General features: G+C 46.0%; 4 protein-coding genes and 1 long non-coding RNA gene across 5 annotated transcripts; 4 read left to right on the forward strand and 1 right to left on the reverse strand.

The window, feature by feature from the left end:
• The first annotated feature begins 15,031 nt into the window (after positions 1–15,031).
• Positions 15,032–35,293, forward strand: LOC135819463 (uncharacterized). The gene is made up of 11 exons (XM_065332678.1): positions 15,032–15,364; positions 15,647–17,371; positions 18,362–18,515; positions 19,582–19,716; positions 23,062–23,513; positions 25,018–25,312; positions 29,249–29,539; positions 30,227–30,601; positions 31,072–31,218; positions 31,614–32,269; positions 34,221–35,293. Exons 1-11 carry the CDS (start codon positions 15,360–15,362, stop codon positions 34,606–34,608), a joined length of 4,623 nt encoding a protein of 1,540 aa, XP_065188750.1. The 5' UTR covers positions 15,032–15,359; the 3' UTR covers positions 34,609–35,293.
• Positions 35,294–39,540: 4,247 nt separating this feature from the next.
• LOC135819464 (sushi, von Willebrand factor type A, EGF and pentraxin domain-containing protein 1-like) lies at positions 39,541–64,097 on the forward strand. The gene is made up of 12 exons (XM_065332679.1): positions 39,541–39,674; positions 42,757–42,904; positions 43,542–43,829; positions 47,285–47,470; positions 56,920–57,075; positions 57,291–57,446; positions 58,133–58,303; positions 59,058–59,231; positions 59,668–59,835; positions 60,837–61,004; positions 61,846–62,025; positions 63,219–64,097. Exons 2-12 carry the CDS (start codon positions 42,823–42,825, stop codon positions 63,569–63,571), a joined length of 2,082 nt encoding a protein of 693 aa, XP_065188751.1. The 5' UTR covers positions 39,541–39,674; positions 42,757–42,822; the 3' UTR covers positions 63,572–64,097.
• A 23,015-nt stretch (positions 64,098–87,112) lies between these two features.
• On the reverse strand, positions 87,113–87,583 carry LOC135820072 (craniofacial development protein 2-like). The gene has a single exon (XM_065333378.1). The coding sequence runs from the start codon at positions 87,581–87,583 to the stop codon at positions 87,113–87,115; it is 471 nt and encodes a 156-aa protein (XP_065189450.1).
• A 1,839-nt stretch (positions 87,584–89,422) lies between these two features.
• LOC135819465 (sushi, von Willebrand factor type A, EGF and pentraxin domain-containing protein 1-like) lies at positions 89,423–102,659 on the forward strand. Its single transcript, XM_065332681.1, has 8 exons — positions 89,423–89,667; positions 90,443–90,628; positions 94,987–95,142; positions 95,840–96,010; positions 96,764–96,937; positions 97,361–97,528; positions 100,050–100,229; positions 100,950–102,659. The coding sequence occupies exons 1-8, from the start codon at positions 89,535–89,537 to the stop codon at positions 101,612–101,614; spliced, it is 1,833 nt and encodes a 610-aa protein (XP_065188753.1). The 5' UTR covers positions 89,423–89,534; the 3' UTR covers positions 101,615–102,659.
• A 28,879-nt stretch (positions 102,660–131,538) lies between these two features.
• Positions 131,539–142,985, forward strand: LOC135818858 (uncharacterized). The gene is made up of 3 exons (XR_010553789.1): positions 131,539–131,693; positions 135,807–135,895; positions 142,921–142,985. It is a non-coding gene; the product is annotated as an uncharacterized LOC135818858 (long non-coding RNA).
• The last annotated feature ends 1,194 nt before the right edge of the window (positions 142,986–144,179 follow it).

Raw genomic sequence — 144,179 nt, forward strand, 5'->3', positions numbered from 1 at the left:
ACACCACAAGGATGGAGCATTACCACAAAGGCAGAAGAGAACAGAGACAGCCGGCTAGGTCATTGTTCTAACGTTTTTTTTCATGCACATAGCAAAGCTAAGGCAATCCTCAGACAACTGATAACCTGTACATCATCTGGGTCCAAATTTATACCCAGTCAGGTAGCTAAAACAGGGCGCGCAAAGTGATTGAAGCGCGAAATATCTACCTTACCCAAACAAAAATCATCCATGTCTCCTCCTATATTCTGGTGGATATCTCTTCCTTTCTTTCCTGTAATAAAAAGTTAATGTTTTTTTGATATTTTAGAACATAATACCCTGCGGTGGTAGAGATACTTTAATACCACTATGAGTCGACCCACACCTGTGATATTTTGTTTCCCATGCCCAGTAGAAGCTTAAAATGGGAAACAGTCATTTGGGAAATTTCACCCTAAGCCTGGTTTTTGCAGATTCTGGGCCAAATATGGATTGTCACCACTAGGACTTGCCTGGTGATTCGAAATTTCGTGTGTTCGAAAGTGTAATCAAGCGTTACATAAAAGGAGACAAATATAGTACACAGGCATATCAATTGCGAACTTTATGGGACTGCTGGTATGCAATGCGTATACTGAGAGTATCGGTGAGAGTGCGGCCAGAGAGAATGCTTGAATTCGGGATGACACGTTATAGAAGTCCGAGACTTCGGGAAACCGTTCCAAGCCCTGCTAGATTTGAAGCTATGAAAAACGAGGGAAATGCAGACCATAAGAGTTGAGTTCGTTCGGGTTTCTGACACTGATCCCGTGGAAAAGCTCAAGGTTTTCAGGAAGTGTATGTTTGAATTGTCCAATTGCAATTTCAAATTCGGACAAGCGAAACGCCCATGGTCGTCTCGAGTGATGTGAGTTGCCAGAATGATACAAAGTCTCTGGAGTGATGTGAGTTGCCAGAATGATGCAAAGTCTCTGGAGTGATGTGAGTTGCCAGAATGATGCAAAGTCTCTGGAGGTATGACGGATGCATGTGATGATTCTTTCCTTTCTTTCTTATCTGACTTGTAAGTGGTTAATTTCGAAGAGAAAATGAGCAGTACGAAGCACATGGCAATTCTCTCTTGTACCATCATCCTTCAATGCGACGGACCCCACGATAGGCGGTCAGCCTTAGAGTCATCCTAATAAAGTTATTATTATGATTATTATTAATTACATTTACATGTAAGTACAGAGCCAATTTTGTCTCGGATCCTCACTCTTGTTTAACTATTATTATCAAGCGGTGTAGGGCATTTGAATTGTGAACTCTATTCGTACGGTCTTCTGAATTTCTTGTTTCATCACTAAGTACGAACCGTATTTCTGAAGAGGCAAACTATTATACATGTGTATTTTGCGTATGATTGGATTGCTGTTGGGTTAGAATGTTGTTCGTATAAATGCGCTACTGGGAATTCGGATTCCCTTTTCGCGAACGCTTTCTCGATCAAGACTGCTTGATCTCTAGCTTTACATTCTGCTAACTTTCTCTTCAAGGTACAAACAGCGATAATGGCTGAGCCACCTGCCAAGAGGGCCGAGAACTACAAGGAGTGGGAGACCGCAACAGTGCCGGGTGAAACGAGGACGCAAGTAGAGTCACCAGCCGTATGCAGAGCAGCACCCTCAGCAGCCTCAAACATGGCAACAGGGTATGCAACCATGCCAAGCTCGATTGCAGACGTACCAAGCCCAAGTATCAAGCCCAAGCCCAAGACTGCAGACGTACCAAGGCATGCAGCCGTGCCAGGGTTGGTTCCACTCTTGGCATGCGGGGCCACATCAAAGATCAAAGCACCCCCACTAACACTTGTGTATGAACCACGAGAAACCTTCGCAACAGAAAAGGCGGAAGAAAGGGACAGGAAAATGTACAGGGAGACGATACAGCCTACATCAATGTGGGTCCAAAGTTACGAAGACCGCTGGTCCTTCCAAAAAGCGTTGACATACAACAAAACGACGAAAGTCGGTGTTAATCTTGTCACGTTAAACGAAAATGGTGAAGAATGTATCATGAAGTTCAGGTGCTATGACCCAGACTTTTCCGAACTACGTAATCAAATCCGGAGGTCTAACCTAGTGAGGGAAATGCTCGTCAGTATGTTCGTTGCCAAGAAGATAGGGTGCCAGTACTTCGCTTGGGTGAACCCACAATTATTCCTGATTTCTAATGCTGTCTGCTTCGAGATGGAGTATTGCGAGCATAGAGATCTTCGGGCGTTAAGCAAGACTGATATGCTCAGCACTGAGCGACTCAGGCTGATCTCAGAAGCTGCACGGGGTCTGGAGAAGCTACATTCTCTTGGCCTTGTGCACTTCGACGTGAAGCTGAGCAACATCGGTGTAAGCCAAGACGCTCACGGCATAAAGAGGGCCAAGCTCATCGACCTGGGATCGACTAAAGTAGTTGGAGCTCGGCCCTTGAAAACCAACCAGTTTCTTGATGGGGACACGAACACATACCGTTGTCCCGAGCTGTGGGCTTTGCGAAGGAATTGTTTCCCTCCTGATTATTCACTTCACGTGGACGTGGACATGTGGGCACTCGGCATCTGCGTCGTGCGCTTATTCTTCAAGACTCATCACAGCCCGTGGAAGGCGGCGAATGGAGATGATCCGAACTATGCTGATTTCATCCGGATGAACCATATCGGTGCAGCTGCGCATGGATTAATTTCCGATCCGCCAATGCTTCAATTCAGTCACGCTGACTACCAAAAGCCACAATCATGGTTTGTCAACTACTTGGCAAGCAATTTGCTTCGCGTTATGCGCCAGTGTCGAATGTCGCCCAAGTGCGTTGCTGATCGAATAGATCAGCACCTCGCCAATGGTGGTGAGTAACAAAGGGCGCTTAAACACTTTTGCTTCGCGCCAGTACCGAACGTCTCCCTAGTCCATTGCTGATGAAATAGAGCATCATTTCACCAGGAGTGGTCAGTAACAAATGGCTGTGGACAGTGAGTATTCACCCATTCTCTGAAATGTAGTTCATTTTTTAATAGAGCAAAGACGATAATAATTAAAAGCGAACTCCACGAAAAAAATGAAAATTTGATAGCCTGTAGAGTTTCGGTCGCTGAGTCAAATGGTCTTGGTCGGAAGTCTCTACGACAAAGCGTTCTTGAGATATTTCAATTTAGCCACGCCCCCATACCAATGTATGTGTGACGTCATTGTGGCATGGTGGGAAAATACGTGGATTTTGAATCTCACTTTCTTCAGGACGAAAGTCACTTCAGAAAGTAGTTTGCCAAGTCGCCTGAGCCGCTGCGATGCCAAATTGTTGTGTTGTTGGTTGTGCCAGTATCACATAATCCTCCTGGGGTTAGTTTTTTTCAGATTCCCAAAGGATGGAGACATGGCAAAGCGCCGAGATGTGAATGCGTCGTGAAAATTTCAAGCCTATTTTCGCAGCACGAGCTATGTTTGCTCGCTGCATTTATGATCCAGAGGGACTTGAGAGCTGAGTTTTGACGAGTACGCCGTCCAGGTCATTGTCATTGTAGGTCATTGTTTGTCGAAGGGTGTATGGTTGGTGTTGACGTTGTTGTGCAAGATGTGGTTGTTGCAGGTGTGATGGTGAGGTTTGGTGGTGGATGTCCTATGCTACATATAGTAGGACGGTTTTATCAAGTAGTTGTGAGCTAAGGTAGTAAGGGTGGGAAGCTTTGCGTGATGGAGGATGGAACTGTGGTGAACTGGTGCAAAGAGGGGAATCCGACGGCAGATGCGTATAGCACGGCGTTGAATTCTCTCCAGTGTGTCCCGCTGTTGCTGTGTGATGTTGCACAGGGCAAGGCTGCCATATTCGAGAACGGGTCGGATGTAGGTCGTGTATATTAGCAATAGTAGATAAATATTATGTTTATCTACTCTTGATATTAGTAATAGGCTGGAAGCCTTCATTGTGCCCCGTGTCTTGTGGAGTTGGCGTAGTAGTTTTTTTTGGCTTTGTTGGTACTTTCTATGATGTGTTGAGCCCACCGCGTATCGTATCGGAGTGTAAAACCAAGGTGCTTATGTTGGTGGACCTGCTGCAGCAGAGTCGAGTGGAGCGTGATGTGGATGGTGTGTTGGGGTTGGAAGGAAAGGACGACGGTTTTCGTGGTGTTGAAGAGGAGATGACAATTCTTCAACCATCGTCACGTTGTAGACTGCTACACAGCTGGCCATACCATTGTATTCAGTACCCACGAACTTTGCAAAGCCGATAAGCGAAATGTTGTGGTTTTTTCTGTTCTCTTTCTGTTGTACCCGATCTCCTTCTGATGTACCGCTGACTCTACGCTGAAGATCTAAGTATTTCAAATTCTCATTCTCATGATAATTTTCATATTTGCTTTCATGTTATTGGGTTCTATGCCCGTTTGAATTTGCGAATCAAAAAATAAACACAAACATCGTCCTGCTGTGTCCACGGCACGTTGGAGGAATGCGGCTGATAAATCCCTCGTGTAATGCGTTGCGATGAGTGCCTTGTCACCGGCGAACTGGCTGCATTTGGTGTGTAAAATGTAATTAACGCAATAAATAGAGTAATTTTTATTTGCTAGTAATCCTTCTAATGAGCTGGCCACGAAAACGTTCAAGCTTTTATACATGGAACAAGTATTTGCTAATGGTGTTTGTACTGAGTTTGCAGCTTACTCTATTTATTGCGGTAATTATTATTACACAGGGCAGAACAACAGAGACCAAAAATCCTTCTCGTGACTCCAAGTTTCGTGTTTCAAAAAACACTCATCAGACGATAAAACATAATAAAGCTATTCACTAGTTATATAGGGTGATTGTAATGTAGGCTAAGGCAGTGCCACAACCACGAAGCTTGAGGAGATAACATCATCGCTGGAATACACTGTGCGTAATATGAGTGCAAGTGTCATGGCTTAGGTATAGTGCTATAACCAAGATGGGAGATACATGTAGAGCCGACGCAGGAATTAAGTAGGTTCCAGTGGGAGTTGTGTCACGCCAAAGAGCTGGGTAGTTTGTGTTACATGGCAGATGCCAGTGTGGATAATGGCGCAATATGTGGTTTGTCGTGAGTGTGGAAGAGGGAGGGTGTACATGTGGGTGGATGAGATAGGGAGAGAGATTGTGTGTGTGTGTGTGTATGTGTGTGTGTGTGGTTGTGTGTACATGTATGTGTGAAAACACCGCGTATCTCATCATGTGACCCCAGTGTAGTTTGCGAGCGAGAATTTGTTGGTATGTCTGCACTTCGAGATGAGCTCGCTTCTCCTGTTGAGGCATGTTCCTATGTCCGCGGTATGATACGGAACTTATCCGAGAGGCAAAGTTGGCACCTCTTGCTGATGTTGCTGTAGGCTCGTGCGCGTTCCGAAATACTCCACTGGATCGAGTAGTCTTCCTGTCTCTCCTTCAATTTCCAGACATACTTGGATAGTTCGGTGTTCTTCCGTCTCTGCTCGTGGTTGAATGTGTACTTGTGGTTTCCGTACCAGATTTTTGAACGTTGGCTCTGTCGCTCCGAAATACACACGTGCTGGGTTAACATTACTGCTTGTCACTTCGGCTTTGTAGACTAGCTGTGTGTCTGGCACCTTCCTCTCATAGGGCAGTCAGGCTTCGCTCGGCAGTTGCATGGCAGGTCGTCCTGTTGTGGGCAGAGTAGTTTGTTGTTGTGTCAGTGGATGATGGCGGCTCAATTCGGTAAGCAACTGTAGCTCACCTTCACCGAGTTCTTGTTAAAGATTTTGTGGAGCTTTTATGCTGCAGGGAAATGCCTTGCCACAAGGGTAAGAAATTACCTGGCCACATTCGTTGATACGTTTCTGCTAAACGCAGGGTTGAACCAAATTACCTTCCTTCTTCTTTTCTTATTTCTTCCTCGTTTTGCCTTTTCGGTGTAGTCCAGCGTTTCAGAGTGACCGCTATTGGTCAGGGCGCTCCTGTATACCGGTAATGCCTCCTGGTATACATCACGATTGGATGATATGTCGAACAACCTCCGTCCGCTGGATTTGGGGAGGATCTGGTTGATCACTGGAGGATGGTTAGACAGGGCATTGAGATACACAGGTGTATCACCCGGTTTCCTGCACGGCTTGTACTGGCCAGTCTGTAGGTTCATGGTGATGTCCAGGAAGTTCACCACTTGCATGTTGACCTATTTTGATCTTCAGATCATGGCTCTGGAATTCCTGGTTTATCCTCTTTTTCACTCTGTCAGCATCACTCCCCAAGCTGTTCCGCAACACAGCCAGGCCGTCAGCCCTGTACAGTCCGATCGACTCACTGGCGACGTGTTTCTCTAGTTTTGACAGGAGAAATGCACCCACCTGCTCGCAAACCTCAGCCCCGTCAAAGGAACCCATAGCAACGTCAAATCCGTTTGCTTTGTTCCGTTTCAACCGCTGCTTGCCATCGTGGAACAGAAACGACTTCCTTGAGTGTCTGATGGCTTCTTCTTCTTTGGTGCTCACACTGCAGCACTGCTTGGCGAATTACAGGGCCATATCCAGCAAATCTTCCGTACTTGAAGGGTAGAACTCCACCACGTCAAAAAATGTAAACGTATGCCTGTGTTTGTCGGGGATGGTTTCGAACCAGTCAATGACGGCGCGCTGGTTTTTCCATAAGTTCACGCCCGTAGCTTGTTTTATTGCCAGGAGTATCTTGTCCAGTGCTCTCTTACTCACGATTCCCATTTCGGATTAAGCAGGGTTGATTAGTCTGCAACGGAGGTTGTTCTCGAACCGGTCTTTCTGATCCTTCAATGTGATGACTGTTTTCTTCACTCCTCTTAAACCAGAAGAAGTTCGAAGAAGGATAGATTTACCATCACTGTGGATAAGAGTCATACTGTAGCTCAATTGGTTAGAGCATTGCTCGCGAATAGCAAGGTGACTGTTTCGAGTCCCGTTGGCGTGACTGATGATTTTTTCTTTCTTTCATATCTGGCTTGCAAGTGTTGAGTTTCGGAGAGAAAAGAGCAGTACGTGGCATGTGGCCTCTAATTTCCTAACACTTTGAAATGCTCCGTAAAGTCCGAATTTGAAATTCCCCTTAAACCAGGATAACTACTCTTGTTCTTAATCTTTTTTCCCTTTCCATCGTCATCATAACATTGAGCATGATTGCCCGTTTGACTTGCGATGTAAAATAAAAGCAATACGATACAATACAGAAGTTGTGTGGAATGTTGCTTTTCGCTCCGGAATCGTGGTTTGGCCGTATTGCCCAATGGTCTTGCCAGTATCGTCATCGACATGCATGAACATCCGCCAACGTCCTTCACAGCTGAGACTTTCAGCTCGTGCTTTTCTTGGTTGCGCTCACCTTCCCATCCTTATGTTATTTCTATAATTTAGAATCTTCCAAGTTGGAAAGCTGTTGGTGTGTGGATAGAATATATGCTAGAGGTGTTAGCCAGTTAGTTGTAGAACGTCAGTACCGTCGATCACTGTCATGCCATTGTTTCGCATGAGCTGATTGTTTAGTAACTGGTGGTGGTAGTGGACAGTATAGCGTCATTTGTAGTTCCTTTTGTCCTTTCTCTTCAAAAATATTTTGAACGCACATTGGTTGCCTCTTTGCTTTGTCACACCACAACCATTCAACGCGATACGCGGTGATATTGAAGAGCAACTGCCCAAAACCCAAAAGCCTATGTGGAGAGTCTACAGGATCAAGAAGGTAATTAAATTTTTATCGCAGTCCTGTGTCGTTTAGGGAAACAGATATTAACAGCGAGATGGAGAAAGCTAAATAAAAATAGATAGAGGAGGAGAATAATCCAGATACGTGACTCTTAGTGCAAAGGATGAAAGCTGAAAATCTGCGGAAAGAGCACGTAAACGATCACTTGGACCAAAGCATGCCGTTGAGAATCGATAGATCCAATGTAGAGTGCTCGACACTAGTAATCGCATCCATTCTATAGACAATTGCAGCGCGAATGACAGCATTGACGAACCTCAGTGTTGGGAAGGCCGTCGTGGCCATGTGTTTTTTTATGAAGTATTTAGTATTTATTCAATATTTCTCTCAGGATGTGAAATATGAAATGTCTCAGAAATTCAGTTTATTTTGGAACGCAATTTCGCGTACATGTAGTGATTTAGCCTACAGTTAGTTCACGAGTTATTTCGTAGGTTGTTTGTTTCTTGCGTTGCACAGTGCAAGACAAGAATTTGCACAACTGCACAAGAGTATTGACGTTGACTCTCAAAATGATTCTTGGTCGCATTTTGTTTGTTTCTTCTAAGTTTTGACAAAGGGACATGTATTTTCGTTTTGTCTTTTCTCGCAGTGTTTCCTTTCATTTCTAAGCCGCGACGCGGTCGCGTACTGCGGTACGACGGGTCACGTGCTGCCAACCTACTGCATTCTTTATTCACCAGTTTTCATGGCTACACTGCATGCATTGTCTAATGACTCATGATTATTTTTTGCTCTGCGCTGAATCCCATACTAGTGTAGTGTAGGGCTTTTTCAGAGTTTGTTTTTGTTTTCGATGAGGCTCGGCAAGTAAGGAGTTCGGTTCTTCGAAAGGAAGAGAAAGAGTTGTCTTTTTGTTGTTTGCGAAATATCTATTTTACTTCCACGAAGTGTTCCCGTTGCGTGTGAGAACCTGCATGACAAATTGGTAGCAGAGGATGGTTATCAAGTAGTGGTTCCTTCACCAAGCGCAGTGTGGTACTGAGTAGCATTTCGGGTTTTCGCTGGACAACATGGATCTTGAGGAGTGCAAGAAAGCGAAGGCCAAGGCCAAGTTCCATGTCACACGAAATCGAAACTTGTTGCTCAGCAGGATCTACGAAGAGGATGCGACCTCGAAAGAGATCAAGAGGTTGTTGGATGACGTGACTGAGAGTGTTCACAACGCTGTGGATGTGTGTCTAAAACTGGTAACTCGGTACGCAGAATTAGGACTACCCACAGAAAAAGTGCACGAGGAGATAGAGGTCATCAACGTCGACTACAGCGATGCTGTCAGCAAGACCAGCGACGTGCTGGCAGAAATCAGCAAGAGGCCAAGTCGAGCCAGAACTGGTGAAAGTTCGCCAGCTTCCATCACCAGAGCCAAGAACATAAGATTAGTAAAGGCAATGTTGACGCAGAGCTTGGAGAATCCCAGAGCAAGTGGGAGGATGTTGACACCGCCACACTCTCCTAGCAAGGCCCTTGAGGAAAAACAGAACATGTGTGCTGAGAAGAGTCTCAGTCGTTTTGGGAATGTGTCTGCATCCAGTGTCGGCCAGAGTGCGACTGTTGAGGGGACTACCCAGCCGCCTGCCATTTCCTCGGGAGCACCTCTGGGAGCAAATGCATCGGCACTCCCCCTGGGAACTCCAAGTGGTGACCATCGTGATAGACAGGACGAACCGCCTGGGGCTGACATGGCAAGCGTCAGTGACAGCCAGCCAATTATGTCGTCGTCAAGTGCAACCATGGCAACCAGTGTGAGTACAGACAAGTCACGCACAATCAAGGTGTCCTTTCCGGTCTCTCTGTCGTCTGTACCTACGTTACCGTTTACGGCGGAGCTCTTGTCAAAAGTTCACCCGGTTGCCATGGCAACCGCCAAAACCATGGCAACACCGCTGAACATTGGTCATCAGTCTGCAGGGAGTAACCAACCAAGTGGCATTGCTCAGTCTGGCGTGCAGCAGGCACCGGTATCTACGTCGGCAGCTTCGGCAAGAAACGTAATCACTGCCCCTAACCGTAGTTCAAGTGGGGTCAGTGTACCACCCAGAGCATTGTCGGCCACGACCATACTCGTGCAGTCAGCCCAGACGCAACCAACTCCAGCTGTGCAGCCTCGTGCAGTTGCAAGTCATACTCTCTCGGCTTCTACACCTGCATTTGTGCCGGGATCAGGAAATTTGTACGTTCCACCGCCAACCCATTCTGGACATCCATTCTCATTTGGAACACCACCGGGTTTCTTGTCGGCACCCGACTTCCCGACGCACGTCTTGCCGAATCAGTCTGGAATAATGTCTACACCACCAGCGACCCAACCGGTCATGCAACAAATACCAGTTGGTCAGCCAGGTCACGCATCACACAGTGAAGATTATGGTCTTGTGCAGCCGAGCAGTCTTCCAGTTGCCATGACATCGCCGAGTGGTCTACCAGTGCAAGCGAGTAGTTCTGGTAGAATCGAATTGTACCGACATTTAGAGAAAGTGTCAATTCCAACGTTCAAGGGCGACAAGCGGCAATATGAGACGTGGAAGGCGGCGTTTGAGATGTGCATTGGTTGCGCTAACATTCCGGATGGGCTGAAGTTATTGCAGCTCCGAAAATACCTCGCGGGCGATGCACTACGGTCTATCGACACTCTTGGCTACTCGGCCGAGGCGTATGAGGCAGCACGACGTAGGCTGGAACGCAAGTTCGGTGGTCAGCGACGTCTAGTTGCAGTGCATCTAGAAGCCCTTGAGAAGTTCCCAGCGATGAGATCTGCAAACGCCCAGGAGTTGGAGCGTTTTGCGGAGCTACTCGATGTCGCGGTGGTGAATTTGAAGGCTAGTGGTCAGACACAGGAGTTGGCTAACGGGACATTTTATGTCCGGCTAACACAGAAGCTGGGGGTGTCTCTTCTGCTGAGCTACCAGAAGTGGATACACCAGACAAGCACCTCTGAATCTGTCGAAGCGCTTCTGCAATGGGTGGAGCTGGAAAGCGAGTTCCAAGTACGAGCCCAGGAGACGATCCAAGGTATCTCCACGGCAACTCCAGTAGGGTCCACTCAAACAGCAAAGAGTCACCCGCTGAAGGGCCAGGCCAGTCATGGTGGAGTGAAGCATCAGGCATTCTTCGCTGACAAGCCCAAGAAGGCCCAGAGCAGCAGCAGTTGCCCGATCTGCACGAAGGTCCATCCCGTTTGGAAATGCTTAGAGTATCGGAAGCTGTCAATTGCAGAGCGTTGGCAGAAGGCCCGGACGCTCAAGCTTTGCTACCGTTGCCTTAACTCTGGTCATTTGGGAAATAACTGTCCCAGGTCGCAGCCCTGTGGTGCAGATGGTTGTACAGAGACCCACAACGCTTTGCTGCACGGAAAGTCTAGTACTACTACAGACTCGAATGGAGCCTCACAGAAGCCAGTGCTCCAGTCTAGCGCCTCCACGGAGGGGGGTGACACCAGTTCCATGGCCACACATATGAGTAGTGTCGGCGTTGGAGCTGTCGCACTGCGAACCGTTCCCGTCATACTTCGCCACGGCGACAAGAATGTCACGGTCAACGCGCTGCTGGACGACGGCAGCACGCAGTCTTACCTTAATTGCGACGTTGCGGCACAGCTAGAGCTTAGCGCTCCCACACAAGAAGTGTCAGTGAGCACGCTGAACGGTCGCATCGAGACCCTAGAGACCATGCCAGTCGACTGCCACATCGAGAGTCTGGATGGCAGATTTATCACACAGTTCTCTGCTCTGACTGCCAAGAATGTCACCGGTGACCTTACACCTCATGATTGGTCGGTAGATCAGACACGGTATCCGCACCTCAACGGCATTGAGTTTCCGCAATGCCAGAAGAAGCGAGTAGAGGCGCTGATCGGCCTTGACCACGCTAGTCTCCACAGGTGCATGGAGGAAGTCTATGGTGAGGCTCATGAGCCATTCGCACGCAGAACGCCACTCGGGTGGACATGCGTTGGCAGGAGCACCAGACCGCAACAGACGACAAATTTCACCCGCACGTACTTCGGAAAGGACGTCGACCTGAATGCACTGGTGAGAAGGATGTGGGAGGTGGAGGAACTTCCCCAGTCGTACGATTTCTGTGCAGATGATCAAGCCGTTTTTGATCAGACGGTCCAGTCCATGACCTACAAGAATGGAAGATACCAGGTTTCGGAGCCGTGGATCAAGAGACCACCTCCGGACAACTGCAGTCGAGAAACTGCAATGAAGCGGCTCATCGCAGCAGAGAGACGCCTGGCGAAGGAGCCAGACGTCGCTGAGGAATACCGAACCGTGATTCGCCGTCACTTAGAACAAGGGTATATCAGCAAGATCAGCAACGCAAGTGATGGCGACGGCTGGTATCTGCCGCACTTTGCTGTTGTACGACCTGGGGCTACATCCACAAAGGTGCGTGTGGTCTTTGATGCAGCAGCAAAGACGAAAGGCAAGTGTCTGAATGACTACATCAGCACTGGGCCCAAACTACAACGGGACCTCACCGACGTTCTTCTGCGGTTTCGGCGACACCCAAACGCACTGGTAGCCGACGTGGCAGAGATGTATCTACAAATCCAGTTGGAAGAGGATGACCGACAGTTCCATCGATATCTTTGGCGAGAAGATACGGAGGACCAACCGGCCGTTTACCAGTACAATAGAGTGGTGTTCGGGATCAATGCATCTCCATTCTTAGCTCAACTGGTCTCGCAAGAGCATGCGCGGCGGAACCAGGAGGAGTTTCCTATGGCAGCAGAAACCGTGTTGAAGTCCACGTACATGGACGATTCAATGGACTCGACAAAGTCAACAGAGCTAGCGATTCAGCTGTACCACGAGCTTACGGCGCTGTGGGGTTTCGCTGGAATGCATGTGCGAAAATGGATTTCCAACAATGTTGAGGTGCTCGCCGAAGTCCCCGAGGAGGACCGAGCCAAGGAAGTGGACCTCGCTAATGGAATCCTGCCGACGACCAAGACTCTCGGAGTTAAGTGGCGAGCAGAGGAAGACGAGTTCCTGATTCATGTCAAGCCGCCATCAGACATTGTCACCAAGAGAGCGTTCTTGAAGAACCTAGCCACATTGTTTGATCCGATTGGATTCGTACTGCCATTCACCATAGTTGGTCGGATGTTGTTCCAGAAGATGTGGCTAGCAGGTGCTGACTGGGACGACTCCCTGCCGCCAGAGCTAGGCGCAGAGGCGCAACAGTGGTGTGCCGACATGGATGCACTCCAGGATGTCCGAGTTCACCGGTGTCTTCAACGCGATGAGGAGGTGGTGGAGACTCAGCTACATGTATTCTGCGATGCCTCGCAAGATGCATATGGAGCAGTCGCTTATCTTTGTCATGTGTACCAGGATGGTACGAGGTCCAGTCGATTCGTCATGGCTCGAGCCAAGGTGGCACCGTTATCAGCTGTTAGCATTCCCCGACTCGAGCTAATGGGAGCAGTCATCGGATGTCGTCTTGGTGTGCCCGTAGCCAAGACACTCGCCATCGCAATGGAGAATGTCGTGTTCTGGAGTGACAGCATGGATGTCCAAGTAGTGGAAAGAGTACCCGGATCTCAGTGTCGGTGACATCGTCCTCGTTGTGTCAGCTGATACCCCCGTGGCAAGTGGCCTCTGGACGGGTGTTGGAGGTCTACCCTGGTTCTGACGGCAGAGTGCGTGTCGCTAAGCTCCAGGTCGGAGGCAAGCAGGTAACCAGGTCAGTTGTACGGCTATGTCCGGTTGTGAAAGGCTGACAGTCCGTACGCACGTTTTAGATGGACTTATCGCCATCTTTAGTCAGTTCGATCTCTTTTCTCATTTTACTCATTCTTTGATACGGATGTATCAAGGAGGGGGGTATGTTGGGAAGGCCGTCGTGGCCATGTGTTTTTTATGAAGTATTTAGTATTTATTCAATATTTCTCTCAGGATGTGAAATATGAAATGTCTCAGAAATTCAGTTTATTTTGGAACGCAATTTCGCGTACATGTAGTGATTTAGCCTACAGTTAGTTCACGAGTTATTTCGTAGGTTGTTTGTTTCTTGCGTTGCACAGTGCAAGACAAGAATTTGCACAACTGCACAAGAGCATTGACGTTGACTCTCAAAATGATTCTTGGTCGCATTTTGTTTGTTTCTTCTAAGTTTTGACAAAGGGACATGTATTTTCGTTTTGTCTTTTCTCGCAGTGTTTCCTTTCATTTCTAAGCCGCGACGCCGTCGCGTACTGCGGTACGACGGGTCACGTGCTGCCAACCTACTGCATTCTTTATTCACCAGTTTTCACGGCTACACTGCATGCATTGTCTAATGACTCATGATTATTTTTTGCTCTGCGCTGAATCCCATACTAGTGTAGTGTAGGGCTTTTTCAGAGTTTGTTTTTGTTTTCGATGAGGCTCGGCAAGTAAGGAGTTCGGTTCTTCGAAAGGAAGAGAAAGAGTTGTCTTTTTGTTGTTTGCGAAATATCTATTTTACTACCACGAAGTGTTCCCGTTGCGTGTGAGAACCTGCATGACACTCAGTTTGTGCATTGAATCCCTCATCCTTTGTCGGCTCTTCAGCGCCTCATGCCCAAGACCAGATCATGACTGAACATATCTGATTGAGAAACAGATTGAGGAACAAAGGTTACCAGATTCAAGTCCTGCTTTGAAGCGGAAGAATTACTCGTGGCCTGGCACGAGGGAAACATGGAAGCAGTAAATGCGATTTTAGGTCCTTGATTACTTTGTGGTGGGTCTGTAGAACTCACCTACCGCTTAGTAGCTGCATCTGCACCTTAATCCTAGAGGGTGGTGGCGTTCTTACGGATGCGGAAAACTCGCCCCTGCAGCCGAGGCTCACGCGAAACGTGGTTTTTTTTAACGCGCCTTGAGAGAGTGCTCAAACTGACAAATCAGCAAAACGCACGCAGCGAAGATTCTAGCCCACAAGAATACGACCATCACACAAAATGACGGTACCAAAGGTGCAGGTGGTTGCCACAGCGGTCGTACTGCTTCTGCGTGACTATTGCCAAAGTGGTCCTTGGCGTGGTTTTTTCCAGCCCGCCCCTCCCTCCCACACGCACACTCGTTTTGTTCTCAGCCTCGTTGAGTCTCAATCGCCAGCTGTGTCTTTCTTATCCTGCCTAGTTATTGGGAATACAGGCACAGTTGCAGTCGATGAAATAATGATGCTTACACTGGAATCGAAAATCGGACTGCTGGCATGCAGACGTGTGCCTAGGTCTACGATGTGCGTTGCATTACTGCCCATCGCTGGAAAGCTTTGTGCAGTTGGTGCAATGGAAATTAGTTGATTGTTTACCGTGTGAGAGCTCAGAGCCGTAATAAGTTGCTTGGCGTTGTCTCTTTGGCGTGATTGAAACTGGAACACGGCGACGTATGTTTACACGCCCCGCTTCAGCTTGGGCCGCTGGGCAGATTTGAACGCTGTCCTGATGTGGCCGATCTGAATTGGGCTCTACTCTCCCGCACAGGCCAGGCCTACCGGTAAATTCGCCCTGTTCCGAAGTGGATCACGAAACTCTTTGGACGTCTAAATTTCAAGCCTTCGAGGCGACGTTTCCAATCATTTACGTTCGATTCTTGTCCTGTTCTCTGAATATTTGAGCCTCTACAACTGTGCAAGCACAACTATCACGGGACGAAAGAAAAAACGATGGGGTAAGTGTTGTGAGCATTTTGCCCGAGGTGACCAATTTGCGTGTCTTTTACTCAGAATAAGGATGTTTTATTCCCAGTTTCGTTTGCCCATCAGCCGAACTTATAGTGATAGCATGGAATTTGTCATGCTCGTTAATCTGAATCATATTATCCCATCTTCATCCAGCACAGTTTCGATCATATCATATGATTCATATTCTAGTCAATGTTGATTCATGTGTTGCCCTTTTCCTACTTGCACTGCGGTGTTTTGGTTTGGTCTTTATGTGATTAATTTTGCAGGTTCGTTTCACCTCTGCTCCTGATTTACGTGCTGAGTGGGATGGTATTTGAACTATCCACCGGCCAGACCACACCAGGCGGAGTGCAGGTTAGCACGGCTACTGAACAACCTGGTGGCATTGGCGGACCAAGGAAGGGCTCCTGGAACACCAGCCGGGATGGATGTTCTGTCACCATTCATGTGGCGACGAAACCAGCGAGCACGTTCCAGGCGAGTTCTACGTATCCCCAAAGTACAATGCATGAAACTCCGAGCACCGTGCATGATAACCCTGTGTGCGGCGATAGTCCAGCTGATTCCTGTATGAGCGTGCAACTCGCTTTTGAAGCATGGTGGGAGCTAAAGGAGAGTGGGTTGGCTGATGTGCATCGGACTTGTATGGTGCTGGTGGGATTTCCAGAAACTGGATGCGAGGTCCTGATACGGAAGAATGCGCAAAATATCAAAATGCCTGGAACAAAGGATGGCCTTGAACACCTAACTGTTCGATCATCGTCCATTTATGGATGTAGCCATGCCGTACTTAATACCGTCTTATTTAACAAGCCCGGTGTCTTTCTACTCCGTTCCCCGAGTCACTTGGAAGGCATCCACTTCATAGCGGCGAATAAAGGCAAGCGTCCAGATTATGTAATACGATCTGCGTCCCTTTTGTCTATTCTACGCTGCACGTTCAGCCTGTCGTGTAATAATCTAGCCATTTCTTCCATTCAAATTTCCGCCCCTTCGGTCAGAGATCTGTATGATAACGGAGGAAACGTTCGGATAGTTGCCACGCAATTCATCGCCAGTACGAAGATTGATCCAGACTGCCACCATTTACCCAGTGTGGACAATTTTTTGCCCCTCAGCGTTGTACATGTCAACCCCACTCTTCATCCCTTTGCTGTTTACCTGGAAGACTGTAGATTCGATAATTTCGAGCCTTACCTTTCGGGCACGTCTGTTTTCCGATTTCAAATCGCTGATTGGCGTAGGTCCGCTGGTATTTCCACTTTTTCCATGATGCGAGTTGCGTTTCATGCAGTGCATCCAACCACCGATATCATATCTCTGGAGTTCAATGGAACGGGTGTGCATGTTGAAATCGAGGAGGTCGTGGTGACTAGCGGTGTTCAATGCACACAGGATAACTGCGCCCACCTCTCAGTAACATTCTGGAAACCCAACAACTTCATCACCATCCGTAACAGCCAGTTTCGCAGCGATCACCTGCATTGCTCCGCTTCGGAACCGTGCACCCAGGTCGCACTGAAACTTCCGCATTTCGGTGTTCACGTAGCTTTTCGCAATAACCAGTTTTCCACGTTCAGTTTACACTGCCGAAAGCCAACCGACGGAATATCGATTACAATAGGAAACAAATACGAAGCGCAGGACTCAATACACTATCCCAAGCACCCACCGACCAGTGTTGACGTGACTAGTTCTAATTTCAGTGCCTCCACAGACATTCCTTTTCAGTACTACAAAGGCCCAGGCTCATATGAGAAACACCGGTTCAATGAAACGGTGGATTGCTTAGCAGCTGCCTCGGGTCTAGTAGCCGGCCTGTACGCGGAGTGCGCGGCTGCATGGATCAGGGTGACACTGGAATGCAAGGGTACCTGCAAACTGCTGTATTCCGTGAATCTGACGAACAACACGTTTTATGCTGGAACTGGTCAGGCTATGGTGCGAGCCAGACGTGTGAATATCACTCTCAATGGACACACGATTTTACGGTAGGCAATGTTTGGTGTTGCTAACCTTTAGAATCTCTGTCTTTACTTTTTGTTGTGGCTGTCGCGGTTGTTGTTGAAGATAATGATATGATGGTAACATTGAAGGGTTGTGATTATAAAACCGCAAATTCCCTTCGATAGGGTGGGGGGGGGGTGGTGCCTACATTTTTTGGAGGTGAGAGACTCATGATTGCTGCACACAACTGCAACAGGTGAGTGTTGGATTTCGGATACAGTGCTCAGTTCTGCGTTTCTATTGGGTGTTTGATTTCATAGCCTGCGCCGCATGCATGGCCTGTAGAACTGTTGATGTCAGTTTGTGCATTGGTGGAAATGTCGCTGACTGGCGATCTCATAAAAATAATCTCTTTCTAAAGAGACAAGAATACAGATAAAATACCAATAGGAGCTGGTACACGACATTCGCTCTCACGTTACGATCGCGGATGGGTGCTACCTGAAATGTCCGCAAAAGCAGTCCCCTCTTGTTTTTCTTTATTATCTTTTCTCGCACTAATAACGGTTTTCTCAATTCCGCTCTTTTCACGCACTTACCTTGGGAACCCTGTAAAATGACTCACAGTCTGTGGGGATTTCCCTAGTAAAATAGTGAAAACTTCTACTACCACTTCTACTTGTATTTTATCGTGTACTCTGCCCTAAAATCTGGTGCATTGAAGACTTTTTGAAAGTAGTAAGGTTTTCTTATTGGGCCTTGGTGTCAATAGAAATCTACCGAGAATAGAGATGGATTGTAGCGTGATATAAAAGAGAAAACATACCAGAAGTCTACTTTCTTGTTACTGGAATTTGTTTCGGGAAGTCGCGTTTCCGAAAGTATACTGGACGACTGAAATCAACGCAAAATGTCATTCTGAACTGCTGAGATGAATTACACTTTACCGTCAAGGAATCTAATGCCGCGAATTGAAACAGAGTCATGTTAGTGATGTAAGCATAGTTTGTTCTTGCCTCCATATTATTCTGCAGGGAATTTGAATCTGAAAGAAAGGGTGCTTCCACTAAGCCTTATTCCCCGTTTATTGCTGACCAAGGTATCGTTTTCGTGAATGGTCCTGTTATTGGACCAACGGCAGTAACGTTTCCAAGATATCCGAGTAGAAGAAAGATTGTCATACACCGAGTAAGGATTTATGTGGAACCACTATTAATTCCCTTTCTATTACCCATATGTTGTACGTAGAAGTAGAATTAGTTAGCATCTGCAACATGTCCCATTTGGGGATTATTGTTATTATTATTATAGAGTTACGAAGTCTGAATAAAATGGTGAATGGTCTCTGCTGGTATGACGACTAGCTCAGTGGTTAGAGCATCGCTGGCTACAGGCGAGGGTCCCTGGTTCGAGTCCTGGTGGTCACAGTCAAGTTTTCTTCAGACGTTTCTCGTTTGCGTCTTTCCATCAAACCAGTGAATAATATTATAATATTACATCACTTATTGGCACATAACATGGCCAGTATAAGGAAGTGAGGGTGACAAACCAACTCCGGGGAGAAAAAATCATCTGGTCATCTATGAAACGGTAATTTCGTACCTATTCATGAAGGCTTTCCTGGTGAAGGGTGTTATCTCATCTTCCATTCGTCAATGTTCGCTCTCAGAGTCTGTTATGTTTGATATGAAAAAATACGATCTCTGAAAATTCTTCAATGTAGTTAACTTTGTGCATCTCCGCAATCCTCACCATTCCAAAAATAGACTAACACATTTTAGAACCGAAAGTTTTCGTTCCCTTCATGGTCTCTTACAGGGAATAAATTAGTGCCCAAAAGTAGAACTGGAACGAAAAACTTAGCAATTCGGTTGTAAAATGTCTTATTGTTCTTTTGGACTGGTCTGGATTGCGTACAAGTAAATGCATGTACGATCATGAAGAATTGGAGACGCTTCCAATTTATTCTGATGTTGTAAGAAACGTAGAATAATTCATTATCAAAGGAGTGTGATAGAGAGAGAGACGAAGTGAGGGAAGAGAAAGTTTCTGTACTCATAATTGTTTTTGAAATGAATTGCGTCTGGGAATAATAGTAAAACAAGAATAATAAAAAGAGAAAGCCAGGGAAGACAGCGAAATGGAGAACAAGCTGACACAAGTTCAGTGATGCAAGTGCACTCTCCCAATACTATGTGTCAGCCGTCCAAGTTGGCTGCTTCCCACATTCTGCTGGTTACTTTTTCTTTTGCAGTTCAACGACTGGGGGCGGCGAGATGTCTTTCGTGCTGCGCCTGGCAGAAAGGACATGATGTTTACTTCAATTGTGTCTGACACGTATTGTACGCCGATGGATCTGCTACAAATTAATGGTCGATGGCCCTGGAAGGTAAGCAATCCCTATAATAATCCAATTTCTTGCAATCGTTGAGATTTCGTAATTATGGTGTCTTGTCATATCCTTTCCAACTTGTTGCAAATTATTATTATTGTTATTGTAGAAAGGAAAAGGACATATGGATACGAGGTAAGAGTAACTCTCCATCACTGTAACTGGATACTTAAAATACAGTCAGAAAGTGAAATAACTAGGCACAAAACTGACGGAGTACTGAGACATTTTAGTTATTGCACTTTCTGACTGTATAATACCGGTAGCATCCAGTTACAGTGATGGAGAGTTACTCTTAACTCGTATCCATATGTCCTTTCCTTTCTACATAATATTTATGGCTCAACATCCGAGTATCAAATTATTATTATTATTATTATTATTATTATTTCAAATGCTGAACGGTACTAGTCGGCCAATAAAATGTAAAGAACTATTCCTCTCCTCTCCTCCATGCCCTCTCACCGACGACTCACCGCAACCCTCGGTAGCCATTACACACAACAACAGCCATACAAGGAAGGGTTGCAGGTAGATACTGAAATTCCTCCTGACAGCTGTTTCGCCTTCATAAGGCTCATCAGAGAAGGTGATATTGAATAGGATGATATCAGGTGGAGATAGTCAGATTTATACTACAAAACATGGGTGCAAGATTACGGGCAAAGTGTGAGAATGAGAAGTTACAATTATCCAGTGCTGCTGACCTCTGAGTACGCCGTAGCCAAGTCGTCGGTGAATCTATCCAGCTAAGCGACATTTCACGCTAATCTCGTCGATGTCGCTGCGTATGCGTTGACAATAGCCAGGAATGGCCTTCCCGAGGCGACATTCTGTCCCTGGTGTACAGCCATTAGAGCTGAGGGGCTACTGGAGAGCGTAAGGACCGCGACACGGTCCGATACTGCCCAGTACGGATGAATTTCAAGGCGATTCGAGACAGCGAATCCGAGGCCATAGTGAAAGTTTTTCGTTGGAAAACAGATGAGACGGTGTCCAAGGATGGATTCGTCTAGTCCGTCTGTAAGTTCTGTTTCCTGTAAAGAGCACACGTCCAATGCGCACCTCGCCCAATTGCAAATTCGAATCAAGAATAAATTTTAAAATTGTTTTGAAGATTCGAAATTGGGATGTAATTGTTTATCCAAAAATGGAATGTAGAAAGCAAAGAGACATTTGGCTACCGTCCACCACTGTAACTAGTTCCTATAAATAGTTAGAAGTTGCAACAACTAGGCACAAAATTGACAGAGTACTGAGACATACTATAACCTGAAATCTAGATCAAACACATCTTCTTAGGCGCTAACCAACGGCCTTCCAAACTCAGACCGCTTTGTCTAGTATCTTCCAGATCTCGTCATCGTCCAGCAGCAGTCCACATTCTTTGTTCCCGTGGGGCTTCAGCTTGTGCTGAATACCGTTGCCCTTAGCTCCCCCATATTCGTCTCTCCATAACCTAGGCCCTTCCGAGTTTGAAGGCTGTTGGTTTGCACTACGAAGCTGTTTTTCAGATAGGATTACCGTCTTCCAATTTACTCTGTAGAGTTCGTGCATAGCTGTTGCACTTTATGACTGTTTATAGTATCTATTATAGTTACAGTCGTGAATAGTTCACTCGTATTCATATCCCGGAATCCTTTTCCTTTCTACATTGTCTTTTTGCACTACACTATAATAATAATGGTGGCATACTCTGAACGGATAAGTCTTAATACTGATTACCGATACCTGCGGCGAGGATGATAATTTAGATCTGATGACACCGTACCCTGCTGGCATCCTTAGATCTGAAGACACTGTAGACCGGCCTACGCTGCTGACATCCATCAACATCAGTCTAACTACTTCTGGAAATAAAAGTTGGTGGACAAGCCGTTGATTATTCACTCTCATTGTAATATCAAAAAGTATTCTTTCTAGACCAAAGAGTGGTATATTTGATAACATTTAATAACGATAGAAATTTTTACGATACTTCTCCAGACGTTTCGTTGTTCTGAACAACATCGTCAGTGGATAAAGAATTCTTTATCCACTGACGATGTTGTTCAGAACAACGAAACGTCTGGAGAAGTATCGTAAAAATTTCTATCGTTATTAAATGTTATCAAATATACCACTCTTTGGTCTAGAAAGAATACTTTTTGATATTACTTCTGGAAATGTCTGACAGGAAGGCTGTGATCAACAGCATCTTATAATTCCTTCATTGCGCGGTGTATGTTTCACCTCTGAGGGGCCATACATTATTATTATTATATTTAGTTTTGAAACTCGGATGTTGAGCCATAAATAAATGTAGAAAGGAAAAGGACATAAGGATACGAGTTAAGAGTAACTCTCCATCATTGTAACTGGACACTATATACAGTCAGAAAGTGCAATAACTAGGCACAAAACTGACAAGAGTACTGAGACATTCGACGTCCTGACACCTAGCTTCAACACATGTCCGTAGCGCTAACCGACAGCCTTCAAACTTGAAAGGTTCAAGGTTATGGAAAAGACCAAAGAGGGGAAGGCCAGCGCAACGAAAACGAGCAAAAGCTACAGTCCCAGCGGAACAAAGAATGTCGATTGTTACTGGACGATGACGAGGCCAGTACGATATTTGACAAAGCGGTCTAACAACAATTTGAAGCAGCAAAGCAGCACACCACCCAACTTTGGTGGGCCATAAATATAAAAGATAAGTAAAGAAAAGGGGAAAAGGGAAAACGAATTGTACAAGCCGAAAGCCAAACTCCTACAGTACTCCTCATGCATTACATTGTGATGAAGTTGACTACAAAACAAGTTGTTTCACACGACGTACGTTTCGCTGTATGGTTCGTGACGGCTCATCAGGTGTGCAATTTGAAACTCGGATGTTGAACCATAAATAAAAGTACCTCTTTGGTCTTTCCATAACCTTGAACCTTCCAAGTTGGAAGGCTGTCGGTTAGCGCTACGGACATGTGTTGAAGCTAGGTGTCAGGACGTCGAATGTCTCAATACTCTTGTCAGCTTTGTGCCTAGTTATTGCACTTTCTGACTGTATAATCATAGTATCCAGTTTCAGTGATGGAGAGTTACTCTTAACTCGTATCCTTATGTCCTTTTCCTTTCTACATATATTCAGTTTTCCTCGTATTGGTAATAGACGAGGGGAGAGGAATATAAATAAGTCAATACGTGAAATGATTCGCACATTTTAATGTTCGCACACGCCATCATTGACGCTTTCTTCATGACGATGATGTGTGTGCACCTGCCGTTGAAATGAGCACCTAAACTATGTGACTTCTCCTCTAAAACATATATATATTTCTATACATGATATCCATGAAACTCCCACAGACGAATAACAGAGTTGCCCTGTTCAGGAAAAATATGCGACAATGGAGAGTCTTATCATCACCTAGAACTTCGGCAACACCAACGTCGGACGGCTTCACTGAACTCAGGCAATGTGATCCCACATGGACACTAAGCAATTCTATTGATGCGCCAATGTACAGTACTGGATGCTACTGCCCATTCTACACAAATAATCATGCAGACCTGGACGCAAATTTCACCAATAGAGGGACCTGCCTTCGTTCGTCTACCATCTATGACTACTGTCCCACGTCAGGGTTATTTATTGTCAATATTCTGGGTTTCCTAACCCAAGCGTTGACAACGAAAACCAGATGGATCTTTTTCAATGCGGCAAACGTTGGCTGCTTCAAAATCTGGAATAACACTCTGTATGTGATGGTGCAAACGTGTGGGAGAGAAGACTGGGCAATTGTTGGCCGCTCACTCCAGTAAGGAGACCACATCATCTTGCTGCTTGGATATCATTTTATGCAAGTAGTAAGAACTGGTTGTGTTAGCCCACGTATCACTATAACGATGCACCAAGTACCGCATCTGGTTGGTACTGTTGTTTATTATAACCTGTAACTGTCTTGGTCAGATACTGCTGTTTTCATCAAAGATTCTAGCTTTTGACTTGTTTTGAAAGTCACGCACGCTTTTCAAAGGCTTGTTTAAGGGAGAATGTCTGAGAATACCAAAGTATGTGTGTAAGTGGATCTTTCCGATTTTGTTCAAAATTTGCAGGTAGGTTCCTTGTGCAAAGCACTTGCAAAAGTTTCTGGAGGGAACCTTGAAACTTGCATACTCCTCAAAAATGGCCGAAATATCACATTTTATGGGTGTAGAAACGAGTCACAACACAGCGTATGTGAACAAGCTACGATATATAATTTCATCAAGCCAAAATTGCCTCACCTTAGAAGAGTTCCTGGAGCAGTACCACTCAAAATAATCATGACGAAGGTGACTCTGAAATTTCGTGAGCCGTGATCCAGGCGACTGGGTATTCTTGCGTCACAAGCCACGTGATTTCACCGCTTGCCTCATGTAGTAAAATTCAAAAAGTGCGCTCAGGACTTCAGTCACTTTTGCATCAACAGTCGCCCAAATAATTATTGGTAGCGCAAGGAGAAGCTTGTCGTTTGGAGTGACAAGTGATCACCGTTGCTTTTCCTTGTCAGAGCCAACAATAAACTTTTTTCGGCGGTCTTGGGAGTAGTGTTGGAGTAGAAATTGCAGACGAGACGTCGCGGAAGGGCGAGCTTTCCTGCGCAAATATTACTTTGGCCGTATTTCAGCATGGTCGAGTGGAAAAATTCAAAAACGTTTATTTCAAGAAAAACCAAAAGAAAGATGGGGACATGTCCTCAGCGCTAGAAGAGGTGTTCTACTACCTGCCGGTGTATAGTTCTTGCCAAATTGAGGACGTAGCTCGCTGTTTTGCCAGCGCTTGTAAATTGGCTATTTTCAAGACGATCTGTGGTTGCGTCAGGGGGTGATGGCTCTCGTCTTCTGGGATCCTGGAGTGGCTAAGCGGTACTACTCCAGGAACTCTACTAAGGTGAGGCAATGTTGGCTTGATGGAATTTTGTTCGTGGCTTGTTCATATGCGTTACTCGTTTCTAGACCCATAAATAATGTGATATTTTGGCCATTTTTGAGGAGTATGCAAGTTTCAAGGTTCCCTTCAGAAACCCTTTCAAGGGCTTTGCACAATCGATCTACACCCCAAAAATGAACAAACCTGTAAATTTTGAGCGGAATCGGAGAGATCCACTTGCACACATACTTTGGTATTCTCAGACATGCTCTCTTAATTGTGCGTCTCTGTACTTACCTCGTTGTGTTTTTATCTTGTGACGCAGCGCCCAGAGGTATGCCTGAAAAACGGGAATCAGCTTAATTCTGTCCTGTTTGTTTTGTTTTGTTTGCATCTACTTTTGACTTGAGGTGGCGCCACCCTCAAGATAAAGCATTGCACGACATGGGCTCACTCATCGCCAAGGATCGAGGCACTATTAGCAATATTGTGCCAGGTCCACAGTTTACGTACACACCATGGGCTTTCCTTCAGGGAGCCGACTGGAGCAGTTCATTGGATGAACGTGCCCATGTCAGCCCAGAGCAACGAACGGGACTTACGGGCAGCGTGACTTTATTAGTATCACCAGGGGAAGCAATGATCCTAAATATTGCCACAGTGGATGATGGTCTATCGCTCTCGTCAACAGCAGTGACATTACAAGTGAGTGTTGTTATTTGAAGGATTTTCAAAGTGAAAACATGACATTGTGGGAATCGTTTCTGAGAATTTGCGACAATGCATTATACTAGGAAGGTGGTGCTGCTACGTAGTGAAAGAAAAACAACATCGAGTTCTTTGATCAAGTTTCCGACAACAGTACTACACTATTTTTGGATTCACCAAATATATTTCTCGTAATGATCTAAGGTTCTATAACGTGTTCAAAAAGCATCCCCGAGAAAACCAGAAATGTTGGCCTGGAAAATCTCTCTTTTTCCCTTCTATTGATCAGGTAGGTCTCATTTGGTGGCAAGAAATAGAACCATCCTGAAGGATTCGTTGCACAATTTATGGAAACCTTTGAACTGGGTTACAATAATCTTGATCTCGGTAGTCAATCAATTTTGTTCATATCCTCCGCTTTGCTATTTCACGCTACGGTTGGCGCAGGGCCGGGTTCATCACCTTTGACCACACAAATCGAGATTTGTTTCTTTTTTCCATTTAAGCGGGGATTTGCTGCTAGTGAACTTCGAGTTGTGCAGGGAAGGAAATGCTTGGTGGTGGGAGCGAGCATGTTGCAGTATTGGGTGAACTGGAGTCTGACGGTGTGCCGGGTGTTGGTGCTAGATCAGGCATTGTCCGTCGCAGGCAATGGGCCTCGTTGCAATGTCGTAAATTGAAAATTGAAACTTGTAAATTTACAAAAAACGTGGAGAACCATTTACCAGACATGTCCTGGATGGTAGTGGAGATAGTCCACGTTCTTGCAGGGCATGTGTCAGAAACATAGACGACGTAAATGGTTCCCCCTATGGTACTTTCAAATTATGGCTCTCTTCGCGGTGTGACTTGGTAATGATCTGGATATGATGGCCATTCCATGGCTCAGTTTGGTGGTCATGTGACACGGCTGTTCTAGCGTGGCCATTTATCACAATGGCGGCCAAAAATCAGGATCCGCGAAAAACTTTCTACGTCACAAATCTCTATGGAAACTAGAGAGCACGCGACGCTTCGATGAACCTTTTCAGTCATTTTTGTACTTGTTGAGCTTTTGTAGCCGTGTGACTGATTTTTAGTAGATTATTTGATCGAGAGAAATTCCAATTCTTCAGAATGTTTTCCTTTATGTATTCTGTCTAGACACCTTCTGGCTACATTTATACCTATGGGCAGGTGCGGACAACCAACCCTAGCGGGTCCGCCGGCCTAGGCTCCGGAGGATAACCTAGATTACGAACAACAACGATTCAAAGGATCAGTACAACGATTCAGTTATTGAAATTTTAGGTATATTTACGCTTCCCTTTCTACTTCTCAAGTGTTCTTCTCTTCGGCTGGAGAATCATACGATTATAGTGAGGCAATGTCGTGGTCAGATACTGCGTGACCAGAACGCGGAGTCGATCGACATCACGGTTCATGTTCTCCAGGGACGAGCGTAGCTGTTTGAATTTCCTGTGAATACTTTCTCCACCTTGCTTACCGAGGAGGCCAAGGGAGACGCCGAATCTTCGTATGCAGGGAATTGTGTGACACTCAAGCATGTGTAACTTAGGCGTGATGTTGTACATTGCTTATGTCCTGCTGTTGCTCTACGAGCTCAGTCTGGGCTTCTCGCAGACGACGATTTTCCAGGGAAACACGTACGAAAGACTCTGACGGTTGCTGAACATCAACGCTTAACTTAGCAAGCGCCATATCCAGCTTCTCTGCATCCTTCAGCATGGCCTCGTACAACCATGGAAATATCCCGAGGTCCAGATGCAGCACAGGAATGCAAATATTTTCTAATTCTATTTCGAACAATGCTGGTCTAATAACGTTCTTGTGTTCCTTTGCTCTTGATAATCTGCTCCCGTCTGCCTGAAACGCTTCTAGGTTGGTGTTGAGAGTATGCAGTGTGCGTGTTGGTTGAGTGCTTGCAGTCTGGCGGTGCTGGAGGTCGGCCTTGGTGGCTTGACAGAACAAGGACGGGTATCTTCCTGCTGCACCGGAAAGCCCATACGCTTTCATTAGAAACTCGTAGTCTCCAAACAGTGACAGCTTAATCGTCTTGTCACGGGCGATCAGTTCAAAGGGGAGTTCATCATGAAGCTTCCGACGCATGGCATGTTCGGACTCGAGAGGTACACCAAACTCCCGTAGGTACCTCTGCAGTTGACGGTGATATTGTGCTGTGTGCGGCACCAGTGCTGAGAGAGAAAGTACTGCAGTGGCTTTTCAGCTTCTCCAGAGGAACGATTGCGGTGCAGCCGGAAAGAGCGCTCTGGCCCACAAAATCACAATGTAATAGTTGCTCTCTCAGTACCTGGATTAGCAGTGGGTGTGGTGCTTTGTACTGTGAAAGCCGAAGTTGTTAGCTGCAGTGTGTGCATATGTCATGCTCTTGGTGGTGAGCGTACACACAAGATGCACACAACAACAATAGACAACACGGTGGCTGCACAGGCCTATCAACAATATCTGCACACACACCACACGCTAGGCTCGGCACGGGAGAAATGAACCTACTCGGCTCTAGCCGTCCCTGGGTCTTAAAGGACGGAGGTTCTATTTGGTAGAATTCGTCTTCTTCCATGTCAATTCCGACATCCAGTGCAACAGGCTCCTTGGACGTGCTGGATGAGGCCTGCATGCTCAAAAACTTCCTCTTCTTTGCTGGACGACCACCCTGCACTAACTTCCCTCCCATCTCACATGAGGTACAAGGGCCAATTTCAGGGTGCTTTAGCCATTGGTGGGCAACCCTTGGCCTCGATGTTGCACTGGATGCAGCTACTGCACTGTACTCACTGGAGGCGGCAACTGCACTGCCACTGGGTTCACTGGACGTCGATGATGAGACCGTTGCCACAGTAGAAACACCACTCGCACTGAACTTCGTAAGTGCAGTTCTACACGATGCACAGAAATGTATCGGATGAATTTCAGAGTCATCCAAACATATGTCTGCGCTGTAGCAACGAGCTATGTCCACAGCATAGTCCTTCACAAGGTACACTGACGCTACTCTACCAGAATGCCTGCGATGGAGCTTTCCTGCACACAAACGGCACAGCTGGGCAAGGTTCTTCATGTGCTCCTCCATCCTGATCAGCTGATGCATAACAAAAATACACAACTCGCGGACGGTTGGAAGCAAAAACTGCTCATGTTATCAAGCTGATTCTCTCCAACGAGCAGCACAAAAGCCTTACCTTCACGAGAAAACTTCTTGATACCGTGGCAAAAATCCAGAAACAAGGCTGAGTCACGTCAAAGTGCTCTATAGCCAAAGTGAAAGCTGCTGTCACGAAATATCCAGGGCTGATCAAAAAGACGAGAGAGACGCGCAAAAAAGCAAAGGACAGATCTAGCTCTTAATTGCGGCAAGGACATAACCTTACCTGGCGAACCTGATCGATTTTACCGATTCCCGGTTTGATTTGGTACGGTAATCTCTTGGAATTTGGCCGGCTATCTGACATTTCCCGCACAGCTGACTCCCACGAGCGTCGTCATCTTCACCAAAAATTCAAATCTCAACGGAAAATCAGCTGGCCTTGACTGGCCGTTTTTTCGCCCACTTGAACAGCCATGGTGAAGATTACTCAGGTGAGAGGCTGTTGGATTGGTGGTGGTTCATTCGCAGTTCCTTAATATTATACTGAAGTGGTACTATAATTATAGTACTATTACTTGGAGTATTTTTTTATTTCGTATATACCCATGGGCTCCAATGTGGTTAGAATCAAGTTATAATCTTTATTATCCTTGTTGGCGTTGACAACACCAAGCAAGTTTGGCTAGCCTTCGCATAAGCCAAATGTACAAAAGTAAAGAGGAACGAGCGAAGCCAATGAGGAGCACACACGCATGAAATCGATGTTAGAATCATGTACAGCATAATAATAGTGTGCATGTGAATTCCAACCTTTGCCTTCACTGCAGGTGCACTCCGACCACGCCGCAAACAGCAATGGCACCGTACTACTTGTACAGGTCCGTGCTGGAATCTCCAAGGCGAAGCCAAAGGTGGTCACCACCATACCGTTTCTCAGTGGCAAGCCAATGTCTGGATTTTCGCTGGCCGGAGAACCCTACATGAGTGGATTTTTGGCCATTGCTGTACCTGAGTCTGGCCTACAGGAGTGGCGCTCGCCAGTGGTTCTGAAAGTGCCATTCATACTCCAGCCATGTCATATGGGTTATGAGCTTGTCACCGAACATGATGACGGAAAGGTACCTGTTTTCATTCATCACTTTAGTTCGTATTGAAGATGCCTATTGCAATAGATCCATAACTTGTGTACCAACTTCCAGTAAACCTGGGCCTCGTGTGGTATACGTTCCTCTTGTATTTTTTATTTTTTTATTTTTTTTACTAGAGCCACATAAACCCGTCATATGTGAGCCATGAATAAGGGGAGTGGTGGAGTGGTCTGAAATGCTCTGCCGACCTTGGGTCTCGGCTTCATCACAACCAGGCGCGCCAATAGCAGAGAGAGAAAGAGAGGGAGGGAGGGAGGGAGGGAGGGAGAGAGAGAGAGAGAGGGGGGGAGAGAGAGAGAGATGATTATGTACCTGTTTTTGCATGTATAACCAGGTATGTGAGTTTGGTCAGTTCGTTGCCTCAACAGTTTTGCGACTATCAACTAATAGAGAAGGATGATCTGTTTTTCTGCTTTCGTTTTTCAGTACTTCAGTACCTTTATGTTGTGTGTATGGGGGGGGGGGTTATTACCATGACTACGAACACCTTTACAAAATGGACTCATTGGGGAACGTTCGCTTCACTGCATAAGTTTCCATCTGTGTTTTGGACTGTGCAAGTTTGTGTGTATGTAGAACTGTATCATTCTGAAAGACTGAAAATGAACCCACTGTGTTTATCGACATAACTGCTGTGTGTGCTTGCTGCCCATGTAGCCGCTCCTAACCTGCAAGAGGTTGCAACACAATGGGATACTTAGCGAGAGGCTTGGAAAGACAATTAAAGTGGCCGCTGGTTATTGGGCAGGAAATGTTCGGGATAAGAGGGACCGCACGAGCAAGGTCATGCGCGACATACTGGGATCGGATGGATCCGAAATACAACAGATCCCTATGAATGGAGCGATACTTATTGCAACGCTTCGGAGGATTGAAGCTGAGACATCTTTCGGTATAACTCAATGCTCACATAAATTTTGCCACTCCTTCCGGTGGTGGCTGGGGCCCGGCGAGTCAGGTTGCAGATCGGGACATACAGGTCCTTTGTGTGGCCAATGCAAGAAAGGGAAATCTATGATCATTGATACTCTGGTAAGAAGCTGGGGGCATTGTTTTGTCACGGGAAAAAGCTTTCTCCGTCCTTGCTGTCCGAAGTAGAAGCTAATGTCTAATCTGGTTCATATTTCACAAAATGTTTGGGCACTAATTTGCTGAAATGCATAATTCTTTGAACACGAAACCATGCATAAATTGCCTAATTGGGCAAAGGTTTCGCAAGATTCATTCCCCACAGTCACAATTGTGAATCCACAGAGCTATCATTTTCTATCCCTGTATGGGATTTCATTTGCTTCCACTATTTGCCGAATGCATAGTTCCACTGACTTTCCGGCGAACCACAGGTTTCTGGGCTACAATCAAACAAGCCTCCCAAAAAGAGGGAACCAAATCGTTTTGTGTACTCTATTCGATCATGAATTCATTATGCTAACAGGATTGAGAGTTTAATGATCTATTCAACGTTCATGACTTGCTGAATGTCTCTTTTCTTACATCCACAGGCCTGCAGAACATGCGCATCACCATCAATACATGTGTATGCATATATGGCACTGGTAATGGTGCTTACGATCCTCATGTTCCTGCTCATGTTTTACTTCAACGTGGGCATGTCTCCCCTCGTAGATTCTTGGCTCTTCTTCTTCCAGGTAGGTGAATTGTGCTGTCTACCAGTCTAGCATTTTGCTGTTGTTGTATACTAGTAACTTTTTAACGATATGGCAATCGCCTACTAACAATGAACGTTCGGGGGAAAAACCGGTGATGATAACTTGGTGGAGAAAAGAAAAGGGTGACATGAATTAGTAATTCCGTTAGCATATGTAAAAGGAATTTGGCTACAGAGTCGATTGGAAAACTGACCAACACGTGTATAGTAGATCTGGATTGTTAGCAGTAGCCTACATTTTTCATCACAATAATATGCCTTGGAAACGGCTTTGTCACGTTCCTCTTCCGTTGCCAAAGTGAGCATTAATTGCATTTCATATCTCGATGTTGACCAGTACGATCACGTGTTGTTCTTTTTGTGGATTATTTACAGGTAGCCCCTATCGTTGTCCCGTTCTTCAACTTTCCAAATGGGATGATGTCAACGCTTTTAACCTTTGGTCTCGGCCACCTATGTATCAAACCCGAGTTAAATCGTATGCAGATCCAGGCCATGCTACTGCTGCAGCCAATCACACTTCTAGCTCTGGTGTTCCTGGTACGTATTGCAGCATCCTACTCGTGCACTGGTACATTCCTGCAGCGACAGCAGAAGCACATGCGACTGGTGCGCGTGCTTTGGTTCGGTCTTGTCTACAGTTATACCATGCTGACGTTCACCTCTATCAATTTGCTACAATGTACCGAACTCAGCAACAAGTTTGTTCTGGCTATTGATGGATCTATTGAATGCTTCAAAGGAGCACACATACCCTATGCGGTGTGTGCTGGCCTCATCTCAGCTTTCATACTTCTTCCACCACCGGCGATTCTCCTCCTGCCGCAAGCAAAACGACGGATTTTCTTCAAGGGCTTTATTGACCAGGCATGTGCGATGTATGGAGATAACAGGCGATGGTGGGCTTCAATAAACCTACTTCGGCGATGCGCAATAGCAGTAATCGTTTCACAGATACACCATCTGGAGATGAAGTCTGTCATTACAACGCTGTTTCTATTTGTCTATCTTTACGCACATGCGATCTGGAGGTGAGTCTACATTCGCAGGTGATGTTAACCCTTTGAAGCCCAAGGACGAGTATACTCGTCCCTAGCGATTTCCCAAGGACGAGTATACTCGTCCAAAACGCGCACTGTGTACGCATTGCGCATAGATCACTGTACAAAGCTTCGTATCTCCGTTGTCCTTTCTTTGATTTTCACAAACGATAGCTTGTTGGAAAGGTAAGGAAAAGACCTTTCCAGCGGTGTGTCACTTGTGGCAGCGCGATGCGAAATACCCGAGCGGCAAAGACCGGAACGCGATTGAATACTTCTAAACTTTAGAATTTTTAAATTTTTGAGTAGAGCTCGCGTGCGCATGGGGTTTCCCCATGACTCATACCAGTGCAGCCCATGCGCGATGGGTACCAAGATGACCGCTTGAGCTTCAGCAGCACGGAGAACTTTGAATCGTTGTTTTGTGTTGAGTAAAAGTCATGAACCGAAGGAAATTGTCACTGTGGGTGGTGTATCTCGTTCAGGCGCGATAGAGCTGCACTCAAGGGACTTGGAGGCGCTTCTATTGCTTCTGCTTAGTGTCTAGTCTTTATCTTTGGATGGAGGAGATCACAAGCTTTTCAGGGAGCTCCACATCATGAAATTCCATTGCTGGTGAGTGAATTATGAAATTTTGAAGTCGACCATCCGTGGTTGCGTGCAGCGCGGTGCGAGTGCCTGGGAAATCAGAAAACCCAGCTGGGCTTCAAAGGGTTAATTTGTATTTTTTTAAACAATCCACCTACCAATCCGCTTTGTTGTATTCATCGTTAATGTTTTCATACCGGAAGGACAAACCATTAATGAATTATTGAATAATAAGCAAAGCGGTGCAGGCAGGCATAGTGGGATGGTTTAAGACCATGATGGAGAAACAGAGGGTACCAGGTTCAAGTCCTGCTTGGAAGCGGAAGGATTTTTCCAGCCGTGCTGCGACCCACAGTTAATTGGGAACTCGTGGCCTGGCTCGAGGAAAACATGGATGCAGTGAATGGGATTTTCGGTCTTTGACCACATGCTGGTGAGCTGATATACTCACCTTCCACCGCTTTAGGAGCTGCATCTGCGCCTTGATCCTTGAAGGGTGGTTGCGTTCCTACGGATGCGGAAAATTCGGCCTCTATATAGAGAAACCGGTCTCACGCGAACTGTGAAATGTTTTAATTTTAAGCAAAGCGGCGCATCAGGAGAAAGCAGGGAACTCCACACATACCCGTCACATGTGCATCAGTCTGTTGACGTGTTGGGTGTGAGCGGCATGCATTCTTGAGGGGAAATAGAACGATGGTTAAGTAGTGGAAGGCAATATAGGTGGCAGTCAATGGCCATGGAATAGAAAGAATCCGCGAGCGAGGTATGAGTCATTCTTACACAGTAGGTTTTATAATTATATCTCTCTTTTTCCGAAAGAAGTTTTGTTTTTTCATGGCTGAGCATAGCGAAAGAGTGCAAAAACATATTTTTCACTCACAAATATTTTCGTGCGTTTGCTCCTGTTCTGCGCAACTCCCTTCAACCTGCCGTCGTTGTCTTTGTTTTTCACGTCGTAGTTGAAGTTACCCACCCACCCTGGTTTCATGATGGGGGTCCTCCGCTGTTCTTCTTGATATTCTATGTCGATGTGCGTGGCTTATGATTAGGACATACATTAATATGCATTATTATGCGTTATTACATGTAATGTCTTGTGTTTATTCTTGGGTCCGACTGGAAGCGGGACAGGAATTAATTAAATAAAATGAGTTTTTTGGCTGAAAGGAGGAGCACTCGCGGCTAGGAATGTAGGGTGTCATTATTTTCATTCGCTCCCCTGCTGCCCAGTCACCCATGCTACCGCTCTGGTAGACCACTACCCCATGTACTGAACATTTGCTTTGTGAAAACCTCTTTAATTCGTTGCTTTAATGGAAATACATGTTTCCACTGTTTTCTTTCATACCAGACCTCTCGTGGAGAAAAACTTCCTTGGCATTAATAGCAACCTGGTGGAGACGCTATTTTTGTTCAGTCTTTGTCTACTGTCAATGACCAACTCAGCCGTGAGAATTATCGGAAGTCATTTCTCGGCAATGCAAACCCTTGCCATTGTCCTGGCTTATCTCCCAACTGTGGTGTTAGTGTTTGCATTACTAGCTAGGCAGTGTTGCGCCAAGCGCGGTGGCTTTGGCCGCCTGCGCCACCTTTCCCTGCGTGCCTGTTGGCGGAAACGACACGGACTCGACATACGCGATCAGCAGACTGCAGATCTTGCCTTGGACAATATGTTGAGTGAAGCCAGGGAACCGCTGCTAGTGACTGAGTTACTACACGAGCATGGACGATGCAAATGATCACATTACCCTGAACATCATTTTCATCACGATTAAATTCTTGTATCAAGACACTTTGCTACACTTAGTTAAGCTCCAGAGTTAACCATCAGCAGTTAATTCACCCATTCCCTCCATCCTTTGTGTTGTGCACATATCCTCTTCTCTCTTACCAGCGTACATGAGCGCCACAATTTTCATCACGATTAAATTCTTGTATCAAGACACTTTGCTACACTTAGTTAAGCTCCAGAGTTAACCATCAGCAGTTAATTCACCCATTCCCTCCATCCTTTGTGCTGTGCACATATCCTCTTCTCTCTTACCAACGTACATGAGCGGCGCAAAAAGGACAATAATTATAGCCGTAGTGGGAACAAATGCGCATCACGCCTTTACATTCATTATACGCAACCACTTTCAAACAAATATTTTGGTTGCAGTCAACATTGGACAATGCCGCCTATTGATTAATTCCTCGTTGCATCTTCAAATATCTCTCCTCTGATCCCAGTAAAACTGTAAGGCAAAGAGTGTTTTAGTCAAATGCATCTAGCCTTCTTGTTTGCTTCAAGTACATCACCAAAAGCTACACATACTGCTGACAACTCCAGATTATTATATCCTGCCTTGCCGCACTGATGGCGCATTCCTTGCCCATCTTATCATTGAACTGATTCAATGCATACATACTTCCTCCGCGTCATCGAAATTGTCGCAGTTTGACTTTTGACATAAAACGGGGTATTTACTCACCAGCACTCGTACCGGAGGCAAGGAATTGGACATAGGCGATAGTCATCAGTATAGGGTGACGGCAAAGTTCTATTTTCTGTTATTTGAAGCTGAGATCTTTGAACTAGACGCGATTTCTTCGCTGATGTCGCTGCGATGGTAATTTCGACTCGTTGAGATCAGTCAGGCGTTGAAGCCCGCACATTTCTCGTGCTTATGGCCATTCACTCAAGCCTCATCACTGTTATACCTTAGCTGGGGTGAGAAAGACTTCGTGGAACAAGTAGCAGCGCTTGGAGAAACATCGAGGGGTCAGCAAACTAAAATGCATGCAACAGCGATAAAATTTGTCGCTCTGGCTGAGACACTCAGTACATGATTGTACCTGCAAGAGCCGTGTAGACTCTACACGTAGTGCTAGCGATGCACGCGCAGATGCCGTACCAGTGATGCAGAAAAAGAGGGCGCGCTGGACGTGACAGTACACTTACCTGCATGAGCTGTGACCACACAGCTAAAATAAATGGGCATGCCACGGCTAAAAAAAGTTCATTTCAAGATCGAGGTGATTCCGCCGATGGTGATCAACCTCGCAACGATCGTGTATTCTTACTTCGTTGGTGGTGAAGTAGAAATCATCCAGAGCTAGCAGACGACAAGCATAGCAGGTCTTGTCCTGTTGAAAAAGTCAAAGCGTTTGAGATGAGGCGCGACCAACTTACAACCTTCCTTGAATTATTTTGGAACGATATTTTTGCGTCCATTGACATCAAAGACGACGAGGCCTTCATCTCTGCGTGAAATTTCTCAGTCCAACTGTCCTGGAACGTTACTCTAGCCTTCAGACTATCATACTGTGTAATAAGTTTTGAATGGTTTAGCTTATGGAGTTGTCAGTAACAAGTGACAACTCACTAGTCAAACTGCGACAATTTCGATGACGCGGAGGAAGTATGTATATTGACATGGGGATATTGTAAAAATGCAAAATTAGTACGATCGCACGAGTACAGTTTCATCCCTTTCTCATCTCGAACTGAATTTTACAAATTTTGTCTAACATGACAAACGAGCAACAGTGCAAGACTTCTGGGATGTTGTGGACCAAGCACTCTCCACCTCAGGTACAAAATTGGAGGATTTTGAGGATGAAGTTCAGAAGACGATTGGTAAATGCGCTTCCACAACGAAGGCTTCCAAGCACAGCTTTTGATCCGTTCAATGTCCAGCAAGTGTAGAACGTTTGGGCGATCAATACATTAACTTAACGTCCCTATGGAGCTTTTTGTGGCTCTTTTTTGCTACTTAATATTTCCGCCGTCTTCAAATGTCATGGGGCGGTGGCGTTCCTGCGAATGCGGAATACTCGGCCTGCAGCCAATTCTCACGCGAACCGTGGTTTTCAAATGTCATGCGTTTTTCATCTTTTACTCATTCTTCCCATACGAGTACGTAGTGCACAGTAGAGGCTGTTTTGCTATCTGAAAATGGTTAATGTTACTCTACTTGAAGAGTGTGAATTTCGGACACGAAACCCTGAGTAACGGCAAGGAAGGTCTTGGTTGCAACATTGCTGTATAGCCCTTGGCAGATTCTGCTGGAAAAAGTTGGCAGATTCTGCTCGAAAAGCAGTGAAATTGGCAGAACCATACAAACCATAATATGGCGGGCAATTTCTCGAATTCTGCTCCATTTCTTTATCCACATACCAAACATGCATGAAACGTACCAGAAAAAGTACAGAATACTGCCAATTTTTCTGCCGGCATTATCCGCCAAGGCCTATTGCTGTATTAAAATTGTTGTACTGTCTCTTTCCAGAGAGCACCATACTCCACCTGAGAATCTTAGACAACTGACAGTTGAAGTAAATATGCTAAGATCCTGTGATGCTTGTGTGAAGGCTAAACCATAGGTTAGTGGCTCAGACATCGCTGGGCTACAGTGATGGTGCCTGATGCCAGTTGGTGAACAACAATTTTATTCCCCTTTCAAGTTCCAACACCTTGAACAGGTTAATATGTGAACTTACAATACCGTGAAATATCAATACTTACATGGGACTGGTTGCAACAACCCTAAAAGCCTCAAAAGGAAGAGCGTTTAGCAGTAGTTCATTTTCCGATTACTGGGCCACCACTCCTTAGCAAACTGCAGACAAAGGTGTGCCCTCTGGACCTCTGGCTCCTTAGTGGTTCTGATCTACACGTTGAGGAAACGTTACGCCTCTTGGAAAAATTATGCATTAGGTCGATTCAATCCTGGTGATTTTTCTTGTCGATGCATGATCATGGCGTTACCTTTTCAAACGTGCGATGCTGACGGGTTGGTGCTAATCGCAGTGTGCGGAACAAATTTGAATATCTTCACGGCGCAGAAGTGTCACGTTTCTTGACCAACCTGCGTGTCGGTCGAGAACCTTATGTTCCACTTGGCTAGGTATGGCGCAATACTTATATGTGGGAAGATGACCTGCTGGCATCAACGAGCTGCGAACCCTACTTCCGATAGTCGGCCACCCATCGCACAAATGGTCTCCACTCGCACATGAACGGCTGGTGATTTATTTATTTATTTATTCAACATCTCCTGGCCCGTCCGAAGACTGCCAATAAACATGAGAGGTCAGGTGATAGCCAACCACGGCAAGCTAAAAGGGAAAAAAAGAAGGATGCTGTCAGAGAGGGAAAGGAGATAGGGAGAGAAAAGAAAGGGAGGCACATTAATAATACATGGGATCACTTCGGATGAGACAGTGTGGAAAGCTGGACTGTGAATTTCCTGATATCCTGGCATGTCTTAATGCTAGTAGGCAGGTTAGACCAAAGGGAGTATGCTGAGAAGAAAGGGGATTTCAAAAAAAGAGAGGAACTAGCTCGGGGCAGTGATAAGGCATTGCGTGTTGGTCTAGTGGTAACAAACCAGTTGTACTTGGCAATATGTTTCGGGACTTGGGCTAGGAAGATTTTTTGCACAAGGATACAAAGATGCTGCTGATGTCGGGCAAGAAGAGGGTGCGTGGAAGCAAGTTTATAAAGACAAAGGGAGGCAAATGTTTGGTCTTTTCGAAACAGAATTTTCAGAAGCAAGCGTTGATGGACCTCCAGTCTGTGGAGTAAAGTCTGAGACAACCCGCACCAAGCTATATCGCAATAGTCAAATATAGGCAAAATGAACGACTTAAAGAACAATTTTCTGCAGTTATCATTCAAGTGTTGGCAGTGGGGTTGTAGCATACCTAAGGACGCACTCGCACGCTTGCACACAGACTGGACTTGTGGAGACCAGGAGAGTTGGCGGTCGAGAATAACGCCCAGGTGCTTGTGCTCGTTAACAACTTTAATAGGTGTACTATTTAGACCAGGAAAGTACAGAAGTTGAGTGGGGGGCGAGGGAGAGAAGAACATGGCCTCGGTTTTGGCGAGGTTAGGCTTCAGTTTCCAGGTTTCCATCCATGTTACTGTAGCGTTGACCCCGGACTGCATGGAGGCCGTGAGGTTGTCTGCCGAGCTGTCGGAGCACATCAGAGCAGTGTCGTCAGCAAAAAGACTTACATTTGGTACAAGGGCTGGCAAGTCATTAACGTACAGTAGAAATAGGAGCGGCCCAAGTATGGACCCCTGGGGTACCCCAGACACGACTAGTAATGGGTCTGATAGGGAGGTAGATACTCTGACAGTCTGGTGGCGGCAGGAAAGATAGGATGAGAGCCATTGCAGGGCTGGACCATGTACCAAGAAGACGGACTCTAGCTTTGCAAGCAGACCACGATGCCAGACGGTGTCGAAAGCTTTCGCTAGGTCAAAGAACACGATGCCAACATGCCGCCTGAGGTTCCGCTGGGTGTAGATGTCTTGTACTAGACGTGTTAGTTGGAAAGTTGTGGAGTCTCCACGGCAGAAACCGGATTGAGATGGTGAAAGCGCTGGCGTGACGTGGCAGTACAGAGACTCAAAGAAAATACGTTCACAGACCTTGGACACAGCGGGAAGGAGAGAGATTGGTCTGTAGTTGCCAGCCTGAGAGCGTTGGCCTTTCTTATAGATCGGGACGATAACAGCAGATTTCCAGACGGACGGAAATACTCCTGTACGATATGACATGTTAAAGAGCAGGCACAAGGGATAGGATACCTCCATGACGACATACTTAAGAATTTTGGCATATAAGACTGCCCTTGGAGTTATCAGAGACACCATTTCAGTTTTCATCCTTGGGGAAAAGTACACTTACAGGCACAATTTTGAGAGACTTGATCACCTTGTCCTGACTTATAGTTTTTATGTAGATAGTACAGTATCGTTTTTCAGCGTCTGGAGTTGGAAAGGCTTTTCACATTGCCCGGTATTGAGGTGAGTGCATTTTGGGATTCATCTGTTTCATCTTTCACGCAGTGTATTGCAGGTCAAGTCTAATTCAAAGCAGGACAGATATTCGTGTCTTTTCCTGCAAAATGCCATCGTTTTTGTATGTGATTGCGGGGCTTTGTTGCGGTCCTTCCACGCAATATATGTGGTCAGCTTGGAACTGTTTGCCCTGCAGATACACAAAACTGCGCTGGTAGCAGGGAGCGTGTAAAGACTTTTTACGTGAGTGAAGACTTTTTATGCGTGGTGAACTGCGCCGACACCCACGGTCAACTGGGTACTCGCAGCTCGGAGTGAGGGTAACAAGGATGCAGTTAACAGGGTTATGGGCCGTAACACGCCCGATTGGTTGAGGGACTCACCTTCTCTCCCCTGACTCACTTGTGAGGTCTGCATTCGCCACTCAGGTGTGCAAGGCATAGGCATAGTGGTGGCCTGCGGAAGCGAAGGCTAGTTTGTGTGTTTCTGAACATTCAAGCGATGCCAACGCGAATCCCGCGAATTATTATTATTATACACAAAAAACGAAAGTATTTTATAGTACATGTACTGCATTGATCGAAGTTACCAGATTCCAACGCTCGTGCCTTAAGCAATATCATCCGCGACCTCTTGGACAATGAAACGTGATCCTGACTTTCTTACTTTGTCGATTTTATCGGACTACTTCTATCCAAACAAAGATACATTCGCACATGTGCTTCGAGGTATTCAAAGTACCGACTCAGTTCACGATCAACAAGAAACAACTGTTCAATATGTGGTATTGGAAAGGCATGAGCTGTTTGAAAGGGCTGGAATCTAAGCTAATCATATCTGCTAGTAGCTAGAAAGGTGCTTTTATAAAACAAAGGTTCACAACATCAATGAACCGGGGCAGGTGGATATCTCAGGCTATGCCCAGTGTTTCCAAGCTGTACTTGGTGCCAGTATGCAGAACCCATCTATTAAGGACAAATTCTGTACTATTCCTGAAAGCATGCGGCTATGGCCTTTAACGCATTCATTGTCTTAGCTATGGTTGCAATTTCAAATCATTCGCGGATTTCACATGAAGTGAGTATATGTTGCGTAGTGAGTTCAGTATGGTTCCCTCCAAGAATATTGCAGCAACACAAAAGAAAATAACGTTTACATGCTCGTGTCACCACCCTCTCTATAATTGCGTTGAAGAACACACACAGCTGACAAAGCTTTGCTTGTGTCAGGCCAACTCCATTCCTGGCATAACAGGGTGGCAGATCCTACGTCTGTTTGGGGAAAATAATCAATTCCCCCTAGTCAGACTTATCCGTAGGTGCTTAATCGGCACGTAAAACACATCGATATCCTTTAGCCACACTCGCTTGGTCAGGAGCCGACGCTGAAACCAGTACTGGACTTGATATCCATGTACGTAACGGTCTTACTGTTAACCATCCGCCGCACTAGCCCGTATTATATGCAAACCAGTGTGGGTATTGTTGCTTCAGTAGAGTAACATCTGGTCACGATCAGCGCTATTTCTGGTAATCTCAGTCTGTGTCTTCCAGACTTCAAACTAGTCGACACAAGCATACACATCCTTCTGCGCCTTTCTCATGAGTAGCATACGCAGAGAATGTTCGACACCATGCTGATACAGTTTGTCGACTGACACGGGTTTGTAAGCATGGAATATTCAACATCCCAGCACTGATCCTTTCCTTTCGATCGCTTTCGTCTGATGGCGATCAGTGACTTTTAGTGTTTACAAGAGATGATTTGCGAAACAGTGAGTGCTTTGCAGGGGTTGGGGATTGCGTACAACCTGTTGTTAGTAGATGCCCACGGAGCATGGGAAATATTGATGTGACCGGAACTAGTGAAAAACGTTCTAGCTGCTCTGCCGCACAGTACATAGGATTGATCATTGTGATGCCAATGCTATCACTGAAGTGCAATGCACAACATCGCTCCCGCGACACGATTTGCGACGCTCAATGTGATCAGCTGTTTGTTGCAGCCTTTTCACAGGTCACAGGAGCCAAGTTCAACGTTGGCCAAACGCGATGTGCGATGCGTATCACTCCTTACTTATCTGTGTGCCGGTAGGGGATTACGTTTAGCCTGTTGTTACCACTTGCCCATGAAGCATGGGACATATTATTGATGTGACCGGAACTAGGAACAAATGGTGCAGCTACTCCACTACACAGTACATAGGATTGAATCGTGTGCTGCTTTTATTGAATCACCACTCACAATATTATCGGGTGTTAGCGGCCGTCGTGAGTTCCCTTCGGGAACGGATACGATAATTTACTTTTTTTTTTACTTACTCACAATATCACTCTTGCGATGCGGTGAGAGGAGAGAAATACGATCTGTAGTTTGTCAAGGGTCACATAAGGGGAAGTTGAGCGAAGCGCAACTCCTGCAACCGTCGATGAGCGATTTGCTTCACTTCACACATACATACACGCCCACGTGATGCAAGCTAGAGTACGGGTTTGGACTACGTGTGGTATGTTAGATTTCCCAGCGATGTGAGGTCATGTGTAATTAGTTTACTTTTGGCGCTGTGCATAGTGCATGGAATACTACTCGCGCGATATAAATAAGACTTTTGTACCGCTAATGGCAACGCAGACGTGATAGTGTATCCCGGTTTAGTTATTGAAGGTAGTTCACCAAAGAAAGAACTGTCGGCCAACACGTACAGATAATCATCGTCTGTCGTTTCCCACTTTAAACTCAAATGAACTTTTGACACAAGCTTATGGGCATATGTGCAGAGGACATGCTGTACAATTCTCTATGAAAATTAGAGCGGTTTGTCAACGTACAGAGTGCAACAAGAAGAAAAATCTGCAGCTAAGGAAAAGAAGGATTTCTTTCACACTGAGCTGTTTCGTTTATGCAGAGCTGAACAAAGACGGTGGCTGGTCTTGGTAAAACTTGTAGAAAGCAAAGCCCAACAAAATGCTTCCTCAACATGCTGAAATTAAGTGGAGTGCGTCAGAGATTCTTACCCTTGGTTTATACGTACATGTACATGCAATTTCTGACTATGTACCGTGTTTCCTATAACTTGTTTTGTTTGAAGATTGCAAGCCTAGCCAAAGAAGCACTGTTACGGTTACAGCTTGCCAGAATTGTGATCCCGAGCAGTATGGCATTGAGGCTGCTTGCAATCAAGGTTTTCGTCGGACTGACTATTCTCATCACAGAACTGCAGGCCTTGAAATATGCACGTAAGCAACGATGCCTCAACTATTTCTTGTCTGATACATGTACACGTAGTTTTGTATGCAGGGTTCATGAATCTAAAGTATCTATTACTCGTAGCTTTCTCTTGAGAACCTGAAGACAAAGGTATATCATCTCAATGTAAGCAGAAGAAGGACGAGATATTATGTGTTATGACTAACTGTTCTACCGTAATTAAATTGGCTCACCATCTGAGTTTTTCAATGAAAACATGCTTTTTGATTTCCAGTGGCTTTTCTGTACATCAATGCAGCACTGTTTGGCGGTAAAAGGTTGTGTTGTATTGGTTAATGTCGACTTTGCAGTCGACGCTTGTTCTAATCCCTTGCCAATCCAATGCCGTCATCAAAACCAGTCCGTCGGCTTGTGGTGCTTCCCTTGGTTTTCATGTGCATGTAATTTGTGTTGTTCTAGTCGTCGTCATCATCTTTGGTGTTGCATTCTTCGTAATTTTCGCCATGATCAATGTCGTTATTGCTATTGCCTTTAATGGTGTTGAGTCCATGAATCAACTCGCATGCCCCTGATTTGTGGTTTGGCCATTCATTTCTACCTGCTGTCTTTTTCATACGTGCACAATCGACTCCATTAAAACATTCCTTTATTATTGTGCTTCTGCAGTGTATTTCAACTGTAACACCAGCGCTGGGGAATACTTGATCAGCTCACAGGACTGGCCGCGTGTGACCAGCATGGCAGCAGCTAGCAATAGATGCACAACTACAGGGAACAGCCATCCGATTGTTAGTACAGCTGGAAAGGAACTGTGTGTTTCAATGTATTTGAGCCACATCAACAGCAGACTTCAGACCAATGTTGGAGCATACAGTTCCACGGGATGCACTCCGAACTCTTCACTGTGTTCGCCTTCGGCCATAGTTATCTGCCAATCATCTCGTCATGACGCAAGTACGGCCATAGTGTTTGTTTTAATTGCTAGATCTTCTGCCTTTTTAAGTTACTCTCAGCGTCATCAAGTCCGAAAGGATTACAGGGAATATATGTTTTCATCAAATCGTTAAACAGTTCCATAATGAGCTTGCATCGGCCAGGAACGACATGAAATAGAATCATATTTGCACACCGTGGCACCCCACAACCCACGCGTATGTGCCTTTAAAACTATTATATCAGTATCATTCCACCCCCCCCCCCCCGCCCTCCCCCCCAATCCCACATTCTCGATATAACCTGCTATGCAATGTGCAAACAAGTCCTGAAACTAAGGTAGGATAATTATAGTTAAGTTACATGTTAAGATTGCAATGAACAGAAAAGCGAAATGTAACGAAGGTTTTATTGAAATGTACGGTTGTGATGGACAAAAAAGGTAACTCTATCTGGCCGTGTTCGGCCAGAATTGTGTCATAAGTGTTGTTTTGTACTTGAATTATATCCACTTGGAGTGTTCGATTGTTACCTTTGACGCACATGGTATCGTTCAAGAATACCTTGTGATATTTTTTTGACATTGTTTAGGTGTTATGACGTCATTATTGATCCTTTATAGTGGTATTATTTTTCAATTTGTAAATTAGTACAACGATGCTTCCTGATGAGCCGTGTGCGAAAGCTAGATCGATTAATGTTTATATTTTTCATCGCATTCCCAACTCATCACAACCACGCGCTCTTCAGCCGAACCATACAGACACCAGCAAGGACACTTCCGTTGAGAGATAATATTGCTCCACGCCTCTAGACAGCTGTTTCACTCCCTGTCGGAGCTCATCAGTAGAGGATGATAATGATGATAATGGAGGAATGATCAATAATCAATAATCTGTGATCAATGATCAATAATGCAAGCTGAATTGACATACGTGTACACTTTATTCATGCAATGAAAAGCTGTGGAGACAATGTGAAAAAAACGATGAAAAAATGAAGAAATGGTGTAGAGAAAACAAGGATTCAAAGAAGTTTTCGTACAACACTCCTCAGGAGTCGTCGTTGTACTAAGGGACACTGAAAACAAAAATGAACTATTATCGAAAATCTAAGTTATAGAAATAACACTTAGAACAACAGCAGTGAACTTTACAAGTTTAAATTTTAACAGTGAAAGCGAGTGCAATAACGAATTCGCGTGCTAACAATAAACTTCCAACTGAATAATTATATTAACAAATAAGACAGAGAAAGAAGGAAGGACAAAGTGATTCCAAATAACAGCAGTACACTACAACTAGAATATCAACGGCCAAGCTTGGCCGCACCAAGCGCGACACGTCACTTGAACAATTTCAAACCAATTTTACTATCTTTCTGTACACAGAAATTAAGCTTATACAGACGCTGATAGATGGCTTCCAAAACTTTTAATTGTAATCCATAGCCATGACGACCACGGCACAATACAGTGAAAATAGAGTCGGAATACGAATTGCAACAATCAGGAATTGCTAGCAGATGATTGTGCGCTGAAAACTTGCTGCCACGAAACCTACGCACAACACTAACATTCTCACCGGCACTCTCACGATCACTACCATCGTCGCTCTCCCGCTCATTGCTCCCTTCACCGTCCGTTCCATCATCCGCTTCCTCTGCGCTCTCTCTGTTATCCAGCCTCAATTGTTCCATTGAACGGGACTTGGCCATTACTCTGCTGTCACGTCCCTCCTTGCGCCCTTGTGCGTTGAGTGCGTAGTTTCTGTTGTAGTTGGCTGTTGATGGTCTTGGTCTTTCAATAGTGGGCTTGGATGGTGGATTAGTTGTGGTTGCTGTAGATTGCATTTTTGGTGATGGTGTTGGAGCTGCCGATACGCAAGGTGGGTCTTTTTGGGTTGGCAATTGTAGTGTTAATGCCCCTGCCGGTGTTGCTCGCGGTCTGTCACTGGCAAGCTCCACCGCCGCAAGAGCCGGCGGCGGAGGATCAGGAGTAGGCCGTGGGACCGGGACCGCAAGCGGCACCGCCTCAGCCAAAGCCGCCGGGGGCACTGACGAAGGAACCATCCACGGCAGGAGCAAAGGCGGCGACACAAGCCGGCCCGATGAGCCACCACGCCCACCCTCCTCCATCACCACCACCAGTGACGGCTGATCATGCACAGTCTGTGCGCCAGGATCCGCAAGTTGTGTAGGTAACGGTTGTTTTCTAGGTCGCCCTCGCTTCGGTCTTTGTTGTTATGCGCAAGGTGGAAGTATGTGATGTGATGTTTGTTGTTTGATGCGTGCGTTCAGGTGATGAACAGTCCCACCAATATACCGACTAGCGCATTGTCGGCATTCACAGTTGAAAATAAGATGACTAAGGTGATGGGCTGGTAGGACATCCTTCCGCACCGTAAACGAACGCATCGTCGTAAAGACTGGCACAAAGTGTAATGCATAGTATGTTCGACGAACAGCAGATTTGACTGCACTACAAACTTTAGTCGACTCCTGCCCTTTCCAAGGCCGACATAAATACTGTAAATATACAAATTTTCGGCAGCTTTTTAATTTCGGCTATAGTCGGCACCGACCCAAACCGCCTAAATTAAAACGCCGATGAAATTTTTCACAGCATCTGTCGCACTATACCATGCCCTCTGCCTCACGCCGAAAATAAATCGCCGCCGAAATGTCAAAAATCGTGAAGTGCCGAAATTTTGCAGCGCCGAAATTTTGTATATTTACAGTAGTTGGGACAACGAGCAGAACCAATCAAAGGAGCCCTAGCAGTTTGTTTGCCTTTCAATACCTTTTCAATAATTTGTGTGGAGAGGAAGATAGTATAATTGGGTTGAAATTGTTTAAGTAACGTGTCGTGGTTGGTGCGGCCAAGTTTGGCCGTTAATGTTCTAGGTGTTATGTACTGCTGTTCTTTGTTATCACTTTGTCCTTCCTTCTTTCTTTTTCTTGTTTGTTCATTTTTCTGTTGCAAGTTTATTGTTAGCACGCGCATTCGATATTGCTCTCGCTTTCACTGTTACAATTCACACTTTAAAATTTCACTGCTGTTGTTCTTAGTGTTACTTCTCGAACTCAGATTTTCTATATTAGTTCAGTTTTGTTTTCAGGGTCCTTCAGTACAACGACGATTCCTGATGAGTGGTCCATGAAAACTTGTTTGAATCCTTATTTTCTCTACACCATTTCTTCATATTTTCATCGTTTTATTGCACATTGTCTCCACAGATTTTCATTGCATGAATACAGTGTACGCAAATGTCGATTGAGCTTGTACTACTGATTGCGGTTATCACATTACATTTCCGTCACAGTTATTTCCTTGTCCATCACCACTTTCCATATCAATAAAACCTTTGTAACATGTCCCTTCAGCTGATTGACTGCCTGATTCTGTTCATTGCCATCTTAAAAATTGTTGTCACCTCGCCGCCTGTTAAAAATAGTTACTCGTGTTATTTTTTCAGGAATCGGCGGCAATCAATGTCTGAAGAACTTGACACTGAGTAACGGACTAGTAACATATCCATCTGGCGTCATCTTTCCCTCTCAAGCCCTGTATGACTGTAATGTGGGCTACAGGAATACTGGTGCAAGCTACGCTGTCTGTAACACACTAGGCAATTGGGATAAAGCCAAAGGAAATTGCCAAGGTACGATGTACAATCTTTCAATTCGTATGTGAGAAGGTTGGTTGTTCTGCACTATCTCATGCCTGTACCAGTATAATGATTACACAACGCCTACCACCAGACCACTACTGCATTGGCGTCCAGTTCTAGTAGAATGCACTCCAGTCAGTCGAAAAAATGCTGCGCTTGAGGACACATTTTGATCATCGTATGTGAAATCGTACTGTAAGTGTTGGAACAGCCGCTGTGCCCTGTATTCGATTCGTGTGAGAAAGGTGATGTAATTACCTAATCATCAATCATCCAAAACGCAATGTTAATTATTATGCACATGAAAACGCTTTTTGTTTAATTGGGCAACTTGCGCGTTAGAATCTGCGAAGTAAAGTAAACAACAACAACAAAACAAGAACATTAGATAAGTACTTCGAAGTACAGGTCTACTCTCCATATAACGTAATCTCTGGGACCACGCAAAAATTATGTTATATCGAGAGTTATGTTATGTAGAAACCCGTATGTAAAATACAAGATGTACCTCAAAATGAAGGGCATTACAAGGCGGGTTTAACCGTGCAAACATATACACAATGTACCACCATCGACATCAGATACCATCAATGTCGCAGAATACATGCAAAATAGATGACTTGCACAAAGATCCGAGCCGCGAGTGAGACGGGGCAAGTGCACCCTGTGCACCCAGGCTACACTGCGGGCACCCTACACAAGGCTACAGTATACACCGTCTGTAGTGTACTTTTTTTGTCAGCATGAATGAACGGTGCACTGCATGTACATGTACATGTACATGTACATGTACATGTACATGATGTAAACTCGGAGGGAGTTGTGATTGCTCGTGAGAGTGCTCAATACACCAAGGTGCAGAGCCTAGTACACACACTTGAGAGGGACGAAAAGCGTTTCTTCTGTAACTCTGAGTTTCACGGTTTTAACCGATCATCAGACAGCAACTTGACTAAAATTTTCAGAAGATAAGATTGATATAGGCTGCAAGCTTGGATCATAGCGCGAATGGATGATCCGGGCTGATGGTGTAATTGTAAAAATGCGTGAGTTGGTTGATGGGGTGCAAAAATACGGACTGTACCGCGATGACGGCCTAGCAGTGCTACGAGACGTGACAGGCAGCGAAGCAGATCGAATGAGGAAGACAGTCTGCAAGATATTCAACAACCTCGGACTACGACTAACCAACGACACCGGTATGAAGGTTGTGAATTTTCTGGACGTGACGCTGGACCTAGCAGACGGAACATATCGTCCGTATAGAAAACCGAACGATACACCGGTCTATGTCCACAGCCAATAGAACCGTCCGCCAACAATCATCAAGCAAATACCGAAAGCTATTAGTAGGCGGCTAACCGATATTTCATCAAACCAAGATGCGTTCAGAGAAGCCGCACCGCTATACAACAGCGCGCTTAGGAACAGTGGCTATGCCGATGGACTAGAGTACTTGGAAGAGAGAGACAAGGATTCAAGCAAGAAAAAGAAAAACAGGCGGCGGAATATCATCTGGTACAACCCGCCATTCAGCAAGACATTGGCCACAAACATCGGACAAATATTCTTGCGACTAATCGAAATACACTTCCCCGCCGGATCCAGACTACACAAGATCTTCAACCGGAATACAGTTAAAGTAAGCTATAGTTGTATGCCGAATATGTCTGCAATGGTCAAGTCACACAACAACTCCGTTAAACGGAAAAGTGGAAACAACGATGGACAGCCCAAGGAAAGACGATGCAACTGCAGAGACAAAGCGCAGTGTCCGATGGACGGCAACTGCCAAATCAGCTCTATTGTGTACAAGGCAACCGTCCAAATAACCGGAGAGGACAGACAGAAGGAGTATATCGGCCTTACGGAGCCAGAATTCAAGAAGAGATACGACAACCATCTGACATCATTCAGACATGAGAGACATGAGAAGAGCACAGAACTATCAAAGTGTGTCTGGAACCTGAAGCGTCAAAACAGCGAGTACAGTCTTGGTTGGTCAGCTATCGCCCAGACTCCAGGTTACAGTAACATAACCAAGCGCTGTCCTCTGTGCCTAAGAGAGAAGCTGGAGATCCTTCAGGCGGACAAGCGTGTCAACATCAACAAAAGATCGGAGCTAGTTAGCAAGTGCAGGCATGAAAATAAGTACTACCTCTCAAAATTCTCACCATCAGCCGTCACATAACCTTCTCACCACTCGCAGTCGCAGGTGATGTGCTGCTCATAATTACCGAATTGTCCTTCTTCTTGCCTCCCTCAGAAGAACATGTGGTCGCATGAGCCTAGGCCTAAAGTGTATTCTTTTTTTGCGCCTATTTTTGCACCCCATCAACCAACTCACGCATTTTTTACAATTACACCATCAGCCCGGATCATCCATTCGCGCTATGATCCAAGCTTGCAGCCTATATCAATCTTATCTTCTGAAAATTGTAGTCAAGTTGCTGTCTGATGATCGGTTAAAACCGTGAAACTCAGAGTTACAGAAGAAACGCTTTTCGTCCCTCTCAAGTGTGTGTACATGATGTACATGATGTACATGTACATGATCAGTACCGTCACTGTCTTCAGAAGCTCATGAGTCATGTGCACTTGTAGGGTTAGTGGAAGTACATGCCTGTTTATTATGTGAAGAGAAGCCAGGCGTCCAAACCAACCCAAAATACTCTTGCCATATTTTTCGGTGAAACAGTTATAAAAAAATTGTCTTACTAAAGAACAGTGAGCATAGAAGCAACCTCGATGCACCCAATAATATGGCATCCGGGAACAGCAAGTGTTGCACGAGGATCCCAAGAACACGTCAAGTTCCATGCTACCCGCCGCCATCAAAAGAACGAAGAATAACTGTGCTAGCCTAGTTCATATTCAATGTAACGCTATCGGTATGGGATATAGGAGCCTGTTGGGAAGGCGTGGGTGAGCTGTTAAAATCATGTACGGTTTGCACAGCACAACATACATGCAGCAGTTATTGCGACGGTTAACGTCGATGGACGAGAGTCATAAAGCACAGCCCATGGGGGTTGACGTTTCTGGGCTTCCTTTCCGAAAGGAATGTTTACTTGTATTTCTTCTCTAATAAAGCAGAATCATGCTGATTATACCAGTCTGTTATGAAGACAAGAAAGCAGCCATGGACATTGTGCCACACTAAAGGAACGACAGGTAAAAGATAAAGCACTTCATCTGAAAACTCAAGGACTATCCATAAATACAGCAAATGATAATCCTAGCCTGGTAATGTCCAACTCCGTCATGTGAGCCATTCGGTGGGAAGCATAATGTTCGAAATGCTGAAATTTGAACAGTTGCAGTTGTGGTCGTCGCCACACAATGCCGTCGCCAGTTCACATTCGAAATGTAGCCATTTTTACGCTTGTGTCCCTGTACACGGCATGCAAGGCTGAACAGATTCAACTCTTCCATCGCTTCCTGGTCTGTACAGTAGTGCGGTTGCGTTCCCGTTCCTGACAATCACATCCGTCTCCGCTAACCAGCATCATGAGCACTCCAATGGTTCCCGCCGCTCCTTCCGTATCGTCCCAGCGCGCCCGTCAAGATGTGAATTACTGTAGGCAACGGAGCCAGTGTATGATGAAGGCGAATGCACTGTTTGATGATGCTCCAACAAATCCTTTCACCGTTGTATTGAATTTGTAAGAAGAGTAGTGGCTCAACTGCAGATCCAACGCAGAAGGTACCTCACAGCGCAGTTATGTTACGTCCACAATAATGAACATACTCAGCAGACTGTGATGTGTATCAGACACACTCTGGCATTATTTGTTCCACATTCTCCCAGGAGGAGATGAAATGTAGTTCAATCATGTCTTCAGTACATGGGGTACCGTTGCCTCGTTGCAACTAAACAGGTATGCAAGTAACTTTCCCATGAGACCCAACCGGAGCCGCATCGTCGTCATTACCAGCTAATCATGAAGAGGTATAATGTAACTTTCCAACACTCACTGATTCATCATAGTTTGCGAGCCTGCGCCAAACTGCTTTCTCACTAGAGCCAGGCATCGGATACATATGGCTTCAGTAAGGTTTACAATGCTATGTCTCTGTCCTAGATCCCAGTCTAGATACAGCTGCTCAGAGCAAGGGCTGATGACATGTTCATATCGGAACAAGTGAGACTTCAACAGTAGCTAGTACACATCAGGCCTGAGGACTTCGCAGCGTTTCTCCAGCACACTTGTTCTCTCCTTCAACTCAGATACTACTTGAAGTACTACTAAAGGCCATCTGGCTCTCATACTCAGTCCTTCCACCCTTCATTTTCGTGGTTTAGGCTTCCACTCGTCACTCGGCAGGTTCCTGGCCTCTCCGCAGTCTGTCCTCAGGAGAGGGTTGATCTGGAGCTAGTGCAGCAGATTGAAAGGAAATCGAGTTCTTTCTCAGACGTCCACAAACTTTCGTTGTGCTTGACTTCGCTTCCACTGCGGGAAAAACTTAAGCAGTCACACTTCAGGACCACGACGTGCTTGTTGCAGCCTACACCAATGTTGCTAAAATAATATTCCCTCAGTTTTCTGCCTCCCGCCCGGCCGGCTCGGAAAGGAACGTATGGAACGGGAGCCTCAGTTCTATCTCTCGTCTGCTAGTTCATTCAGGAGCGCAGCAGCGCTTCGGCATGACGATACAAGTCGAATCAAAACAACTCTACTCTCTAGCCAAAAAAACTAGCTCAGTGTTCATCAGGCAAAAAGCGACACTAACATAGTTCGAAAGTCACGAACTCAAAAGGTGGTGAAGTCAGAGTCAGAAGGTCCACTTGCATGCCCCGTCTCGAACCCAGACAATCTTTGTGCAAGTCATCTATTGGACTAAACTGGCTAGCTACGCTTGATCGTATCGCGCACATGATTCTACATTGCATCGAGAGTGCGCACGTCGGGGACCGCACCATAGGGTGCGTTATGCGGAGGTTTTCACTAAACTGGCCTAAACTGCCTAGCTACAAGTACCACTTGATCGTAACGTGCAAGTGAATTTACGTTGTATCGAGAGTGCGCACGTCGGGGACCGTGCCGTAGCGTGTGTTATGTCGAGGTTTATGTTATGTAGGATTAGGTACAGGAGTGATGCCGTTTCGGCGCAGGATTTGATTTTTTACTTAATACCGAGGTTTATGTACAAGTGAGAGTTGTTATATCGAGAGCAGACCTGTAGTAGTATGTCGATCACGATAATGGCAAGACCATTGGACAATATGGTCAAACCATGATTCATGAACGCAAAGCAATATTCCACACAAGTTGTGTGGCTCAAAAGATGCGAAGATCAACAAAAGGGAAGCTATGCGAACAAGAATCATGAAAAACCGAACGCCTCAACGAGAGAGTTTGGAAGCTCAGGGCCCTACGCTATGCTTTTTTGCCTTGATGACCTAGACAAAAAAAGCATAGGGATGTTGTAAATTCTTATAAATTTCTACTCTTTGTTTTTAGACATAACCTGGGATTCGAACCCGCATTATCGCCCTGCATGCATCCCCCGATACACTTCGCATACATACTAACTCTTCCAAGTTGCTTCACGTTATGATCTTGTATTTTGAAAGCCCAATTTGAATATGCATTGTGGCCCGCCGTCTTTGATTGAACGGTACGGTACGGGATGGGTACGGGACAGGTACGGGACAGGTACGGGACAGGTACGGGACAGGTACGGTCAAGGGTAATACGACACCATCAACCGCCTTGATGACGGCAAAAAAAGATTAGGGATGTTATAATTTTTTCAATTTTCCTACTTTTTTCAGGCAATACCTGGAATTCGAACCCGCACTATCGCCCTACATGCATTCCCCCATACACTTCGCATTCATACTCATTCTTCCAAGTTGCTTTACGTTATGATCTTGCGTTTGAAAGCCCTATTTGAATAGTGCGGCCAGCTGTATGTGGCCAGCTGTATTTGATGGCACGGTACGGTACGGGACAGATACGGGATAACGCCAGGCGTGACACAAACACACAAACACACAAACAAACAAACGCCAAACGAGAGAGCTCGGAAGCTCAGGGTCCTACGCTATGCTTTTTTGCCTTGATGACCTAGACAAAAAAAGCATAGGAATGTTGTAAATTCTTATAAATGTCTACTCTTTGTTTTTAGACATAACCTGGGATTCGAACCCGCATTATCGCCCTGCATGCATCCCCCGATACACTTCGCATACATACTAATTCTTCCAAGTTGCTTCACGTTATGATCTTGTATTTGAAAGCCCTATTTGAATTATGCATTGTGGCCACCCGTCTTTGATTGTACGGTACGGTACGGGATAGGTACGGGAAAGGTACGAGACAGGTACAGGACAGGCACGGGACATGTACGGGACAGGTATTAAAGCTGTGTGGACCCTGGCTAGCGCCAGACGTTACTGAAATAACGTCTTCTGCATAGCTACGGGAATTAAAGCTGTGTGGACCCTGGCTAGCGCCAGACGTTACTGAAATAACGTCTTCTGCATAGCTACGGGAATACATAACAACTTGTTATGTAAGCTACGGGAATAAATCAGCACTGTACTTCTACTTTGACACTTAAAAAATTTGACACTTTAGATGGACATTAAGCAGCTGTAACAAGCAGCAGTTTCACACGATGATCGTTTCGCCGTATTGATAAAGAAGGCTCATCAGGAGTGCAGTAATGGACTTGGATTGGGAGCCAAGGATTGATTTATACCAAAGAGAAAGGACCAAGGAACTAAAAGTTACGCTATACTGTCCACTAACACCACAAGTTACTAAACAATCAGCACATCCGATAAACACTGCACGACACTGACTGACGGTACTGACGTTCTGCAACTAACTGGCTAACAGCTCTAGCACATCGTTTGCCAGCTAGCTGTAGAATGTCAGTACCATCGACATACTACTACAGGTCTGCTCTCGATATAACAACTCTCACTTGTACATAAACCTCGCTAGTAAGTAAAACATCAAATCCTGCGCCGAAACGGCATCACTCCTATACTAATTTTGTTCTACACAACATAATCCTACTTCGAAGTACATAACAGAAACCTCGACATAACACACGCTACGGCGCGGCCCCCGACGTGCGCACTCTCGATGCAATGTAATCGCATGAACGGTTTGTTTAGTAACTGGTGGTGTTAGGTGACAGTATATCGTAACTTGTTGTTCCTGGGTCCTTTCTCTTTTGTACAAAACGCCTAATTTCTATTTTGCATTTCAATTATATTATGGAGTATTGTCTCGGTATGACCTGAATCCCATCCTATCAAGGCCTTCTCTCTTCTATAACTGGTAATATTTACTTCACAACCTTTCACTACGTTTTCAAAAGTCAAGCTAACACCTACTGAGTGCCCTACATAAACAATTAAAGCTATGAAAAGTATGATTGCCGCAGACATCACCACGCAACATGACACTTTGTTCAAGGTTTGGTGTTGTGTGTTTCCAAAATCGATTTTCACGTTCCGATCATCAGTGGAAATACGGAACTAAAGAGATCAAGGGTAAAAAAAGGTTAAAAATCCAAAGAAGTCACGGTGACACATGACGGGTAACTTGAGGTAAGTATTACAAAAAAGTGAGAACTAAAATAAAGAGTAAGTGTGACAAACGGGCATGAACAGTGCAGAAACAACTCATGAACACGGGGTGCAAACTCACGAAAATAACCTAAGTGCTAAAACATGTTCTTTTTGCTCACACAAATCGGGCTTATGCGTGCGAATACAAACAGCTTCAAGGACCTTCAACTGCTGGACATAACGGGCACGACACAGTACAGAGAAGTGGGAATCATCATACGCACTCAAACAATCGGGACGAGATAACAAATGCAAGTACACAGCTGACTTCTTACGAATTTCACCCTCATCAGCTCCATCACCTTCCCTGCCTCCTGACTCCTCCTCGTCCGTTTTATCACCATCACCACCAGCCGTCTCATCGTCATCCACCTCGTCTTCATCCGCCGCCTCGTCATCACCCGCCTCTTCGTCATCTGTATCCCCGCCGTCATCCGCCTCGTCGTCATCTGTATTCTCGTCATCCGCCGCATCATCACCCAACTCATATTCACCACCAGTCAGTCGTCTGATACCATCCATGTTCTCCTTCCTACGTCTGTCCCGTGCCATTGTCCTTACCTCATCTACGTCCCGAGATTGTGTTCCGTTTTGCCCCCGGCTTCCGGTCTCCTTCGATGCTCCGCGTGGGCCTTGGCCATTCCTAGCATATATTTCGGTTGAATATTTGGCGGTCGACCTCCGTGGTCTCTGGACCCACGGATCAAGCGCCGGAGGGTGCTGCGGTGTCCGCACAGCCGGATACTGTGTCAAAGAAATGGGATCAATTTCTGTGATTGGCGGTACTGTCGTTGTTGCCGACTCCTCCCCAACCCCAGCCACCAACGGCACTGGTGGTGGCTCCGGTGGCGGCAAGGGCAACGGTGGAGAAGGCACATTCGGTTGGCTTAGTGATCCACCACTCTTCCTCTGCACCGTGTTTTCGACTTGCTCTGGTTGTGTCGGTGGTAGAGGGAGCGGGTTCTTTCGTGGTCTTCCCCGCTTCGGGCGGTTCGCTTTTGCTGCGTCCGGCAGCATGTGAAGTGGTACATGCTGCTTGATACGTGCGCTCAGGTGTTGAAGGGTCCTACCAACGTACGGGCTATCACAATTCCGGCACTCAAATCGGTAGACCAAGTGGCTCAATAGGTGGGATGGTAGGACATCCTTCTCCACCGTGAACGCACGTATCGTAGTGAACACAGGGATGAAGTGCGCCGCAAAGTATGTTTGTGTAACTAGCGTTTTGATTGTGCGGCACAATGTCTGTGATGCCTCTCCTTTCCAAGGTAAGGAAAGGTAGACTGGGCAACGACTTGGACCTATGATGACGACCTTTGGTTTTGATGCTGATTTTAGTAGCTTGTTTAGCAGTTCCTCCGGGTAACCATTTTTGAGAAACACCGATTTCAGAAAACCTAGCTCATCATTGAGTCGAGAGGGGGACCAGATTCGCCGCGCTTTATCCACCAGATTCTTCACCAGGTTGACCTTATACAGGTACGAACAATACGAGTCAAACACGATAATTATATTGTCCGGTAAATGTTGGTTTCTTGTATATTGACGTTACAATTTCATCGTTTGACTTCTCCACACGCACATCTAGGAAGGACAAACACCCGTCATGTGTCACACTTCTTTGGATTTTTAACCTTTGTTTTTCCCTTGATCTTTTTAGTTCCGTATTTCCACTGATGATCGGAACGTGAAAATCGATTTTGGAAACACACAAAACCAAACCTTGAACAAATTGTCATGTTGCGTGGTGATTTCTGCGGCATTCATACTTTTCATAGCTATTATTAAACTTTTATCTCAACGTAGATTATTTACATAAACAATTATCATTATTGTCTTCTCCCAGCGCTAAATTGCCAAGCACCAGGAATCCCAAATGGTCAAATGATGGGAGTGCCGCCAATGTTCCAACCGGTTTGCTTTGATGGTTTTACCCGCGTTGGACCAGACATCGTCTATTGTTCAAGCGACACGAACACAACCCAACTTCCGAACTGCACAGGTGAGTTCTGAAAACGATAAGCCTAGTTTCTATTTTGCATTTCAATTATATTATGGAATATTGTCTCGGTATGACCTGAATCCCATCCTATCAAGGCCTTCTCTCTTCTACAACTGGTAATATTTACATCACAACCTTTCACTACGTTTTCAAAAGTCAAGCTAACACCTACTGAGTGCCCTACATAAACAATTATCATTATTTTCTTCTCCCAGCGCTAAATTGCCAAGCACCAGGAATCCTAAATGGCCAAATGATGGGAGCGCCGCCAATGTTCCAACCGGTTTGCTTTGATGGTTTTGCCCGGGTTGGACCAGACATGGTCTATTGTTCAAGCGACACGAACACAACCCAACTTCCGAACTGCACAGGTGAGTTCTGAAAACGATAAGTTCACTTCGACTCTATACACATGTACACATAATAGTAACACACATACTCGCGCCCATGCCTAATTGCAGCAACTCAGAGGACACTTTGAATCCAGTAGTGTGCGGGCAGCAAGCCGCTATACCAGCCAACCGACGGGAGGAACTGAATCATAGCAGCCTACGTGAGTGACTGGTTTTTATTGTATTGACACTGCAGGCAACTGAAATCCGACCGCTGAGCACATTCTAACGGTCTCCATTTCGTAGTTTTATGATCCCATGTTCGGTCTTTGCGTTGTGAGCGCACAGCTCAGCGGTCGGATTTCAGGTGCCAGCAGAGTACTTTGGTTGATCAACAGTACAATGCACTGCCCGAAAACCCGATCACAAGGAGATGAAATGGAAAAAAGAAAGTTGTTTGTAGGCTTTCTTTTACAGGTGGTGGTCTTGTTCAAATTATGTTTTACCCTGTCTTTTGGCGTTTCCCTACGTTATAAGATATTTGCCATCCGACTGCAGGCCACTGATAATTCCTTGAAAACGTTAAATTTAGTTTTGAATTTTAAACTGCTTAAAACTAGCCAGTAGTTTACTTGTAGACTAGTACCTCACCATTTACACTTTTTTCCCTATAAATTATTGTGCACACTATCAATTTTCACGATCTTGTCTGTGTGTGCCTTCAGCATATTCCGGGAAGTGTGCTGCTTCTACTCTCGATAATGGGTACATAAAAGAAGGGAGTGACGGGTTGGCAGTTCGAGAGCTTTTCTGCAATGCCGGTTATCGACTTCACACTTCAGCCAACTACACTTGTGTTTCCACAACGATATCAAAAAGGATTGTTTCGTGTAAGAGTGAGTTCTAACTGTGAGCAACGTACATTTTTGTTGTTGTTGTATACTTTATTAATACTGGAAATCAAAACGAGGCATAATGCCTTTAAAAACACTGGACCCACTGTTTTTACTATCGTAAAGTTGTAAGTTCATCGCTAGTTGGTGCAAGACCATAATAGAAAGACTGGGGATGTGTTTCAAGTAGTAAGTGGTGTATGCTGGAATGGCACTTACACCAAACCGAGTTAGCTAATATATTTCTCACCTTTCCTTTCAACTACCTTTACTGCTTGGTGTTTGCTTCTGTTTAGTATATAGTGCTAGTAATTGAAGCATTCGAACAATACCACCCCCACAAGTTAATAGCTATCTGACAATAAAACCTTCAATGCTGCCACACAATTCCATGACATGAATGTTGCAGTTCTCCGCGATCCCGTCGAATAGCTATCTTACAAATGACCAATAGTTTTCATTCATTTTTCGACATCACTAATAAAATAATTTTATCCAGCGCATGTGCCAAGAGTAAATTGCAACTAAATAGAGCGGTTGTCAGTTGACAAACCCCTTTATTAAATTTCACCATGCAGGTGCGTGATGTCTACCACTTTCTGAAAGAGTTTTCATTCAAACTATTTAAACGGAGAATTTTTCTAAAATGCCAAGACCAGAATTAAACTTGTGCTCATTTCAAACAAGAAAATAGCAAAAGACTACATCCAGATCATTTTCTTGTCACATTGAATTGTTTTTTCTTCATTCTTTATAGAACTCGTTTGCAATTCTTCGACACTTGTCATTGAGAATGGACATCTTCAACCAGCTGAAGGTGTCATCAACGAACAAGCTAGGGTTTTATGCAATACGGGTTTCTCTTTGGCTGGTTCTGGTATAGCCACCTGCGGGGTGTCCGGCACGTGGAAGAGTAACTCAACATGCAAAGGTAGGCTCAACGTGAAATAAATCCAACGAAGAACACACGCGAGGATGTGTACAGACATACTTGCTGACATTCGTCTTCGTACACGCACAAGCCTAAACCATAGCACGAGAACGATTCTATTGCCGATTTCATAAGTTTGAGGGAAAGTTGTAAAAGGAGACTGATTTCCCGAAGAATAATTGCCGGTAATCAAGGTATCCTCCGTAATATTATCAGGTTGCAGGAGCGACTGCAGGTGTTGTAGTTTTGTTCAGCTACTTCCCCATTCCCAAGCACACACACGAACACCAACACACACACACACACACACACACACACACACACACACACAAACACACACACACACACACAAACACACACACATACTGAAATAAATCAAGTCATAACTGTAACACAATCCTTCTTTCTCTATCTGCATAAACCTACTACACTAAAGGTGATTCATGCGCTGCTCCTAACATTCCGAACAGCAACATATCAGGGATACAAGCTACAACAGGTCAATTGCATTATGTTGGCTGCGAAGATGGCTACAAATTGGAAGGCAGCGCTACAATCGCGTGCAGCGCTCCAGACTTGTGGACACCTTTTCCACATTGTACACGTAAGTGCCCTTTATCTATTTCCTTTGATAACCAGAATACATTATTGTGTTGTTTCTGTGTTCTCGTCACCTATCCTTGTAAGAGACGTGACGGCGGCTTTCCGCCAGTTCTTCACTTATTCAAAGTTCTCCCCTACATTCGCTTATTAAGCCGACAGTCCTCCTATATCCTTCACACCAGTATTATGAGTCTAAATGCAAGTTGTTCTGGATATTTAAAAAAAAAAGAGTTGTCAGGCAATCAGCTGTTTTAAGCGTACAGGTTCTCGTTGTGAAAGGAGTAAAATCCCAGTATGTCCAAAATCAATGGGGAGTCAATATTAAGAGAGTCATAATAATCTAATAATTTAGAAGAATGGACTCGGATGAAGAGTCAAGGGTAAATTTCTAGAAATGAAAACGAACCATAACTATAAGTTTGAAGTTAAAAGCTGTCGTGCAATGTTATCGCACGAGCTGATTGTTTAGTAATTGGTGGTGTTAAGGGACATTTTAGCCTAACTAGTAGTTCCTTGGTCCTTTTTCTTTTATAAAAAATATGTCTTTACACTTCACAACGTTTCGGCAAATTGCCGTCATCAGGTTTACGAGAGATTGTGGGCTCTACTCTTAACTGTTTTATAGAACTCGTTTGCAATTCTTAGACACCTGTCATTGACAATGGAAGTATTCAACCAGTTAAAGGTGTCATCAATGAACAAGCTACGGTTTTATGCAATAAGGGTTTCTCTTTGGCATGCTCTGGCAATTCTTCCTTCTGATTCTGCCTAATCTATTCTACTATACTCGTGTCCTGCCACAAAGGAGGAATGTACATATATGCTGTGAGTGAGATTTTCGGTCTTTGACCACTTTGGTGGGTTTGGTGTCCTCACTTGCCTCCTTTGTAGGAGCTACACATTCACCTTGGGCCTTGGTGGTTGGTGGCGTTGATAAAGATGCGGAAAACTCGGTTTCAGCCCAGTCTCATGCGAACCGTGACTTTTTCTATTACACTGCAGGTGATTCGTGCACTGCTCCTAACATTCCGAACAGCAACATATCGGGATTACAAGCTACAACAGGTGAAGTGCACTATGTTGGCTGCGAAGGTGGCTACAATTTGGAAGGCAACGCAACTATAGCATGCAGCGCTCCAGACTTGTGGACAACTCTTCCACGTTGCGAACGTTAGTGTACATTATGTGTTTTCTTTATAAAATAATTCAACCGTTTATTTAAATCCTCATAATCGACGAGGAGACAACACTCGTAAAAAGGCAATGAAAAATATCAATTGTGCACTCATAACCATGTACAAAACAATTAAAACGATACAATTCCAGAACGTTTTCTCTGGACTATCATCAGTGGAACATCGTCACATAGGAGCTCGCGGTTTTCCTGCCGACTTGAATTCGCACTTGACTAACCCCAGTTGCAAAGAAAGGAGAACAAAATGCAGACTCCTATTTCCACGAATGTACACTCATTTCCGGGGCCTATATTTATATATAGAAAAGATAAAGGACCAAGGAACTTCAAGTAACGCTATACTGTCCACTAACATCACCAGTTACCAAATAATGAGCTCATGCGATAACATTGCACGACACTGACCGACGGTACTGACGTTCTACAACTAACTGGCTTACAGCTCTAGTACATCTTGGATGCGCACTCCAACAACCTTCCAACTTGGAAGGTTCTAAGTTACAGAAATAACATAAGGAGGGGAAGGTGAGCGCAACCAACATAAGCACGAGCTGAAAGTCTCAGCTGTGAAGGACGTTGGCGGATGTCCATGCAGGCCGATGACGATACTGGCAAGACCATTGGACAATACGGTCAAACCACGATTCAAGAAAGCAAAGCAACATTCCACAACTTGTGAGGCTTAAAAGATGCGAAGGTCAATAAAATGATGTGCTAAAGCTGTTAGCCATATATAAATCCTTGGCTCTACATCCGAATCCATTGCTATATTTGTCGTACGTACTCCTATAACACTAATTTTCTATCTTCTTTCAGCTGTGGTTTGCGATTTTCTACCGACATTCAACAATGGATTAGTGATTGTTGGGCACACTGAAGCAAAGTTTGGTACTTTTGCAATGATGGTATGTGATCCCAAGTACGAGCTCCAAGGAAACAGAACCGTCATGTGCGACAAGAATGGATCTTGGGCGTCCACAGGTCAAACGTGCAAAGGTAAATTCTATGATGGGTTTTCCACGGTAGCCCATTGGCTGAAACGGAAGATGTAATGAATTAAGAATACCCGTAAGGAGGGAGCAGGAATAGACACAATGTGCCTTAATTTAGGTTAAAAAAACTTGAGATGCTGCAAGTAGCAAAGGTGCTTGCTTCCTGTTCTGGCCTTAGAAAGAGTGGCTGCTTTTCTTCATTGAATGTTCAAGCTCCCGAACCTAGTTGTGATATTTTGAGTTACAATTTGGGATATTTGAAGAAGAGGTTGCTGCGACTATGACGATAGTTAGAAAAATGTAAGTCGCTCCATACATAGGTGCTCGCAAATTTTCTACTGACTTGAATCTGACTTGATTCACTCACGAGAGCCAACCAGAGCACTGGCGAAGTTCATCGAACCTAACACTCGGCAACCTTGCAAAAAAACACAACTCCCAGCTCAATACACAGTGTTTAGGGAACTTCACCCCTCATTAGGTGAGCTTGGGTAGGCTAATGAAAATGTGCTACGAGAACGCTGCATGATAAAGCTCTCGCCGAGCCTAAACACCACTGGGATTACTTACTTACCGTGACACTCCTGGGAGACCATACCCAGCGTGACAAACACCTCGCGAACTCCAGTAGTTCATGGAAGTAGATAACAAGCGCTGAAGACCATTGGCTATTCACAACATTGTTGACTTCGCCCGCCCGCGCTGGGGAAAGGAATGTTGACAACATAATTATGATCATAATTGTAATAAACCGATTCCCATATTTCCATGAAATTGCATGTAAGCCAATTTTCTACGCCAAGTGGCAAGCGCCACCTCAAGGTCTAACACCAGGATTCGCATTTCTGGTTTTCTCAGAGGTGCAATGTAGGGTTGGAGATTTTCAAATTCAAATGTGCACGCACCCTGGGGACTTGTACGTACGCCTTACTTATAATAGTTACATTCTGTGCCCCTTTCACTAGCTGGCCCAATTTTTCTGAAAACCACATTAGCCACACTCGTGTACCTCATGTGCTTGGTGGTTGAATGGGGTGCCCGTTCTGTCGGAGTTGGGGGAGATGAGGGGGGGGGGGGGGGGGTGGTGATTCGCACAAGATAGACATGACGCGTAGGAATGTTGGAAAGGGCAAGAGGGGTTCGAGGGAAACTATACTGATGAAATCTGTGCTCCTGTTTTCTGCTTCATATTATTAGAGATCATGATCTCAAGGGCCGATTCTAACACCACCGAAACAGCAGCTTTAAGTGGTACCGTCGGATTTCTAGCAGGTGTGATTTTATCAATTCTGATGTCAGTAATCTTGAAAAGGCTTCGTCGACCACAGCAAGACATCCTAACAGATCACAATACCGGTAAACGGAATAAACAGCCCCGTGCAACTGCGCTAAGCGCCACCGAGATGTACGGAACAGTTCAAGTCTTGAACACAAACGACGCATATGGAATAGCGGAGGTGCCGAACGAAAACGTCGCATACGAAGCAGTGAATGGAAACCAAATGCCACAAGACGTTATCTACGAACAACTTGGTGATTCCGAGCTCTAACAAATAGGCTTAATTCCCCCATCCGACATCGTTGCCATTCGATCTGCTTATAGCTGTCGAATTCCCTTTCTTTAATAATACACCGACCAGGACAATGAAGTACTTTTGTTTAATGCTCTTACGGTAGAATTATCAAGATAAAGGAAGAAACTGAAGCGTTCTGTGATGTCCTGAATGTCCATGACCGCCTTTGCTTACTGTCTTGGTTAGGTTTTTACCAATGCGATTACTCATGTATTATAACTGTTACGCTTTCGGCGTTTGCCCATGCATTCAAAACGTCTTTGAAGTTTTTACTCCACGCACATCCTTCAATATCTTCACTGCTAATGACTTTCTCTCCCTAAACCTCGGTACAATACATGGTTCAAGTTTCCTGCATTCTGGTAAGCACTCTAACCCTTTAAATTTTCAATTTCCCATTCCCGTATGTGTTTCCACTCTGGCTGGTACTTGATATCATTTTTCCGCCCAGGTGCATTCTGCTCTTACGCAGATATCGCCAGATGCACATACTACAAGTCATAAGGCCAAAAAGCAGTCAAGAGAGCATGTCTGAGAAAACCAGAACATATGTGCAAGTCGATCTCTCAGATTTCGCTCAAATTTTGCAGGTAGGTTTGCTTTGGGGTGTAGATTGACATTCCAAAGCCCGCACAAAATCTTTTGAAGGGAACCATGAAATTGGCATACCCCTCAATATTGGCCCAATATTGGCACGATTTATGGGTCTACAAACGAGCTACGGCACAGAGTACAAGAACAAGGTACGAACAAAACTCCATCAAGCCAACATTACCTCACCTTAGAAGAGTTCTTGGGGCAGCACCACTTAGCCACGCCAGCATCCCAGAAGACGAGGGCAATCATCCCTTGACGCCACAAATGATCGTCTTTAAAATAGCCAAATTACAAGCGCTGATAAAACTGCGAGCTACGTCCTCAATTAGCAAACACTATACACCGGCAGATAGTAGAACACCTCGTCTAGCACTGAGGACATGTCCCCCATCATCCTTTTTGGGTTTTCTTGAAATAAACAATTTTGAATTTTTCCACTCGACCATTCTGAAATACGTCCAAACTCATACCTGCGCAGGAAAGCTCGCCCCTCCGCGACGTCTAGTCAGCAATGTCTACTGCAACACCACTCCCAACGCTGCAGAACAAAGTGTATTGTTGACTCTGACAAGGAAAAGCAGCGGTGATCACTTGTCACTCCAAACGACAAGCTTCTCCTTGTGCCACCAACATAATTCGGTGCAGCAGTTGATGCAAAAGTGACTGAATTTTTGCGTGTAGTTTTTGAATTTTACTGCAAGAGAAATGAAGAAATCACGTGCATCGTGACGTAGGATAATGCTTTCTGGTGCACGACACAATGCACATGATCACGATCGTTCCCGAGGCGCTATTCGAAACGGACCATGAGGGAGGAGGTAAGATGCATTATATTTCTTGCATGCTCTGCTCAGAACATTCAGAAACTATCGTTATAGCACTAGCAGTATTGCATTGGCAAGAATTCTTTGAGATATTTCCTCTTGCAGTAAGAACAGGGATGCATTTTTTCACACTAACCTCGCTCATCCCGAACATGGTTCAACAGGAACTACGGCTAGTTTACATGCTGATGATCCACGTAGATCTGCAACAGCAAGGAATGACCGTTGTCCATGGCATCAAGGTCGCTTGGAGTTGATCAGCGCGCGGCCTACACTGGTTGCATGGGGTATGTGGCGCGCCCACATGGCAGATTTCTTACGTCATGAACAACGTGATTTGACCCTACTCGCCCTAGTCTGTGTGCTGCATATTGAGGGAAAGTCCCGGCTGGAAGGCCTACAACACGACATGCGTGCTCTTTAGCTGGACATCAAGATGCACTTGATCCGATCTTGATCAACGGGTGATCCATGTAAGTGCAGGTGCGCTTGATCAAGGTGACTCGAAACAACTGCTGAACCGTGATCTACGAGACCTGGCATTCTTGTGTCACGAACCACGTGATTTCATCATTCCTCTTCCAGTAAAATCCAAAAACTACACGCAAAAATTCAGTCACTTTTGCATCAACTGTTGCACCGAAAAATGTTGGTGGCGCAAGGAGAAGCTTGTCGTTTGGAGTGACAAGTGATCACCGCTGCTTTTCCTTGTCAGAGTCAACAATACACTTTGTTCTGCAGGGTTGGGAGTGGTGTTGGAGTAGAAATTGCTGACTAGACGTCGCGGAGGGGCGAGCTTTCCTGTGCAGGTATGAGTGTGGACGTATTTCAGAATGGTCGAGTGGAAAAATTCAAAATTGTTTATTTCAAGAAAACCCAAAAAGGATGATGGGGGACATGTCCTCAGTGCTAGAAGAAGTGTTCTACTATCTGCCGGTGTATAGTGTTTGCTAATTGAGGACGTAGCTCGCTGTTTTATCAGGGCTTGTAGTTTGGCTATTTTCAAGACGATCATTTGTGGCGTCAAGGGATGATTGCCCTCGTCTTCTGGGATGCTGGCGTGGCTAAGTGGTGCTGCCCCAAGAACTCTTCTAAGGTGAGGTAATGTTGGCTTGATGGAGTTTTGTTCGTTGCTTGTTCTTGTACGCTGTGCTGTGGCTCGTTTGTAGACCTATAAATCGTGCCAATATTGGGCCAATATTGAGGGGTATGCCAATGTCATGGTTCCCTTCAAAAGATTTTGCGCGGGCTTTGGAATGTCGATCTACACCCCAAAGCAAACCTACCTCCAAAATTTGAGCGAAATCTGAGAGATCGACTTGCACATATGTTCTGGTTTTCTCAGACATGCTCTCTTAAGTCAGCTTTTGTTGCAGGTTGACCTACTGCGTTTCCCATTTGAAACTTTCCCTGAAACTAATGAATACTATTAATTTCATTTAAGTGTCTTAGGGTTTTGATGCAAATATTGCTCGATAGCCTGAAAAGAGTGAGCGTACGACACAAGACAGAGCAACATCTCTCTCTCTCTCACACTCTCTCCCCCGTCCACTCTTGGCCCGTCTAGGTGGCCATGAATTCGAGACTTTAGGTTACACACACACACACACAGTGACGGATTGCCAATGCGGCAAAGGCATCTGGCTGCCTCCTACCAGTGTTCTGGGACGCAAGTTTGACAGTGGCAAAATAGCGACATTTGTATACGGCCTGGTTCTACCGATATATCTGTATTAATCTACATCAATGGTGCTGAGTCAGGGGCTACGCTTCGTTATGACTTGGATTCGCTCAATCAAAAGTGTATCTCGGCGTTAGCAATTGGAGGAGAGGATCTCATCCGCAGCACTCGGTGCGCACTGGGTGACCCTACATCATTATCAGACCTTGTTCGGCGTCTGCGTTTTGAATGGTTAGGACACATACCGAGCATGATTTCAGACCGCGCTCCCATCCAGATTTTTTTGGGTGGTTGAGTGGCCGTTCTAGAAAAATGACGATAATTATAGCCGCAGAGGGAAAAAATGCGCAATTTTTCTTCCTTACCAATTATGTTACAATTTCCAATCAAATATTTTGGTTGCAGTCTACATTGGACAATGCCGCCTATTAATTCCTCCTTGTATATCTTCAATCAGCTGTCCTCTGACCCCCATGAAGCATGAAGGCAGAGAGTGTTTTAATCAAATGCGTCTAGCCTCGTTTTTTGCCTCAAGTATAGCGCCTTCATCTTCATCTGCTGCCGACAACTGTAGATTATACTATTTCCTGCCTTGCGGCACTGATGATGCCTTCCCTACCCGTCTAATCATTGAGCTGATTCAATGCATACGTCATGCGTATTGGCATGGGGATATTGTAAAAATACAAAAATCAGTACGTTTCCGTATAGAATAAACACCGATGTCGCAGTGTTTATGGGAATATAAATACTGCCATAAAAACCGAGGCGTAGCCGAGGTTTTTATAGACAGTGTTTATATTCCCATAAACACAAGACAGAGGTGTTTATTCTATTTATACCTAGCTTCGTTTTTGGCCTGAAATACTGGTCCGAAATAGCTATTTTAGTATCCCAGTATACAATAGTATACTATTATGTGTAGGTAGTACTGCGTGTTCCAGACCTAAGACCTTTCTTTCAACCAACATCTGCATCAACACCCTGGTGGCTGGGTGGTCAAGATAGGTGCTTGGGAATCTTATGGTTGCAGGTTCGATTCCTGCTGAAACTTCTTTCTTCTCTTCAATTTTTTTCTTTTTCAATTTGAGAGAAAATTTCTAAGTCCCTTGAAAGTTGAAAAGTTACAACCTGTAAGTGGGTAATAAAGCAAAGTATATAACCCAAGTTAAAGTGGTGAATATGGAGATATATACACCAGTTATAGATCACAGGAATTAGTGGGGGTTAATATGAGCTGGATATAAACACATTTATCACTTTCTTATCCCGAAGTGAATATTACGGATTTTGTCAGACATGACAGATGCGTAACACTACAAGACTTCTGGAATGTTTTGGACCAAGCACTCTCCACCTCAGATACCGAAAATGGGGAATTTTGAGCATGAAGTGGCGAAGATGATTGAGAACATGGGCTTCTAAAACGGATCCGAATGGGGGAGGGGGGCTTCCAAGCACAGCCTGTGGTCCGCTCCACGTCCTGCAAGGCTAGAACCTTTGCGCGATCACTGCTTTAACTTCCCACAGTCCCTATGGAGCTTTCTTTTCTCTTTTTGGTACCATATTTTCCCACCCTCTTCAATTGCCATGGGGTGGTGGCGTTCCTGCGGATGCGGAATACTCATTCTGCAGTTGAATCTCACGCGTACCGTGATGTTTTCAAACGTCATGCCTTTGTCATATTTTACCCCTTCTGGAGGTAGAAGTACTTAGGGAATAGTAGCGGCTGTTGAGCTCTCTGACAAGTGTTAATTTCCGACACGAAACTCTGAGAAATGGCAAGGAGGGTCTTGTTTGCAACATTGCAGTATTAAAATTGTTATTAGATAAACCTTGTATTGTAGAAACACCCTTTTAGTTTGACAGGGTATTACAAGATGGTGGAACACCATAATCGGAAACAGTGTCCCTTACTAAAATTGTTATGCAGGAATGGACTCAGATGGAGAGCCAAAGTTTAATCTATACAAAAGAGAAAGACCAATGAACTACAAGTTACGTTATAATGTCCAATAACAACACCAGTTACTAAACAATCCGCTCATGCGATAACATTGCACGACACTAACCGACGGAAAGACGTTCTACACCTAACTGGCTAACAGCTCTAGCACATTTCTATAACTTAGAACCTTCCAAGTGGGAAGGCTGTTGGAGTGCGCATCCAAGATGTGCCAGTTAGTTGTAGAACGTCAGTACCGTCGGTCAGTGTCGTGCAATGTTATCGCATGAGCTGATTATTTAGCAACTGGTGGTGTTAGTGGACAGTATAGCGTAACTTGTAGTTCCTTGGTCTTTCTCATTTGTATGAAATTGTTATAATGGATCTTTCCATAGGGCACTATACTCGGCCTGAAAATCTTAGACAAGTGACAGTTGAAGTAAATATGCTGAGATACTTGGATGCTTGTATGAAAGCTAAACCATAGCTTAGTGGTTCAGACATCGCTGGGCTCCAATAATGGTGCTCGCGGCCAATTCGTTAACATCTATTTTTCCCCTTTCAACACCCTGACCTGGTAATATTGCAAGTGATAATCCCGTAAAAAAGCTTTTGCGTTTGCGTCATCACGGACGTGTCCGTTTGAGCACTCTGGCAAGATACTATCTGGTTTGGTTTAAAGCTTGCTTTGGAAACGTTACTGTTCATTGCTGTTAATTATGGGGGCAGCATAGTCGTAAAATTCCTGAAAAATCGAATTTGTAAATTCATATCGAGTGCTACATCATTTGAAAGAGCATGAACAACTGCAAACTCTGAAGAACATTTTGTCTCGATCTGACTAGCCGTTAAGGAGTTATGGACGAAAATGTGCCATTGCAAAGAAAGATTGTATTTGCACGCTGTTATTTGTTTTCAGCACTGTATTTGAATGTGAGCAAACCGTGCGCAACTTGTCGTATCATGGAAAGACGCGAAAGTGTGCAGAATTTTGCTCACGTTTTTTAGCCACGTACTGGGCTGCACGGTGGCACCCTCGTGATGTTGCAGATATGTGGCTTGATTATTGTAGTTCACGTTGATTTATTGACTTTGGCAATTTTGAGTCGTGTCAAGAAGTCAGGTAGTACCAGGCAGTAGTGGAATGTGAGTGGTAGTCTTTGCCGATTTGTGAGGGTATCCTGGATTTGGTTTGCAGCCCTGTGGAAGTGGCTTACTGTGGATGTCCCAGTACTGGATGTTGTATCAAAGGTACGACCTCGTAGCGCACCCTAAACCTAAAAAAATTCAAAAATTGACTTGGGTCTGTGGGAGTCTGTGAGAGAACGCCCACCCCTGCCGTTGTGACAGATTCCATGGCCACGTTCAGGGGCCCTATCCCACAACCCATGGCTACTTCTGGACATTTTTTAGGTTTGGATCCCACACACGGACAGAATGGGCAAGAAAATGTGAAAAAGTGTAAATGCATTTTTTTGGCTCCTGGGTGACTCGCACACCTTGTCACTACGCCGGAATTTTGAGGTTTTTGGCCTGGAAAGCCTGTCCGTGAGGCGCAAGAACTTTTAAATCATGTCCAGAGGGGCAGCATAGTGGCAGGAGTGTGTGGTGAAGATTTCACGGAAATCCATTGAGAGACACCAAAGTTACGGTCAATTGAATGGCATAAGAAATAATTATTCCCGTAGCTATGCAGAAGACGTTACTTCAGTAACGTCTGGCGCTAGCCAGGATCCACACAGCTTTAATTCCCGTAGCTATGCAGAAGACGTTACTTCAGTAACGTCTGGCGCTAGCCAGGGTCCACACAGCTTTAATTCCCGTAGCTATGCAGAAGACGTTACTTCTGTAACGTCTGGCGCTGGCCAGGGTCCACACAGCTTTAATTCCCGTAGCTTTTTTTTTTTTTTTTTTTTTACTACAAAGCACTGGCCAGCAACATAAAAGGGGAGGTAGACAAAAGTGGACAAGCGAACTTTGACAACACAGAGGAGCGTAGCATGCGTGCCGATGAGGTAGGTCAGCCTCCCCCGACCTAGTGGTCTCGGGTTCAACAGTTGGTCTACGCATCAGGAAGGGGAAATGGACAGAGAAAGGCATAATGAGCATGAGGAGCTTCCCAGGAGAGGAAGAGTGAGAGAGAGAGAGAGAGAGAGAGCGAGAGAGAGAGAGAGAGAGAAAGAGAGAGAGAGAGAGACAGAAAATGATAATAATAGAGACAACCGGTTATTCTCAGTGCTGGTGGACTTCAGTGGCCCATAGCCAATTGGTCTGGCGGAGGTGGTGGAAGGCCTTGGTCTTGAATGTCGGCAATTTCTTGAGAGTTGGGCGTTCGGCGAGGATTGGGGCAGGCAGTGTGTTCCAGCTCTCCAGGACAAAGTATGGGAAGGAGCGGCGGATGAACTCTGGACTGGAGGCTGGCAGAGGAGTTGCGAGTTGGAAAGAGTGGCCACCGAGGGACTGGCGTTGCCGGCGCGTCCGGGGTGCAGCGTTAACTCTTGCTGGGGGAGGTACCATGTTGGTAAGCAGAGCTGGACCTGGTATGCATTGCAGCTTATACAGGTAGCACAGCCCGTAAACATGCCTTCGGATTGCCAGGCTGGGGAGCAATGAGGGGCCAATAACCTTCATGGCTCGACGCTGGACCAGGTCCAGCTGATGGAGGTGACAATGTGCCGCACTTGCCCAGATGAGAGGGGCGTACTCCATTATGGGCCGTACAAATCCTTTGTACACAGTTAGGCGCCCTGCACTGTCCAGGATCCGAGATGCCTTTCGGAGCAGGCCGAGTCGCTGGTTGGCTCTAACGGCAGGGGAACGGATGTGGGCCCGGAAGGAGAGAGTACTGTCAAATAACACTCCTAGCAGCTTGAGCTGAGGGCTCTCGGGCACCTGCATGCCATCAAATGTGAGCTGTGGGACATCCAGGGATGGTCTGTGGCGGTCAAGGAGTATTGCCTGAGATTTTGATGGCTCGAACTTTATCTTCCATTGGGCACCCCAAGTCTGAAGGCGGTCAATAGATGCTTGGAGGCTATTGCAAGCAGCAGCGATGGTATCTGGGTTTCTGATTAGGGCATTTTTTTTATTTTTTTTATTTTTTTTTTACTACGTTCACATAACCAGCTCGAAAAGAATAAGGAAAGACAATGGTACGGAGACTAGGACAAACGTGACAACTAATGAGCAGGCGCTGCACCGAGACGCAGCAGTGATGGTGGGGCATTGATGACTCTGCCGACCTGAGGTCTCGGCGTCACGGCCAAAAACACGCACCAAAAACAATGAAAAAAGAAGAAGATAGAGCTGTACAGGTGAGAAAGATGCAAAAACCCAAATTAACACGAGCGATTGTGGGGGAGAAACTGTCTTAGCGTCATACTATTCATAGGGAATCGACTGCCCAGAGCCAGTTTGTGCTGCGAAGATGGCGGTAAACATTCGTTTTGAATGATTGCATTCTCTTGCTGTGGGGAGGCTGGGCTAGGAGAGCGGCAGGGAGGGAGTTCCAATCGCTGATGCTGCAGTGTGGGAACGAGCGCTTCAGTGCCAGCGGGGCAGATGCAGGCAGCTGGTGTTGGAGCTGGTGGTCATGGCCACTGACAGCACCGTGCTCGCTGCGAGTTCTGGGGTTGGTAGAGATGATGTGGCGCGGTGGCAACACAGAGAGCAGCTGCGGAGGACCTGGCAAGTAGTGCAGCTTGTACAGGCAGGCAAGCGAGGCAACAGTGCGGCGGATGGCCAGGCTGGGTAGGTGTGCCCCAGGGCCGATAGCATGAAGCGCGCGGCGCTGAACATTGTTCAGACGCTGGAGGTGACTCTGCGCAGCTCCCATCCATACAAGAGGCGCATACTCCATGACTGGTCGTACGAACGCCTTGTATACGGTCGTCCGGCCGGCGGGGGTGAGTATGTGGGCGGCTCTGTTTAGGACCCCAAGCCGTTGGCGTGCACGGGTGGCTACGGAGCGTAGGTGATCGCTGAAGGTCAACTTGGCGTCCACCTTCACACCAAGGAGGGTGATGGTGGTTGTCTCGGGCACCAGTGTGCCACCAAACAGGAGTGGGGGGAGATCTAAGCCGGTGCGTCTGAGGGTGGCTGTCATGGCCTGGGATTTGGTCGGTTCAAACATCACTTTCCATGTACGACCCCACTCGTGCAGTCGGTCAACGGACACCTGCAGTGACTGCGCGGCGACTGTTGGGGTCTGCTGGGAGGTGACTAAGCTGTACAAAGTTGTATCATCAGCATAGGCTTCCAAGCTGGCGCCGTCAGCGAGAACATCTGGCGCGTCGTTGACGTAGGCCAGGAAAAGCGTTGGTCCAAGGATGCTTCCCTGGGGGACTCCAGCGGAGGTCGTATACCTAGATGACGTCCGCCCTCCAACGAGGCACTGTAGGGAACGGGTGTCCAGGTATGACGCCAGCCATCTCTGAAGCGGACCATCTATGCCTAGGCTACGTACCTTGTGGAGGAGGCCGACATGCGAGACACGATCAAACGCTCCTGCGATGTCCACAGCAAGGATACATAGAGTGTTGTATCGTCCGCATAGACAGCTAGACTGGAGCCTGGGGCTAAACACTGTTCTGCATCGTTTACATATAACAGGAAAAGAGTGGGACCTAGGAGGCTACCCTGGGGCACTCCAGCCTTGATCGGGAACAGTGGGGAGGACTGACCGCCAACAACTACAGTCAGTTTTCGGTCATGGAGATACGACCTTAGCCAAGCCAGGAGTTGGCCGTGGATGCCACATTGCTGTGCCTTCGCAAGGACATCTGGGTGGGAAACCTTCAGCTATGCAGAAGACGTTACTTCAGTAACGTCTGGCGCTAGCCAGGGTCCTCACAGCTTTAATTTGGTATTTGTTTGTTTGTGTGTTTGTTTGTTTGTTTGTTTGTGTCACGCCTGGCGCTATCCCGTATCTGTCCCGTATCTGTCCCGTATCTGTGACTACAAAGGCTCTACAGGATTGTACATAACAGCTGTCCACAATATTTGCGGGCTCCTGTATCTGTCCCGTACCGTACCAATATTCGTCGTATTATGCATACGACTCCCTGATGTAGAGTGGGATTTGGAAAGAAATAGGGAGACGAGGAGGAAATTAAATTAGAATAGACGCCGAATAGGTGATAGGATGCGTCAGCATAAACATACTTTGGAAGAGAGATCCCGTCGTCTCCAAAATAAGCGTGAACGAGCGATTCAGTGCCGGTCACAGGAAACGTCGGAAGAGAGATCCCGTCGACTCCCGAACGCCCTTGGTCGGTAGAGTCCGGCGGTACCAGGCAACGTCAGGACAGACATCCCGTTGAGTCCAGAACGCCCGTGATCGGCAGAGTCTAAGCCGGTCCCAGGAAACGTCAGGACAGACATCCCGTCGTGTCCAGAACGCCGTGATCGGCAGAGTCAGCGCCGGTCCCAGTAAACGTCAGGACAGACATCCCGTCGACGCGCAGAAAAACAAAATCTGCAGCCTCTTTTGCCGTCGAACAGGATACGTATTTATATAGGAGACTGTAAAGTTATGTAATGTCCAAATTTCGACGTGAGCAGCAGGTCACTCGCGTTGATTTTTTCGACGTGCGAGACAAATAACGCGAGCTGAACTTTCGCGTCGCAGATATCCCGTCGACGAGCAGAAAAACTAAATCTGCAGCCTCTTTTGCCGTCGGACAGAATACGTATTTTAGGAGACTGTAAAGTTATGTAATGTGCTCCTCAGGCAACCATGCATTCGGCGTCGTCATTGGCTCAACAGGTCAATGTAGATGTATTACTACAAAAAGGCCAGAAAATCCGATTCCTGTATTAAAATCAACTAATGTCTTGCAGACGGAACTGTTATCATGGCATGGACTTACCCTCCACCAGCCGCTAGATGTTGACGCAGTCCGCACAATGGCAGCGGACCGACAGGCATGGCGTGGAGCCCGCCCCACCTAACAGGACTGACCAGACATGTTGTATGCATATTCTATTTTATTTTATACTTTGGATGAAGTTTTCCATTAGTTATATTGGTGTTGTTGCTAACGGCTTTTGTTGACGTCACTTCTGTCATTTTATTGTATCGTATTACTCTTCAGACATCAATCCTGAATGGCATAAGCGAAAGTGGCACCCCCGCCACCTACGCGGACATGCTTTTAATAAAATAATAATATAATGTTCGCTGGCAATTTAATTTCGCTGATTTCGCCGCTTGGTACCAACCGGACAAAGTAAATCGCAGGCCAACGTTTGTCATATAGGCAAATGATGCATGATTGAGCAATGGATGCATGTGAGAGCAAAAATACCGATCGATTTCAAATTTGACGTGAAACTGCGCGTCACGTCGGAAATAACGTGCATCTTAACCTCTCTTATCGAGAGGTTTCTATTTCTCATCGGCCAAAATTTGTTGATTTACAATATAAGGAGATAAAAATTAAAGAATTAGCAAAACAAAAGTAGATTATTATTAGAGAAACAACAATCCGCAATAAATTCTGCAAATACTTTTGCCTAACTCATAATATTCAAACCGATTGAAACGTTTTTGCAATACAGTGATGTGGCCAATGAACGGAAAAAGACAATTCCATCAGTTCTTATAACATGTACGATGAGCTAGGCAAAAAAGCATAAAAGCATAGCGTAGGGCCCTGAGCTTCCAAGCTCTCTCGTTTGGTGTTTGTTTGTTTGTTTGTTTGTTTGTTTGTTTGTGTCACGGCTGGAGCTATCCCGTATCTGTCCCGTATCTGTCCCGTATCTGTGACTACAAAGGCTCCACAGGATTGTACATAACAGCTGTCCACAATATTTGCGGGCTGCTGGAGTGCAGCTGGAGTGCCCCTCAGCTCTAGTGAATGCTGAGTGTCGTCTGGGTTTACCCTCACCTCCTGTTATATGGCTGTATTGTTTTCGCTATTAGTTAGTTTTCTTTGTTATGATTTCTTTTTTTCTTTTTCTTTTTACCAGGCGTGGGCCATCCCCTGAATTCATAGGTGCCAAACATTCTTTTTTCTTTAGTTTTCTTTGTTAGGCCACACTGAAGAAGGTCTGTGGTTCGACAATATTTGCGGGCTCCTGTATCTGTCCCGTACCGTACCAATATTCGTCGTATTATGCACACGACTCCCTGATGCAGAGGGAGATTTGGAAAGAAATAGGGAGACGAGAAGGAAATTATATTAGAATAGACGCCGAATAGGTGATAGGATGCGTCAGCATAAACATACTTTGGAAGAGAGATCCCGTCGTCTCCAAAATAAGCGTGAACGAGCGATTCAGCGCCGGTCACAGGAAACGTCGGAAGAAAGATCCCGTCCACTCCAGAACGCCCGTGATCGGCAGAGTCCGCCGGTCCCAGGCAACGTCAGGACAGACATCCCATTGAGTCCAGAACGCCCGTGATCGGCAGAGTCAGCGCCGGTCCCAGTAAACGTCAGGACAGACATCCCGTCGACGTGCCGAAAAACTAAATCTGCACCCTCTTTTGCCGTCGGACAGGATACGTATTATAAGAGACTGTAAAGTTATGTAATGTCCAGATTTGGACGTGAGCAGCAGGTCACTCGCGTTGATTTTTCGACGTGCGAGCCAAATAACGCGAGCTGAACTTTCGCGTCGCAGACATCCTGCGACGCGCAGAAAAACTAAATCTGCAGCCTCTTTTGCCGTCGGACTGGATACGTATTATAGGAGGCTGTAAAGTTATGTAATGTGCTCCACAGGCAACCAAGCATTCGGCGAAGTCATTGGCTCAACAGGTCAATGTACATGTATTACTACAAAAAGGCCAGAAAATCCGATTACTGTATTAAAATCAACTAATTTTCGCTGGCGATTTAATTTCGCTGATTTCGCCGCTTGGTACCAACCGGACAAAGTAAATCGCAGGCCAAAGTTTGTCATATAGGCAAATGATGCATGATTGAGCAATGGATGCATGAGAGAGCAAAAATACCGATCGGTTTCAAATTTGACGTGAAATTGCGCGTCACGTCGGAAATAACGTGCATCTTAACCTCTCTAATAGAGAGGTTTCTATTTCTCATCGGCCAAAATTTGTTGATTTACAGTATAAGGAGATAAAAAGAAAAGAAGGAACACACCAAAAGTAGATGATTATTAGGGAAATAACAATCCGCAATAAATTCTGCAAATACTTTTGCCTAACTCATAATATTGAAACCGATTGAAACGTTTTTGCAATACAGTGATGTGGCCAATCAACGGAAAAAGACATTTCCATCAGTTCTTTTAACATGCACGATGAGCTAAGCAAAAAGGCATAAAAGCATAGCGTAGGGCCCTGAGCTTCCAAGCTCTCTCGTTTGGTGTTTGGTTGTTTGTGTCACGCCTGGCGCTATCCCGTATTTGTCCCGTACTGTACCGTACCAGCAAAGACAGCTGGCCACAATATTTTTGTTTGTTTTTGCCATTGACATGCCTGGCGCTATCCCGTACCTGTCCCGTACCATCAAGAGCACAGTACCATTAAGAGAATGAGTACTACGTCGAAGTAGTCCTGTCCTGTCCTGTTGAGCCACTGCCATGAAGGTTACGTGGGCCCCGGAGGGGCAGCTGAGAGAGAGGAGGAGCACACAGCCCTGTGACGATCCAGGTGAGGCGGTAAGCGAAATCGGCGGGAGCAGGCGCAAACACACGTGAAACCCTGACGGTCCTGAACGGTCGGACGACTACAAGTCCGCGAGCAGCGATGACGGGCGCGGCCACGTGTAGACGCAAAGCAGCGGTCACAAGCCTGGCAGTGAGCGACGCAGCACAGCGGAGAAGCAGGCAGGGGCGCAACGACTGCCTTGCTTGTGCCTCGCCAGACCTCCACGGGACTTTCAGCCAACGGCCACACTCTCCACACTGGCATGCACCTTTCTGCTCCGCAACCGGCTTCGCGCGCTCAGCCTTACACTTGTGGCGTGCGCGATCACTGGGGCGTGTAAACTGTCGGTCGCAGGTGCAGCAGGTGACGGGAGGGGTATGCTGGGCATCTACCGGTGCTGAGTACGCCGAGCGCCAGGTGGAACGCGACTCGCATTCAGCTCGCCATTCCCCCTCGAGGCCGCGAGAACGAAGGTCAGACATGATACAATCCTTCCAGCGCCGACGAGGGCCATGAGCTGGGCGACGTGACGGAAGCGTGCCAAAGAGAACTTGCTTCGGCAGCCGGTGGTCCTCCATCCGAGCAACATGCCCAAGCCATTCAAGGCGGCGGTGCTCCACCTTCGTGCGGATGGTGTCGGGATCACCCCACCTCACAGGTAGTTTATGATTGGTGATGTGGTCATCCCAGCATTCTTGGCGAGACACTCCCATGATTGAGCGGATGCATCGGTGGTGGAAGACAGAGAGCCGCTGCAAATCCCGTTGAAGAGGCGTCCAACACTCCGAACCGTAGAGCAAGAGCGACAAGACACAGGCGTTGAACACACACCTCTTGATGTGGAGGTCCAGGTGCTTGTTGCCAAAGATGGACTTTTGCAAAGCGCCACACGCTCGGGAGGCATTCGCAATGCGGGAGTCAACATCGCAGGATGAACGGCCGTCGCTGTGAATTACCGAACCCAGATACTTAAATTCGGTGACGCAGGCAATGTCGACACCAGCTAGACTGAGGGGTACGCGGTCAGCAGCAGACACATCAGCACCAGCAACCAAAAACTTGGTCTTTGTGGCACTAACCGCGAGGCCAAATTCGGACGCCGTGTTGTCAAAGGTTGTCAATGCGACCTCGGCACCAGCTCTTGATGTAGCGAACAATGCCGAGTCATCAGCGAACTGAGCCTCCGTAGCGGTAGTCTCACCGCACCGACCCTGTCGAAGTAGTATATATGCGAAGTGTATCGGGGGAATGCATTCAGTGCAGTAACATTTTGTGTGGATTTGTGTGCGAGGCCGAGATCCCACTAGCAGGCTGGCTGGGCCGCCTGTCGACCAGCCCGGGAATCGCATGTAGGCCAATAGCATAATAATTATAACGTATATACAGTCATGTAGATGTATAGAAGGGTTGTCATATTATGTAAACGACTCCCTGCTGTATGAGGAGATTGTCTGGAAAGAAATACGAAGTAGGGAGACGAGTAAATGCAATCAGAATGGATGTTAGTTGCCGTCAGTATAATAATAATAAGAAGAAGAACGCCCGTGATCGGAAGAGTCAGCGCCGGTCCCAGGAAACGTCAGGACAGACATCCCGTCGACTCCAGAACGCCCGTGATCGGCAGAGTCAGCGCCGGTCCCATAGCTATGCAGAAGATGTTACTTCAGTATCTCATTGAAACGTTTTTGCAATACAATGATGCAGCAAATCAAAGGAAAAAGCATTCCCATCAGTTCTGACAACATACACGATGAGCTAGGCAACAAAGCATAGCGCAAGGCCCTGAGCTTCCAAGCTCTCTCGTTTGGTATTTGTTTGTGTGTTTGTGTCACGCCTGGCGCTATCCGTATCTGACGGCAAAAAAGCATAGGATGTTATAAATTTTTCAATTCTCCTATTTTTTTTCGGGCATATCCTGGGATTCGAACCCGCACTATCGCCCTACATGCATTCCCCCTACACTTCGCATTGATACTCATTCTTCCAAGTTGCTTCACGTTATTATCTTGCGTTTGAAAGCCCTATTTGATTATTGCGGGCAGCTAGACGGTGTCGTATTACCCTCGATCGTACCTGTACCGTACCAATCCCCTACCGTACCGCGCCATCAAAGACGGCTGGCCACAATGCATATTCAAATAGGGCTTTCAAATGCAAGATCACAATGTAAAACAACTTGGAAGAATTAGTATGTATGCGAAGTGTATCGGGGGATGCATGCAGGGCGCGCGATATTGCGGGTTCGAATCCCAGGTTAAAAAAAGGATTTTTTAATGAATTTATAACATCCCTATGCTTTTTTTGTCTAGGTCATCAAGGCAAAAAAGCATAGCGTAGGGCCCTGAGCTTCCAAGCTCTCTCGTTTACGACCAGGCTGCTACCTTAAGTTCGCCCTCATTTTCTTTGTGCCGTGCTGATGAGTCCACAAAGGACGAAACAAATCTGTCCGGAGATTGAGTATTTCGCTCCTCCTCTTGTACCAGTTGAGCTCTCTCATGTGGGTTAGTGCCTTGCTGTTTGCGTTATGCAGAGCTCAGTGGCTTGTCAGTTTTAGCACGGTGGCATGGTACGTTCGGGGCTGGTTTTAATCTGTCTTTGGAAATTTCATTTTTCATCATACGAGACATGGGCTGAGTAAACCTATAATAATTAAAACGACTTTTTGGGTCAATTTTTTAAATTTTTTGATCTACTATGGCTAGACACACTGGTGCAGCCGAAATGTGGGATCCATATGACACAGTCATATAAATGGTTCAAATCAATACTTGAAGTATTGCACATACAAGTTCAGTGTTTCAGGAAATGTATGTCATCGTTTCTGTTCTGAGCTTCGGCTGGTGGAGCTGACAGGCCATTCCAGGAGGTCAATCCCATGAACTATGCCCATGGGAGATCTTCACCAGGTTCAGTTGAGAGAAAATGAGAGATTTCCTTTTCCAGGTAGGTTTTCCGATAATCTGAAAGTCCCTTCGCGGGTATTTCCGGCGGCAAAATTTCAGGATCTTTTGGCGTAGCGACTCCATCTCTGACGATTGCGATTTTTGTAGCTGTACCATCAGGTATTGCGCAACACTAAATGCGGTTTGCATTTTCAATGTTCATGTTGAAATTCTGGTAGTTGAGGATGCCTTTGATCGGTTTGAACCACTTCAACAGAAAAGCATCCCACTTCCGCCAGCTCAAGGAGAACATAACCGCTTTGTTTGGCCCTAGGGTCCAGCGGATTCTGCCGGCAGAAAAATTAGCAGAATTCGGTACTTTTTCTGGTAAGTCTCATGCATGTTTGGTATGTGGATAAAGAAAAGGAGCAGAATTCGAGGAATTGCCCGCCATAAGGTTTGTAAGGTTCTGCCAATTTTACTGCTTTTCGAGCAGAATCTGCCACCTTTTCGAGCAGAATCCGCCGGTCCCCATACACGACGAGTTGACTGCATCTTCCACATCATGCATCCTGTTATTCTCTTTGGACCCCCATTGGCGCTTTAGCAAGGCAAAGTAGCCATCCACGGCGAAACGTGTATGCCCCACATGCATAAAATATATCGTGATGTCATCGCTGAGCCCCATGAGACACGGCCACATACGGTAGGCCATGACACTTTTATTCTTGTGTTGTCCCGTGCAATTGTAATCATGAAAGTGGAGTGTCCTCTTTACACCTGCCTGCGCTAAAGAGTAGTGCATTCCACCAATGGGCTTTTCTACCATCCGCACCTCTGCACTGGTGCTATCCAAACAGAAAGCTCTACTCCTCTTGCTTGGACTCCTGGACAATGCCAAAGAGCTGGACACGAACGGCCACCTTGCAGAGGTCCAACTTCTCTAGTGTTGCAAGGAAGTTCCAACTGCTGCGCAAAGTTTGAAGTGGCATGAGTGGTCCCGTCATCTTTCAAATCCGAAGAAGCTTTGGAGTTCCGGATAGCTTTGTTGTAGTAGACGCGATCAGCACTGGTTTTGTTCAAATGATCCGTCAGTACATCAGTCGCCTTTTTGTCTCTTCTTCTGTTCGAGCACGGCTGACCATGTGAGGGGGGAGCCTGTCACACTTTGCGGAGACGTGGGATCTCCGCTTCATGACTCGGATATGGGGAAGATGCGCCTTCCACACCACTTTCTTTCAGAGCTTCATTGCCGTTTTGTGCAACATGACCTTCTTGTGGCTTGCTGACAAGTATACAGATGGTTGATGCAGGTGATGGCGAGGTCAGGCAGGTTGTGGCATGCCGTGCACACTTGCGTACACCTCCACTAAAGGAACAATTTGTTGCACAATTATTATTTCCTGTGTTAGGGAGTTTCCGCGAGGATTATTTTTCATAATCCCCGCCGCGCTGCAGCGCTGCGCGCCTTTGGGATTTGAAAAATAATCCCCTCGGAACCGTGCAATATCCTATACATAGCGGAACGTCCTGCGCTCGTCAGCACTACTTTTGGCAAGATGCTTCGAGCCAGCTGGGCCAGCTCGTATTGTTTCAAACTAGCCTTGTCCAGTTGCTCGATTGACACCATCAGGTCGTACAAGTCACGGTAATGATTAGTCCCCTTGCACTTGCAGCCTGTGGGAGCGTCCTCACGTAGATCGATCGGAGCCGATTCGAATAGTGCCGCCAGGTCCAGCTCGCCTACGCGATAGACGCCGGTTTGCAAGGAGGACTCGCTGCAGCTCTCTTCGCAATAAGGGAAGTACTCATCGTCGTCACTGCAGGGGGCGACGATGGCTGCTGCTGTCGAAGCCTGGTGAGAGCGTTTTGCCGGTGGATAGTTGTCGTCGTCGGAGCTTGAGTCGAAGGTGTCGACACCTGCCGCCTCCGCTGAGGATCGACCAAAGAAGTCGTCGTCCAGATCCTGCAGCTCCGCGAAGCTGGCGTCGTCTAGACCGACTGCATCCATACTTAGTCTCCGACAGCTCTTGATTGATGTTCTCGTGACCTCTTCAAACTAATCGGCAGAACTTGAACAAGGTGAAAACAAAGGTGACAGGAATTTTGACTGCACGCAAGCTCAAAATCGAATCGAATTTTCACAACTCGTTTTGTGTTTCGCTCATTCCAACATTATCAAAATTCCCTCTTAGTACGGTTTACTCAGCCGATTACTCATTATAATATAAATTTTCACATCGTGCTGGTTGCAACAACACAGAAAGCCTCAAAACGGAAAGTGTTTTTCTGCAGTTCATTTTCTGATTGCTGGACAATTACTCCGAGTTCAATATTACTCTGTACCAAACTGCAGACGATGGCCAGCCTCTGGGCCGATGGGTCTTAAGTTGTTCCGGCCAACACGTTGGAGACATGTTACGCATCTTGTAAAAATTATGCAATTTGCTGATTCAATTTTGGTGATGACTCACGTCGATGCATGATCTTGGTGAAACTCTTTCAAACGTGCGATCCGGAGGGGCTGTTGCTAATCAGAGCTAAAAAACCAATTTTGAATATTTTCACGGCGCAGACGTGTCACGTTTCTTGAACAACCTGCGTGTCGGTCGAAACACTCATGTTCCGCTTGGCTAGGCTTGGAGCAATAAAAAGACGTGGGAAAATGGCCTGCTGGCATCAACGAGCTGCGAACACTACTTCCGATAGTGTACAGACCGTTTGCCATCATTCGCACAAATGGTCTCCACTCGCACATGAACGCTGGTGATACCTCCATGACGACATAAGAATTTTGGGATATAAGATTGTCCTTGGAGTTATCACAGACACCATTTCAGTTTTCATCCTTGGAGTAAAGTCTACTAACAGGTACAAGTTTGAGAGACTTGATAATCTTGGGGACATAATCTTGTCCTGCCGCCTAGTTTTGATGTAGATAGTAACGGTATCGTTTTTCGGCGTCTGGAGTTGGAAAGGCTTTTCACATTGCCTGGTATTGAGGTGAGTGCGTTTTGGGTTTCAGCCGTTTCATCATTCACGCAGTGTATTGTAGGTCAAGTATGATTCAAAGCAGGACAGATTTTCTTGTCTTTCCCGCGTAATGCCATCATTTTTGTATGTGTTTGCGGAGCGTTGTTGTGGTCTTTCCACGAAATCTACGTGGTCAGCTTGGATCTGTGTGCCCTGCAGATACATAAAAAACGAAAGGTTATTATAGTGCTGCATTGATCGAAGTTCCCAGATGCTATCGCTAGTATATCTCCGGACATCCGCGACCTCTTGGACAATGAAACGCGATCCTGAGCTTGTAACTTTGTCGATTTTACCCGATTATTTCTATCCGAACAAAGATACATTCGCACATGTGCTTCGTAGTATTCAAAGTACCGACTCAAATCACGATCAACAAGAAACAACTGTTCAATATGTGGTATTGGAGAGGCATGAGCTGTTTGAAAGAGCTGGACTCTAAGCTTATCATATCTGCCGGTAGCTAGAAAGGCGCTTCTATAACACAAAGGTTCACATCATCAATGAACCGGGGCAGGTGGATATCTCAGGCTGTGCCCAGTGTTTCCAAGCTGTGCTTGGTGCCAGTATGCTGAACCCATATAATCAGGACAAATTCTGTACTATTCGTGAAAGCATGTGGTTATGGCCTTTAATTAACGCATTCATTGTCTTAGCTACGGTTGCATTTTCAAATCATGCGCGGATTTCACATGAAGTGAGTAGATTTTGTTTAGTGAATTCAGTATGGTTCCCTCAAAGAATATTGCAGCAACACAAAAGAAAATAACGTTTACATGCCCTTGTCACCACCCTCTCTATAATTGCGTTGAAGAACACACCCAGCTGACAAAGCTTTGCTTGCGTCAGGCCAACTCCATTCCTGGCATAACAGGGTGGCAAATCCAACGTCTGTTTGGGGAAAATGATCAATTCCCTCTAGTCAGACATATCCGTGGGTGCTAAATCGGCACGTAAAACACATCGATATCCTTTAGCCACACTCGCTTGGTCAGGAGCCGACGCTGAAACCAGTACTGGACTTGATATCCATGTACGTAACGGTCGTACTGTTAACATCCGCCGCACTAGCCCGTATTATATGCGAACCAGAGCGGGTGTTGTTGCTTCAGTAGAGTAACATCTGGTCACGATCAGCGCCATTTCTGGTAATCTCAGTCTGTGTCTCCCAGACTTCAAACTAGTCGACACAAGCATACACATCCTTCTGAACCTTTCTCATGAGTAGCATAAGCAGAGAATGCTCGACGCCATGCTGATACAGTTTGTCTACTGACACGGGTTTGTAAGCATGGAATTTTCAACATCCCAGCACTGATCCTTTCCTTTCCTTTCGATCGCTCACGTCTGATGGCAAGCATTCACTTTTAGTGTTTACAAGAGATGATTTGCGAAACAGTGAGTGCTTTGTAGGGGTTGGGGATTGCGTACAACCTGTTGTTGGCAGATGCCCACGGAGCATGTGAAATATTGATGTGACCGGAACTAGTGACAAACGCTCCAGCTACTCTGCTGCACAGTACATAGGATTTATTCATGTGATGCCAATGCTATCACTGAAGTGCAATGCACAACATCGCTCCCGCGACACGATTGGCGACGCTCAATACGATCAGCTGCTTGTTGCAGCCTTGTCACAGGTCACAGGAGCCAAGTTCTGCGTTGGCAAAGCGCGATGTGCAATGCGTATCACTCCTTACATATCTGTGTGGCGGTAGGGGATTACGTTTGGCCTTTTGTTACCACATGCCCATGAAGCATGGGAAACAAGATTGATGTGACCGGAACTAGGGACAAATGCTCCAGCTACGCCACTACACAGTACATAGGATTGAATTGTATGCTGCTTTTATTGAAGCGTCACTCAAAACATCACTCCTGCAACGCGATTATCGGTTAGCAATACGATCTCCAGTTTGTCACAGGTCACATCAGGGAAAGTTGAGCGAATTACATTTCCTGCAACCATCAATGAGCAATGTCTTTCACTTCATACATACATACACGCCCGCGTCATGCAAGCTATCGTACGGTTTTCGACCATGGGTGCTGTGCTAGAATTCTCAGCGAAGTGCGGTCACATGTGGTTATTTACTCTTGGGGCTGTGCATACTACATGGGACACTCCTCGCGCAATAATTATGAATAAGACTTTCGTACCGCTAATTGCAATACTTGAAACTGCTCACCTCTGCAATTCGTTCTCCATCAACCACAAGTGGCGTTGGAGCAGTAGGGTTTGCACGAGCAGTACAGGTTCCATATGCATGATCTTGGTTTTGGACAGATTCAGTGACAGGCCCTTCTCTCTTCCAGCGTCATTAACAGCATTGGTGAGGGTAGACCCTTCTGATGGTTGTGCGCACAATCCCGTGTCATCTGCATATCGTAGGTTCGACAGCTGGCGTTCTCCGATTCTCATACTGATACTGTCCACATCAGCAACACGCATAACACTCTCAGTGTACAGGTTAAAATAGATATAGGGACAAAATACAGCCCTGCCGAACACCCTTCTTGATGGCGAACTCCGGAGAATGCGAGCTATTCCATCTGATAACTCCACTCATCCCTGTGTAAAGATTCTGGCGCAAACAAACTATCTGGCGAGGGAAACCAAAATACAAAAGGCAACCGAAAAGATGTGAGTGGTTAACTGTGTCAAAGGCTTCACGACAATCGACAAATACAATGGTATAGGATTCAGCCATTAAAGAGATTTTTCGATAATGATCTGCAGAACACAGAGCATATCAACAGTACTGCGACCAGCTCGAAGACCAGCCTGCTCGTCTGGTTACTCGACCTCTATCTTCTTTTTCATACGATTCAAGATTATTGTCAGAAGGATCTTGCTTGCATGTGACATCAAAGCAATGGTCCTATGGTTGAAACACTCCTTAGCTGATCCAGCTTCGGATAGCATGGCGATTTCTTGACGTTTCCATGCTTTTGGCCATCTGCCTGTTTTCCAAATCTACAAACAAAGTTTATGTAGAAATAGAACACAAACTGAGGATGCATGCTGAATCAGTTCCGCCACGATCCCATCAAGTCCAGGGGCTTTCCTCTTCTTCAGGGACAATATGGCTTGCTCAACCTCAGCCAAGAGAGGCCTAGGCTCAGGGGTAATCAGTGGCGGTTGAAGCTCTTCCGCACCACTCTCCGCCGAGGCCGAACACCCTTGATCTCCTGACGGCTGCCCAAATAGCTGCTGCCCATATTCACACCACCGCAGCAATACATCTTCCTTCTCCGTCAGGGTCGTGCCATCAGCAGCATTGATACGGATGCTTGATTTGGCCGGAACGATGATTTTGTAATGGATTTAATGGTGTTGAATACCTCTCGGACATCATGGTTCCTCCCAGAAGATTCAATGTGTTTCCATTTGTCCTCTAACCAATTTCTTCTGTCACAGCGAATCATTCAGCGCACTTCTAGTTTCAGATCATTGTATTCTTGGTCCTTACCGGTGCATCTGGCTAAACGCTTTCTTTCTGCCAGAGCTATCACCTCCTCACTGATCCAGGGTTTGGGAGGCTTGTTCCTTCCTCTGCGCCCAACTACTTCCTCTGCAGCCTCCGTAATTCCCGCTTGAATCTGATCCCACAATTCATAAGGTGTGCATTCCTCAGTGTACTGGTACTGAAGCAAGCTGAAACGATTCTCCGTCGCCACTGAATACTTTTCCTAGACGGCAGGATCCCGCAATCTCGTCACGTCGAACGGTCGCACAGCCATAGACTTGCAGCGAACCCTACGGAAATGCTGGGTGCGTAACTTCAATGTAACTAGATGGTGACCAGTGTCACATTCAGCGCCGGGGCGAGCTCTGGAATCCAGCACACTTGAGAACCACGACTTGCTGATCATGACAGTCGATCTGATTACGGGTGTGACCACCAGGAGATATCCATGTGTAGCGACTGCGCAGATTATGCCGAAAAGCTGTGTTGCGAACACAAGCCATTAATCCTACAGAACTCAGCCAGCATGGCCCAACGTTCATTGCGCTGTCCAAGGCCATAGTCCCCAACCTCGCTTTCAAAGTCTCTCCCAAATGCCAACTTGGCGTTGAAATCGCTCATGACTGCACATACCTGATGACTCTTCATGGCGTCAATGACAGCTTGCATTTTTCCTAAAAACCATCTATTTCCTCCGCCGAGCATGACGAGGTCGGCGCGTGCACTTGGATGATGGTAATAGGAACATGAGTCGCCTGTATGCGCACCACCAAGAGACGATTTGTTCTTCACCGCTGCGCTCAGAACGACAGCCACTCCGCCATATCCACCGTCTTGCGAGCCGCTTGAAATTACCAACTTGTCACCGATGGAGAAATGGCCTTCTCCGCTCCAACGCGTTTCGCACAGACCCAGAATATCCAGCTTGAGTCGTGCCATTTCCTTCAGCAAAAGATGTAGCTTGCCCAGCTCTCGCAGAGTTCGAACATTCCATGTCCCAAACTGATACGATCGTGAGTTTTCCGTCCCTTTTTTGGTTGGTTTCCTTGAACTTCTTTGCTGACCGTTTCGTGGACCGGCTCTCTCAAAACTTTCTTCATGAAACAAAAGGATCACCCGAGCACCGCTCGCCCACTACTCCACAAGAATAAAACACGCACAGTAGGTTGCCATTACTTTCTGTGCTACCGATGTGCACCAAGAGAGCGGAGCACCAAAAAATGCAACCGCTCTCCACCACCGTACATCACATTGTCAACGTACAGAGTGTAATAAGAAGACAAACCTGCATCAAAGGAAAACCAGGTTTTTTCACACCGGGCTAAAGCCGATTTCTGGTCTTGGTCAAATGTGTAGATAGCATAAACCAACAAATATGCCTCCCTTAACACGCTGTGATGTAGTGCATTGCGTTAGGGATTCTTGCCTTTGGGTTATATGTATATGGAATTTCTGACTAAGTACCATGTTTCCTGTTACTTGTATTGTTTGAAGATTTCAAGCCTAGTCCAAGAAGCACTGTTACAGTTACAGCTTGTCCGAATTGTGAACCGCGACAATATGGCATTGAGGCTGCTTGCAATCCTGGTCTTCGTTGGACTGGCTATTCTCATCACAGAACTGCAGGCCATGAAATATGCACGTAAGCAACGATGCCTCAACTATTTCTTGTCTGATACATGTACACGTAGTTTTGTATGCAGGGCTCATGAATCTTAAGTATCCACTACTCGTAGCTTTCTCTTGTGCACCTGAAGACAAAGTATATGAATGATCTCAATGTAAGCAGGAGAAGGACGAGATGTTATGTGTTATGACTAACTGTTCCCCACCATAATTAAATTGGCTCACCATCCGAGTTTATCAATGAAAACATGCTTTTGATTTCAAGTGGCTTTTCTGTACATCAATGCAGCACTGTTTGGTGGTAAAAAGTTGTGTTGTATTGGTTTATGTCGACTTCGCAGTCGACGCTTGTTCTAATCCCTTGCCAATCCAATGCCGTCATCAAAGATAAGGCCAGTCCGTCGGCTTGTGGTGCTTCCCTTGGTTTTAATGTGCATGTACTTTGTGTTGTCATCTTTGGTGTTGCATTCTTCGTAATTTTCGCCATGATCAATGTCGTTATTGCTATTGCCTGTTCGCGCCGGCCCGTGATTTTGGTGTTCATCCTGTCGCCGCTCAGTGATTCTTTATCCCATCGCAACGAAAGATGAGCTCAAAACCTTTCCAACGGTGTATTGATTGTCGCGATGCGGTTAGGTTTCACAGAGTTACGATAGTTTGTACACTGGTTTATGCACTGAACAAAAAAATTCGTGTTCGCTCCGGCCCGTGATTTTGGTGTTCATCATGTCGCCGCTCAGTGATTCTTTATCCCATCGCGACGAACGTTATAACCACGGAAAGATGAGCTCAAGACCTTTCCAACGGTGTATTGATTGTCGCGATGCGTTTATGTTTCACAGAGTCACGATAGTTTGTACACTGGTCTATGCACTGCAATGTAACGTGCGCACTACGAGGACGAGATATCTCGTCCTTGGCCAATCGCGTGGGGGTCTGTAGGACGAGTTATCTCGTCCTTGGCACTGAAAGTGTTAATGGTGTTGAGTCCATGAATCAACACGCATGCCCCTGACTGGTGGTTACGCCATGCATTTCTACCTGCTGTCTTTTTCAAACGTGCACAATCGACTCCATTAAAACATTCCATTATTATTGTGTTTCTACAGTGTATTTCAACTGTAACAACGCTGCTGGGGATTACTTGATCAGCTCACAGGACTGGTCGCGTGTGAACAGCAAGGCAGCTGCTAGCAATATATGCACAAATACAAGGAACAAATATCCGATTGTTAGTACATCTGGAAAAGAACTGTGTGTTTCAATGTATTTGAGCCACATCAACAGCAGGCTTCAGACCAATCTTGGAGCATACAGTTCCACGGGATGCACTCCAAACTCTTCACTGTGTTCGACTTCGGCCATAGTTATCTGCCAATCATCTCGTTATGAAGCAAGTACGGCCAGAGTGTTTTTTTAAATTGCTAGATCTTCTCCCTTTTTAAGTTACTCTCAGCGTCATCAAGTCAGAAAGGATTGCAGGGAATAGGTTTTTTCATCAAATTGTTCAACAGTTCCATAATGAGCTTGCATCGGCCAGGAACGACATGAAATAGATTCATACTAAAGAATTTGCACACCATGGCACCCCGCAACCCACGCGTATGTGCCTTTAAAACTATTATATCAGTATCATTACCCCCCCCCCCCCCCCCCCCCGCCCCCAATCCCACATTCTCGATATAACCTGCTATGCAATGTGCAAACAAGTCCTGAAACTAAGGTAGGATAATTATAGCTAAGTTACATGTTAAGATGGCAATGAACAGAATCAGCTGAAGCGAAATGTAACGAAGGTTTTATTGAAATGTACGGTTTTGATGGACATAAAAGTAACTATATCTGGCCGTGCTCGGCCAGAATTGTGTCATAAGTGTTGTTTTATACTTGAATTTTATCCACTTGGAATGTTCGATTGTTACCTTTGACGCACATGGTATCGTTCAAGAATACCTTGTGATACTTTTTTTGACATTGTTTAGGTGTTATAATGTCATTATTGATCCTTTATAGTGGTATGTGTTTCAATTTGTAAATTAGTACAACGAAGCTTCCTGATGAGCGGTGTGCGAAAGCTAGTTCGATAAATGCCTTATTCTGTTCATTGCCATCTTAAAAATTGTTGTCACCTCGCCGCCTGTAAAAAATAGTTACATGTGTTATTTTTTTCAGGAATCGGCGGCAAGCAATGTCTGAAGAACTTGACGCTGAGTAACGGACTAGTCACATATCCATCTGGCGTCATCTTTCCCTCTCAAGCCCTGTATGACTGTAATGCGGGCTATAGGAATACTGGTGCAAGCTACGGTGACTGTAACACACTGGGCAATTGGGATAAAGCCAAAGGAAATTGCCAAGGTAAGATGTAAAATCTTTCAATTCGTATGTGAGAAGGTTGGTTGTTCTGCACTATCTCATGCCTGTACCAGTATAATAATTACACAACGCCCACCACCAGACCACTACTGCATTGGCGTCCAGTTCTAGTAGAATGCACTCCTGTCAGTCGAAAAAATGCTGCGCTTTAGGACACATTTTGATCATCGTATGTGAAATCGCACTGTAAGTTTTGGAACAGCCGCTGTGCCCTGTATTCGATTCGTGTGAGAAAGGTGATGTAATTACCTAATCATCAATCACCCAAAACGCAATGTTAATATGCACATGAAAACGCTTTTTTGTTATTGGGCAACTTGCGCGTTAGAATCGGCGAAGTAAAGTAAACAACAAGAACAAAACAAGAACATTAGATAAGTACTTCGAAGTACAGGTCTACTCTCCATATAACGTAGTAGTAGTAGAAGAATTTATTATTTTACTAGGGAACTCCCAACAGGCGTTGCCTTTTTACTGGAAACCCTAGGAATGACTTGGTGCTTGTGACAAATGCAGAAAGGGGCTTAGCTTGACGACATCCAGGTGGAAGCATGTTCCATCTGTCTGCTGCCAAAAATGAAATAGCATTCACGCCATAACGAGACGTAGCTCTGGGTAGGTTCAGAGCAGCTGAAGCTTGACCGCGGGTAGCAGCATTTGTCAAGCTTAATCTCTGGGATCACGCAAAAACTATGTTATATCGAGAGTTATGTTATGTAGAAACCCGTATGTAAAATACAAGATGTACCTCAAAATGAAGGGTATTACAAGGCAGGTCTAGCCATGCAAACAATATACACACTGTACCACCATCGACACCAGATACCATCAATGCCGCAGAATACATGCACAATAGGACTAAACTGGCTAGCTACGCTTGATCTTACCGCGCACATGATTCTACGTTGTATCGAGAGTGCGCACGTCTGGGACCGCGCCGTAGCGTGTGTTATGTCGAGGTTTATGTTATGTAGGATTATGTTGAGTAGAACAAAATTAGTATAGGAGTGATGCCGTTTCGGCGCAGGATTTGATTTTTTTACTTACTAGCGAGGTTTATGTACAAGTGAGAGTTGTTATATCGAGAGCAGACCTGTAGTAGTATGTCGACCACGATAATGGCAAGACCATTGGACAATATGGTCAAACCATGATTCAAGAACGCAAAGCAACATTCCACACAAGTTGTGTGGCTCAGAAGATGCGAAGATCAATAAAAGGGAAGCTATGCGAACAAAAATCATGAAAAACCGAACGCCTCAACGAGAGAGCTTGGAAGCTCAGGGCCCTACGCTATGCTTTTTTGCCTTGATGACCTAGACAAAAAAAGCATAGGAATGTTAAAAATTCTTACAAAAATTCCCTTTTTTTAAAGACATAACCTGGGATTCGAACCCGCACTATCGCGCGCCCTGCATGCATCCCCCGATACACTTCGCATACATACTAATTCTTCCAAGTTGCTTCACATTGGGATCTTGCATTTGAAAGTCCTACTAGTATTTGAATATGCATTGTGGCCAGCCGTCTTTGATGGCACGGTAGGGGATAGGTACGGGACAGGTACGATCGAGGGTAATACGACACCGTCTCCCGTACCGTACCGTACCATCAAACACAGCTGGCCACATACAGCTGCCCGCAATATTCAAATAGGGCTTTCGAGCGCAAGATCATAACGTGAAGCAACTTGGAAGAACGGGTAGGAATGCGAAGTGTATGGGGGAATGCATGTAGGGCGATAGTGCGGGTTCGAATCCCAGCATATGCCTGAAAAAATAGGAGAATTGAAAAATTATAACGTCCCTATGCCTTTTTGCCGTCAGATACGGATAGCGCCAGGCGTGACACAAACAAACAATCACACAAATACCAAACGAGAGAGCTTGGAAGCTCAGGGCCCTGCGCTATGCTTTTATGCTTTTTTGCCTAGCTCATCGTACATGTTATAAGAACTGATGGGAATGTCTTTTTCGTTGATTGGCCACATCACTGTATTGCAAAAACGTTTCAATCGGTTTGCTTATGAGTTAGGCAAAAGCATTTGCAGAATTTATTGCGGATTGTTATTTCTCTAATAATCATCTACTTTTGTTTTGCTCCTTCTTTTCTTTTTATCTCCTTATATTGTAAATCAACAAATTTTGGCCGATGAGAAATAGAAACCTCTCTATTAGAGAGGTTAAGATGCACGTTATTTCCGACGTGACGCGCAGTTTCACGTCAAATTTGAAATCGATCGGTATTTTTGCTCTCACATGCATCCATTGCTCAATCATGCATCATTTGCCTATATGACAAACGTTGGCCTGCGATTTACTTTGGCCGGTTGGTACCAAGCAGCGAAATCAGCGAAATTAAATCGCTAGCGAACATTAGTTGATTTTAATACAGTGATCGGATTTTCTGGCCTTTTTGTAGTAATACATGTGCATTGACCTGTTGAGCCAATGACGACGCCGAATGCATGGTTGCCTGTGGAGCACATCACATAACTTTACAGTCTCCTAAAATACGTATCCTGTTCGACGGCAAAAGAGGCTGCAGATTTAGTTTTTCTGCGCGTCGACGGGATGTCTGCGACGCGAAAGTTCAGCTCGCGTTATTTGGCTCGCACGTCGAAAAATCAACGCGAGTGACCTGCTGCTCACGTCGAAATTTGGACATTACATAAATTCACAGTCTCCTATATAAAACGTATCCTGTTCGACGGCAAAAGAGGCTGCAGATTTAGTTTTTCTGCGCGTCGACGGGATGTCTGTCCTGACGTTTACTGGGACCGGCGCTGACTCTGCCGATCACGGACGTTCTGGACTCGACGAGATGTCTGTCCTGACGTTTCCTGGGATCGGCTTAGACTCTGCCGATCACGGGCGTTCTGGACTCAAAGGGATGTCTGTCCTGACGTTGCCTGGTACCGCCGGACTCTACCGATCACGGGCGTTCTGGAGTCGACGGGATCTCTCTTCCGACGTTTCCTGTGACCGGCACTGAATCGCTCGTTCACGCTTATTTTGGAGACGACGGGATCTCTCTTCCAAAGTATGTTTATGCTGACGCATCCTATCACCTAATCGGCGTCTATTCTAATTTAATTTCCTCTTCGTCTCCCTATTTCTTTCCAAATCTCCCTCTACATCAGGGAGTTGTATCCATAATACGACGAATATTGGTACGGTACGGGACAGATACAGGAGCCCGCAAATATTGTGGACAGCTGTTATGTACAATCCTGTAGAGCCTTTGTAGTCACAGATACGGGACAGATACGGGACAGATACGGGATAGCTCCAGCCGTGACACAAACAAACAAACAAACAAACAAACACCAAATTAAAGCTGTGTGGACCCTGGCTAGCGCCAGACGTTACTGAAGTAACGTCTTCTGCATAGCTACGGGAATTAAAGCTGTGTGGACCCTGGCTAGCGCCAGACGTTACTGAAGTAACGCCTTCGGCATAGCTACGGGAATTAATCAGCACTGTACTTCTACTTTGACACTTAAAAAATTTGACACTTTAGATGGACATTAAGCAGCGGTAACAAGCAGCAGTTTCACACGACAATCGTTTCGCCGTATTGATAAAGAAGGCTCATCAAGTGTGCAGTAATGGACTTGGATGGAGGGCCAATGATTGATTTATACAAAAGAGAAAGACCAAGGAACTACAAGTTACGTATACTGTCCACAAACACCACGAGTTACTAGTTACTAAACAATCAGCACATCCGATAAACACTGCACGACACTGACCGACGGTTTTAACGTTCTGCAACTAACTGGCTAACAGCTCTAGCACATCGTTTGCCAGCTAGCTATAGAATGTCAGTACCATTGACATACTACTACAGGTCTGCTCTCGATATAACAACTCTCACTTTTACATAAACCTCGCTAGTAAGTAAAAAATCAAATCCTGCGCCGAAACGGCATCACTCCTATACTAATTTTGTTCTACACCACATAATTCTACATAACATAAACCTCGACATAACACACGCTACGGCGCGGCCCCCGACGTGCGCACTCTCGATTAGTGCCGTGCAATGTAATCGCATGAGCGGTTTGTTTAGTAACTGGTGGTGTTAGTGGATAGTACAGCGTAACTTGTAGTTCCTGGGTCCTTTCTCTTTTGTACAAAAACGCCTAGTTTCTATTCTGCATTTCAATTATATTATGGAATATTGTCTCGGTATGACCTGAATCCCATCCTATCGAGGCCTTCTCTCTTCTACAACTGGTAATATTTACATCACAACCTTTCACTACGTTTTCAAAAGTCAAGCTAACACGTACTGAGTGCCCTACATAAATAATTATCATTATTTTCTTCTCCCAGCGCTAAATTGCCAAGCACCAGGAATCCTAAATGGCCAAATGATGGGAGCGCCGCCAATGTTCCAACCGGTTTGCTTTGATGGTTTTACCCGGGTTGGACCAGACATGGTCTATTGTTCAAGGGACACGAACACAACCCAACTTCCGAACTGCACAGGTAAGTTCTGAAAACGATAAGTTCACTTCGACTCTATACACATGTACACATAATAGTAACACACATACTTGCGCCCATGCCTAATCGCAACAACTCAGAGGACACTTTGAATCCAGTATTGTACGGGCAGCAAGCCGATATACCAGTCAACCGACGGGAGGAACTGAATCATAGCAGCCTACGTGAGTGACTGGTTTTTATTGTATTCAATTTATCTTACATTGCAGGCAACTGAAATCCGACCCGCTGAGCACATTCTAACGGTCTCAATTTCGTAGTTTTATGATCCCATGTTCGGTCATTGCGTTGTGAGCGCACAGCTCAGTGGTCGGATTTCAGGTGCCAGCAGTGTACTTCGGTTGATCAACAGTACAATGCACTGCCCGAAAACCCGATCACAAGGAGATGAAATGGATAAAAGAAGGTTGTGTGTAGGCTTTCTTTTACAGGTGGTGGTCTTGTTCAAATTATGTTTTACCCTGTCTTTTGGCGTTTCTCTATGTTTTAAGATATCTGCCCTCCGACTGCGGGCCACTGATATATCCATGAAAACGTTAAATTTAGTTTTGAATTTTAAACTGCTTAAAACCAGCCTGTAGTCTACTTGTAGACAAGTACCTCACCATTTACACGCTCTGTCCTATAAATTATTGCGCACACTATCAATTTTCATGATCGTGTCTGTGTGTGCCTTCAGCATATTCCGGGAAGTGTGCTGCTTCGACTCTTGATAATGGGTACATAAAAGAAGGGGGTGACGGGCTGGCAGTTCGAGAGCTTTTCTGCAATGCCGGCTATCGACTTCACACTTCAGCCAACTACACCTGTGTTTCCGCAACGATATCAAAAAGGATTGTTTCGTGTAAAAGTAAGTTCTAACTATGAGGAACGTACATTTTTGTTGTTGTTTTATACTTTATTTATACTGGAAATCAAAACGAGGCATAATGCCTTTAAAAACACTGGACCCACTGTTTTTACTATCGTAAAGTTGTAAGTTCATCGCTAGTTGGTGCAAGACCATAATAGAAAGACTGGGGATGTGTTTCAAGTAGTAAGTGGTGTAGGCTGGAATGGCACTTACGCCAAACCGAGTTAGCTAATATATTTCTCTCCTTTCCTTTCAACTACCTTTACTGCTTGGTGTTTGCTTCTGTTTAGTATATAGTGCTAATAATTTAAGCCGATTCGAATAATACCACCCCCACAAGTTAATAGGTATCTGACAATAAAACCTTCAATGCTGCCAGACAATTCCATGACATGAATGTTGCAGTTCTCCACGATCCCATCGAAGTGCTATCTTACATATGACTAATAGTTTTCATTCATTTTTCGACATCACTAATGAAATAATTTTATCCAGCGCATGCGCCAAGAGTAAATTGCAAATAAATAGAGCGGTTGTCAGTTGACAAACCCCTTTATTAAATTGTACAAAGCAGTTGCGCGATGTCTACCACTTTCTTAAAGAGTTTTCATTCAAACTATGTAAACGGAGAATTTAAAAAAATGCCAAGACCAGAATTAAACTTGTGCTCATTTCAAACAACAGATTGCAAAAGATTAGATCCAGATCATTTTCCTTGTCACATTGAATTGTTTTCTTCATTCTTTACAGAACTCGTGTGCAATTCATCGACAGTTGTCATTGAAAATGGGCATCTTCTACCAGCTGAAGGTGTCATCAACGAACAAGCTAGGGTTTTATGCAATAAGGGTTTCTCTATGGCTGGCTCTGGTATAGCCACCTGTGAGGTGTCTGGCACTTGGAAGAGTAACTCCACATGCAAAGGTAAGCTCAAAGTGAAACATATCCAACGAAACACAGACGCGAGCATGTATACACATACACTGCTGACATACATCTATATACACGCACAAGCATACAGCATAGAACGAGAGCGATTATATCGCCGATTTTATAAGTTTGACGGAAAGTTGTAAAAGGAGACCGATTTCCGGAAGACTAAATTCGGGTAACCATATTAAGGCATCCTCCGTCAGGGGATCAGGTTGCAGGAGCGGTGGCAGATGTTGCGGTTTTGTTCGGCTACTTCCCTCTCCCAAGCACACACACACACACACACACACACACACACACACACACACACACACACACATACAAACGCACACACACACACACACACACACTCTCAAAATCATAACTGTAACACAATCCTTCTTTCTCCATCTGCATAAACCTACTACACTACAGGTGATTCATGCGCTGCTCCCACCATACCGAACAGCAACATATCAGGAATACAAGCTACAACAGGTGAATTGCACTATGTTGGCTGCGAAGATGGCTACAATTTGGAAGGCAACGCAACAATCGAGTGCAGCGCTCCAGACTTGTGGACACCTTTTCCACATTGTACACGTAAGTGCCCTTTATCTGTTTCCTTTGATAACCAGAATACATTCTTGTGTTGTTTCTACACTCTCGTCACCTACCCTTGTAAGAGACGTGACAGCGGCTTTCCGCCTGTTCTTCACTCATTCAAAATTCTCTCCTACATTCGCTTAGTAAGCGGACAGTCTTTCTATCTTATTAACACCAGTATCATGAGTGCAACTCCGAGTTTTTCTGGATATATTCAAAAAGCGTTGTCAGCCAATCAGCTGTTTTAAGCATACAGGTTCTCGTTGTGAAAGGAGTAAAATCCCATAATGTCCAAAACGTGCGAATAGCGCCAGTCCATGCAGTGAATAACTAATGGAAATAACCGCAAAAACTAAGCAACGCGAATCCACAATGCGAGGTAACAGAAGAGCTAACATGCAGTGAATAGGTGTGTTAAAGATGAAACTGATAATTGGCTGCCCGCCAGGCATCTGACATAAAGATGACAGCCTAGAAAGCGGCTGTAGGTGAGGCGCCGTGAGCATGTGGAATAAAGCCAGGAAGGCTGGATCAACTCCCGGTATGCCCCCACTTCAGCGAAACCCTTAACCCCTTGGCTCTTTCCAACGCGCTCACGATCGCGAACCCCAACCTCCACCACACTCACATGGAACAATCTCATCTGAGCGCAGGCTCATTTTAGCATGATCCCTATGTAAAGCACACAAAGTGACAAAACTCATTTCGACGTAATTCAAAATTAATACAGATTTTCACATTTCAATGCATTAAATTATGTCCAACACCAAAAAGGAATTCCCTTGGCGTAGCGTCGCCTTCATTGAGCCAGCGTTGTAAGGTTTCAATGTGGGCGTTTAGTTCCTTATATTTGCGAAGGACTCGATGGGTTTGCTGGCCTGCTGCTATTTGTTGGAGCAACGTTTGCGTCGTGGCCTGCTCCTTTTGCAGCGCCTCTAGGAGACGCCACAAATTTGGATGAAACTAAATTACTTGCCGACAACTGCCGCGAATCGATTGTGCCATCCCTCGACATGATTGTTTGTCCTTCTCTCCCACAACGGTAAAGGGTCGTGTCTAGCTAGTGAAAGGCGGGAAAACGGGGGCATTTTTGCCTGCCCAGTTAATGGATTCTTGCTCGTAAATAGTCCTCACGCTGGTCGTTTCAGCACGTACTCTTGCATTCGCCTAAATATCCTGTCCATTACACGGTGGAGAAACAAGGGTGCATTTGAAGTGAGCCGAATCTGAATCCAAATCTGTGCTGTAGTAGGTATCGCACTTAAATGGTTGCGCTGAGTTGAGATTGCGCTGAGGTGAGATTCGATAGGTAAAAGTGGCGCTGGCATGAGGGCGGTGAAATGTACAGCAGCGGAAATGAATGGCGCTGAAATGGGTGACAATCCAACTCCCGACAGAGACAAGATATCCTTCCGCCGCTGTGCCAGAGTGGATGAGCCCATTAGCATGTGAGGAGCTGGGGTTGCCAAGCCAGTAGTAGAATGCTGATTGATCTGGTTTCAATCGAAACTTGGCTGTCCTGGCTATAAACTCTCGAGCTTAATCAACTACATTTTGAGGCACGCTAGACCACCTAGTATTAGTAGTGGCTTTTGAACGAAGAATGAGTTTGGGCTTCCGGACCTCTGAGACTTAGCAGCAGAGGTCTTGAAGTCCAAACTCTTTCTTTCACATTTGTGCATCGAGCACTCTGACTCGAGCACTCTGCTTTAAGCTGCCTTGACCAATCTATAATCAATACGCGTGTATGTACTACGGAAATAGGTACTTTCAGTAATTGACGTATTAATAAGGGTTCTGTCTCACACCTCACAACAGCCATATCTGGTGCAGGATTGACCGCGGGAAGCAATATTGCAAATTCTACACCAGCACTAGGCATCTGGGCTCGCTGGTGGATAATTCACTAGTGAACGCCGCTGTCTGATGATTGATGAAAACCATAAACATTAGTCACATCTTCACAACTGTTAGCATTGCAAAGTTTCTGTGTACTGCCTTTCACGTTTGTGCACTGAGCGCGAGCACTCTGTTTAAAGCTGCCATGACCAACCTGTAAGCGATACGCGTATATGTACTACGGAAACAAATACTTCGAGTAATTGTGATAATAGTAAGGGCACCAACGATTCCAGAAATAGCACGCTGACCTTTGTGGTGACAGTTCAGACTTTGAGGTTCACCAGAGGACTGGGAGTAGCCACCCAAGACGCTGCTGGCACATTCTCTCCGTATACTCTCTGGAAGCTCTGTTGCGCAGAGTAGTTGATCCAAGGTCTATACTAAGCACACCATTTGCCTAAATATAACAAAAGGGGAGGTTATAGGTGTAGAGGAAATATAGAAAAAACGGCCAGACTCAGACTCCCTCGATTCAGGCTAAGGGAATCAGTAAAGAAAGTCATATACAACACAATTTAATTGCCCATGTTTATTGTACTTCTGGAACACTACTTCAAAAAGAAGTACCATTTTCTTACTCGAATATTCCTGACTATAGTTTTCGTTGTTCTTTCAGCTGTGACGTGCGGTGCTCTACCCACAGTCCCCCATGGATCAGTGATTGTTGGGCACACCGAAGCAACGGCTGGTACGTTTGCCACGGTTATATGTGATCCCAAGTACGAGCTTCACGGAAACCGAACCCTGGTGTGCGAGAAGAATGGATCTTGGGCGACCAATGGTCAAACGTGCAACGGTAAATTCTATAATGGATTTCCCACTATTTGCCATTAGCTAAAAAGACATGTAATGAAAGAAAATGCAGGAAGGCCCGAATAAGAGTTCAAAGAATAGACACAATATGCCTTGAAATAGGGTTGGAAAACTTGGGATGCTGCAATTTTCACAGGAGGTTGCATCCTGTGCCACGCTTGGAATGAGTGTCAGCTTTTCGTACCGGAGTTTTTCTGACCTCCCGAACCTTGTTTTGTGTTTAGTGAACGGTTTGGGATATATTTTCAAATTTTGCTCCTCGGCTTTGAGCACTCTCAGTAGGCTGCTCTAGTGCTGCTGCATCGCGCAATGCCCGCTACTTTTTGTAGTTTGAGCACTCTGGCGCTAGAGCGACGAGCTATCTTAATGTCTGTGGTGCCTCCTTTGCACCATGGCTGGTATATCGGCCTATTTAGCTCGTAGCTGTACTGATGAGGCCTTTATGGCCGAAACAGCTTGCTGTCTACAGTATTGGGTATTTTCAAATTTAAATGGCCGCAAAACCCGCAATCAACCAATTCAAATTTCAGGTGGGACCTTCGGAATAGACTTTGGAAAATGCTGAATGATTTTATCATGAAAGTTTGAAAACGTTCTCGCAGCCGAGTATTAGCAGGATTGCGTACTTAGTGTGTGTCTATCACCCCTCCCCTGCCAGTGCAATATTATCAAAATGTTGTATGTCTTCTGTTGTGCTTTCCAGAAACAACATCTTCAACTGTTTCGAACCCATATTGCCAAGCAACTACTGAGAGTGTGTATATCGGAATAATGGGGGCGCTTGGTGCTCTGCTGGTCATTCTGCTCGTTGTCGTTGTCTGTCTGACGGCGTGTTCTCGCAACGCCGGTCAAGCTACAATATCTGGAGACTCCGGAACTTCACTGGAGAATCTCGGCAGAACAAAAGTTGAAGTCAACGCGCCAGGTTCGGCCAAAAATCTTCCAGCAGATCAAGACCGTGAGTATGGAACAATAGGTGACTCTTGCAGTGCAGAAGCCAGTCATGATGATGAGCACCTGGGAGAAGCGGAAACTAATCCTCAGTTATATTCCAACCACAGCGCCATCAACACCACCCAGATCACTCCTAAGGAATCGTTGACAGCGCCAGAAATTCCACGCTTCCAAGCCGCGAGCCACGACGTGGATGTGTACACTAACGTCGGTAGCCCAGCTGCAAAAACATCTGCCGACTTTCTCGTTCAGCACGATGACGTTAACGCCTACTTGTACGCGGCAGTGAAGACCACCAAGCCAGCTCCCACGGATTCAGACATCTTGGATGATATTGATGCTATCCAGTTTCCTGAACCACAGAAACCCAAAGGGCAATCTCATGGCGCTCGCTCGAAACCAGGAGGTCTTTGAGCTGGTGACTCGCGGCCAAACCCCTGCATGGCGAAGACGAAGAAAATCCGACAATCACCTTATAAATTTTCTTGTCCGTTTTATGAATGCTAAATTGTACACATTTGACTGACTACCGAATAGTCCAATGCACAACCGACGTGTGCCACGCCGTTTCCTCGTTTGCATCTTCTTAACACCAGTGTTGTGTTATTTCTCTACGTCATCCAGGGGTTTAGCCTGCCCTAGGCTCCAGTGGTTCAGGTATGCAAATCAAAAAGTACAAAATCCAAAATGCACACAAAGGTTCATTGCTATAATCCCGAGAAGCACGTGCTTTCAATTTTTTTGTACCATCCCTTTTCTGCATTAGCTTGTGGTAATTTAATCGGGTCAAATTCGAGATAAATGCCGTGGCTAAGCCGATTGTGATACACGCAAGCTATGCAGTCCCTGCTCGCTGCTGCACTCGATCGATTTTTATGGCGTTCGCTTGGTCATACTTGCTCCGTGACGCCCCGACGCCTTAGGGCTATTGGTTTGTGATGATGATGATGATGATGATGAAGCTATGCAATATGTTGCTATCTTCAGCGCTTTGGAGAGGATCGCATTTGTGCTGATCTTTTTTCTGATGTTCTTGTCATAGACCCGCCATCTTTCTTTCACATTGGCCTATCTCTATCTAAATGATCAAAACTGCTGGTTTCGTACGCGTAATGTGTCACATGACTACCCTGATTTCACTGCGTTTCTCACAATGGGAATAAAGCGGTTGTGTTATGCACCCCACTGAACATTGTGCTTTCATGTATACAGGGTGTCATTCTACTCAGTTGCTCAATTTTTATTCTCACGATTTTCCGACCTTTCGTCGACACATTTTTGCAAATCCCTTCAGGTCATCTGTTATGCTTATCCCGTTCTAACATCCCTTAAGGAGACTAGTGTCATCTTACCTACATTATCCAATGTTATTCCAATTTAATCCTCGGACACTGCTACCATTGTTAAAAAGCCATGGCTTGTGTTCCTTATGAAAATTGAATCATGATGAGTAAAATTACTGGTACTTGTACAAACTGGTACACAGTCTGGTCTTCCCGAAGCAACACTCCGCATGCGATTGTGAATTTATTCTCCAGCAAAGGCTTGATTGAGTTTCCATGAATGAAGAAATGAATTTAATGGCCAATCCAATTTCAAGTCCATTTCGGCAGGAATAACACTCCAACATCCCGGCTCGATGCTGCATACCCTTACACTCTCCGAACTCTCTGGCCGTTCTTTACTTTCACCTTAGTATGAACTATCTCCGTAGGGTATTTCGTAAGAGGCACAATCTCCTCTACAGCGACCAAATTACCCAAAAACCCAGCGCACACCATCCCCAAAGCAAGTGGCTGTTCACTTCAATTTATTTTTCTCATCAACGCAATCAGTCACCACGCTTTTACTTATAATCAAATTGCTCTAGCTTCTGTTTTCAACTGTACATGTGCCAGGCGTTACAAGGCATAATGACGTTCTATATGACAGGTTTACCTAAGTAATAATAATACATACTACTGCTACAACTACTACTAGCTACTGGCAATGTAACCGACGCACCTCCATGTTACTTACAGTGGTGAAGTACAGTGATGAAAATACGTCTACATTGGAGAGATCCTTTGAGATACCAATGGGTTTTCACGTTTCCGCAACAGCATAGAACAGGTTAAATGGTTTAAATCTAGCTGGCTTGAGCATGCTTTGTGGGTTGATAGTATTCTACACTATCCTGGCTATGGTTCAATAGCGTAAGGTGCAAAGCTAGTGATTACGCATATTCGATTTAGGGATTTTCTAGTCCCGTAGACAACTCTGTCTGATGCTTCCGGCCGGCATGTATTTACTCACATCCGCTCATGATTGGTAGTGGTGGTTAGGTTAGTTACCACGCAACATGCCATCGGTTTCCACTAGAAGTCTTGATTCCAGGTGTAAGACAGTTCACACTGGTTCAGGTATGGGGAAGGATCCGGGAGCGCTGTCTGCCCAACACTTGTTCTTAGCGGCTTGTCGCAACACATAAAGGGACTGTAGGTTTCTCACGAGCCCGACCAGTAACCACCAAATATCACCGGAAATGGCCAAATATCGGACTTCGCTCGTAGTGGGCTCATTTCATCCCATCGTTGATCTCATTCACCCACTATGACAGTTTGTTCCAGAAAACCTCCATTCCTTTTATATTGAACAAAATCAAAAACCAGTTTTAAAAGAGTAGAGCCCGCACGCTCTCTTCCACTAGCACTGCAATAAATTCAACTCATTTCACAATGATTATTACAACGTTTCGGAAAATTGCCTTCATCAGGTTCACAATGATGTGCAACCTTTCAAACCAGCATTGATAAATTCCATCTCCCCGTCAGTAAAAGCTGGGTGCGAGAAGCAGGGCGATAAGAATTCAGCGCTAATGTCGACTATCAGTGGATGGGACTGCAGCTGAGGAAAAAAAAACACACTATTCAGCGCCGAATGTCATGATAATTAGACAAGAAGCGAGTGGCGATACAAATTGCAGCAATAACCAGCCAGCGTTAGTGTTTATCTTCGGAGCCAAATTTCTGATCTCCAAAACATTCATCAATTTCCTGCTAGCCCTGTCGCCTTCATGGGCAAGGACTGATAGTGCTGTGAACGCGCTATCTCGTAGTCTCAATCTCCTGCGCGAATTCTGGTTTCTCATGTGGTCACACCAAGGCTTATGAGGAGTCCTTCGACGTGCTTCTCCATTATGTTCCTTTAGACGGATCTCTAGTAATTATCTGTCTCTCCAAAGTATTATTCCGTACATCATTTGCAGTCGATTCTGTATGCTACATCAAAACAAAATAAAAATCGAGAAAAAACGAACTGAAACATCTTTAACCAAGGTGCAAGAACGAGGGTTCACTGCTACTCAAGACAACACTGCGCAGCCAAACCAACTATGTTCGCACACCCATCCAAGTTACCTAGTAATGTTTGGTCGTCCAACTTTTGATTTGGTGAGTCCCTCGAACGAATCGATCAATGCAGGCTGTTCAATGGCGTCCATTACGAAAGCGATCGTAAAGCAAAAATAAAAATACACTTCTTTGAGTGACCATACACTATTACTTCTTTGGCTAGGGTGAATAACCCCAACAGGTAATGGTAAAACGGCAATATACAGTGTATACCGAGTGCACAGCACATCATACCCATCGCGAGAATGGAAAGGGAAAATGATGCCCAGGGAAACTAATGACACTCAGAAATGGGTTCAATAGTTGATTTTACCAACACTAGACACATCAGACGCCACAATAATATTACTAATAAGTATATGTTATCGCATGGTTGCAAGGGCCTTATGGCATAGTATTGCCCCGAGAGGTTAGCCCGAGGGCCGTAGGCCCGAGGGCTAACCTCGAGGGGCAATAATATGCCATAAGGCCCGCAGCAACCATGCGATAACGAATTTATCACATGGCCCACAGAGCAGACCATTGGGCTGCTGGTGAAATTGGCCCAAATGCCAACACATTATGACCACAATGTATATTGATGTGCTATCATTATCAAAACAGGAAAAATGAAGATATTTCTCCTACACCCTAACAAAAAGTCTGCTACAGGCCATCAGAGAGTATACAGTACTGAAAGACGGAGACAGAAAAAAAGTGCCGGCACCGCATCGTCACAGCAATAGACATGGCAACGACAATAAATACAGCGGAATCATAATTTCAGTTGAAAAATTAAGAGTGCTACCACAAAGAGTTTCTTCATGTTTACATGTGTATCAGGAAGTTGTCAAATACAGTACTGCAACAAGTGTAAGTATTTGACGACTCCCTGGTGTGTAATTCTGAGGACAATTTTTCTTCTTCTTTTTTCAGCTCTAAATAGCTGTATTTTTCATTGCAAAACATTCCTGAATTGTTGTGTTTGTTGTTCACGCAAAGGTGAAGGCAGAGGACAAATGAGCCTGGTAAGAGTTTTGCGTGGCACATGAAGACCACACACAGGCAGTGACTTTGCGAGGATCTGAAAACGCACGACGCTGAGTTGAATTTGTGTTATTTCAAATAATTGTTTGTGATCACAGTGCCACTTCGAGCAGAACTGAATCTTATCCAAAAGCTTACCGACGGTCAGGCTGCCAACATGACTGAACAAATGATCCCTGCAAGCACCACACGGCAGACGTCCGAGGCCATGTCCATTGCCGGGATGTCCATCTCCAAAAAGAATTCCATCTTCGTCTCAATGCTACACTGTGACTCGTCGTAGAGTCGTACATTCTACAGAGTCGTCGTAGTCACGCGATCGCGCGAGGAAAGCTGAGATCGCCACTTTCGACCACGCGTTCACATGTCACCCTGCGCCGTACAGTCACCACGCCCATGGGCCCACCATGTTCACATCCCGTAGATTTCACGCGTACAGTCTCAGTCAGGGTTGTCACTGACGACGGGCTTTGGACGCGGGCGTTGGACTGATTTATTGCCCGCTCATACAGACCAGAGATTGGCCCGATCCAAGGAAACACTCACGTGACATGTGATAAACCACTTTTTCTCCCGATCGGCCGAAGAGAAATTATGCAATCTGAATCCATTTCGAGGAAGGCTCGAGACACAGCATTTACAAAAGCTACTTGTAGGTGTTTAGCTACTACTTCTACTGTGTAAACGTTGGCAAAAGTGGAGCAATGAAATCTGAAGGCTCCGGTCTGCACTTTGGACAAGAAGGATTGCCTTGAAGCCAGATGGGGTGCTGGCATAATCTGCTGACGACTGCATACATTTCAGAAGACGTCCAGACATCCATTGCGAATCTGAACACTATGCGAAAGCTGGCCTATGGCACACATGTACCTGGACTTACCCAGCTTTACGATTCGGCCATTGCCTTTGAATGACTTGACGCTTCAAAGACCATATCACCGCATAGCGAGAACTTGCGTCAAGAGACCTTTTGCGTACAGCGAACATGTATGCGTAGCACGTATGTTAATATTTTATTATTTATTATTTATTTAATTATTACAGCATCTCATAGCACAGTGAGGACACCGGCCAATACAAAGAGAGAGGGTGTTAGCCAACCACGGCAAGGAAGGGAGAAGGGGAGGAGAAGAAAAAAAAATGTCTTAACCCTTTAAGAGCCGCCCCATACTTGAATGCGTCGTAAACGACGCATTCAAATGCAAAACTTCAAAAGATCGTAACTCAGTCCAATCTCGCTCAAATCCAGTGATCGAAATATCCAGGGCGAAGAGAAAACTCTCACCTGTCGGGAGAAACAATCCGCGAAGCGCTGCGAGCAACGGTTCCTGAGATAAATCACTCGTAAGTTGAGCCGCGATCGCGGCAATTTCAAAAGCGCGCAGTGCGACTTTAGTATTGAGAATTTTGAGACTTTTCGTCACGCTGGTTTACTCGAATTTGCACGGGTTTCACTGTTGATATTGTCAAGAGTACACAGGAAAAAAATTGGAACTCCACGATCGAGTAAAATGAAATATCTGGAGCGGGACGCAATTGGACGCATTTGGGGCATTTTTGTACTGTCGCTGCGATCTAGCGCTGGATAGACGGTGTGCTGGCTATCATGATCGACCTCATTCTCTTCCTCTCGCGGAGACCTTTCCAGGAAGCCCTGGATTGTGAGGATTGAGTGAGTAGAACTGAAGCTATGATCCAAGGAACACGAAAAAATGCAGAATTTTGAAATTTTCCTGTGGCTCCTAAAGGGCTAAGAGAGCATGTCTGAGAAAACCAGAACATATGTGCAAGTCGATCTCTCAGATTTCGCTCAAATTTTGCAAGTAGGTTTGCTTTGGGGTGTAGATCGACATTTTAAAGCCTGCGCAAAATTCTTTTGAAGGGAACCATGAAATTGGTATACCCTCAATATTGGCCCAATATTGGCACGATTTATGGGTCAACAAACGAGCCACGGCACAGCGTACAAGAACAAAACGAACAAAACTCCATCAACCCAATATTACCTCATCTTAGGAGAGTTTTTGGGGTAGCACCACTTACCCACGCCAGCATCCCAGAAGACGAAGGCATTCATCCCTTGACGCCACAAATGATCGTCTTGAAAATAGCCAAATTACAAGCGCTGATAAAACAGGGAGCTATGTCCTCAATTAGCAACCACTATACACCGGCAGATAGTAGAACACCTCTTCTAGCACTGAGGACATGTCTCCCATCATCCTTTTTGGGTTCTCTTGAAATAAACAATTTTGAATTTTTCCACTCGACCATTCTGAAATACATCCAAACTCATACCTGCGCAGGAAAACTCGCCCCTCCGCGACGTCTAGTCAGCAATTTCTACTCCAACACCACTCCCAGCGCTGCAGAACAAAGTGTCATGTTGACTCTGACAAGGAAAATCAGCGGTGATCACTTGTCACTCCAAACGACAAGCTTCTCCTTGGGCAACCAACATTTTTTGGTGCAACAGTTGATGCAAAAGTGACTGAATTTTGCGTGCAGTTTTTATATTTTACTGCAAGAGGAATGATGAAATCACGTGCTTCGTGACACAAGAATGCCAGGTCTCGTAGATCACGGTTCAGGAGTTATTCCGAGTCACCTTGATCAAGCGCTCACAGTGAAAACGATTGGAAACGAAGCGCGGCCTTTGAAACCATTCCGCAAGGGACTATATTTCGCGGGAAATATCCAGCCCGTGCGCCCGCCAGCACGTGCCAACTCCAACTAACGTGTTATTTCCCGCCCTTGCGCCAAGCCAAGTCATTGTGTACAACTGAGCTGGAGTTGTGCAGACAAAAGGCTGCTGGAATCCTGCCTGTACGCACTTCATCACTAAAATGATGTAGTGACAGCAATCCGCCCCAGGTGCACACTCTGGTTTTATGCACTGTACAACCGGAAAATCTAACGAGTCACAAGGTCTAACGCTTTAACGACCAATTCTTTGTCGTTTATATTTGAAAAAACAAGATACCGCTGGATGCAATAGGTGCCTCTTGCAGTAAAATCCAAAAACTACACGCAAAAATTCAGTCACTTTTGCATCCACTGTTGCAACGAAAAATGTTGGTGGCGCAAGGAGAAGCTTGTCGTTTGGAGTGACAAGTGATCACCGCTGCTTTCCCTTGTCAGAGTCAACAATACACTTTGTTCTGTAGCGTTGGGAGTGGTGTTGGAGTAGAAATTGCTGACGAGACGTCGCGGAGGGGCGAGCTTTCCTGCGCAGGTATGAATTTGGACGTATTTCAGAATGGTCGAGTGGAAAAATTCAAAATTGTTTATTTCAAGAAAACCCCAAAAGGATGATGGGAGACATGTCCTCAGTGCTAGAAGAGGTGTTCTACTATCTGCCGGTGTATAGTGTTTGCTAATTGAGGACGTAGCTCGCTGTTTTATCAGCGCTTGTAATTTGGCTATTTTCAAGACGATCATCTGTGGCATCAAGGGATGATTGCCCTCGTCTTCTGGGATGCTGGCGTGGCTAAGTAGTGCTGCCCCAAGAACTCTTTTAAGGTGAGGTAATGATGGCTTGATGGAGTTTTGTTCGTAGCTTGTTCTTGAACGCTGTGCCGTGGCTCGTTTGTTAACCCATAAATCGTGCCAATATTGGGCCAATATTGAGGGGTATACCAATTTCATGGTTCCCTTCAAAAGATTTTGTGCGGGCTTTGGAATGTCGATCTACACCCCAAAGCAAACCTACCTGCAAAATTTGAGCGAAATCTGAGAGATCGACTTGCACATATGTTCTATGTTCTGGTTTTCTCAGACATGCTCTCTTAAGGCATGCTGACGCAGTGGCTGTGGCTTGGGTATAAGTCAGTTGGAGTTGTGCATCTGCTCTGGATGCAAACGGAGTCGCCTCCATGCATTTCGCTTCCTCTTGGGGCTTCAGTGCACTCTGGTATGCACCACACTGGGTCGGTACTGTGCAGCTTGAGGCTCTTGGACGGGATGAACGTTGTCATACCACCAGAGATCTTGCCAGTCAGCTGCTCGCATGACAGGTCAATGTTGTCAATGATAATAGAGGACCAGTCTGTTTGCAGGAAGAAGTGCTTCAAACGTGGCCAGTCAGCTAAATTATAGCGCCACACGCGCCTTGAGGTTGGATTCTCCTGCATGGTCAGATCAGCCTAGAGGTGGGTGCACAGTGGACATGACTGGGGTGTCAAAGTCGGAAAGGACCAGGTCCAGGGTGTCATTGCCCGTGTTTGGCTCAAGCACGTGTTGGGTCAGGTGATGAGCAGCACTGAGCTCCTCCATTGCGTCGCCAGCAGGTGTTGTCTTTGTACTATGAAGCCAGTCGGTGTTGTCAAGAGTGCCTGAAAACCAAAGTGTGCAGCTTGGGGCCTTTTCTGCTATAGGTGTCTGTCACGGCGGAATTCCGTGATAACATCATATTTGGTGCAAATCTGAGGCGGGAATTGGCGTAGTGCGTACAACTGAGCTGCAGTTGTGCAGAAAGAGACCTGCTTGAATCCTGCTTGTACGCACTACATCACTAAAATGACGTAATCACGGAATTGCGCCATTACAGCAACCCATCAGAGCTCCACACGCTGGTTTTCATGTACTCTTGGTGTTGTGGACGTTGAAGTTTCCAGCAAGGATCAACTGGGTACCATGACATTGGGCAGCATGGAGAGCGCGATCAAGGTACTCCATGAGGCTGGTGTCACCATCCGGAGCACTACCAGGCCTGTACAAGGCATCAACAACAGCTGTTCGGCCACATCGCAGACAAACGGTGAACCAAATGATCTCCTGGTTGTCACAGGGAACTATGTCAAGCCCAATAGCGGCTAGGTCGTTGCGCACCCAGACAGCGACACCACCTCCTTGAGCCGTCCTATCCAACCACATTTGAGGGCCATAGCCAGGGATGGCAGTCTCGGCTTGTGACTTTTTTCCACCGTGAGCTTGGTTTCGGTAACGATAGCGATGCCGGGAGAGTGGAGTGCGAGAGCATGGCGGAAGTCACCAAATTTGGAGGCGATGCCAAAGGCGTTCGTTAGGTGCAGTCGGAGGTGTTGGTCGTGCTGGTAATTCCGAGTTGATAGATGACCCCTTGATGGCACCAGACGATTCATCAGCTGGGCGTGTCTCAGTACGAATGTTTGTTAGGCCCCTTAACAAATCCATTGTCTCATCATAACCCGCAGGTGATCGGGATGGTCGAGAAGTAGAATCATATTTGTCGAAATTCCATAGACGTGAGTAAAGTGGTCTAAGCCAGAACTCTCTCGAATTCACTAGTACTGCACTTTTAGCATCCAGAACAAGGCATGCCGAGGAGGACCTTTTCTTTTTGAAAATTTGCATTCGTAGTTCTTGACGTTCACTTTGGCTTCACTTGTTCTGATGGTCACAAACTGAGGAATCTTCTCAGGTACTGCACTGCAGGAAAGATTGCCAATGAACATCACCTTATTCCTTCCGGCAGGATTTCGTTCACAAACAAGTTCCCATACTCCACTGTCTTTGTTGTCCTCTTCGAAATTAGAAAGTAAATCACTCTGCGCTGGGATGGAAGCATTTTTCGAATTTCCGAGCTGCGATACGATTGTGCTCTCAGGAGAGGAATGAGAACTGTTTACAGCTAAGGAGGTCTCGGAGGTCGCACGATGGTCGCTGCCTGGAGTACCCCTACTTGTACTCGTTGAGGTGGCAGCGGCAGCAGGTCGGTTTTTTCTATTTTTGGCCTTTCTTGTTCGTTGTTTTTTGGTCGACTTTTCGGAAATTCCATCGCCGTGATCAAAAACCGATGATCCAGCAGGTTTCAGAGACAGTTCTTCAACCTTCCGGGTGAGCAGATCAATCTTGGACATCTAACGCTTTTCTCGATCTGCTGCCTCTGGCCGCTCTCGCTGTATTTCGACTACAATTTCGGCCAGGCTGTTTAGGCAATCACTACATTTGTTTGTAAGAACTGAGCTGGGCGAAGGACTCCCATACTCGTGGGTGTCAGCCACTATACTAATACTACTTGGACTTGTCGTCATGGCCAGGGCAAAAACTCCTGATATGGGACAGGCCAAAACAGTAAACTTTCACAGAAGGATGCAGAGCTCTCAAAACTGCATCCGCATCCTACGAGTGATAACGTGTGATAACGAGTGATAACGCCAGCGCTTGTAAATTATATATTTTCAAGACAATCATTTGTGGCGTCAGAGAGTGATGGTGCTCGTCTTCTCAGATCCTGGCGTGGCTAAGTGTTACTGCTCCAGGAACTCTTCTAATGTGAGGTAATGTTGGATTGACGGAGTTTTGTTCGTTGCTTATTCGTATACGCTATGGCGTGCCTCGTCTGTAGACCCATACATAGTGTGATATTTCGGCCATTTTGAGGGGTATGTAAGTTATAAGGTTCCCTTCAGAAACATTTTCAAGGGCTTTGCACAATTGATCTGCACCCCAAAGAGAAAATACCTGCAAAATTTGACCGAAATCGGAGAGATCCACTTGCCCACGTACTTTGGTATTCTCAGACATGCTCTCTTAATAATTATTAAGACCATGGGGATCACTTCTGTTGTATGTGAAGAAAATATAATAAGGGAGACTGAGAAAAATAAAGAAAAAATAGAGAAATACTGCGAACAGAAAATCTACAATGATGCATGTACAATCTATTAACACAAGCAGGTACAGAAATAGCAAGGGAGCTAAATCAGAAAACCAAATCCGTTGAAAAGTAACCGTCATCCAACCTTAAATTTAGCCCTTCAGCAACACAATAGCACTGAAGGCAGCGGTATAATTCTTCACATTCAACATCAGGGAAGCACCGTCAAAACCGGTAAATGGGGGCTGATGGTATTATTGTCGTCTTTGTTATTGGCAAGTGATTCATATTACATGTAAAAAAGAGAAGAAACCTATGAGAACGAGTTATGCAGCAACTATCCACGACTGTACCAAGAGGATAAACGGTCAGAAAGTGCGATACAGTCCAGGATAGTTGCTGCAAAACTCGTTCTCATGTGTTTCTTCTCTTTTTTAAATTTATTACTGGCTAATTATCCGGGTTAGATTAATATTACGATCATCATTATTCCACACAGCTTTAATTCCCGTAGCTATGCGGAAGACGTTACTTCAGTAACGTCTGGCGCTAGCCAGGGTCCACACAGCTTTAATTCCCGTAGCAATGCAGAAGACGTTACTTCAGTAACGTCTGCCGCTAGCCAGGGTCCACACAGCTTTAATTCCCGTAGCTATGCAGAAGACGTTACTTCAGTAACGTCTGGCGCTAGCCAGGGTCCACACAGCTTTAATTTCCGTAGCTATGCAGAAGACGTTACTTCAGTAACGTCTGGCGCTAGCCAGGGTCCACACAGCTTTAATTCCCGTAGCTATGCAGAAGACGTTACTTCAGTAACGTCTGGCCAAGAGTACATAACCCCCCAGAGTGTGCAACTCCCACATACCCTGTTGTCCCGACAGAATTTCAAGTTGACGTCATTATTTATGACGCAATGCTCCTTGCAGCAGTGATTTACAACATGTGTACGGGTGTCAACGCATCACACGTTTTTCTTTGCAATAATTTGTACAGGATCGATCGGCTTCGGTCAACCACAGGTTCCGGATTCGTCTGATAATCCGTGTACAGTGCGCATTGCATCATCAAAATGACGTCAACTTGAAATTCTGTCGGGACAGCACCCATAGTGGAGTTGCACACTCTGGGGGGGGTTATGTACTCTTGGTCTGGCGCTAGCCAGGGTCCACACAGCTTTAATTTGGTGTTTGTTTGTTTGTTTGTTTGTGTCACGCCTGGCGCTATCCCATATCTTCCCGTATCTGTGCCGCACTGTACCGTACCAGCAAAGACAGCTGGCCACAATATTTTTGTTGTTTGTGCCGTCGACGTGCCTGGCGCTATCCCGTACCTGTCCCGTACCATCAAGAGTACGGTACCATCAAGAGAATGAGCATAAATGCGAAGAGTATCGGGGGAATGCATTCAGTGCAGTAACATTTTGTGTGGATTTGTGTGCGAGGCCGAGATCCAACTAGCAGGCTGGCTGGGCCGCTTGTCGACCAGCCCGGGAATCGCATATAGGCCGATAGCATAATAATTATAACGTATATACAGTCATGTAGATGTATAGCAAGGAGTCATATTATGTAAACGACTCCCTGCTGTATGGGGAGATTTTCTGGAAAGAAATACGAAGTAGGGAGACGAGTAAATGCAATCAGAATGTATGTTAGTTGCCGTCAGTATAATAATGAGAAGAAAAAGAACGCCCCTGATCAGCAGAGTCAGCGCCGGTCCCAGGAAACGTCAGGACAGACATCCCGTCGACTCCAGAAAACCCGTGATCGGCAGAGTCAGCGCCGGTCCCATAGCTATGCAGAAGACGATACTTCAGTATCTCATTGAAACGTTTTTGCAATACAATGATGTAGCTAATCAAAGGAAAAAGCATTTCCATTAGTTCTAACAACATGCACGATGAGCTTGGCAACAAAGCATAGCGCGGGGCCCTGAGCTTCCACGCTCTCTCGTTTGGTATTTGTTTGTTTGTGTGTTTGTTTGTTTGTTTGTTTGTGTCACGCCTGGCGCTATCCGTATCTGACCGTTAAAAAGCATAGGATGTTATAAATTTTTCAATTCTCCTTTTTTTTCAGGCATATCCTGGGATTCGAACCCGCACTATCGCCCTACATGCATTCCCCCATACACTTCGCATTCATACCCATTCTTCCAAGTTGCTTCACGTTAATCTTGCGTTTGAAAGCCCTATTTGAATATTGCGGGCAGCTAGACGGTGTCGTATTACCCTCGATCGTACCTGTCCCGTACCTATTCCCTACCGTACCGTGCCATCAAAGATGGCTGGCCACAATGCATATTCAAATAGGGCTTTCAAATGCAAGATCACAATGTGAAACAACTTGGAAGAATAAGTATGTATGCGAAGTGTATCGGGGGCTGCATGCAGGGCGCGCGATAGTGCGGGTTCGAATCCCAGGCTTAAAAAAAAGGATTTCTTAAAGAAAACATCCCTATCCTTTTTTTTGTCTAGGTCATCAAGGCAAAAAAGCATAGCGCAGGGCCCTGAGCTTCCAAGCTCTCTCGTTTGGTGTTTGTTTGTTTGTTTGTTTGTTTGTGTCACGCCTGGCGCTATACCGTATCTGTCCCGTACCGTATCGCACAGCTGGCCATGGCGCCATTTGCTGGCTCCCGTATCTGTCCCGTACCGTACCGTACCGTACCAAACACAGCTGGCTACAAACAGCTGGCCACAATATTATGTACATGTATACGACTCCCTGTGTGTTGCAACTGTGCTTGAAGGGGACGGTTGCACTTTTTGTAGCTCCGTTTTATCTGAGTTTTCAGTCGTTCCTCTTACTAGTCTTGGGGTGGCTCTGGGTCCACCAGATTTGCCCCTGGCGTATTTCTGAATTTGCTGGGGCGAGGGTTCCGCGACGCGGTCGCCAAGGCAGTGTCTTTTCAGTCACGACCGTTGTCGTCCTCGTCTCTCCATTCGCGGTGGTGTAGCTGACCCCCGAATGGTTTCAAACTGCGAAGCTCGGAGGAGTACAGTGGTGGCAGAGGCATGAGCTGTGAGTGGAGACGGTTGCTGGAGATGGATGGTGATGCAGGGAGAAGAGTTACGCTGCCTGACGCCGCGTGGGAAATTGTTTGAACCTGCAATTTCAGTTCGAGCGCGGTGGACTTCTAGACGATGTGTCCTCTAGGCTGTTTTTCAACGCTTGGCCTATCGCTGATATCCCTGCGTGGGATGTTCTTCCAGTGGAGTCCAGGTGGGACTTCGGGTGCCCACACTCCATCACCTGGTTGATTGTTTCGGAACTGCAAAAATAATTATTGTTTCCTATTTTGTGCGCATCTCTTGTCATCTCTCTTTTACGTCGCACACCAGATGTACTACTATCGCCGTCTTTCTCTTGCTTTCTCTCCCTGCTTGCTGTTTTTTTGTTTCTGTTGCCACTGTCCCTCATCATACCCATGCTTGGGTGGTGGGCGGCGTGACCCGTTAGGGTAGCTGCCAATACAGTACGACTCCCTGATGTTTAGAGAGACTTTCTGGAAAGAAATAGGGAGACGAGGAGGAAATGAAATTCGAATGGATGTTAGTTGCCGAATAGGTGATAGGATGCGTCAGCAAAAACATACTTTGGAAGAGAGATCCCGTCGTGTCCAAAATAGGCGTGAACTGGCGAGTCAGCGCCGGTCACAGGAAACGTCGGCAGAGTGATCCCGTCGACTCCAGAACGCGCGTGCTCGGCAGAGTCAGCGCCTTCCCAGGAAACATTTCCATCAGTTCCCATAACATGCAGGATGAGCTAAGTAACAAAGCATAGCGTAGGGCCCTGAGCTTCCAAGCTCTTTCGTTTGGTGTTTTTGTTTGTTTGTTTGTTTGTTTATTTGTTTGTTTGTTTGTTTGTGTCACGCCTGGCGCTATCCCGTATCTGTCCCGTACTGTACCGTACCAGCAAAGACAGCTGGCCAAAATATTTTTGTTTGTTTGTGCCATCGACATGCCTGGCGCTATCCCGTACCTGTCCCGTACCATCAAGAGTACGGTACCATCAAGAGAATGGGTATATATGCGAAGTGTATAGGGGGAATGCATTCAGTGCAGTAACATTTTGTGTGGATTTGTGTGCGAGGCCGAGATCCAAATAGCAGGCTGGCTGGGCCGCCTGTCGACCAGCCCGGGAATCGCATGTAGGCGGATAGCATAATAATTATAACGTATATACAGTCATGTAGATGTATAGCAGGGAGTCATATAATGTAAACGACTCCCTGCTGTATGGGGAGATTTTGTGAAAACAAATACGAAGCAGGGAGACGAGTAAATGCAATCAGAATGGATGTTAGTTGCCGTCAGTATAAGCTAAGCTAGATGAGCTAGGCAACAAAGCATAGCGCAGGGCCCTGAGCTTCCAAGCTCTCTCGTTTGGTATTTGTGTGTGTGTTTGTTTGTTTGTTTGTGTCACGCCTGGAGCTATCCCGTATCTGTCCCGTATCTGTCCCGTATCTGTCCAGTATCTAAGGGCATGTTCGATTGGTAGGATCGGGATCCCGATCCACCGGATCCACTGGATTCGCACCCTTTCTATTGGTCGAATCCGGATCCGGATCCTTCGGATTTGGATCCGGTCAACCCACCTCGGGGAGCTAAAAAAAAATAAAAAATAAATAAAAAAAACCCCGGGGAGCAGGGTTGACCGGATCCAGCGGATCCAAATGTGACCTTTGTGCGTATATGGCGGGTAAAAATCATTTTTGTACACATTGTGGTACGCACACGTGGATGGAGATAGAGCTTGTTTACTTTTTGTACGACGCACGCGATGAGTACGACGTTCACCCTTTTGGGTGCCTTGTGAGCGCCATTTTCAACATGGCAACAGTCAAGGTCCAAGATAAAGTGTTCAGTTGAATCTGAAGGATCCGAGGGATCTGAGATCTGGATCCCGATCCCGATCCTTACCAATCGAACATGCCCTATGACTACAAAGGCTCTACAGGATTGTACATAACAGCTGTCCACAATATTTGCGGGCTCCTGTATCTGTCCCGTACCGTACCAATATTCGTCGTATTATGCATACGACTCCCTGATGTAGAGGGGGATTTGGAAAGAAATAGGGAGACGAGGAGGAAATTAAATTAGAATAGACGGCGATTAGGTGATAGGATGCGTCAGCATAAACATACTTTGGAAGAGAGATCCCGTCGTCTCCAAAATAAGCGTGAACGATCGATTCAGTGCCGGTCACAGGAAACGTCGGAAGAGAGATCCCTTCGACTCCAGAACGCCCGTGATCGGTAGAGTCCGGCGGTACCAGGCAACGTCAGGACAGACATCCCGTTGAGTCCAGAACGCCCGTGATCGGCAGAGTCTAAGCCGGTCCCAGGAAACGTCAGGATAGACATACCGTCGAGTCCAGAACGCCCGTGATCGGCAGAGTCAGCGCCGGTCTCAGTAAACGTCAGGACAGACATCCCGTCGACGCGCAGAAAAACTAAATCTGCAGCCTCTTTTGCCGTCGAACAGGATACGTATTTATATAGGAGACTGTAAAGTTATGTAATGTCCAAATTTCGACGTGAGCAGCAGGTCACTCGCGTTGATTTTTTCGACGTGCGAGCCAAATAACGCGAGCTGAACTTTCGCGTCGCAGACATCCCGTCGACGCGCAGAAAAACTAAATCTGCAGCCTCTTTTGCCGTCGGACAGGATACGTATTTTCGGACTGTAAAGTTATGTAATGTGCTCCACAGGCAACCATGCATTCGGCGTCGTCATTGGCTCAACAGGTCAATGATTATGTACATGTACATGTATTACTACAAAAAGGCCAGAAAATCCGATTCCTGTATTAAAATCAACTAATGTTCGCTGGCGATTTAATTTCGCTGATTTCGCCGCTTGGTACCAACCGGCCAAAGTAAGTCGCAGGCCAACGTTGGTCATATAGGCAAATGATGCATGATTGAGCAATGGATGCATGTGAGAGCAAAAATACCTATCGATTTCAAATTTGACGTGAAACTGCGCGTCACGTCGGAAATAACGTGCATCTTAACCTCTCTAATCGAGAGGTTTCTATTTCTCATCGGCCAAAATTTGTTGATTTACAATATAAGGAGATAAAAATTAAAGAAGGAGCAAAACAAATGTAGATGATTATTAGAGAAATAACAATCCGCAATAAATTCTGCAAATACTTTCGCCTAACTCATAATTATCAAACCGATTGAAACGTTTTTGCAATACAGTGATGGGGCCAATCAACGGAAAAAGACAATTCCATCAGTTCTTATAACATGTACGATGAGCTAGGCAAAAAAGCATAAAAGCATAGCGTAGGGCCCTGAGCTTCCAAGCTCTCTCGTTTGGTATTTGTTTGTTTGTGTGTTTGTTTGTTTGTTTGTGTCACGCCTGGCGCTATCCGGCAAAAAAGCATAGGATGTTATAATTTTTTCAATTCTCCTATTTTTTTTAAGGCATATCCTGGGATTCGAACCCGCACTATCGCCCACATGCATTCCCCCATACACTTCGCATTCATACCCATTCTTCCAAGTTGCTTCACGTTATTATCTTGCGTTTGAAAGCCCTATTTGAATATCGCGGGCAGCTGTATGTGGCCAGCTGTGTTTGATGGTACGGTACGGTAGGGAGACGGTGTCGTATTACCTTCGATCGTACCTGTCCCGTACCTATTCCCTACCGTACCGTGCCATCAAAGACGGCTGGCCACAATGCATATTCAAATTAATTTTTATTCCCGTAGCTATGCAGAAGACGTTACTTCAGTAACGTCTGGCGCTAGCCAGGGTCCACACAGCTTTAATTTGGTATTTGTTTGTTTGTGTGTTTGTTTGTTTGTTTGTGTCACGCCTGGCGCTATCCCGTATCTGTCCCGTATCTGTCCCGTATCTGTGACTACAAAGGCTCTACAGGATTGTACATAACAGCTGTCCACAATATTTGCGGGCTCCTTTTATCTGTCCCGTACAGTACCAATATTCGTCGTATTATGCATACGACTCCCTGATGTAGAGTGGGATTTGGAAAGAAATAGGGAGACGAGGAGGAAATTAAATTAGAATAGACGCCGATAAGGTGATAGGATGCGTCAGCATAAACATACTTTGGAAGAGAGATCCCGTCGTCTCCAAAATAAGCGTGAACGAGCGATTCAGCGCCGGTCACAATAAACGTCGGAAGAGAGTTCCCGTCGACTCCAGAACGCCCGTAATCGGTAGTTCCCGTAGCTATGCAGAAGACGTTACTTCAGTAACGTCTGGCGCTAGCCAGGGTCCACACAGCTTTAATTCCCGTAGCTATGCAGAAGAAGTTACTTCAGTAACGTCTGGCGCCAGCCAGGGTCCACACAGCTTTGATTTGGTGTTTGTTTGTTTGTTTGTTTGTTTGTGTCACGCCTGGCGCTATCCCGTATCTGTCCCGTACCGTATCGCACAGCTGGCCATTTGCTGGCTTCCGTATCTGTCCCGTTCCGTATCGTACCATCAAACACAGCTGGCTACAAATAGCTGGCCACAATATTATGTACATGTATACGACTCCCTGTGTGTTGCAACTGTGCTTGAAGGGGACGGTTGCACTTTTTGTAGCTCTGTTTTATCTGAGTTTTCAGTCGTTCCTCTTACTAGTCTTGCCAAGGGGGTGGCTCTGGGTCCACCAGAGTTGCCCCTGGCGTATTTCTGAATTTGCTGGGGCTAGGGTTCCGCGACGCGGTCGCCAAGGCAGTGTCTTTTCAGTCACGACCGTTGTCGTCCTCGTCTCTCCATTCGCGGTGGTGTAGCTGACCCCCGAATGGTTTCAAACTGCGAAGCTCGGAGGAGTACAGTGGTGGCAGAGGCATGAGCTGTGAGTGGAGACGGTTGCTGGAGATGGATGGTGATGCAGGGAGAAGAGTTACGCTGCCTGACGCCGCGTGGGAAATTGTTTGAACCTGCAATTTCAGTTCGAGCGCCGTGGACTTCTAGACGATGTGTCCTCATGGCTGTTTTTCAACGCTTGGCCTATCGCTGATATCCCTGCGTGGGATGTTCTTCCAGTGGAGTCCAGGTGGGACTTCGGGTGCCAACACTCCATCACCTGGTTGATTGTTTCGGAACTGCAAAAATAATTATTGTTTCCTATTTTGTGCGCATCTCTTGTCATCTCTCTTTTCTATACGTCGCACACCAGATGTACTACTATCGCCGTCTTTCTCTTGCTTTCTCTCCCTGCTTGCTGTTTTTTTTGTTTCTGTTGCCACTGTCCCTCATCATACCCATGCTTGGGTGGTGGGCGGCGTGACCCGCTAGGGTAGCTGCCAATACAGTACGACTCCCTGATGTATAGAGAGACGTTCTGGAAAGAAATAGGGAGACGAGGAGGAAATGAAATCAGAATGGATGTTAGTTGCCGAATAGATGATAGGATGCGTCAGCAAAAACATACTTTGGAAGAGAGATCCCGTCGTCTCCAAAATAGGCGTGAACGGGCGAGTCAGCGCCGGTCACAGGAAACGTCGGCAGAGAGATCACGTCGACTCCAGAACGCGCGTGCTCGGCAGAGTCAGCGCCTTCCCAGGAAACATTTCCATCAGTTCCCACAACATGCACGATGAGCTAAGTAACAAAGCATAGCGTAGGGCCCTGAGCTTCCAAGCTCTCTCGTTTGGTATTTGTTTGTTTGTGTGTTTGTTTGTTTGTTTGTTTGTGTCACGCCTGGCGCTATCCCGTATCTGTCCCGTATCTGTCCCGTATCTGTGACTACAAAGGCTCTACAGGATTGTACATAACAGCTGGTCACAATATTTGCGGGCTCCTGTATCTGTCCCGTACCGTACCAATATTCGTCGTATTATGCATACGACTCCCTGATGTAGAGTGGGATTTGGAAAGAAATAGGGAGACGAGGAGGAAATTAAATTAGATTAGACGCCGATAAGGTGTTAGGATGCGTCAGCATAAACAAACTTTGGAAGAGAGATCCCGTCGTCTCCAAAATAAGCGTGAACGAGCGATTCAGCGCCGGTCACAGGAAACGTCGGAAGAGAGATCCCGTCGACTCCAGAATGCCCGTAATCGGTAGAGTCCGCCGGTACCAGGCAACGTCAGGACAGACATCCCGTTGAGTCCAGAACGCCCGTGATCGGCAGAGTCTAAGCCGGTCCCAGGAAACGTCAGGACAGACATCCCGTCGAGTCCAGAACGCCCGTGATCGTCAGAGTCAGCGACGGTCCCAGTAAACGTCAGGACAGACATCCCGTCGACGCGCAGAAAAACAAAATCTGCAGCCTCTTTTGCCGTCGAACAGGATACGTATTTATATAGGAGACTGTAAAGTTATGTAATGTCCAAATTTCGACGTGAGCAGCAGGTCACTCGCGTTGATTTTTTCGACGTGTGAGCCAAATAACGCGAGCTGAACTTTCGCGTCGCAGACATCCCGTCGACGCGCAGAAAAACTAAATCTGCAGCCTCTTTTGCCGTCGGACAGGATACGTATTTTAGGAGACTGTAAAGTTATGTAATGTGCTCCTCAGGCAACCATGCATTCGGCGTCGTCATTGGCTCAACAGGTCAATGTAGACGTATTACTACAAAAAGGCCAGAAAATCCGATTCCTGTATTAAAATCAACTAATGTTCGCTGGCGATATAATTTCGCTGATTTCGCTGCTTGGTACCAACCGGACAAAGTCAATCGCAGGCCAACGTTTGTCATATAGGCAAATGATGCATGATTGAGCAATGGATGCATGTGAGAGCAAAAATACCGATCGATTTCAAATTTGACGTGAAACTGCGCGTCACGTCGGAAATAACGTGCATCTTAACCTCTCCAATCGAGAGGTTTCTATTTCTCATCGGCTAAAATTTGTTGATTTACAATATAAGGAGATAAAAATTAAAGAAGGAGCAAAACAAAAGTAGATTGTATTGTATTGTATTGTATTTATTTAAAAGGATTCTCCAAAAGCAAATGGATGCTTATCACGGAAGTCTCCCACATAAATATCGCAAGAAAAATGGGGAAATAGGGGAGAGGAGAGTGGAAGATGAAGCATGGGAAGAAGGGAAACAAGTACCTAAATATCGAGATGATTATTAGAGAAACAACAATCCGCAATAAATTCTGCAGATACTTTTGCCTAACTCATAATATTCAAACCGATTGAAACGTTTTTGCAATACAGTGATGTGGCCAATGAACGGTAAAAGACAATTCCATCAGTTCTTAGAACATGTACGATGAGCTAGGCAAAAAATCATAAAAGCATAGCGTAGGGCCCTGAGCTTCCAAGCTCTCTCGTTTATTCAACATCTTATGTCTTCCGATGGCAGCCAAAACGGGAAGATGTGGGTGATAGCCAACCATGGTAAAAGAAGGAGAAGATTATATACATGTACATGAAAAGGAAACAGCCGAAAAGCTATATTGATTAGTTTTTACTTGCAAGTATTATTATTATGGTGCACTCAGTCATCAGCAGGCCCTCAGATTTATTTTAAATTCTTTCAATGATGCAGAAGTCTTCACTGATTCGGGAAGTTGTAGCCATGCACAGTAGCCCTGGAAGAATGGCGATCTTGTGAATTGCGTTGACTTGGCCTTGGTAAGAGACACTTTGTTTCTGGTTGAGCGGCCCGAAACAAACCATTTATAAGGCTTTATATGTTCAGGAACACAACCCAAGAGCATTCGATTAACCAATATACAGAGGCAAGTTAGTCGGCGTTGCTCTAACGGAGTAGTCTGAGCTAATAAGTACAACTCATTTGAGGGAAAGGAAGGTTTCTTCGAGAACAAAATTTTAGAACTTTCTTATGATGAACTTCAATGGAATCGGATAAGACCTTAGCTAGGCCACACCAGGCTGTGGCAGCATATTCAAAGAATGGAAGGAGATAAATTTTATATATAGCGGAATGGCACGGAATAGAGAGATGTTTACAATGACTTTTAATATAGCCAAGAGCACGGCTGACTTTATTACAATCTACATGAGCCGACCAGGACATGGATGAATCGAACATTACCCCTAGGTGTTTGTGCTCCTTTACCGTCTGAATTTCTGTGGGTGAATTGGGAAAGGTGAACTTAAACATTGAGGCAGAATCTCTTAGAAACAGTACTCTGGTTTTTGAAACGTTTGCCTGAAGCCTCCAACTGGACATCCAGGTGACAATCATATTTATCGCGTCTTGCAACTCTGACTCAAGCTGTTTGACAGTTTTACAGTGGCGCAAAGCAGCTGTGTCGTCAGCAAACAATGACATTCCAGAAACATGACTTGGTAGATCATTAACATACAAAACAAAAAGCAATGGTCCAAGAATTGAGCCCTGAGGCACCCCCGACAGCACAGGTAGCTTTGGAGAGTCTGCTCCCGACACGAACACAAACTGGCTTCTCCCAGAAAGATAGCTCTCTATCCACTTCAACGGTGTGACAGAATAGGGCTTTCAAATGCAAGATCACAATGTGAAACAACTTGGAAGAATTAGTATGTATGCGAAGTGTATCGGGGGATGCATGCAGGGCGCGCGATAGTGCGGGTTCGAATCCCAGGTTATGCTTTAAAAAAAAGATTTTTTTAAAGAATTTATAACATCCCTATGCTTTTTTGTCTAGGTCATCAAGGCAAAAAAGCATAGCGCAGGGCCCTGAGCTTCCAAGTTTTCTCATTAGAGTGTAATTATTATTTCATCTGAGTTATTGACCCGGGGATGTCAACTGTGTCAAGGAGCGTCTTCTTTTGCAAGATCGATACGCTGGCTCCGGCATCCAGTTCCCCCACAAAGTCAGCAGTGGTGGGGTTAATCCACCTAATGCCCCCACAATCACTCGCACGATCTTGGCCCGAACCTGCCACATCATCTGTTCCACCTCACGCTTCAGGCCTTGATATTTTCTGTATCTTTTCCACAGATTTTCGGAGGATTATCCTATCCAGAGGGACACTTACGTCCACAAGGAACACTACATCTTTGCCCTTGATAACAATGTCGGGTCTGTTTGTTCCAACGGGCGCTGCTGTTGGAATTGGCACTTCCCAGTAGATTGACACATCCGTTTGAGCGCTGTACACAACGTTGGTGAGTTGGTGACTTGTTCGTGAGTATGGTGCATCGAAATGTCCGATGCACCATACTTCCTGCACAACGTCCAGTGGAGATTTTTTTGTTAACCTGTTGTGGCTGTTGACATAGTGGCTTTCAGCACAAGCCGTGCATGCTCCAATAAAGTGGGAAACCGTTTCCTTGTCCTTGCCACACATCTTGCAGCTCGTTTTCGTTGACACACCCGTTACTCGATTAAAATAAACTCTTGTAAGTTCCGTGTGGGGATAGCCTGGTCCTGTATGGCCATGACAATACTCTCTGTCGCCGGAAGCAAAGCAGAAGACCGCAACTACGCAAAGGAGAGCCCTCGATCCAGCTCAGCATCCTGCAGCATCAGTCAAAATTGGCCGTGCAGAGGCTTCTTTCTGATTGTCTCCTCCTTATGACGCTTCTATCCCTGGCGTATTTGACCCTTTGTGGCTGACTCCTCCACACCAATCTTTGCCAAATATTTCGCAGCATAACTGCAGACAGGGTATTTTTGCTTGTTCATGATGGTACTCAGGAGAGTAATGGCTATGTGGTTTGGCTGACCCTCGATTTATTGATTGATTAGCATGATGGATCGTTCGTTATTATTATTATTATTATTGAATTTTGAATAGGGTTCTTCTGTCTGTACAATTTCCTCACTATGTTATTGTCACTATAATATATATATGGAAGTTTCCGGAGGAGGAAGGAGGAAACTGTAGTTATCACCAACCCTCACCGCGCCCAGCTCACGCCGCTACGGCGTGCGACCTGAGCTGGGCGCCCTGCCCAGTATGGAACTGTCCTCAAGCCAGTCACGTATTTGGCAGCCCAGTGAGCTGTCTACCGGATCGCAGCGTTTAGGAGCGCCAAATGCGGCAGGGCCAGTCTCAGGCTGGTTGCGTAGGCGGCAGGCCGGCGGGCGACCGGCAAGGCTGCATTCGCATTTGGATCACCGAAGTGATACAGGTGCTTCGACGGCACTCCGCGGCGCATCAAGGAGGCATCTGGGGCCCAGGCAGCCCGCCCGTAAGCGCACCACCGTATCAGGTATGCGCAGGTGGAGCAGCAGAGCAAGATGTGTGCCGGACACTCACCATCATCCGGTCGACTGCATGGTTGTGCGACTTTACACAGCCGTCACTCATTACTTGCTATTGCTTGCAGAAGGCCAGAATTTTTTTTCTTTTTCGCTCTTTCCCTTCTTCCAGGCACGGCTTCATGTTAGAGGAGTAAATTGCAGTTAGGGACTCAGCTGAGTCAAGCTGGACTCAGCGTGTCAAGTTTGGCATAATACAATAAGCGCGCTATCCCCAAACAGTTGTGTGGTTATTGTGTGAGTGTATATGCAGGAGTCCGCGGTCACGTGAGGGGGGAGTGATACATATTATTTTCCATCGAGATTTGTATCGGTCTGACCTTGATAATTTCCACCTGGTCACGAGTCACCTATCTCATTATCTTTTTACGCTATACTTTAGTATAAATTTTTGTCTTTCGAACTTGAGCTATTCCCTGTAAAATCCTGGAAGAGAAGGGACCGACAATGTTCAGATACTTTATGACAAGTGCCTTATTGGATTTGATGGGTGTTTTTGGGTGGATACTTGCAATCTAATACTTACCTTCGTTTTATAAATTGATAATAATAATAATTGTGCAGGAATTGACTCAGATGGAGAGCCAAGGTTTAATTTATACAAAAGAGAAAGACCAAGGAACCACAAGTTACGCTATACTGTCCACTAACACCACCAGTTACTAAACAATCAGCTTATGCGATAACATTGAATCGTGGTTTGACCGTATTGTCCAATGGTCTTGCCAGTATCGTCATCGACATGCATGAACATCGGCCAACGTCCTTCACAGCTGATGCACTTTTTACGTTCGCCCTGACGAGTGTGTCATCATATTCCAACTCGTTTCTTTCGATCTAAACACACATCAACAATTATTTGATCCTTCTCAATTTCGAAAATAACGGGACTGGTTCGGATGTGCAGCGCTATGGGAATAGTTGTGTCCACCCGAATTCCTTTCGTTCTCAATTTGTAGGGATATAACAAGGAACTCCTTCTTTGCTGACCTGGATAGCCATGCCCTTGACAGACGTCGGCGGAGAGTTGTGCCATTTCTAGCTCTGTGGCTGGTATAGTGATTCAAAAGCTTCCGCTTTCAGAACTATGATTATTATGGTTGCATTGTTTGAGCATGCTTTCGAATTCACTGCATTTGTCGACCAGTTTTGGTCACCTGTTTCCTGGAGACCATCTTCGGGGCGAGCGTCTGTTTCGGACAACCTCGCCTCAAAATGAATGCGCTACAGGTTACGAGGTTTGGGAGAAGGAGGTACTGGCTAATTGGGAGAGAGCCAGACTCGAGTCAAGGCCAATGGAGGACACATTTCAGATTGAGAACACGAAAGCTCTTTTATCTTCTGCAGCGCTACGTTCATTTGATAGAGTGAGCCACAACTCACCTACCGTGGACTATTTCAGTGACGACGCGCTTTGCAATAGCGCTGTGCTTCCTGGCACACGCGGAAAACTACTCGGTAATGGCTGGATTGTTCCAGATCATCACCAGTACACTGGTCAGCATCGTGCATCAATTTGTAACAGCCTTTTTGGGACCAGTCACACGGGAAACTATTGTCTTTTCTGCCTACGGTGTGGCGACAGTGGAACCGCACATTGGGTCAATTTGGGGCATTGTCCAATGTTCCCTTCTGTTCGTGTTCAGTCGATGGAACGTTTACGAAAATACAGGAGAGTGCGGTGAGAAGGGATTCGCAGCTATCCTATTGATGGTATGCGTTGCCAGCAAAGGGCACTTCACGTTTGTGGATATCGGACCTGCAGGAAGCGTCTGTGATTCTGGAGTGTTCAATAACAGGCAACTGAAATCCAATGTCGTCAACAACATTATGGCTGAATGCGACGACGGGGATATGTGGTAATGCATTCGTTCGTCCGTATCTAATTGGTGACAGTGCATTTCCCCTCGTTACATGGTCCAACAGCTGTGCCTGGATTTCCACTTGTCACTGAAGGAAGTTTGGTGTTTGAGCCTGATTCTGCTGCATCCTGGTCTGGTGCTGGCTGATGATAGTCGATATGACTGTTTGGTGATTCTGCTGTGGCTCCTTCTGGGTGCTCGTGTTGGCAGTGACAATCGCCTCTGCTGCTGTTGCCTGTTCCAAACAGCACCCCCTTCTGCTCAACCTTCTTTTTCTTCTTTTTGAGCTGTTGCTGCTGAGGATGCTGCTGATGCTGCTGCTGTGTCTGTTGCACAAGCTGCCTGTTGTCAGGTTGCACGATCTCTAGAATGTCACCATCATCATCGTCATCGTGGTCGTCATCTTCGTCCGTAGCGTCCTTTACTGGTAGTTTTGTTGGGGTTGATCATGTCTTGCATGTCTTGCATGGCGTGTACAGCATAAATTATCATCAAGCATTCTAGTGTCATCATCACTATCCACTGTCAGTGCTAGCGGGATAGCTATTCTCACAGATGAAGGAACGGAAGCCAGGGGGACACTAACAGTGATGGACTGAAGCAGCTGCTGCTGGCACATGATGTTGATACAAAGTTTGAGTTTGTCTGGGACTGCGCTTAAGGTGTACTGACTGTCAGGCTGGCAATGTGGCCAGAGTAGTGGTGTGGAGTCAATACACTGCAGATGCTCCTATTCAGGAACACACTCGAACGCACTGTGCCATACCTGAAATTTGTTCATGTGGCAAAAGCAGTCTGCAAGTCGTAGGCACGATCTTGGCCAGGGTTTCCCAAAGGAGAACCGGTTTCCGTTTTTCCTCTACCTCTCGTAGTGACCGCAGGCCTTCGTTTTCAAATTGTTCACCTTGCTGTACATACTCACTGCCGTGAGCACAACATCCTTGATGCCGAGGTGCTGAACATAATCATTGAGTTTGGATGCGACTTGACGCTCTGCGACAGACCGCTTCAACATTTTACCACTTTTCGTCTGCTAGTATTCGCCCCAGAGCTCAATAAGCCGACACTCAAGATCGTCGGTGACGAGAACTTTCAGGCGTATTGGAAACTGCTGTGCAGAAAAATTCAGTTTCTGGAGTTGATTTCTCCTTGAAAGAACAATGTTGCGTTGTGCAGGGGTACCGCAGTTACGGAAACCGTTCCAGTCACTTTTATACTTTCGTGCCATATTACCCGGGTTGCCAAGGAGAATGGCCTGAAAAATGGTTTGTAACGCATTTTTTCAAGTGGTCCGAATACGCCCTGGAAGGCAACACCTAAAGAAAAATCCCCGTTTTCCTTTGCATGAACTTTCGAACATAACGAAACCGTCGGCGCAAGGAGAAGCCTCTCCGAAGGAAATGACAAGTTTTGAGGATACTCGTATTTTTGACTATTATCTACGTCAGTGCTTATCATGCATACAGGATATACATGCATGCATACACACACTTGAGAGGAATCAAAAAGGTTTTTTTATTTTTTATTTTACCAAAAAACACACACCATTTGACGGCACAAAGCAGCAAGGCAGCGATGAGGCATAAGGTAGCCAGTGCAGGCTAAATTATATTTTTTAAGGAAACCCTTCGAAAATGGCACCAATCGATTCAGCATGGCATTTTCATTCCTCCTGCAACGTTTCAGCTGATTTGGAGTCATGACAAGGACGCTATGGCGATTTGAAGATCGAAAAACTTCAGTTTTGTTTGTCAAGAAGAAAGGCCATGATCGCACACAAATCATACAACCCGTGTGGCACAATGATTTTTGAACGAAGTAGATCCGCGGACCCCGTGCTTCGCGCATGCACGCATGCATACTGCACAGTACAGAGGCTTTTTTGAACGCAGATATGTAGTGCTTCGTCTTCTTCGAAATTTCTTCCAAATGCGTGGTGCTGGTGTTGTTCTCAGCTTCGTCAAGGCAGAATGCAGCTGCATGTGATGCTCCTGTGTGTTCATGAATGTTCTCTTTTTCGCGTCTCGCCATTGTAGCGTGCAGACTCAGCTCGACTGGAGAAGATTGAGGAGACTTTGCTTTGATCCACATGGAAAATTGATGAAATTTGGTAATTATCGTCGGGCGCTAATAAGCGCTGGGGAGCATGGGGCTATAACTTCGTAGCAGTCATCCCTACCATGACAGGCATCGACTGGTATACCGGTATGTTCCATTCTATTCCCAGCCACTACGGGTCGTCTGCGAAGCTTTCTTCTTCGGCGATTCTCGGACAGATCGTACGTCTTCGCACTGTATCTCTCGTCTCCCTCAACGGATCAAAACACGGTTTTCGCCAGGACTAACAAAAAACCCCAGATTTCGCGGCGGCAACATCTTCGAGTAGGGAAAAGCTAGCAGCTAACTAGGAATAACCAACAAACACGTGTAATACTCAGTGTGATTTGCGACAGCTGCCATTGTGCCGTCGCACCATGCATGTACCATGCACGGGAATGGAACACGGATGAGTCGTTTTATTACGACAGCCTGCACTGGCTACATATGGAATGGCAGGAGTGGGGGAGAGCCAGGGGCAGCTTGACCGACCATAGGGTCTCGGCTTCATTGTAATCCAAGCGCTCCGCAAAAACAAAAGATTACAGAAAATACGCAGGGGGGGGGGGGTAGATAACTGGGGATTACGGGGAAAAGTATGCACAGTAAAAAGTTATCAGAGAGTCAACGAAGTGAATGGAGGAGGGAACAGAGTTAGAGCTTTTTTTCTACTTTTTTCTTTGATTCATAGCCTGTCCGTTGCCCACCCCCAGCTGGTAAGGCGCAGGTGGGCGTTTACCTTTTCTTTGAACGTCTGCAGTCCTTTCCTTGTTGGCTGGTTCAGCAGAACGCACTGCGGGAGCTGGTTCCAGACCTCCACAACAGCGTTGGGGAAGGACCGAATGACATCATTCCGTGCTCTGGGCGGAAGAGTGGAAGTGAGCTGAAACTGGTGTGAGGGATGCTTTTGTGTGCGTCGGCTATGGCGTGATGTGTAGGTCGCTCGGGGTGGAAGAAGGGTGAGAAGCATGTCTCGGGCAGTTGAAAAGTGGAGCTTGCACAGAAAGCAGAGTGCTCCGACCATTCTGCGGATGTCCAAGCTAGGGAGGTAGGCTCCATCACCGATTAGTTGAAGGCCACGGCGTTGGATGGCAGTGAGGCGAGCCAGAGTGGTGGGTGCAGCGCTCATCCACACGAGCATGCCGTACTCTAAAACAGGGCGGACAAAGCCCTTGTAGATCACTCCACGGCACCTGGAGTCCAGCACTCGCGAGGCTTTCCGGAGGAAGCCGAGACGCTGCGAGCCTCGAATAGCCAATTGCCTGATATGAGCTGTGAAGGACAGGTGTTGGTCAAACAGCACACAAAGCATCTTCAGCTGGTCGACTTCCGAAACAACTGTGCCCTGGAATACAATCGGTGGGACGACGACTGTGTTGCGATGGTGAGAAATCAGGAGAGACTGAGACTTCGTAGGTTCAAACCTAATGTGCCAGGCCATTCCCCAGTTTTGCTGTAACTCTGAGTTTCACGGTTTTAACCGATCATCAGACAGCAGCAGAAACGCGTTTGATTCCTCTCAAGTGTGTGCACTAGGCTCTGCACCTTGGTGTATTGAGCACTCCCACGAGCAACCGCAACAACAGCAGAAACGCTTTTGATTCCTCTCAAGTTTGGGCTCTAAGCTCATCACCTCAGTGTATTGAGCACTCTCACGAGCAACCACAACTCCCTCCGAGTTTGCATGCATACATGTAAAACAAATTGATTCTTGAAACGGAATAACTAATCCACTGTCACTACCGGAGCTACAACCAGGGACCTGAATCCAATGCTGCCCAACAACCGACGAAGTACATGTTCGGTAGTCATCATCACAACAGAGCCTGAGGCGTATTAATTTGTTGCATTACACCAAGCTGGTGAGAATCGTACTATAAGTCAAATCCGCAATAGCCAATTGCAAAACAGGAAAGCCCAAAGCTTGCTAATAAGATAAATTTATGGGAGTCTGTTACTTCCGTTCCCATGAAGCATGACACGAGAACCAGCTGCGTGCATCTGGCAAATTTTCAAGTTACAGAGTGGGTAGCCTATCGTGCACTTCCAGTGAAGAAAAGACGGTGTTCACCACTTGTCGCGCACCTGGCTACAACATACATGGTACGTGATCCATGCCCTATTTCTCACGGCGAAATCAAAGAAAATTTGGAAATCCGTCTTGTGTATACGCAGGCTACACTGGTCTCTTCTTCTAACGTTTAATCTTATATTTCCACACAAGAAGGACTGTTAATGACCTGAGGAGGACTGTCGTGGTGCCGGTGCCTGCCAGCAAGAAACTGTATTCTGCCCAAGTACTGTGCTCAAACTGGTGACACGCGTGAGCTGATCTATGCCTGTGTAGAGTTGGGAACCAAGGTGATCTAGCAGACATCTGAATGGTGAGTTCATTACAGAGTATGTCGGCTGAGAACTTCACACCCCATCACTACTCCTTCATAAATGGGCCCTTCATTGTGTCGTCTTCCCTTCGATTTGTTTGCGTTGTATAATAAGAAAAACAAAAACACTTCATAATAATTATTGTTCTAAGTTGTTGAAGGCTTGAGGGCGGGGTTCATCAATTTGAGTTAAACTTCATTTTCAAAATTTCTAATCCATGCATTCCAAATGGTTTGCTATCACGGTTGTGGTTCGATTTTTCTGGGTATAATGGTCTCTAATTAGACCGAAAAACTCACTCCTTTATTCACTGCATTGTCTGGAGATACGTGGATTTCGTGGAAGATATTAATTCCGCAACCCAAAAATAATAGTTTGGGTGAGACTCGGCTGGAGGCAAAGTTGGCAGTATCATTTCCTTGGAGACACGAATGCAATCATTCTTAGAAGTAGGACACACTTCATAATTCACTCTCTTGAACATTTTAAAAGTTTTGACTGATATACTTCGAAGTACTTTCATTCCTTATAAAAAAATTAAAAAAAGTAAATTATCGTTTCCGTTCCCGAAGGGAACTCACGACGGCCGCTAACAACCGATAAACCCTAGCGACAGACGCAGCGCCTAACGGTGGGGGTGAGTGGATAAGTCTCACAACCCACTGGCACAAGTGCCGAAAACGACCCCATTAGCTGCATCCATGTACCCCTTGTGCCTGGCCACAAGTTCCCAATTCACTGTGGGTTGCAGCACGGCTGGAAAAACCGCTCCCAGGTACCTCTCGTATCTCAATCATGGTCTTTGACCAACCCACTGTGCCTGCCTGGTATGATCAGGTGAAATACAGGCAAAATCTAATCAAAAAGGACAATGTCATAAATCATGGGGAGAAGTGATAGAGACAGCGCAAGCTTGTTACATCTGTTTATCATAAGCCTACGTTCACTAGCTCGTACATTGTATGGGACTCGTTTTCTGCGACTTTGTATAAGATCAATTTGTTACGTTACTTGGTTGACATTACCCGCTTTGATTCGTCGTCAACGTTGGAGCAGGATTTGGAGAAGTTACGTGCACTGTTTCGTCTCAATGGATACCCCACTTCGGTTATTGTGAAGTATGTAACTGTGGCTGTCCCAAATAAGAAGATAGATGAAGCTTCTACTAATCCAGTTTATCCATATGTACCGTGGAAGGACGAGTCAGTGTCACATATGGTTGAGCGTCGCGTAAAATCAGCCGTTACGTCAAATTATTAAAATGTGCACATTCGTTTCATCTACTCCACGGTACGTACGTTCACGTTGAAGAAGGACGTCTTACCTTCAGGTCATATAGTGACTTATCCTTTCGAGCCTCGGTATTGTGATAGCCGATAATGTAGGTAGGATCTTTCAACATCTAGACGCGCGCATAAGACAACACACACCGCTGCACATCATACCTGAACCCGCACGTACCGGGCGACTTGGGAGGGAACGCACGCAAGCGTAAGAGTCATCCTGGAACGAGATGGTCCAACACAGCGGGATTGATCCCAAAGAACATCTCGCAACCAACTACTTCCTCCGTTAACAAAAACTTCGTGATGGAATTTTGAGGGGCTGATTTGGGCACAAACTGGCGTGAAATGAGTCACAATCACTTTCTTGGCCTTCACTGGCATGCCATGACAGAGGTACGATGCAAGGAAAGCGACCTTTTACAACAAGCCGAGCGGAATCGATGGTTGCGCTGTGGAAACATAGGTGATGACAGTCATGGCGAGCGAAACTGAAATGCCACTTCTCCGAGGGGATATTGCGATGCTTGGCCTCTCTACCACTTTGGCACTAAGTACGTTGGAAAGTGATAGAGAGCGATAAAACGGAGCAGCGAGCCCACACAATGAGCGAGTGAACAAGGAGCTGCTCCGATCGCACGGCTCAATGAAAACAATTATGAACTGAAGTAACACGTTAGTTCCTGTTCCACCTGCGCAAAGTCCAGATTCGAATGCTGATGACCATGCATTCTTTCGGAAGTCTGCAGTCAGATGCGCGTCTCGTGGCTAAAGAAAGTCGCCTGGACTTGCTAGCCGCTGCCGTTCAGTGCTGGTATCCATTAGAGAAATTGGAATCAGTTTAGCTGTGCCTTTACTCCTCGTTTCGCGGAGTTCTGGAGAGCGAAGATGAAACCAGGGAGTTGTAAAATAATTTTCACGACTCCCTGGTGGAAACGAGTAATCGCCATCGCGGCGGATCACGCAGCTTGAAAGCAAACTTACTTGAACGGTGGCGACATCAAGCGGAGTGTGATCAAAGCAGCCGAGGCAAGGCTGAAACGAGCTGCACAAACGACTCGAGAGAGATGACGACTCGCGTACAGCAGATGACGACTCGCGTGCAGCAGATGACGACTGCGACGCAGGTCAAAAATGAATCGAGCGAAAGCAACGCAAACTGAATTCTCTGCTCATTCTGCCAACATTTCTCTTGTAAAAGCGCTGTGCATAGGCTGAATCACCGTCGTCCAGTAATTTGCAGGCGATACCAACTGTTCTTGACCTGTTCTAAGCGTTTTCATATCCATCAAAATCCATCACGAAGTTTTTGTTAACGGAGGAAGTATTCATGTGAATAAAGCCAATGAATCATCATGGGAAGTGTCCACTGACCTCAAGCTTTGAAGACCGCCAAAGAAGCCACCTGAAAGACCCACTCACGTACTGGCAAAGAAGTCAACTGAAACGAGAAAGATGACGAGATTAGCAACGGCGGCACAGGCGGCATGCAGAGCACGGCGCATCCAGCGCACGGCGGCATCCAGGGCACGGCGGAGTCAACAACTAAGCCTAAGTAGACTACGCGTTTGGTGTCGGACTTGTCCGCTGTTCATTCTGATTGTTCTGATGTTAGTTTTGAGGGGTACGATTCGTCCATTGCTTGTCATTTGTTAGAGCATCCTGAATGTTGCAGCGTGTACTCAGATGATTGATTGTTTTGCACACGTGTATGCAATGCGGGGTTTTTGACTGCTTTAAATGCTGTTGATATTCACACCAAGAAACCCAACTTATGTAGACAGAAGCAGATCTGATTCACGCTTAGACTGTCAGGTAGGTCATCAACAACTCGTTAGTTTTTGTCCATTTGTCGGCCGTTTTTGCTGCACCGCACGTGGCTTTTTTTTGGTTTAAATACACTTGCACCTTTTCCCCATTACTTTCTATGCGTATAGGTCACGCATTGGACGCTGTTGTGTTGGCTCTTATTCCTTGGGCTGTTTCTATCACCTCCTCTCTGCTGTATTTAATCCATTGTTCATGTTCTTTTGACTTTCCTGGTATAACACCTGATGATAAGGCATGAAAGTATACTAGTGAAAACCTTTAACATTTTCAAAAGCCTAAAGCGTTCCCTACTTCGACTTCTACTTCTTAGTACTCAATGTGCGGACAGCATGCTGTTTCGTTCTTTGTGAACTCATCAGCGCAGCACAGAGGGTTCGGCCTCACTTCCTCTGTGCTGCGCCGATGAGTTCACAAATAACGAAACAGCATAATGTCCACAGATTGAGCATACTCAATCTAAGTATGTATAATTTAGGTGAGATGTAAATTTATACAAAGAAAAAGACCAAGGACCTAAAAGTTACACTATACTGTCCACTAACACCACCAGTTACTAAACAATCAGCTCGTCAGTACCGTCGCTCAGTGTCGTGCAATGTTATCGGATGAGCTGATTGTTTAGTAACTGGTGGTGTTAGTGGACAGTATAGCGTAACTTGTAGGTCTTTGGTTTTTCTCTTTTGAATGAATTAAACCTTGGCTCTCCATCTGAGTCCATAAGATACAAATGTTTTGAATTTCCTAGACTAGCATTAACCTCGTGTCACTTCTAAGTCGTTTAATAATCCCCGTCCAAGCACTACCTTTGATGGGATTGGAGACTAAAAAAGTTGTAACTGGCCACCGATGATCCATATAACCATTCATCCTTTGAAGGATAATTCCCGATTTTAGCAGTTACGAACAGAATAACAATTATTATATGTTCCATTCCTGTCTCTCTTTTGTTCCATATTTTTATCATTTGTGCATAATCTCTATCCCGACTGCGCTACACAGAGAAATGGCCAACTTGCTTTGCATACTAAAATTGTCTTCAGTGCTGATCATCTGTGTTGGATCCTTTGCAGAAGGAGTCAAGTATGTCAGTAAGTGCGATTAGTCTAGCTTACGACACTAAGTCTTGTCTATGTTATATTAACGAACCTAACAATTCTGACGTTACTGTAGTTAAGGGTTCGACTGTACACGGACTAAATGAATAACATGATTCCAAATTGAAATATGCTAGATTTGTGAAGGATGATGGGGACTTTCCATCTTACCCGGTGATCGGGTCTCCATAGTCGGAAATATTATTGTCGATGATAGAAGAGCACGGAAAGAAGAGCTGGGAAAGTTTCAGCACGTTTCAGCACGTCGTATTGAAAATCTACCAAATTGGTAATTAAGATCGAGGGTAAAGAGAGGGGCCATTAGGGGCCATTAGCACTCCGTGAAACGTCGACGGGATCCAGTTTGTTTGTTTGTATTTATTCTGATTCGCAAATTCAAACTGGCATAGAACCCAATAACATGAAATTCATCCAAGAGCATTTGAAACACGGCGTGATGGAGGATTAGCTTCTCCCGTTCACTACTCGTCTACAGGAGTCAGATGCTTTTAAATTTCAAACTGCTTTGTGGTTTATTTCCTTGCACCGTTTTTTGCGAATTTTGTCCAAAGGAACAATTCGCAGCCTAACTGACTTTTACCCGAATGAAAATGAAAGAAACACCATGAGACCAAATCGCCTGGGGAAGGGGTGGTATGGTCGTGAAGACCATATCACACATTTCTGCGGTAGACTTCACAATGGGGCCAGTCAGTTGAGAACATTTGAAATACGTGATGTCATTTTTACGTTTTGCACCAGTCGGAAAGAAAACAAGCAAGGTGGTCTTGAACTAGTCTATTTACTGTTCAATGGGATTGCTTGCTATTTGCCACGTTTCGCAATCAAACTACATTGTATATTATTCCAACAGTAGTGCATGAAGCATTTCGAAAAATGATAATGTAACAAACACGAATAGAAAGAAAAAGGACCTAGGAGGAAAGAGGAAGGTTGTGTGGTGTGTTTCTTTTCGTCGTTGATTCGTAATTTGACTGCATTGGCCCGTGGTCTTGCCAGGATCGTCATCGACATGCATGTACATCCGCAAACGCCCTTCACAGCTGAGATTTTCAGTTCTTGGTTGCGCTCGCCTTCGGGCACTGTGTTACCATGATATTTAGGAGCTTCAGAACAGAAAAACAAGGACAATCAAGGACGTTTGCTGCGACTTGAAGTTTCGTGCTCTCACAATCATCAGGCAAAGGGCAGGTGGGGGGGGGGGGGGTGTAATTTAGAAGCTTCCAAATTGGAAGGCTGTTGGAGTGCGCATCGAAGTTGAGTTGTAACTGAAAGCCAGTTAGGCCGTGTTGTGTCCCGCTCAAGGCAGACCAACTCTTCGAAAGACGAGAATGAATCATCAGTAAAACGCAATGGCTTTTAATGGGAAGCTGGCTGCAAAGGCGGCTTGAAAGGTGACATGTGAATGTGTTATGCGCACGGCGCCAGAGGTACAGCAGTGCAGGGCCTAGGGTGCGAACAGTAGCACTAGCAGCCTGAGTGCCAAGACCCATGCAGGGAAAGGTGCTATAGTATCACCACACGCTTCCTCGGCTTAAGTGCGACTTGGGAGCACTAACACAAAGAAAATCCTGAAACTGAAATTTAAAAAATCACAGCGTAGCGCACAAGCAACAAGGAAAAAGCAAGAGAAGCATGCCCAGTCAATTTATGCACGTGGCCGGAGGAACCGTCTGTTCCGCCAGAAGCTGGACCCCGTCAACATCTGCACCGTGTAGCTCCGTCCTCTTCTCGTGCATTTTGTGACCGTTCCTTCCATATCCCAGCGTTTTGAAGACTGGTTCTGGATCCATACCTTATCGCCTACATGCAGAGGCGGCAGAGGTTTGCCAAGCTGGGACCCCGTCAACATCTGCACCGTGTAGCTCCGTCCTCTTCTCGTGCATTTTGTGACCGTTCCTTCCATATCCCAGCGTTTTGAAGACTGGTTCTGGATCCATACCTTATCGCCTACATGCAGAGGCGGCAGAGGTTTGCCAAGCTGGGATGAGACCTGCTGGGGAGCGCTGCGGCTGTGGGCAGCGTACTGCTGCAGATTTGCAGGAAGTGTGGGAACCTTGGTCCTCGTTGGCCTTCCAAACAGCAGCTGGGCCGGGCTTGCTCCTCCTGCACCCGGCGTGTTACGCCACTCCAGCAACCCTTCTCTGAGCAGCCTTGTCCACCGGAAAGCCGTTCGTTACGGCGTTCAGCAGCTTGAGGTATTCCGGGTCCGTTGAGCCCTCCGCCCGCACCTTCGTAATGCCAAGGTCGGGGAAGACTGTATGGCCTGTTTCCTCGTCCTCTTGCGACAGCTGACGGAGAACACAGTAGCAGTGCTCGATTTTTTCCTCACCAGCTTCATCGCCAGGGTCTGGTGCACTTACTGGGTGTCTTGACAGGCAATCTGCGACCTGGTGATCGGCACCCGGTCTCCACTGAGCCATGAACCGAAAAGGCGTCAGCTTCTCCCTTAGTCGCACGATTCGTGGACACGTCAACTCATTCAGCGTCTTAGCATTCAGGATAGGAATGAGCGGCTTGTGATCAACTAGCAGCTCGAAATCAGCGCTAGCCAGGAGCAGTCTAGCCTTGTGGACTGCCCAGACTACCGCCAGCAGTTCAATCTCCGTTGCAGAGTACCTGACCTCGGTCTCAGTGACGTGCCGTGAAGCAAATTGCACTAGACGCCACCGCCCGTCCACTTGCTGCTGCCACAGTGCCATGCCGAGACCGTTTGACTGCGAGGCGTCTGTCTCGAGACGAAGCGTCTGTGCAGGGTTGAAGGTAGCCAACACTCGAGGGCTTACCAGCTCCTCTAGTATAGCTGTAAATGCCTGCTGCTGCGGATCCTCCCAGATAAACTCATTCTTTGGAGAGAGCAGAGAGCGGATCGGGGATTGTAGCTCTGCTAGTCGCGGCGTGAACACGTCGAACTGCTGCACGAGTCCACAGAAGGATCGGATATCAGTACGGTTGATAGGGGTTGGAAAGATGTATAGATCCTCCACCAAGCTACGTTCAGGATTGTAGCCGTCCTGCGTCACCACGAATCCGCAGTAAGATGCTCTGGGTACCGCAAAGACGAATTTGCGGCGGTTCGTTGTGATTTGGTTCTCCGAGCAAAGCTTGAGCACATTGCGACCCCTCTGGGTGTGCGCCTCAAGCTCAGTGTCGTACACGATGACATTCTCTACCACTTTCTGAAGATTCGAAAACCCGGCGAACACTTCGTCTCCTCTCCGGTTGTGTTCGTCACCTGCCGACACCAAGCCCGTGACGTTCCGCTTGAAACGGTAGGCACCCCATGGCGTCATGAACATTGTGAGCCTGGTGCTATCCTCGTCGAGGGGTACCTGCCAGTAGCCATGGCAAGAATGTAGGGAGGTGAAGTACTGCATCCCCATTGTGATCGACGCGATGACTTCCCGAGGTACTCGGGTTGGGTATGCCGGCCTCTTGACCCATTTATTTAGACCCGTAAGGTCCACCGCGATGCGCGGCTTACTGGAATTCTTCTTAGGGACCACCACCAGTGGGTGGCAACAAGTGTATGCTTCGCCGACAGGCACCTTCTCACTGACGCCCTTGCCCACCATGTCGGAATGGGATGGAGCGAGCGCGATACAGGCGGCATGGCGACGCGCCGTTGATGAGCTCGATGCGCATTGGCTCACCGCTCATGGGCTTGAGCGGGGTATCACATTACACTTCTGGAAACTCTTCCAGCAAGGTACGTCAGATTTCCTCAGCCGCCGTCGACGCAGTACCTACTGACGTGTCTGCGACTTAGGATGCTTGCTTCCGAGTGATGGAGATGTTTCCCACGCTTTGTGCCCTTAGACGGGAGTGAGGCCATCCATTCTCGAGAAGCCGCAACTTCATGCACGTGTCCTTGCTGAGCAGAGGTGTCTTCAGCTGCCGGAATACGTGCAGGGTCGACACAGCGGTAGTGTCGCTCAAAGACAACTTAGCCTCGAGCTTGCCCAAACAATCCAAAGCTGTACCGTTAGCTGCCTTGACATCAGCTGTGTCCGGCACTAGATTCATCCTGAGGCTTGGGTCGATACCATCCAGGTCGGTAAGACTGATGGCGTCCACATCCGCGCCCGCGTCCGGCAGCCACCCGATAGCGCATGACGATCCTCCCTGGATCGCGACGCCAACCGTCACCAGCTTGTTCCTAAAAGGACCAGCCTGGTTGACAAACAGCGAGTCGACAGACGTCGTTCCTGGTGAGGGCGAGGTCCGCTGAGGACAAACCCTAGCAAAGTGACCCACCTTGAGGCACAAGCGGCATGTCTGGTTATAGGCATTGCATTGGCCCTTGGGGTGAGTCTCCCCACAAAACCTGCACGTTCCTACGTCCGACTTCAGCGTCTTAGCCTGCGCCTGCTGACGCTTGTAAGTGGACTTCGTTGCCGCCGCCAACGTCTGGTCGGGCAGCTGCTCACCGAGGCCAGATTCCGTATCGGTAGAGGATTCTTATGCAGAGCATATCTGCATGACCCGATCGAGCGATAACTCACTGGCATACTCTTCTTCCAGCACCCGTCGTTGCATCGCTCGATCCCTTACGCCACAGACGAGCCTGTCGCGGAGCCGGTTTTCCCCGAATTTGGGCCTCATGGCCGCACAGTGACCCACATCTGCCGCACTGCAGACTATCTGGGTCGCTGCACGCATCATGCAGCTGAGATAGACCCGAGAAGTACTGGCTGATGCTCTCACCTTGTCTCTGGCTCCTGCCATGGAAGGCCTGGCGGTCGAGTAACGGGTTTCTTCGTTTTCTCAGGAAAGCTTCCAGCTTCTGAATGGCAACCCGCTCATCATCGCCGTCGGTTATGGGACCTACGCCCGCCTGCAACAGCCGCACCCAACCGTCGTTGAGAGCTGTACGGAGAACTGCATGCTGCGTAACTGTACCTGCGTTTCTGCATAGCCCGGTCAACGACACGTAGTCGGACCACTTGACTTTCCACTCGAGGAAACCAGCTAGGTCCACCGAGTCTGGACTGGGCAATTGGGGTATTTCCGCTCTCCGGGCCCACGGCCCTGCCTCTGGCTGTCTTGAGGTGGACTGTGGCGGGCCACTGCCGGCAGGCTGGCTTGACTGCGCCATTGTGAGCCTAAGCAGAATCTGCTGCTGCTGGCTGAGGGATTGGACGATAGACTGCAGCAGGCTTCCTTCTTCTTGGATCCCTGGCTGCATCCGCTCTGTCAACCCGTCGTTGGGTGCTGCTGCTTCCTCAGCCTTGGCCTTGACAGAGGTTTGTGTCTTTCGCTGCGCCATGTTGTGTCCTGCTCAAGGCAGACCAACTCTTCGAAAGATGAGAATGAATCATCAGTAAAACGAAATGGCTTTTAAAGGGAAGCTGGCTGCAAAGGCGGCTTGAAAGGTGACATGTGAATGTGTTATGCGCAAGGCGCCAGACGTACAGCAGTGCAGGGCCTAGGGTGCGAACAGTAGCACTAGCAGCCTGAGTGCCAAGACCCATGCAGGGAAAGGTGCTATAATATCACCACAGGCCGGTATTATACTTCGCGTTTATACTTCAAGTTTCGTTTGATCAGATTCTGACGGTTGGCAATCATTTCAGGTCACGCGATCCAAATGCCAACTATGTGGTGAGCACATCCTAACTAGGGCTTTCGAGGGCAGGTCATTGTTTTCGTGACCTCTACCATGAGACGTGAACTCATTGCGCCCATCTATCTGAACGTTCCTTTGGTCAGTTTGCTTTTGAAATTAGCTCCAGTTGTGACCGTCAGCATGCGATCAAGAAACTAGACAAAAGAATTACTTTTTTGAGGTAGAAGCCTTTAGCCTGTCACCTAAGTGCCCTGCTATCGCACTTTCTGACTGCCCTTTATCTTGTTACAGTCGTGGATAGTTAATTGCTTCATAACTCAATTCCATGCGTTTTTCTTCTACATGTGTTACAAAGAAAATCTCGGAAGTACGTTCTTTCAGATTCTGTGAAGGTGATCTGGGAAAGATGACCACAAGGCGAAACAAGCGCCACAATTGTCCTGCCAATCTATCATACAAGTAATGGATTGTTTCTGAACGTTCGAACTCTTTTGCGAATTGTCTGTATATGTGAAAATAATTTACCAATGGTGTGTAGTTTTCGACTACAGCACGTGGTTCTCGGCTGTAGTTTATAAGTAGAATTGTACTTCAAAAGTACTATCATGTGTACTCATGCTATGTCGCTTTCCCTCTCTATATCGTCAGCTGGTACTAGTATGATTAAGTAGATAAACCTTGTTTTTGTTTACTATAGCGTTCATAGTTTGACAGCAGCATGAAACAAGGTGTCCGTTTCATCCTGCCGTCAAACTATCGTATGATTGATGTATTCATCCGTTTCCAGGTTTATTTGTTGAAGTAAATAGTTTACATTTTGTGTGTGTTTTGGACTGCCTTGGTATTCTTGCTGCCTTTTCTGAAGCTGCACGCGCGTGCGCACCTCATTGGCCTTACTCGTTCCTCATTTCTTTTGGTCATCAAATGTTGGCTTATTCGAAGACTAGCCAAGCAAGCTTGGTGAAGTCAACGCGTAATTCAGTACAAGCGTAAAATAATAACCACTGGTTTGAGGGAAAGACACAATCGGGAAAAGTCTTTAGGAAAAAATTGACCGTCACTATCAGGACTCGAACTAGGGACCCTCGCTTGTAGCCAGCGATGCTCTAACCACTGAGCTATGGTGTAGTCGTCATCCCAGCAGAGACAGTTCAACATTTTCTTCATACTTCGTAACTCACACTTCCTGCGAATCCACACAGGCGGGTGGGCCACAGCCCTCACTGTAACCCACACACTTCACGTACAAACTAGCACGCGGGGAGCCCCGAGTCATTAGATATTCAATGGTTTGAGGGAAAGACACAAACGGGAAAAGTCGGATGAAAAATCTGATTGTCACCACCAACGAGAATGTCTCGTCATTCAGAACGGACGTATAACTTAAAGCTAAATTACTTTCTCACTGGGTTATGTTCTATTCATTCAGCTGAATTCAACTGCAACACTACCAATGGTGAATTCTTAGTCAGCCACAGCTCATGGTCTGCTGCGAACTCTACTGCAGCCAGCGCCGAGTGCTCAACAACTGTACCGACGTTTAAGTTGATTTCTACTGTAGACATCGATGAGTGTTTCCATGACTACCGCACACACATGGAACTATTGCTGGGAAGAAAGGTGACTGCCTACCTAACAACTGGATGTTACCCTGCCACTTCAACCTGTGATGCTCAATCCGTGACTATATGCAAAGATAACAACACACTAGGTAATGGGATGCTGGGGAGTTAGGTGAAATCATATGGACACCTTTGATTTATCAATTTTCTCTTATCACCTTAGGCCAGAACCATCAGAGGATAGTCAGTTAGAGATTTGTCTAAAATTGAAATATTTGGAATTGACATGAAGTTGGAAAAGCATCGATTGCTAGACTTTTCAAAATAATAAAATATGTCGATATTCTAGGTTTATCATGGAGATGTAGAAATTGTGCTTCTCCATACGTAGCATGTGGGCAATACATAACCATCGAACCTGCCCGGCTGTTTCGCGCTAGGGAGCGTTATTTCAGATTGGATTTCTGCTCCGTTCGTCATCGGAATTTACGGAACCAAAGATGAACCATGAAAGAACCAATGTTAAGTTGGCAACCAGTGCCACAAAATACATACGAAGGTGTCTAATATTGACGAACTTGAACTTGAACTGTTTGTATCCATCAGATTCGAGCCCCCTAAATCTCACCAGCTTTTGGTGACTACAAAAGCCACACGCCCTGCTGTCCCTGATATTAAGTTTGGAAGCGTCGCTCAGGCCGCTCAACAAGTAAGGAGATAGTAAAGACAAGACAAATCGAGCGAAGGGGCACGGAGCACAGGGGTTGAAAATAGAAAAGAACAGAAGGCAAAGGAGATGGAAGAAATATCAGATTGTTCGTTTCAATGGACCGTATGCGTGTTAAAACAAAATGGCGTCACGATTTATTGAAAGCGGTATAGTTGGTGGTACGAGTGTTCAAACCCATTTGAACTTCATACTGTTCGTCTTCTTTTTGACATGCTCTCTTTCCATCGTCCTTAGCTTTTGTTTGTTGAGAGCTGTTTTGGCTTTCTCCTATACCTCTGGGGGATGCCAAGTGATGGTTTTGAGAGGCTGGTGATGGCTGTGAGCGAGCGTTTGGCGATGGGCGTCGTCCTCGCTATAGCTATGAAAATACTAGTCACTGCGCACCTGGCAGATATT

The sequence above is a fragment of the Sycon ciliatum genome, chromosome 6, assembly GCF_964019385.1.
Source record: "Sycon ciliatum chromosome 6, ocSycCili1.1, whole genome shotgun sequence".
Taxonomy (NCBI): Eukaryota; Metazoa; Porifera; class Calcarea; order Leucosolenida; family Sycettidae; genus Sycon; species Sycon ciliatum.

What these genes read in the sequence shown, in the direction of transcription:
- LOC135819465 (XM_065332681.1), top strand. Translation starts at nt 89,535, where the DNA reads ATGTATTTGAGCCACATCAACAGCAGGCTTCAGACCAATCTTGGAGCA. An exon ending in GAGTAACTCCACATGCAAAG is followed by an intron (nt 96,938 to 97,360) that starts GTAAGCTCAAAG and finishes ACTACACTACAG; the next exon opens with GTGATTCATGCGCTGCTCCC. An exon ending in CAATGGTCAAACGTGCAACG is followed by an intron (nt 100,230 to 100,949) that starts GTAAATTCTATA and finishes TGTGCTTTCCAG; the next exon opens with AAACAACATCTTCAACTGTT.
- LOC135819463 (XM_065332678.1), top strand. An exon ending in GAAAGATTGTCATACACCGA is followed by an intron (nt 18,516 to 19,581) that starts GTAAGGATTTAT and finishes TTTCTTTTGCAG; the next exon opens with TTCAACGACTGGGGGCGGCG. An exon ending in CCGAACATGATGACGGAAAG is followed by an intron (nt 29,540 to 30,226) that starts GTACCTGTTTTC and finishes CTGCCCATGTAG; the next exon opens with CCGCTCCTAACCTGCAAGAG.
- LOC135819464 (XM_065332679.1), top strand. Translation starts at nt 42,823, where the DNA reads ATGGCATTGAGGCTGCTTGCAATCAAGGTTTTCGTCGGACTGACTATT. An exon ending in ATCATCTCGTCATGACGCAA is followed by an intron (nt 43,830 to 47,284) that starts GTACGGCCATAG and finishes TTATTTTTTCAG; the next exon opens with GAATCGGCGGCAATCAATGT. An exon ending in CCAACTTCCGAACTGCACAG is followed by an intron (nt 57,447 to 58,132) that starts GTGAGTTCTGAA and finishes GTGTGCCTTCAG; the next exon opens with CATATTCCGGGAAGTGTGCT.
- LOC135820072 (XM_065333378.1), bottom strand. Translation starts at nt 87,583, where the DNA reads ATGGCACGACTCAAGCTGGATATTCTGGGTCTGTGCGAAACGCGTTGG.